Source organism: Salmo salar, chromosome ssa21 (assembly GCF_905237065.1).
Source record: "Salmo salar chromosome ssa21, Ssal_v3.1, whole genome shotgun sequence".
Classification (NCBI taxonomy): Eukaryota; Metazoa; Chordata; class Actinopteri; order Salmoniformes; family Salmonidae; genus Salmo; species Salmo salar.
Genome location: NC_059462.1, coordinates 16,649,011 through 16,770,906, shown reverse-complemented (window position 1 = coordinate 16,770,906; position 121,896 = coordinate 16,649,011). Strand labels below are relative to the sequence as shown.

At 43.4% G+C, this 121,896-nt stretch overlaps 2 protein-coding genes and 1 pseudogene across 8 annotated transcripts; 1 reads left to right on the top strand and 2 right to left on the bottom strand.

Moving 5' to 3' along the window:
• Nucleotides 1-360: 360 nt before the first annotated feature.
• LOC106581761 (neurabin-1) lies at nucleotides 361-34,497 on the top strand. 6 transcript variants are annotated; one of them, XM_014164043.2, is made up of 20 exons: nucleotides 361-575; nucleotides 1,142-3,127; nucleotides 22,290-22,422; nucleotides 22,586-22,706; nucleotides 23,145-23,249; nucleotides 23,749-23,881; nucleotides 24,589-24,747; nucleotides 24,859-24,912; nucleotides 25,096-25,325; nucleotides 26,766-26,862; nucleotides 27,804-27,948; nucleotides 28,672-28,817; nucleotides 29,012-29,342; nucleotides 29,520-29,571; nucleotides 29,655-29,726; nucleotides 29,979-30,078; nucleotides 31,064-31,108; nucleotides 31,612-31,728; nucleotides 32,433-32,621; nucleotides 33,057-34,497. In XM_014164043.2, exons 2-20 carry the CDS (start codon nucleotides 1,298-1,300, stop codon nucleotides 33,213-33,215), a joined length of 4,218 nt encoding a protein of 1,405 aa, XP_014019518.2. In that variant the 5' UTR covers nucleotides 361-575; nucleotides 1,142-1,297; the 3' UTR covers nucleotides 33,216-34,497. The 6 variants fall into 6 exon arrangements, with proteins under 6 accessions (XP_014019518.2, XP_014019516.2, XP_045560436.1 ...); XM_014164041.2 differs by having other exon boundaries at nucleotides 29,877-30,078; XM_045704480.1 differs by lacking the exon at nucleotides 31,064-31,108.
• A 76-nt stretch (nucleotides 34,498-34,573) lies between these two features.
• Nucleotides 34,574-46,231, bottom strand: LOC106581762 (pyruvate dehydrogenase (acetyl-transferring) kinase isozyme 1, mitochondrial-like; annotated as a pseudogene).
• Nucleotides 46,232-49,391: 3,160 nt separating this feature from the next.
• LOC106581763 (integrin alpha-6) lies at nucleotides 49,392-84,584 on the bottom strand. 2 transcript variants are annotated; one of them, XM_014164046.2, is made up of 26 exons: nucleotides 84,285-84,584; nucleotides 65,979-66,106; nucleotides 65,763-65,842; nucleotides 65,343-65,604; nucleotides 64,572-64,703; nucleotides 63,855-64,068; nucleotides 61,867-62,060; nucleotides 61,687-61,781; nucleotides 61,453-61,580; nucleotides 61,271-61,360; nucleotides 61,089-61,150; nucleotides 60,795-60,964; nucleotides 60,559-60,702; nucleotides 60,307-60,422; nucleotides 60,029-60,188; nucleotides 59,855-59,941; nucleotides 59,671-59,750; nucleotides 55,161-55,238; nucleotides 52,802-52,904; nucleotides 52,532-52,708; nucleotides 52,293-52,385; nucleotides 52,098-52,214; nucleotides 51,891-51,989; nucleotides 51,630-51,755; nucleotides 51,326-51,460; nucleotides 49,392-50,789 (listed from the first exon to the last, which is right to left on the bottom strand). In XM_014164046.2, the coding sequence occupies exons 1-25, from the start codon at nucleotides 84,464-84,466 to the stop codon at nucleotides 51,353-51,355; spliced, it is 3,225 nt and encodes a 1,074-aa protein (XP_014019521.2). In that variant the 5' UTR covers nucleotides 84,467-84,584; the 3' UTR covers nucleotides 49,392-50,789; nucleotides 51,326-51,352. The 2 variants fall into 2 exon arrangements, with proteins under 2 accessions (XP_014019521.2, XP_014019520.2); XM_014164045.2 differs by lacking the exon at nucleotides 51,326-51,460.
• Nucleotides 84,585-121,896: the final 37,312 nt, after the last annotated feature.

Genomic DNA, 121,896 nt, shown 5'->3' with positions numbered 1-121,896 from the left:
AGTGGGGTCACAATTGTCCAGCACCACTGGAGCAATTAGGGTTAAGTGTCTTGCTCAAGGACACAGCAACTGATTTTCCCCCCTTGTCAGCTTCAGGATTCGAACCAGCGACCTTTCTGTTACTGGCCCAATGCTCTAACCTTATATCAGTCCGTTGTTGGTTTGAGGATTTTTTTTTAATCGTTTTTCCAGACCCTAGTTCTTCTTTCATATGCACCAGTGCGGTAGGTGAGTTTCTCCATGAAATATACAGTAATTCTCTTTCCACGACATTCCCCAAATCTCTCATGTGTCTGCGCAACCTGCATGCACTCAAGAAGAGGGTGGGGGTTTCTAGTCCTGGAATGTGCCCGTGTGCGCGCCCCCGATCTTGTCTGATCGTGTGGCGCGCTCGAGGGCGAGGGTTTGCGCGGCAGCGCGACAGGTCTGTGTCTGGAGTACAAGGAGGGAGGGAAACTATGGAAAGGGGAACGATGGCGGTGAAGAAATGACAAGTTTGGGAGTATAAATTTCACAAGAATTGCCTACTGAGGAGTCTTCCGCGCATAGGACGATGAAACAAGTGACCATAGGAGGTATAATGTAAAGTTAGTTCATCTGTGTGCGGGAAAGCTCAAATGTTTTGCTCACGATTTACTTTGAATTGTTACAATGAAACTGATCACCACTAGAGATACTTTGTATCGAATGTGTTTCTCACAGGCGCAGTTGAAACTCCTTAAATGACTTTTTATTATACATTTGACCGGTTAAGAATTGGATACTTGAAAGCCCATTCAGTTTAAAGAATAAAATCGACTGTAGCCTGTTGTAATTTATAGCATATATTTACGCAGTAGCCTACAGTAAGCTAGTAAACTCATAATGTTGCAGCATGGTGTGTTTTAAATGGTGACTAGTGATAGATAAAAAGAAAAATGGTTTTAAATTCAGTTTGGCAAAATGTATTGATATCCTTTTGTTAAAGAAGTTGGTCAACAACGATGTACATACAGTACTAGTATCATAGTAACTTTACTATGAAGTTGCCCAAAGTATGCGAGGTCTACATGAAGTTAATATGACACTGGTCCTGGCTGGATAGGTTCGAATAATTCTAACAGCTTGGTTTTGAATGTGTATTTTGCTATTTTCTTTGTAGATGGCCACCACATTACGCATGATTTGAGGTAAGGGCGCCGGAGAATCTCAACGGGGCCCTTGGCACTGGTCGAGAGAGAACAACAATAGTGGAACAAGAAACAAGGAAATACTTAGTTATATCTCTTCTCAAGACACTCCCTGTAGGTCTTTCAAAATGATAAAAGCCGAGAGCAAAGGAGAAAGGACTCTGAGGAGTGCGTCGCCGCATAGAAATGCATACAAGTCGGACTTCCATGCTATCAAGTGCTCATTTGATGGGACGAAATCCGAAGGTGCTGCAAAGACATATGCAAATGGGTCCAGCGACACCCGGGAGGACACGAGGGGGAGGCCTTTTGGAAATCGGGTGAACAAGATAAAGAATATTTTCCTGCAAATGGATGGTCAGCAGCAAGAGAGTCAAGAGGTGAAATCTGACGTGTTGCTGGTCTCCCCACCAAAGGTACCATTTGCAGTCATCACACACAAAACAAGCTTGAGCAGTGCCACTAGCCCAGAATCTCAAAGTTTAGACAAAAACCCCAAGGGAGATGATGTCGAAATTGACAAAGCGGCTTTGGCAGAGAAGTTTTGCTCGACCAGAAAACTCTTTGAGAGGAGCATCAAAGAGCAACCCGCAGCGGAGAAGTCTACCAACAGAGTTGTAAGCCGGGTGTCCCTGGGCAGTGTGTCTGATGGGGGGAAAAGTACCAGGAGATTGTCGGGGTCCACTGAGACGAGCAACATCAAAACAGAGCCTGGTCCTACACCATTGGTGAAAAGCCGGCCGGATGAGAGGAGTGATACTGAGGAGACAAAACATGTGTCCAGGTTGTCACTGAATGCTGGACCCATGTCCAAGCGGCTAGACAACTTCATTGTGGACAGTGACGACGCGGCAAAAGCCACAGAGATGTCATCTAAAGTATGCGTTCCCACTGATCGCTCACTACCTAAGTCTCTGACAAGGGAAGGTTTGTATAAATCCACCACTCCAACTAGTGATGCCACTAACAAACCCACCTCCATCGTTACCGGTGTCATTCTCAAACCAACATCCCCAGTCACTAATGCCACCCAAAAACATATTTCCCCAACAGCCAATGCCACCCAAAAACCCATCTCCCCAGAGCCCGTATCCCCGGGCGGCCAAAGCTCTTACAAGCGCTCCCCCTCAACCAGTGACGGTTTCAGTAGACCATCTGTGAGTAGCGATGGAGTAAAACTCTCCAGCCCATCCGCCAGGGATCAAAAACAGACTACCACGATTGCCAGTAGCGTTTACAGTAGCAGCAGGACCAAAACATCAGACAGTGCCAAGAGTGATGGGCATGTGGCACAGAGTCCCACCATGGAAAACTCACCTGCCCAGGCCTCATCTCTGCCTGGTATGGTCCGGGCTGAGCTCGTAGTGTTACAGAATGAGTCATCCGAGAGCGAGGAGAATGAAGATGAGAATGTCGAAGACAATGTTTTTGAGGAGATGAACGTGCACCCCCCAAAAGAGCTCAAAGTGGAGCTAAAAGAATCACTACCAAAGGTGATCGGTCAGAATGATGACCCCCATCGGCGGATCTTAGAGAAAGATGAGGGCAAGGAGACTGCGATTACACTGGAGAAGGAAGGAGGAAGTCAAGTTGAGGAGTTGCAGCAGTATGAACTGAAAGAGGAGAGGAGGGAAGACACAAGTCCTGTAAATCAAACTGGGGGTTGCAATGAGGAAGAGGTGGATGAGGAGGTTGCTGAGGAGGAGAGTGAACAGGTGGAACAAAGAATCAGGGGCAAGGTTTCCCCAGTGGTGTACGGCATAGAGAACGCAGCATTTGTGGACGATAGGGATACTGACCAGATCCTCAAGGAGGAGGACGAGGAGGAGGAACAAGAGCAGGAGGAGCAGCCCTGTGAGGAGAGGTATGAAGAGGACTTTGAGGATGCCCCTGGACTCTCAGATGAGGAGGAACCAGAACCACGGAGGAAGATCAAGTTCTCAACATCACCAATACGGGTAAGAATGTATTTAATAAAAAAGTGAAATGTCACATTGTTAATCTAAACTGAAGTTCATGATAATTGCTTTGATTATTCAACTCTTCAAGAATGCAAACCTTTACAATAGGGTTTCATAGCTGGCTAATGTTTGTCTGACCTTTAAAGGTCTGAGAGAGGTCGGTTGTATATGTGGTAATATACTGGACAATGTCACCGCTGGTGCCCTTTTGGATCTAACTTATTAACCATTAACTTCGCTCAGTGTTGAAATATTTGCGGAGGGCATTCTTTGGTGCGTTGCCTGACCGATCATACCCCAAATGAGAATCTTTGTTCCACATGCTGATGTTATGGCTGCTGTAGTAGTATTGTGTCATCAGACGAAACGTGTAGTGGATGACAACCCAAACTATGGCGTGTTTAAGCTTCTGTAAACGCTGAGGCATTGCCTAAAGCTGATGTGTCTGAGAGTCACATATTTCTCCTATTAAAACTGCAGAGGATCTAGGCTAGTAGTAGCGGAGACATATATTTGCGGATGTTAGTCATGGACTGCTCCAAGGGGTATTTTTGGAAACGTTGTTGACGTTACATAAGGGCTATGAATGAGGACAGCAGGGAGGAAACTGGAGGGACGTGTTGTGGAACCTGACTTCTACTGTACAGTATAAACAACCTCATCCTGGCTCCTCCAGTGACTTGCAGGATGTTGGTTATAGGCCTAGTCCTTGAGAAGGATTCTTTCCATTCACTGTTAATCAGCCATGCATACTTGTGAACATGTAAGGACTTTATTTCTTTTTTTGCCAACGTGTAGATGTTCATTCACTCGTATGATCTGATTTACAGACCGGTGCCAAGTCATTTCATGACAGTGGTATGTATGGGGAATTATTGGTTTGACTATTTAATCTCTACCTTTTACGAGCAGAACATAAATCCCTTTTGGGAACAAACAACACATTCCAGAACTCCCACCCATCTATTGTGTTAATGATCCGCCAGGTCTATATGCTCAGTTGGCTGCCGGTGAGTGATTTAAAGATACTAAGCTAGAGGGTATTTTTATCTGGGCCTGTGCCTGGCATTACCAAACAAATTAATTATGTCATTTATTAGATTTTTTTTCCCCCCATTACCAGTGGCAATCATGTAAACAGCATTAACATGGAGTGGTCTGGGTTGGGTGATATCTCCTATCACCACATCTAATCAACGTTTTGGTAGAACAGGGGAAAAGAAATCACTTCAGGACGTTCCATAGTCTGATCTGGTCAATGTTTATCCAGAGCCTCAAATGTGTTATCTGTTATCTGGGAGGAGGTCCTGGAAAAGGGGGCCAGTAGCTGACCTGGAGGACGACACGAACAACAGTACGCCGCGTCTGTCCCAGGGATGACATAGCAGAGATTAGCCTAGCTTTACACTTTCCAACAATGTGTCGCATTGTCTTCCTCGTGCTCAGTAACAGTTCACATATTGACAGAGCTCAATAACCGGTCCCTCCAGGATTTTGCAATTCTGCGAGAGCTCGCAATTTTAACCAATCACTGCATAAAAATGGTTAAATCAAGCAAAACGTCGTCAAACTTTACCCCTCGTCAGCGCATTTTCATGATAAATTGCAACAATTTTTTTTTTTTTAACGGCACAAAATCCTGGAAGAACTGAGTTAAAGCTGATTTGTGCTTTATCTGGTATGCGATCAAGAGGCTCCGTACAGAGAGTGTGATCCGATTGTGAAGCCTCCGGAGGGGGGAAAAATATCGGTATAGTTATATATCACAGTATTATTTTGGATGATAGATACTTTGACTCCAAATATCAATTAGTAAAAAAATATATATACATACATACATACAGTACCAGTCAAAAGTTTGGACACACCTACTCATTCAAGGGTTTTTCTTTATTTTTACCTCTTCAAAGTAAGCCTGGAGGTGTTGGGTCATTGTCCTGTTGAAAAACAAATGATAGTCCCACTAAGTGCAAACCAGATGGGATGGTGTATTGATGCAGAATGCTGTGGTAGCCATGCTGGTTAAGTGTGCCTTGAATTCTAAATAAACAGACACGGTGGTTGAAACCAAAAATCTCAAATTTGGACTCATCAGACCAAAGGACAGATTTCCACCGGTCTAATGTCCATTGCTCGTGTTTCTTGGCCCAAGCAAGTCTCTTCTTATTATTGGTGTCCTTTAGTAGTGGTTTCTCTGCAGCAATTCAACCATAAAGGCCTGATTCATGCAGTCTCCTCTGAACAGTTGATGTTGAGATGTGTTTGATACTTGAACACTGAAAATTTTATTTGGGCTGCAATCTGAGGTGTAGTTAACTCAAATGAACTTATCCTCTACAGCAGAGGTAACTCTGGGTCTTCCTTTCCTGTGGCGGTCTTCATGAGAGCCAGTTTCATCATAGTGCTTGATGGTTTTTGCAACTGCACTTGAAGAAACTTTCAAAGTTCTTGAAATTCTCCGGATTGACTGACCTTTATGTCTTAAAGTAATGATGGACTGTTGTTTCTCTTTGCTTATTAGAGCTGTTCTTGCCATAATATGGACTTGGTCTTTTACCAAATAGGGCTATCTTCTGCATACCACCCCTACCTTGTCATAACACAACTGAATGGCTCAAACGCATTAAGAAGGAAATAAATTCCGCAAATGAACTTTTAACAAGGCACACCTGTTTAATTGAAGTGCATTCCAATTGACTTCCTCATGAAGCTGGTTGAGAGGATGCCAAGAGTCTGCAAGGCTCTCATCAAGGCAAAGGGTGGTTACTTTGAAGAATCTCAAATATAACATATATTTTGATTTGTTTGACACTTTTTTGAGGGTTACTACATGATTCCATATGTGTTATTTCATAGTTTTGATGTCTTCACTATTATTCTACAATGTAGAAAATAGTAAAAATAAATAAAAACCCTTGAATGAGTAGGTGTGTCCAAACTTTTGACTGGTGCTGTGTGTGTGTGTGTGTGTATGAATGTATGTATATATATATATATATATATATATATATATATATATATATAATGCCCCAAAGCTCCAGTATTTTTCATCCTAGAGCTTGTTCTCCATGTCCTTTTTAAATAGTGAGTCAACATGTTTTCAGCACTTTTATTTCCATGACTGATCAAAACAATTTTTCTCATGCTCTCTCTTGTCTCCCTGCAGCAGACAAACACTGAGTGTATAAAACAAAACATATTGAGTTGCACCTCCTTTTGCTCTCAGAACAGCCTCAATTCGTCAGGGCGTGGACTCTACAAGGAGTCAAAAGTGTTCCACAGGGATGCTGGCCCATGTTGACTCCAATGCTTCCCAAAGTTGTGTCAAGTTGGCTGGATGTCATTTAGATGGTGGACCATTCTTGATACACACAGGAAACTGTTGAGCGTGAAAACCCCAGCAGCGTTGCAGTTCTTGACACACTCAAACCCGTGCGCCTGGCACCTATTAGCATACACCATTCAAAGGCGCTTAAATCTTTTGTCTTGCCCATTTCTTATTTTTTTCTTTATCCTTTATTTAACTAGGCAAGTCATTAAGAACAAATTCTTATTTACAATGGCGGCCTAGGAACAGTGGGTTAACTGCCTTGTTCAGGGGCAGAACGACAGATCGGGGAGCCGATCTAGCAACCTTTCGGTTACTGGCCCAACGCTCTAACCACGAGGCTACCTGCCGCCCCATTCACCCTCTTAATGGCACACATACACAATCCATAGTTCAGTTGTCTCAAGGCTTAAAAATCCTTCTTTAACCATTCTCCTCCCATTCATCTCCACTGATTTTGAAGTGGATTTAACAATTGATATCAATAAGGGATCATAGCTTTCACCTGGATTCACCTGGTCAGTATGTCATGGAAAGAGCAGGTGTTCATAAGGTTTTGTACACTGTGTATAGTGAGCAATATGGTACCTGAAATTGCAATAAAATCACAGTATCGAATCGCAATACATATAGAACAGTGAGAATCGCAACCGTGCGCGTGAAGACAAATTCACAAACTTGTTCGGCAATTCAAACCATTGCAAACTCCACAATCAAACACAGTTTCAGTAAATAATGAACGAATGCATTTGTTAAACTCCTGTAATAAAGATAAATGTATGATCACCAGTGTTTTTGTCCCGATAACACTAAGATTAGAGGGCGTCTCCATGTTAGGACTAAGCCCTCCGTGTGATGAGGGAGTATCTCTTACCAACACAAGGATGAGATGTCTCCTATGTGTTGACTAAGAAAGGGAACACACTATATGGAAAAAAATCTTCAACGATTAAATTGCAAGCAGGAATGGTTTCTCTTACAATACTTATCCATTAGTTTTTTTGTTTCAATTTGTTTAAATTTGCCTTACAAGGTTAGAAAGTTAAGTTATGTGTGCTGTATTCGTTCCCTCTCAAATAGAGTACCACAGTATGAGTCATAATACCCATAAAACCTGGCGGTCAAACAAGGAAATGGTTCCAATCGTTTTTCCACCATTCATTTTTCCCATAGGGGATTTTAGAAACACTTTAAAATAAGGGCTGTGTTTCGTGTGAGCATACCCTGTCGTGATGTTTTGATAATAAATCTCTCTAGGACAAGGTGACACTAATAGGGATGGGCAACCCAATTGTAGGATTGCACATTCAGCAAATCACCAGAAGAGGGACTTCCCTTTGAATCCATTTACCATTCACTGTCTTGGTTGTGCTCATAAAATGAATCATAACTGCAGAATTAGCAGAGAGGCCATTCTGGAAATGTTATGTACTTGTAGAGTATATTGTTCCAAACAATCTGTCTTAAAATGAACAAAATCTAAAAGAATAGTTGAGATATGAATAATGTATAAAGTCAGTGAAAATGTGTCTTTCAGAATCTAAACATACTCCATATGTTTGAGCACTATGTGGAGTATAATGAAACCAAGATGGTGTCTGCATCATGTACGGTTAATTTTTTAAAATATATATTTTTTTATTTCACCTTTATTTAACCAGGTAGGCCAGTTGAGAACAAGTTCTCATTTACAACTGCGACCAGGCCAAGATAAAGCACAGCAGTGCGACACAAACAACACAGAGTTAAACATGGGATAAACAAACGTACAGTCAATAACACAATAGAAAAATGTATATACAGTGTGTGCAAATGTAGTAAGATTAGGGAGTTAAGGCAATAAAAGGGCCATAGTGGTGAAATAATTGCAATTTACTATTAACACTGGATGTGCAGAAGATGAATGTGCAAGTAGAGATACTGGGGTGCAAAGGAGCAACAAAAAAATAAAACAACAATATGGGGATGAGGTAGTTGGGTGAGCTATTTACAGATGGGCTGTGTACAGGTGCAATGATTGGTAAGCTGCTCTGACAGTTGATGCGTAAAGTTAGTGAGGGAGATATAAGACTCCAGCTTCAGTGATTTTATTTATTTTTTTTTTTTTTTTTGCAATTCGTTCCAGTCATTGGCAGCAGAGAACCGGAAGGAAAGGCGAACAAAGGTGGAGTTGGCTTTGGGGATGACCAGTGAAATATACCTGCTGGAGCGTAGGGTCTTACAGGAGGCATATATAGGAATAAAAAGGGCCTAAAATGGCCACTTTCATCATGATATGTAAAAAAAAACGATTGTTTGTGATACAGATGTAAAAGGCATGTTAAATATTTTACCTCCCAATTAAGTTCCTAAGTGAGAATTGCCTGAACAATCAGACTTGCCCATTTGACAGTTTGATCTTCATCTTTAGCCTAACTGAAGCATCTTTCCTTTGCACCTCCAGCACAAGTCTGTCCTCGCCTCTAGCGGCACATTACGAATGACGTCCTAGTTCTCTTTACTAGTAGTGCTTGACCGGGGGCTTCCATTGACAATGACTCTCTCCCCCACCAGTCGTGCCCATCCTTTTTCCTCCAACAGTGTGCAGGTCTGAGCTGGCCCTGTCATGGCGGGCCACTCTGGAGCCCTGGCCTGCTATCAGAGGAGAGATGAAGTGCTTTGTGCTCCAGCCTGCAGCAGGATTAGGTCTCTGTGTGTAACCTGAGCCTGTACAGAGAGGTTGTCATCTGAAGAAGAAAGATCATCTTTGTCAAGCTGCAGCTGCAGGAGACTTCCATTCTGAACATGTCCCCTAACCAAATTCAAAAGGCACTTTGCAGTCGCACATGTGGATAGACTGTTTGTTTCCCCCTGATTTTTAATAGATTGTTATTCATTCAGATGAGTTGTTTGAGAGATGCATGTATTCTCATCATATTCTGTTAACTCCATAGTTTATCTGTTCTGTTTGATACTGTCTTTTAAAGAAATAGAGGTTGTCTGGTGTTTTTACCTGGGGAATCCCAACTTTACGTGACACTCCTGACCTGTGCCCATCAGAAGCTGAGTATTCCAAGCAGAAGTGCCACATTGATTTAAAGGTTAGGCTTATTTATCTTACTAAGGAACTTTTTTTTGTTGCTGTACGACACACTGGCTTGTTGACACGTGCACACTCATTCATATTCCTACAGTATACGCCAGGAAACAGGGCGGACTGCTGCTCCTTGATTTACTGCCGTCTAAATCTCTGTGTTGCTGAAGGTTCCTCAGTCAGTCCGTGCGTTAATACTGTGGTGGGGAAATATCTCGGTAGTATTTGTCTAGCGGAGCACTTTAATGGGGCTGTTGAATAGGATATACTGCATTCCCATTGCAGCTGTGTCAGTGGTAATGTACTGCAGCAGCAGTCCCGTGACCGACAGTACAGGCCTCATGGTAAACATTCATAAAACACGGGGCGTATGCCTTAACGTTGTCTTTCCCACACATTTGCTTTCTTTCTGAGATGCCTCTTGCACAGTCTATCGTTTTATGTATACTGAACGAAAAATATAAACGCAACATGCAACAGTTTCAAAGATTTTACTGAGTTACAGTTCATATAAGGAAATCAGTCATTTGAAATAAATTCATTAGGTCCTAATCTATGGATTTCACATGACTGGGAATACAGATATGCCATCTGTTGGTCACAGATACTTAAAAAAAAAGAAATGTAGGGGCGCGGATCAGAAAAACAGTCAATAACTGGTGGGAACACCATTTGCCTCGTGCAGTACAACGTAACTCCTTCACATAGAGTTGATCAGGCTGTTGATTGTGGCCTGTGGAATGTTGTCCCACTCCTCTTCAATGGCTGTGTGAAGTTGCTGGATAATGGCGGGTACTGCAACACGTTGTCGTACACGTCGATCCAGAGCATCCCAAACATGCTGAATGGGTGACATGTCTGAGTATGCAGGCCTTGGAAGAACTGGGATATTTGTGTACAGATCCTTGCGACATGGGGCCGTGCATTATCATGCTGAAGCATGAGGTGATGGCGGTGGATGAATGGCATGACGATGGGCCTTAGGATCTCATCACGGTATCTCTTTGCATTAAATTTGCCATCAATTAAAATGCAATTGTGTTCGTTGTCCATAGCTTATGCCTGCCCACATCAGAACGTTGACATCAGCAAACCGCTCGCCCACACGACGCCATACACGTGATCTGCGGTTGCGAGGCTGGTTGGACTATTGTCAAATTCTCTAACATGACGTTGGAGGCGGCTTATGGTACATACATGAACATTAAATTCTCTGGCAACAGCTCGGGTGGACATTCCTGTCAGTAAGCCAATTGCACGCTCTCAACTTGAGACATCTGTGGCATTGTGTAGTGACAAAACTGCACATTTTACAGTGGCTGTTTATTGTCCCCAGCACAAGGTGCACCTGTGTAATGATCATGCTGTTTTAATCAGCTTCTTCATATGCCATATCTGACAGGTGGATGGATTATCTTGGCAAGGGGAAAATGCTCACTGACAGGGATGTAAACAAATTTGGGCACAAAATTTGAGAGAAATAAGCTTTTTGTGCTCATGGAAAATGTCTAGGATCTTTTATTTTAGCTATTTTTGCCCAGTGTAATATAGCTTTGCTTTTAGTGGCACTTCAACGAGCATTTGAAACATTTGGTTGCACCCGTCAGTAGAGGTAAGGAAAGGGTTAACCCCTCCGCACGTTCGGAATAGTTTTTCTAGGTGTGTCCTAATCTGAGGAAAATCATGGAGTGGTGTGACACAGAGCTATGTTCAAACTGAACCACAGGGCTGACACACAGCACACCCGGCCATCTGTGTCTGCTGGAATTCAGGTTCACCTTGACACCAATGCTATGACCACAGCTTGGAGAATTATAGTAGAGCGGTAACACTCCCAAGTGCCAGGCGTGTTATTATCCTGTTGTAGATACAGTGTAGTACAGAGGTATTATGTACACTGTAGTTAAGCACTTCATTCACTGTCCAAAGGAGCTGGGGTAACTGTTGTTCTGCACTGCACATCGTGGTTTCAGCCCGGGTGGAGTAGACGTTGGGCGATAAGTTAATCATCAGAGAAAAGTAAATGGCAGCAGGATCCAGGATGTGCACCTGCTGCTCTCACACTCTGCCCCACCCCCACCACGCTGTCACAGGAAGTACCATGCACTGACTCGGTCAAGTAAACACAGACATTGTCCCTTCCCTCACACACAGGGTGTGGTGGATAAGACTTTTGATAGGGCATTGTAAATAAGAATATGTTAGTCTTTGCTGGCTAACTTTTACGTGGACTGTGAACTGCACTCAACATTGATTGGTTGCAGAGCATTTTATGTCTGGAGTGCTTTTTCCTTACTGGCTTAACGATAGTCTCAGCTTTCTATACTGTTAGACACTGTTCTTTCAGGAGTGTACTGTTCGCTGTATGTATAGGGAAGGCATCAGCCATCTCTGTCATGCTGTAGCAGCGTCATTCGTGCTGACTGTGTAAGGGACAAACGTCTGCCGGTGGTGATGGTATGTTCCCCTCTGTCCCCCTGCTTCTCTCCGTTTGCTTCAACCCACAAGCCCTGAAAATGAATTCCTCGTACCAGAGGCTGTGTGATTACTCATGTATGTTGTAAAATCTGAAACGGATCCTTTGTTCACAGCAGTGGGCTGTGCCACTCCTCTCCTTCCCACTTTATTTCCTGTGTGTGAATCCTGGAAAGTGAGTGAGGGTAGATATAGTCCGGGCCCACCACTGTGGCCAGGGGAACGCTAAGAGGGGCTACTCCATACAGCATGATAGAGGCCTCTAGTGGGCAAAAGGGCATATTAGCATGGGCAGTGCCATTGAGGGTTTCCACAATTTTTATGGAGTCAACTGGGTGGGACTTCCAACTTCATTGCCTGATCCCTCCTGGTGACCCTGTTGGAGTCAAGTCCAACCAGGTCATCAGCAGGGATAAGCCGATCTTGAAGAGGAAAGCCTCAATGGCGCTGCCCATGCTGTCACAGATGCTATAATGGCACAGACACAAAGTTGAGTCCTCTTTCACGATGGGCTACTCCCTTCCGTCCCATCCAAAGTGTTATGCTTTCCATTTCCTATCTCTCTTTGGTGGCAACAGGAATGCGTCTGACACACTCCACCTCTCATCCAGCCAGCAGAGAAAGGGAAAGGGGGATACCCAGTCAGTTGTACAACTGAATGCATTCAACTGAAATTTGTCTTACGCATTTAAGCCAAACCAGCATAGCCTGAGAAGAGAGTGAGGCCCGGCCAGGATCTGGGCTCTCTCCAGCCACCTGGGCTAGCACTGGGCTGGAGACTGGAGGGATGGGCCTGAATACCAATACAGCTGCCTCAATGCTGCCTTTTAAGCTCTTTGGCACAGGGAGAGACTGGCTGGTCTGGGGCTGATTGTGATTGCCTCATACTGTGTTTCATTATGTGATTACAAATAAGTACATCAATAACTTGTGTTTTCAGCGCTACAGAAGATGAAGTGGTATCAGATACTTCTTAGCCGCACGGCAGGACACACGGGGTTAATCTGAATCTGCGGACCATGTGTAAACAAACCTGCTCAACTTGTCTCTACTCCAAGCTCCTTTGATTTTATGTGACCGACCGGCTCCATTCAGTCTTATGTTAATTTCTTCTTTTTTCTACATTGGATAAAAGTAGGTGATAACTGTACAGCAATAAGAAAAGAAAATGTAGATAAAGTGCACAAGTGCTCATTCATCAATTCACTCGATAGTGGGACAAACAAATACAATCATAAGAAAAACACTACAGTTGAGGAACAGTGGGAAAGTAATTCTGATTTGAAAATTGATGAATTTGTACCCTCACTTTTGAGAAAATTCCCTTTGAATGTTTTGGTACCTACTGGAGAGCTTTTCTTTCTCTTCAACCATTCAGCATCGTTTACACCATGTTAAGCTTTAGCCCCAACCATCTCTTTAAGGATTCACATGTGAGGCTACTGTAGGTACTAAACAACCAAAGATTTCAAGACTAAAGGCTGGTTTATACTACTGGTGTGTTCGTCAATTTAATCTAGATTGCCAGAGTGTGCTCTGGGCGTTCATAAACTTAGAGCGTTGTCAGATTTGCCGTTCGTAAATTCAGAGCGTTCAGCTCTCGGAGCGTTCAGAGTGCACACTGGACGCTCTGGCCGAGGAGTAGGGTTGATCTGAGCGTTCTGACCTCAGCAGTCAAGCACCCAAGCTAACTGGCTAACGTTGGCTAGCTTGCTAGCTACTTCCAGACACAAATGAGAGAACAGCTCTCTGACCATTTTACTGGCCCTAGCAGAGCTGGTTAGGCTGTTTTTAATGTTATCCAGAGCGTTGGTGACTGCAACTGTGCTGCTGGCAACAATTGAATGACGCTTTTTTTGCCAACATTTACTGACACCGGCCGTATTCAACGGCTGTTGAGTGTTCGTAAATTGGTCAGTTATTCTGCGCTCTGGTACATTCAGACGAAAGTGCTCTGAAATCAGAGTAGATAGACAGCGCTGGTAAATTTGCTCTGGCTATCAACAGTTGTCGCAGTGACATCATAAACATTCTGTTGAAATAGTTACTTGCATAATGTATTTTGTTTAGACATGTAGCTAGCTAGCTAAACAATGAACCATAATCCAAACTCATAATGTTACTACCCTGCATGAATCTGCAGGTAGCTAACCAACCAGGTTCAATATTAGTTAGCTAACGTTAGGCTATAACTAACAATACAAATGGCTCTGAGATAAGAATAATATTACTACACAGATCATTCATGTAACGTTAGCTAGCTAGCTAACAGTACACTAACTTTAAATGAAAACAACTTTCTGACAAAATTAGAAGCGTGAGATATCAGAAAATGTAGCTAGCTAGACTCTCTTACCCGTATATATGGATGGACACTTCTCCTTCTCCCTCATGGTTGCCCCTTAGCTTGAAGATGTAATCCATAGACAAGTGTGTGTTCTCTTTTCGACCCTGTCTGCATATTTGCAATCAATCTCCTTAGCTATCATACTCTAATTCAATCTCCTTAGCTATCATACTCTAATATCATACTCTAATTCAAAACCAGAATTTCAAAACTCGGTCCTCCCGAAAGTGGAGAACAGCACTTATGCAGTTCTACGACGTGATATATTTCAAAAAATCTGCGTTAAAAATGATTACCTACACATACTGACCAGCTCATGTTATAGACAGACCTGTGTCAGATGGTAGACCAATCCAAACTCTCAGCATTATCTCAGCCAATCATGGCTAGCGCGAAGGCTGCTGTCTTTTTAGCTAGTCATTTTAACCATTTTATTCTTATTTACAGATGGTGTACAAATTTGTTATTAAGGCACATGAAAGTTCACATGTTCCAGAAGGCATTTTGATTTTTAAAAGAAATGGTGCTCCTGTGAAGTAGTGATGTGCGACATACACCTAGTTTCCTGAAACAAGTCACATATCTGATTCCAAACTGGAATTACGCTGCATTCTATCTTTCTCGGACTCAGTATCTTTCTTTTCCAGAGTGATTCATTCATTGTTTATTTCTTCCAAGGTAGAGTTCTAAAGTAGGCCTACTTGACATAGTTTTTGTTATCCAACCAATGTATATGCTTATCTGGTCCTATGTTTTTGTAGAGCACGCTAGCAGGAAATATTGGACCTATTCTGTGCTGGGTTTATTCAGGACTGAATAACTTGGTGGCATGCTTTCTTTCCTAATTACTGTATGATCCGCACCAGACCCCTTTCCCGTTCCCACAGCATGTTTTCATTTGTAGAGCTGCTTACGTAATGTGCTCCTCCCGATCCAGTGCTCTGTGCTCGCTTTGGTGCCCTGGTGCGGTGCTGCATTCTCTGGTTAGTTTCCCTCTCAGCTGCTGACTCATTTCCCACAGTGGTATTTTTTTGGGGGGAAGGGATAACGGGAGAGGGGAAAGTTTTTTGTGTGTGTGTGTGTGTGTGTGTGTGTGTGTGTGTGTGTGTGTGTGTGTGTGTGTGTGTGTGTGTACAGCAGCCCTCTGTGGTGGTTGAAGGTGGATGATCAAGCCAGGCGTGCTGAGAGACGGGCTTTCACAAGACGCGGAGAAAGAGAAAATATGAAGCAGATGGCACTAGGGTTCACCAAGCCACTTCACAGCTTCTGCCACCCCATTAAAGATGTAGAGGCACAACAACAATAAAAACTAATGCTACATTAATTGCCAAGCTTTCAGCCAAGTAGTCAAAGGAAATGCAGTGTGCTTGACCAATGGATTTTGAATCTGCTAGTCCTGGTCGGTGTAGGCTAAGTGATGTTCCACTGAAAGTTGGGCTTCCAGAATTGGAACCAATGGTGACCCTTACCTGCCCAACCACCTGGCCTGCACACAGAGATAAAGGTAAATGGGGGTTTCACATGGTAACAGGAGATCGGTGATAACAACAGCAAGCTGTGTTTTTTTCGGGGCTAATAAAGAGATTTGATTTCTGAGTCTTTTTCTTGTGTCTACCACACAAGACAGTGCTTGAGTGATTAGGTTTCAGCCGCAGAGAAAGGAACGTTGTTCCGAATAGCTGGAAGTATTCCATGGCAACAGGAAAGTCGGACAGAAAAAGTGCAAGGGAAGAAGCCAAGCAAAACCACTGCAGTGCTGCAGAGTCCAACTGAAGCCTGGGATTCATCAGTGTGTTCCACAGTTACATTTTCTCCACCTAATTACTGTAAACCCCCAAAACCAAGCCTTATTCATCCTTAATGACATTTCTGTCTGCTTTCGTTTTATTGATTTGTTTGGATTTTAACTGTTAATTAAATCCAAAACTGATCTGCCTGGTTGTTCATGTAAATAATTACTTTTGTAGAGCACACTGTTCTCAACCTTTTTTAAAATGTGTGTGTGTGTGTGTGTGTGCGTGTCAGATAAACCAAGGACTGATGTGCTTTGACTGAACTGTTTTCCTTTGAAATACTAGAGAACATTTGTACGCCCTGTATTATTTGGCAAATCCACTCTAATCTGAATACTCCATGAGATGGCCTTGCCTTTGAGGAGGAGAGGATGCAGAGGATAGTGTTCAGCTAAAACTAAATTATACCCACAGACACGGTCAAAAGCGAGATCTACCTCTAATAAAATGACGAGGAGAATAGAGCTGGGCTTATAGGAGGGGGATGAGGCTTCATAAATAGCATTCTTCCCTTCACCACAAAATTGCAGTAGTGTGTACAAACCCTTTGGTTTCCAATCTGTTTACACTAGGAATGTTCATGTGAGAAACCCATAGTAGTCTACACAGAGACAGTGGGTGTAGGAGACGACCGACCGTCTGGCCTGCCTGGTTCCTCAAGTCCAGACACGCTCCTGGGATCCAGACCTCAGGCTGTGGAAATGCTTACTGGATTACATCGTGCAGCCTTCTCACTACGACTCCAGCCAAGCTTCCGAACGAACCCAGTTCTAATCCTATATAGCCTTGCTCAGTCCCACTCTGCCAGCCTCGGCAGACGGCAACCTCCTGTTTCTCTCTGAGGATGGCTTGCTTTAATCTCCTGGACCATACGTCCGCACCACTCACGACATCTGGGGGAGCACTCGGAGATCACAACGGCCATGAACCGCCATGGAGAGAGAGGATAAGTCTCTCCCAGTTAGACGTCTAACTTCCCAAACCATGGACTGTCAGTTGATGCCAGGCTTTACATCTATCCTCTGAGAATAACTAAGCCAGTTTTTGTTTGTCTCTGGTATTCTCTACTCGATTTAAAGTTCTCTGACTTGGACAGTGGGGCCCCTCTTTTCTGAGCCCTTCATTGAGTTGTAATAACATAGTGAGGGCATTGGGTAGGGTCCAGACACTGTGGATGCATGAGGTAACAACTACTCTGTCCATGTATGGAGAGCACTGTTTCAGTGAGGTCACACTTGAAGCTGACCCCATGCCTTAGAAATGAGGGAGAACAGAATCCACACTCGACTGAGTTCATTCCTTTGGCTTTGACAGTTGTAGACTCGTCAGCATTCCTTTTCTTTTAAACCCAAACAAATCTGCAGTTTCCCAGAGTTCTTGACACAGGATGTCCGAAAAAAAATCAAAGCTGAAGAGCGAAGACTGCTGTATGTGGGCTGATTTATTCTTGACTGTCCCTCCATCCCTGTGATCAGTAGAGCTTACTGTGTTACTGGTGATGTCCCAGAGCAGACCTGTGCTCATCTGTAAAAAGCAGCTTTGAATTCCCATCTGGCTGCACTGCTTGCTCTGGCTCTGTCTCTCTGGCTGGATATCACATTGTGACTGAGGAAGAGACAACATGCCATAAAGGCCTTGGAGCCCATAGCCCAGGCTGCTTTAGATAGGTCGGATACATACACTACATGACCAAAAGTATGTGGACACCTGCTCATCGAACATCTCATTACAAAATCATGGGCATTAATATGGAGGCTGCGATAACAGCCGCCATTCTTCTGGGAAGGCTTTTCACTAGATGTATTAGTGAGGTCATTAGTGAGGTCACGCACTGATTTTGTCCGATTAGGCCTGGCTCGCAGTCGGCATTCCAATTCATCCCAAAGGTGTTTGATGGGGTTGAGGTCAGGGCTCTGTGCAGGCCAGTCAAGTTCTTCCACACCGATCTCACAAACCATTTCTGTACGGACCTCGCTTTGTGCACGGGGGCATTGTCATGCTGAAACAGGAAAGGACCTTCCCCAAACTGTTGCCACAATGTTGGAAGTACAGAATCGTCTGAAAGATACCATTAAATATTCCTTCACTGGAACTAAGGGGCCTAGCCCGAACCATGAAAAGCAGCCCCAGATCCTCCTCCACCAAACCTTACAGTTGGCACTATGCATTCTGCCAGGTAGGGGTTTCCTGACATCCGCCAAACCCAGATTCCCAAAATACTTAAATTTTAATATACAATACTACAGTACATACTATATACTGTAATTCTGGAGTAAACTGTAGTATACTGTAGAATACTATACTACACACTCTAGTATCCATCGATCATGTGTAGTACTTACTATAGAATGTTGTAGTATACTGTAGAATACTATAGCATATACTACAGTACTATCCAACAAAAAAAACACTAGCAAATACTACAGGAAGGTCTGCAAAACATGACACTTTTTTAACTATAGTAAATACTAGAGTGTTTAATTTGCATATACCCTCCCCATATCCCTCCCCATATCCCATTTGTGCCATCCATAAGTAAGAAACCTACATGCCAAGTATAGACCATATTTTGTTCAGTACAGGTTATAGAGCAGAATCTCTGAACTATCTGTTCAGACCCCAGTCCTACCTACCTACCAACCAACCTACAGTTTATGGAAACTTTGCTATTTTAGTGTTTCTCCAGGAGGTTTCACTTCTATGTCAAAGATAATGCAACAAAAACACTATAGTAAATACTACAGAAATTTCTGCAGAAACACTGCAGTATACTACAATCTGCAAAAACACTACACTAATTACTATAGTGTGTATATATACTACATTTTTCTTTTACTACACTATTTATACTATAGTTAACTGTAAATAAAACAGTAAAGTCTGCAAAAACTCTACAGTAAATACTTTAGTATTTATACCATAGTATGCTATGTTTGATTTAATCATAGAAATGGCCAACCTGCAATGAAACCTGGCAGAGAGCAGAAGATTGGGGACTGAATACAGGCTTTCTGTCCGCTGTTCATGTTATCTCTTCATTTTAGCACTGAGGATTACCACCTGTTGCCACAGAGCATTGCTCTTTGCCACATCTATTCCTCTTTTCCTCCCAGCTGTGGCCTACTTTCTCGCGGGGCGTTCTTTGCCTGCCATACTGTGTGTGCAACTAGGGTCCTAACAACAAATCAGCCACATCGTCAGTGAACTGAGACTGAACCAGCCTGCTATGTTATGTCTGCTCAAATCATAGGTTCTTTAAACCTTCATGAAATCCCTGGAACAGTGCGTCTTTGTGCATACGGGCATTTGTATGCCTCAGCGCGTCTGTTTGCTGTAAACTGGTGAGACACTGAGCTACCTCACTGTCTGAAAAATAAGAGACAGAGGCTTCTTTCACTGGCAATACAAAGGGTGAACAACTGTTGATGGTACTGGGATCACTTTATTTTTATTGATAACTAATGAAGAAGGGTTAGTTTGAGACCTCAAGGCCTAGTCTGCTTCGTATTTATTGAAACTCATAACCACAGTAGAGACTGATAAATAGAATAGTTTTAAGCAGAACAGGCCTATTTTAGAGAATAACACTCGTTTTATGAGTACAGACAGACAGAAAATGTGTCTGGCCCTTATTACAGAGAATCTTTCATGAAGTAAATAAAAAATAATTGAAAACCAAATGTTTTTGGCTTAGTTATAATGAAACACCAATTCTGGTCTTCATTTTAAGTTTGTTCCAAAGTCATATATTTTGGTCTTTTAGTAGTAAATCTAGTCTATTTTGCCCCTAGAGGTTCAATTCTACCATTGAAATCGTGATGTAGAGGCACCTACATCATCTCAAGGGAGGGGTTCGATATGAAATACACTCTTCTGGATGTGCTGGGTGGTACCACCTCAAGGGAGGGGTTCGATATGAAATACACTCTCTTCTAGATGTGCTGGGTGGTACCACCTCAAGGCTTACTATAAAAGCTGGTGACAGCATGACTTATTTGGTAATGGTCTTGGTAAGTGAAGTGTGCCAATATATTTAGCATGACGCTTTCTTGACTAGACAACTGACGTTACACAAAATTCAAAAGGCAGTAAGGCACATTGCCGCGTATGACCAAATTTAAATGTATTTGCTTACCGTTTCTTACAGTGCATTTGAGAAAGTATTCAGACCTTTTCCCTTTTTCCACATTTTGTTACGTTACAGCCTTATTCTAAAATTAACTCAATTTAACTTAGCCCATAATGACAAAGCGAAAATGTATTAAAAATAAAATACAGAAAAAATAAAATACAGAAATACCTTATTTACGTAAATATTCAGACCCTTTGCTATGAGTATCGTCACTGAGCTCCGGTGCATCCTGTTTCCATTGATCATCCTTGATATGTTTTTATAACTTGGAGTCTACCTGTGGTAAATACAGTTGATTGGACATAATTTGGTAAGGCACACACCTTTCTATATAACGTCCCACAGTTGACAGTGCATGTCAGAGCAAAAACAAAACAATGAGGTTGAAGGAATTGGCCTCCATCATTCTTAAATGGAAGAAGTTTGGAACCACCAAGATTCTTCCTAGAGCTGGCCGCCGGGCCAAACTGAGCAATCTGGGGAGAAGGGCCTTGGTCAGGGAGGTGACCGAGAACCCGATGGTCACTCTGACAGAGCTCCAGAGTTCCTCTGTGGAGATGGGAGAACCTTCCAGAAGGACAACCATCTCTGCAGCACTCCACCAATCAGGACTTTATGGTAGAGTGGCCAGATGGAACCCACTCCTCAGTAAAATGACAGCCCGCTTGGAGTTTGCCAAAAGTCACCTAAAAACTTTCATACCACGAGAAACAATATTCTCTGGTCTGATGAAACCAAGATTGAACTCTTTGGCCTGAATGCCAAGTGTCACATCTGGATGAAACCTGGCTCCATCCCTACGGTGCATCATGGTGGTGGCAGCATCATGCTGTGGGAATGTTTTTCATCGGCAGGAACTGGGAGACTAGTCCGGATTGAGGCAAAGATGAACCGAGCAAAGTACAGAGATCCTTGATGAAAACCGTCTCCAGAGCGCTCAGGACCTCCGACTGGGGCGAAGGTTCACCTTCCAACAGGACAACGACCCTAAGCACACAGCCAAGACAACACAGGAGTGGGACAAGTCTCTGAATGTCCTTGAGTGGCCTAGCCAGAGCCCGGGCTTGAACCCGATCGAACATCTCTAGAGAGACCTGAAAATAGCTGTGCAGCGACGCTCCCCATCCAACCTGACAGAGCTTGAGAGAGCAGAGATGAATGGGAGAAACTCCCCAAATACAGGTGTGCCAAGCTTGTAGTGTCATACCCAAGAAGACTCAAGGCTGTAATCGCTGCCAAAGGTGCTTCAACAAAGTACTGAGTAAAGGGTCTGAATACTTATGTAAATGTAATATTTCAGTTCATATATATTTTTTTTTTGCAAAGTAGTTCAGTGGTTGTAAATTCTAATCCCACATGGGGCAGATGTTTTTTTAAATAATTGTTTTTATCCTTTATATACCATATTCATTCCGTGCCCACACACTTCTAATTCTGAAAGTTAAAGCATACCTGTGAGAGGGGTCACACCTGGTAGTAGTTGTAGGTTTTTATACAGTACCCAAGACCATTTTGTGTGTGTATTTGACCACTGGAAAAAGAGCTACTGGGTAAATACTGCAATGAGGGTTGGATCGAATTGAGCCACTAATCTTAATATTCAAAGTGATGATTGCACTTTTCTTCCCAACACAATACTGCAATAAATATGAGTCCATTGGAGGATTCAAACTTACACCGCAAGTGGCAATAGATGTCAGGAACTCGGCGCTTTACCACTGTGAGCTAACTAGCTGTCCAGAGCCGTATTTGTTCGTGATGCTCATAATTCTATTATCAGAGTGAGAAAGTGTTGGGATCAGGTACAACTATGTTTACCCACCGCCAAAATGAATATTTAAGAGCAATTCTCACCTGAATGCATTTCTTTTTTTTTTTTTTTAAGGGGTCGGGCAAAGGTTGAAATTGGGGTTGAGAGTTAACCTTTTAAGTCCATTGCTTGTTGTTGGAGTGTGGGGACGCTGTGGTGAGCCTTGTTGTAAGCCCTCTTGTGCTTGTTTCCACACTGCAGGTGTTCAGCACCTACTCTAACGAGGAATACGACCGGCGCAACGATGAGGTGGACCCCGTGGCCGCGTCGGCTGAGTACGAGCTGGAGAAGAGGGTGGAGAAGATGGACGTATTCCCCGTGGAAATTGAAAAGGGTCCGTGTTCTCGTCTGTATTTCATCTTTCCTTTATTAATCCAATTGTCTCTGAGTACCATCTGAGATTTTCTTTTTACAAGGCCGCCCTGGCAAAGAGCAGCATTATCATCACAAGGGTCCCATCCATCCATTCTAACTCCACATCCTTGTTTGTCCCACAGGAGATAACGGCCTGGGCATCAGTATCATAGGGATGGGAGTGGGAGCTGACCAGGGCCTGGAGAAACTGGGAATCTTTGTGAAGACCATAACAGAGCGGGGAGCGGCTGAACGGGATGGCAGGTGATGCCCCACCCCCTGGGGGAGCGCGTTGCGCTCTACAGTGCTTAACAGAAGCATTCCCATTTGAACCATGTTTTAACCTTGGCAGTTAAAATGTGTTGTACAGTAGACACCTGGAACTGTCTCTGGGTGCATTATAGAGCCATCACCATGATCCACAGCACTGTCGGGATGTGAAAGGGTACAAATGCTTCATTTCCCCATGGTCTTCAGACACCATTTCTAAGCAACTGGCTGTATTTATAACCCTGTAAGGCAGCGAAGGAAAATAGCTCCTTCCGCTTCCCAGGGAATCTGGCCTTGTGTTGCGATGCCAGCTGGAAGAATTTGTTCACCGAAAAAAAGGAAAAGAGTTACTACAACATGGTTACAGTGCATCCCTTGTCGATTACACGCCCCCTTTCCAACATACGATTACATGTTGTCCTTCCACACTAGGATCCAGGTGAATGACCAGATAGTGGAGGTGGATGGGATCAGTCTGGTGGGAGTGACTCAGCTGTTTGCTGCTACAGTCCTGAAGAACACGAAAGGAACGGTCAGGTGAGCTCAGTCCAGCTTCAGTAGTCCTTTTGGAATAAGTCGTTATGATCCTAGGTGTGACTAACCTCGGCCCCTGTGTTCTGAGATTATACTTGTGGCCGTCCGGTAGCCTACCAGTGAATGACCCCATAGCTATCGTTTTAAAGTTGTTCGGGTATGAATGGAGGAGAATAAATATCCTTGAGAAATGTTGAAAGAGTAAATGGGTTTGTTTTTATTATTTTATACTGAGTGTGCCTCAAGCCTACACAAAGAGAGCAGCCCACATAGGACGCAGGTAAATGATTGACCGTAGGCAAACGAAACGAAAAGTTCAATAAACAGGTTTAATCCGTTTTGCCTTACATTTACAATGACTCTTATCAGCATGAGTCAGCTATTATGATTGGAACTAAACTGGTATGCCAAGGCTTAGAGCAAAGGGAATGTCATCGACCAGCCAGGCGTCTGCTGGTTCTACCCCTCTTCACGCTGACCCACCACGCTCTCACACAAACAGCTTTCTGATTGGCCGGGAGAAGCCGGGGACACAGAGCGAGGTGGCGCGTCTGATCAGCGAGACTCTGGAGCAGGAGAAGAGCCAGCAGGAGCAGCAGCACCGGGACGACCCCTACGAACAGTCCACCGAGGAGGTGAGTCACCTGGGCGGCCTCACCCAACCCTGGCCCCTGGCCCTGTGGTTAGCCCAGTCCAGTCACACTCCAGCCGGGAAGGTAGCAGTGAATAAGCATGGTGTGTTGTCACCCTGGGGGGGGGGGGGATGGTCTGGCTGCTGGAGCCTGCTGGAATTGTGCAATGTTTGCTTTTCAAAAGCACAAGCAACCACAAGCCTTTATTTACAGAGGAACTGAGTACAGAAAGGTAGGGCTCCTGGAAAAGCAAGACAAAGCTTAAGCCTATTGGATCTCTTAAAAGGTCATATATATACATGTCCCGTTGTGGAACATACTTCATACGCATGCATCTACTTCAATACTGGGCTACTCGTGTACAAGGAGCTGTGCGGTTGGTGGTGGGTGACAAAATGGGAAGATATTTGATTATTTCTGTGTAGGAATGCAAGTCAATGAGTTGTGTGGGGATTTATGCAGTGTTTTTCCCTGTGTTGCCTCATGTCTGGGGTTGGTTGTGTGATGGAACATGTTGACGCAGAGATGAGTTTCCTTCTGACACGGGGCTCCCGCTCTGCTCTCTGCGGGCCGTCACGGTAACACCGCGATATGATGTAGTGATTACCCATACCTCCCCGCTGGGTGCCGAGCCGCAGGGCGCCACGTGGGCGTGGCTAGGTGACTGGCCGTGTGATGTCATCGTGTGGTTGTGGTTGGTTATGTTTCAGGAGGAGCACTACGAGGAGGAAGACGGAGAGGAGGAAGACATGCTAGGGTCTAGTTTCTCCGGCGGAAGGACGGCGGAGGTGTTTGACCTGCCGGAGACAGAGGCCATGTTCATGCCCTTCAACATGGACTCCACGCAGATGGGCTTAAAATTCCAGGAGGTAATTCACCTGATTTAGTATTATCACAGGTTTATATTATGGTGGATGTGTAATTGTTTGTGTGAAATGTGCTTGTTTCTGTTACTTAAATGGTTTCTTTCTTCACCCTAGCTCCAGCTGAAACACAGCTTAGGAACAGCGGCAATAAACCAACTGAAGGAAAAGGTATGTACATCTGAAGAGCAAGCTACTCTTTCATAAACATGAGTATCTGTCGCCCGGCCGCTGACCAACTTGTCGTCTGTCTGTCTCGTCTGACTGACCGTAATGATTTGAATATGTTGATTGTACTTGTTGATGCGAAGCCCTTAGATTTAGGTACTAAAAATACATACAATACCTCTACAGTTAAGGTCGTCCGAGGAGGACAAAGCATCCAGGGAGACGAGAGTGGCTGAGTTGGAGCAGAAGATTGAGAGCAGCAATGAGAAAATGTTGAATCTGGAAGGGTACTGGCTAGAGGCCCAGGCTCTGTGTAAAACTGTCAACGAGCACCTGTCTGAGACCCAGAGCCAGTACGAGGCCCTGGACAAGAAATACAACAAGGCCAAGAAACTTCTCAAAGATTACCAGCAGAAGTGAGTTGAGTTCACTTAGGGTGAAGTTATTTAGAAGTGCATTATTGCATTCGAAGTCTTGACTTGTGTTGACCTGTGCTTCCCTCACTCTGATCAAGCTGAAGGCATTCTTCCACTTCCTCTATGCTGAGTCATGTTGTATAGAAAGTACAGTCCAGTGCATTTGGAAAGTATTCAGATCCCTTGACTTTTTCCACATTTTATTACGTTACAGCCTTATTCTAAAATGGATTAAATCATTTTTCCCCCCTCATCAATCTACACACAATACCCCGTAATGACAAAGAAAAAACAGGTTTGTATACGTTTTTGCAAAAAAAATAAGATATCACATGTACAGAAGTATTCAGACCCTTTAATCAGTACTTTGTTGAAGCACCTTTGGCAGTGATTACAGCCTCGAGTCTTCTTGGGTATGACACTACAAGCTTGGCACACCTGTATTTGGGGAGTTTCTCCCATTCATCACTGCAAATCCTCTCAAGCTCTGTCAGGTTGGATGGGGAGCGTTGCTGCGCAGCTATTTTCAGGTCTCTCCAGAGATGTTCGATTGGGTTCAAATCCGGGCTCTGGCAGGGCCACTCAAGGACATTCAGAGACTTGTCCCCAAGCCACTCCTGCATTGTCTTGGCTGTGTGCTTATGGTTGTTGTCCTGTTGGAAGTTGAACCTTCACCCCAATCTGAGGTCCTGAGCGCTCAGGTTTGCATCAAGGGTCTCTCTGTTCTTTTCTCCGTTCATCTTTCCCTTGATTCTGACTTGTCTCTTAGTCCCTGCTGCCACCACCGTGCTTCACCGTAGGGTAGGTTTCACCCAGGTTTCCTCCAGACGTGACACTTTGCATTCAGGCCAAAGAGTTCAATCTTGGTTTCATCAGACCAGAGAATATTGTTTCTCAAGGTCTGAGAATCCTTTAGGTGCCTTTTGTAAACTCCAAGAGGGTTGTCCTTCTGGAAGGTTCTCCAATCTCCACAGAGGAATTCTGGAGCTCTGTCAGAGTGACCATCGGGTTCTTGGTCCCTGACCAAGGCCCTTCTCCCCCGATTGCTCAGTTTGGCTGGGCGGCCAGCTCTAGGAAGAGTCTTGGTGGTTCCAAACTTCTTCCATTTAAGAATGATGGAGGCCATTGTGTTCTTGGGGACCTTGACCTGAGCTCAATTTCAAGTCTCATAGCAAAGGGTCTGAATACTAATGTAAATAAGGTATTTGTTTTTATTTTTATTACATTTGCAAACATTTCTTAAAACCTGTTTTCACTTTGTCATTATGGGGTATTGTGTGTAGATTGATGAGGAAAACATTAATTTAATTAATTTTAGAACAAGGCTGTAAAGTAGCAAAATGTAGAAAAAGGGAAGGGGTCTGAATACTTGCCGAATGCACTGTATGTCCACACGTCAGTGGAATGATTTTGAAGTCTAATGGTCTGATTCCTTTCCAGGGAGATTGACTTTGTGAAGAAGGAGGAGGAGCTGAAGAAAGTTCTAGATGAGAAGGATCGATGGTACAAGGAGCAGCTTGAAAGCCTGCAGGACAGGGTGAGAGGAACATATTATTTCTTTTTAATTTCACCTTTATTTAACCAGGTAGGCCAGTTGAGAAAAAGTTCTCATTTACAAATTATGAGAAAGAGACTGGAATATTAGAACAGACCTAGTGGAGAAGGAGAGATGGTTTAGACCTAGTGGAGAAGGAGAGAGAGGGTTCAGACCTAGTGGAGAAGGAGAGAGAGGGTTCAGACCTAGTGGAGAAGGAGAGAGAGGGTTCAGACCTAGTGGAGAAGGAGAGAGGGTTCAGACCTAGTGGAGAAGGAGAGAGGGTTCAGACCTAGTGGAGAAGGAGAGAGGGTTCAGACCTAGTGGAGAAGGAGAGAGGGTTCAGACCTAGTGGAGAAGGAGAGAGGGTTCAGACCTAGTGGAGAAGGAGAGAGGGTTCAGACCTAGTGGAGAAGGAGAGAGGGTTCAGACCTAGTGGAGAAGGAGAGAGGGTTCAGACCTAGTGGAGAAGGAGAGAGAGAGAGAGGGTTCAGACCTAGTGGAGAAGGAGAGTAAGAGAGGGTTCAGACCTAGTGGAGAAGGAGAGAGGGTTCAGACCTAGTGGAGAAGGAGAGAGGGTTCAGACCTAGTGGAGAAGGAGAGAGGGTTCAGACCTAGTGGAGAAGGAGAGAGGGTTCAGACCTAGTGGAGAAGGAGAGAGAGGGTTCAGACCTAGTGGAGAAGGAGAGAGGGTTCAGACCTAGTGGAGAAGGAGAGAGAGAGGGTTCAGACCTAGTGGAGAAGGAGAGATGGTTCAGACCTAGTGGAGAAGGAGAGAGAGAGAGGGTTCAGACCTAGTGGAGAAGGAGAGAGAGAGAGGGTTCAGACCTAGTGGAGAAGGAGAGAGAGAGGGTTCAGACCTAGTGGAGAAGGAGAGAGAGAGGGTTCAGACCTAGTGGAGAAGGAGAGAGAGTTGACGGTCCGTTCTGTGGTTCTCTCCTCAGATAGCGGTGTTGGAGGGCAGCGGTCCGTCTGCTGACCGCGTGGAGACCCAGTCAGGTCAGGACTTTGCCGAGGAAAGGAGATGGAGCAGCCAGGGGAGTGAAGGCCCCGTCACCAACACACAGTCTGTGGACTCTCTACTGTTAGGTAAGTACGAGGCTAGGAGTCACCCTCCATTTACCACTAAAGGAGGGCGAGAGTGTGGATATGTCTCAAATGCCACCTTTTTTACTATACACTGAGTGCACAAAACATTAGGAACATGACAGGATGACCAGGTGAAATTCAGGTGAAAGCTGTGATCCCTTATTGATGTCACCAACTTGACACAACTATGAGAGGTATTGGAGTCATCATGAGCCGGCATCCCTGTGGAACGCCTTCAACACCTTCTCGAGTCCATGCACCAAAGAATTGAGGCAGTTCTGAGGGCAAAAGACTCAATATTAGAGTTGTTCCTAATGTTTTGTCCACTCAGTGAACCAGTGGGCCCTGACCAGAAGTAGCTCACTAAATAGGGAATAGGGTGCAATTTGTGAAGCAGCCACAGTCTCTGAAAATCAGTGTCTGGGAATAGTGTACCCCGTGTAGCAGTGATGGAGCAAAAAAGTGACAGTCACTTATCGCAGTATTATTTTAGGATAGTGAGCCAACATGTTTTCACCACTTTTATTTCCCAGACTGATCAAAACTCGTTTTCTCATACTGTCGTCTCTCTGCACCAGACTCATAGTCAGCAATATGGTTGGAACATCAAATCGCAGTATTGAATCGTATCTGCAGTAACGTGATATCGTATCATGAGGTCCCTGACAATTCCCAGGCCTGCCGTCTATTGTACCGAGCTGTGTTTTTGTCCGTCCTCCACAGATACAGACTGGAGCGAGCTGGTCCCTGAGACTGACCGCTTGGACACCAGTGCACACAAGGCCAAGGGCTTACTGGCCCCAAGGAGGAATCGTCCGTCTCGCAACAAACTGAAGGAGAACCTTGACGCGTCCCCTTGCCAGTCGCAGGTCAGCTCAGAATGTACTCTCATTCATTTTGGAGATAATATCAGGGTGAATAGTGCTAGGTAATTCATAGATACATCCTTCCTCATCTCCTTCTATTGACTGCATGTTCAATACCAATGTTCACGTGTCAGTCCCATCACTGGGACACGGTTTGTCTCTTTTGTCATCACTGCTGACTGTGTTTTTCCCTCCAGGAGTACAAGGAAGAGGGGGAGGATGCAGAGGAGGACTATGCCAGGAGGAGAAGGTCCATCCAGGAGAGCCTGTCCCTGCCAGTGCCCATCTGTTACCCTGGGAACGGCCAGAAGGACGAGATCACCGAGGCTGGGGAGAGATCCAGGAGCAAGCTGGAGCTCTCCAGCAGGTCCTCCCTGCCCCCGTCCCAGAGAAACAGCGCCGAGGGTGGGAGCAGTCCTTCTCTGACGCCGCCTAAAGATACCTCTTCGCTCTCGCCACACTCCCCTTCAGGGCTCCTGCGCAGTGTCAAGAAAAGGGAGTCCAAGGGGAAGGGCAAGGAGCTCAAAGGTACTGTCCCACATCCAGAGATCAGTCTGCTAACCACAGCGTTCTCCTCACACAGTACATTTACAAAACAAAATGTTGCTACTATCACCACGGTCACCATATTGATGTCACTTACTGGCTCTCTGCTTGCAGCAGTTGATATAATTATGTTCTTTTGAAAATGTGACTCTGTTACAGATGAGACAAATGAGAGTTCTTCAGCAGGAAAACCCAAAAAGACAATTTTTGGGTAAGTGCCTGAGAGAATGATTTTGTTTTCAATGTGACAGTCCTGTCAGTCCTGTGTTACCTAAAGCTTTTGAAAACCAACAGTGGCCTTCGGAAGTCTGGTGGCAAAGGGAAGAAAAATGACAAGGAGGCGATGCGAGCATCTCTGGACAGCAGGTATGTCATGTCACTATGCCTACTGTGTCACCACATCCTGGCTATGTCATCACCGTACACTCACAGCTCTGCTATCTGAGGACCTTAATGCTATTGAAGAGACAACATGTCATTTGGAGACATATTTTTCTTCATTTTCTTAATGCCCAGGGGTTCTGCCGAGCTCCTGGAGGAATCTGGAGGGAACCTGTCCCCCTCTGAGTCCATGACCTCTATACCCACCTGTATGCCCTTCTCCTGGTTCGGGGACAGAGACCGAGACAGGGACAAGGAGCCTTCGTCCTCCAGCAGCAGCCTACCATACGCAGCCACTGAGACCAGCAGCGAGCAGAGCCAGGACCGCAAAAACAAGGTAAGCACGCGCACACAGCTGACCCCATCAAAAGACGTAAAGAAAAAGCACTCATAATCTAGACACAGATGTTTAGTCATTTCAGAATCACCGGTAACAAACAGAAGCAGAAGATGTTTGCATTAAGGAGAGATTGTATTAAGCAATTTTAATTAGTATGCCGAATCCAGCCGGGACTCAAAATGACATTTCATTAGCTACTACTAAAGCCATGGATTTAAAGAGTTGGGCCAGTATGATGCATTTTACATGACACTACAACATTCTATGGCAGCCATGTTAGCTCCCCATTAACGTTACATGGGGGATGATTAAACAATGCTATGCAACTGAGTATTCAAAAAGTTGGCCTAACTCTCTAAATAAATGGCTCTGGCTGCTACAAAGTGAAATGAAATGCCTTCCCTGTGTCACTGAACTGACCCCTCTCCGTCATTTCTGGACCAATTCATGGTATGTTTGCCAGTAATAAGTCAGTGATTCATTGGTCAGTAGTCCACAGTTCAAGGTTTCTGCTCTGCATGGAAATGAATAGAGAATCCAGTCAAGAGATGAGCAGCAGCAGCCAGCCGGCCGGACGGCTGGTGTCGTGTTTCCCAGCGAGGGATGATGACATTGCAGTTCAAACGTAGCCTCGTTATTAATCAGAGAGAGAGGAGGAGGAGGATTCACTGGCATTTCAATGGCTTAGCAACCACAGAATTATCCCCATTTTTTAAAATGCATCTACTCAAACAGGCCTGACTAATTCACAACCAGGTTGCCTGGGGTGTAGATGGAGGCCAACAGCACCAGGGCTATGGGGAGATAGTGGACAGTGTGTGGGCAGTGTTGGCCACAAACAGGGTCTCCCCCTGGTTCTGCTGGCTGGGATTCTACTTTGTGTCCCATGGTCCTGTGCAAGCTAGAGCAGTGTGATCCACAGTGTAAAGTCGGGAGAACGACTTGACAAGCTCTCTCACTAACCGTCCTTCTTTCAAAACAGACAAATCTCTCCTGGTCCTCTTTATTCAGTCGCTCGTTAGATTTGGTACAGTATGATTTCCTTTTTATCCCCCCCCAAATCTTAGAGGAGCTGGTAGACTAGAACTAACCCTTCATCTAGTGTTGTGGTTGTTCATGTCGCATCTAGATCATACTAATTATACCCCCAGATTTGATTTGTGTCGTCGTAGTGGAATTGGGTTTGTGGTAGTGTGTCGGGCATTCTGAATCTAACACTTCACATTCATATCACCCATGATTTGATGATTAGTATTAAGTGTCGTAGTAGAAGTAGTTTGTTTGTTTGTTTCGTGACCTTCACGTTATCCTATCCTAGGAATCAATCGATCCTTCACAAGCTTGCAAGCACACCACTTTTTCTTCAGAGAAATGTACTTTTGTAGTTCTCAACCTTTAGTTCCATGTTTACGGTACTACTGTGGATCCCCTTCTTCCCTAGAGCTTTACTCCCCAGAGTAAAGAACTGTTGTTTACCCACCCATGTGTTTGTCTAGTTAATGCGTTCCTCCTTGTTTCCACTTGTTCCAGAGTTTGTCAGTCATAGATGATTCAAACCCTGGCAGCCCCAGTTCAGACATCGCAGGCTTAGTTGCAGAGCCCAATCTGCCTGGGCGCTCGCATACTTTAGTCTTCTCGTCCAGTGAGGTGAGTGCTCTCTCTCTCTCTCTTTGTTCCACGTCCACAAAAGCCCGTGCGGGATGGTGCTGCTCAGATGTCTCTGAGACGGGACAGTCTCAAAGCATGCTTTTTGCCCCCTTGTGGCTGCGATGATGAAATTGTGAATGGCCGCCGGAGAAGGAAGTTGCATGTGTGGTGTTAAAACACGTTTCTGTCTTCAGCTTTGCGTCCTTGATGTGCACTATCTGAACTAGCAGAAGAGGCTCCTTAGACCCTAGAACGACCTGTGCTGCTCCTGTGTCTGTTTAGCGGAAAGGAACATTCCTTTGTATATGGTGTTGGATTGTGTGTATGCTTGTGTTTTGTGGCTGTATGGCTTATCTTGTTGGTGTTTCAGTTGATAAGTGATTGTTTTATATACTCAGATAAACGTTAAGACCAAAGCCCTGCCTACCATACTCAAACAAGCCAGGTATGCCAGGTAGAACAAAACAAACACGCTCCCTCTGCATGTCGTGGCCTCTTCCACTTAACAGCGTTGTGACAAACTGAATTGACCAGTACACGTCTTTTTTTATGGGATTTCAGACACTTTGCACCGTGCCATGATATTTTGATATTGTGCTTACATATTGTCATGTAACTGACATTGATTCGCTATTTAATCCGTTGTTGTTACTGTTGTTTGGTTAGTTTTCTTGGGACGGCATGTGTTTCTTGGTGTTCCGTAGACCCTGGATGATGAGCCAGTGCCCACAGGGAAGGAGTACCAATGGCAGAACCGCCCTGTCTCAGAGTGGACCAATCAGCAAATCTGTCACTGGTTGATGGGCATGAACATGGACCAATACACGCCTGAGTTCACTGCCAAGGGTGTGGATGGCCATCAGCTCATGCACCTGGACAGTGACAAGTTGAAGGTGAGAGGGCATCGCAAGCAACAAGGCCAAAGAAAATGTAAATGTAGACTCAGCGATATGACATGGATGTAAAAAGCATAGTGGGTCAATTTCTGCAACAACTAAGAGCGTTGAAGCGCAAGGCTTCACTTCTCCAGTGTTTTGGCGCCCTGGCTACCACGCTGTGAACAGTGTGGGAAGGAACTCTTGCACACGCGCAGATACCGTGTGAGAGAGAAGTCTTGCATCTCGCTCATCTCAATATCAGTCAGGTTTCTAAGGCCTTGACTGCCTCCTAATGGCCAAACATACACTGGGTGAATTGCACAATAATTCACACTAACACGGTGCATAAGGAAAATTACACATAATAAACAAGAGGATAATTGTCAGATGTTTATATGCATTTCAGAAAGTAGTGTTCTAGAATGTGACCCGTGATGTTTGTCCCGTCAGGCCCTGGGTGTGTCCAGCCAGAGTGACCGGGCCACCATCAAGAAGAAGCTGAAGGACATGAGGAAGACCCAGGAGAAGCTGGAGAAACAGAGGGAGAAAAGGGAGAAGGAGGCACGACGCAGTGGGAGGCTGCCTCCCAACACTGACTCTGTCTGCTGAGCTGCCCTAGAGGTGACCCACTCTCTGTCGTAACATAACCCAATGTCCCTCGAGTGAGGCAGGACATTCAATGACCCCTGTATTTGTTCTGTTTCACCTATAGGCCTGCGTAAGTGCCATCCACTTCACAGTAGTTACTAAGAGGGCACAAGCACAGTCACACACAGTACTGAGACTATAATGGCCAGTAACGATAACGCTAGCATAACAGTGTTGATTTAATGTGCTAATTGGAAGAATCATCTGAAAATAGCCCTATTTGTCATTGGGTTATTCACAAGAACACACAAGCTGGCTCTGCTTTTTAATCAAATCAAACACACTGACAGTCCTGTTTCCAGCAGTATCTGTATCACGTCATCGTTGTGATAGGTTGGGGAAACGGGGATTTCTGAAAGTGATACTGTAATATTGACAAGTGTTGGTGGGGGGATGACCAAGAACAAAACCCAACATGTTTTTTTACCACTATAAAGCTATAGAAGTACTTTTATCCATTTTAAAAGTTTCCAGATATGTAGTTGCAGCATTTGTGCACATTTACCCATACAACAAGTGGAATGAATTCAGTACGGCTTTGTGTTTTTTTTATATTGTATTTTTGCTAGCATAACTTTCCTGTAACCATGTACAGATCTTTTCTTGCAGGAACTTTGTACAGTTATTGAGATAAAAGCACTATATTGTCTTTTAAGCTTCTAAGCGTGAGAAGGTGTGTATACATTGTTTGATTAACTGCATAACTTTTAAAAAATAATTAAGGTTCATCATTTTATATATACTTTTTCTACTAAGTAGAATAGCCACTAGGATGAGAGAATTTTTGCTAAGTGAAAGGAATCAAGTAATGACAACAAACAATGCTGCTGATCCCCTCCGCAACTGTGCCTGTTTCGAGAATGGAGGATGTACTACTCTGTGGTCCTATTGTGCCGAAGAGGTTTATGTGTTGCTGAGATGGTACCAAGACATGCAATATTATTGTACACTGCATGCACTGCTTGCTGACAGGGTGTGGGGGTCCATGGAAGTGTGTGCGCCTGTGACAATAAATCCATTGAATGGTTGGCTGTGTCTGTTGGGTGCATGTTGAGCTTGTCCATACCCAAGCATTTTTTTTCAATGTACATTTTAAATTCAAGAATGATTCGTTTATATTTTGGATGTAAAAACACTAGTTTAATTCCCTCCACTTGTTCTAATACAAAGAGATAGATCTTATTATTCTATTCTTGGTACATATTGTAAAAGCAGCATAAAATAAACAAATTCTCACACCAGATTCTGTTGTGGTTGTATTCTGTGCTTTACTGGGCGGTCTAATGGTTTATGCATTCAAGAGATGGCAGACTGCTAAGTTCAACAAATGGACACTTTAATAGTCAACACAATACATACAAAAGTATGTGGACACCCCTTCAAAAAATGTGTGAATTCAGCTATATCAGCCACACCCGTTGCTGACGTGTATAAAATCGAGCACACAGCCATGCAATCTCCATAGAAAAAAACATTGGCAGTAGAATGGCCTTACTGAAGAGCTCAGTCTCTTACAACGTGGCACCGTCATAGGATGCCACCTTTCCAACAACTCAAATTCCTGCCCTGGTCAACTGTAAGTGCTGTTATTGTGAAGTGGATACGTCTAGGAGCAACAACGGCTCAGCCGCGAAGTGGTAGATCATACAAGCTCACAGAACGGGAATGCCGATTGCTGAAGCACGTAGCCCGTAAAAATTGTCCATCCTCAGTCGAATCTTGGTTTGGCGGATGCCAGAACGCTTTGCCTGCCCCCAATGCAGTGCCAAGTGTAAAGTTTGGTGGAGGAATAATGGTCTGGAGCTGTTTTTCATAGTTTGGGCTAGGCCCCTTAGTTCCAGTGAAGGGAAATCTTAACTCTACAGCATACAATGACATTCTGTGCTTCCAACATTGTGGCAACAGTTTGGAGAAGGCCCTTTCCTGTTTCAGCATGACAATGCCCCCGTGCACAAAGCGAGGTCCATACAGAAATGGTTTGTCGATGTCGGTGTGGAAGAACTTGACTGGCCTGCACAGAGCACCGACCTCAACCCCATCGAACACCTTTGGGATGAATTGGAACGCCGACTGCGAGCCAGGCCAAATCCCCCAACATCACTAATGCTTTTGTGACAATTTAAGCAAGTGCCCGCAGCAATGTACCAACATCTAGTGGAAAGCCTTCCCAGAAGAGTGGAGGCTATTATAGCACCAAAGGGGAGACCCACTCCATATTAAATGCACATGATTTTGGAATGAGATGTTTGACATATACACTACGTCAATGAAACCACATTGTACTTCAAACGTATCTCAGTGTCTGGAACAAGTTCTATATCTGTATTTATTGCCTCTCCCGTCATGTATAGCTAATATATGCCAGGGATCATGAATTATTATTTTGTTTTTGAGAGAGAGGATGGTCAGGGGGCCAGAACATAATTTGTAGGCTGCAAGAAGCCCAAACAGATATGTTTGACTAAAACAGCACTGAAAAGTTACATCCTAAGTGATAAAGTAGATCATACACATTAATGAAATTTTTTCATATCATACGTCACCATTTTAACAAAGCAACACTTCCAGAAGGGGTTCATACAATAGTCATGAGAAACACTAACTCACTTCTTTGAAAAATTGCATATTTAGACTGTCAAGGAACTATTGATCAATTTTTTTTTTTTTACTTTGATCTTTAACTTAGTACATAATGTATGTATCTTGGCCTAGAAACTACGGAATGTTGTCATGTCTTTGGGCTCTTTGCTTGGAATACACCAGTCGTCTGCCTCATGCATGGTCTTGTAGTGCTTCCAGGCTGACTTGTTGTAGACAGGAAGCCTCTCGATGGACTCCGTGGACAATGCCTGCACAATTGTAGATTGAATGAGTCTTTTGAAAAATATGAATACTTTGTATACAATATGCTTAAAAAAGTCTCATTTGTTGACTTTTTTGTGACTTACCCGGATATATATCACAGCATCGGTGCCATAGCCCTCCAGGGAGTACAGCTTCAAATCACCTTGAAAGTACCTGGCATATAATCGGGAGATGGGAAGGCCGTACCCGTAGCCAGCCTACAACAGAACAGATAAGAGAAAGCTTATAGTAGTGAAATAAGTATCAATAGTATGTGCTGACTCCATGTTATAAAGTGAAAGGACTCACCAGAGGGCTGCGTTGGCCATCCATGCTGGGTGGGGGGGGCGGTGGAGTAGGTGTAGGTGAACAGCCTCTCGATCTTCCTCAGGGGAACCCCTCCTCCGCGATCGCTCACCTGGAAGAGTAAATGACACCGATCAGAAAGAGATGCACCGATCAGCCTCCTCTATGGTGTCTTTAGCCATATAAGAGTGGTTAAATGAGAAGCAGCACTGTAAAGTAGTTGTACCTTGACTGTCAGGTCTTCACTCCCCAGGGCAACCTGGACATGTACAGAAGGATAGTCCATGGAATCTTCATACAACTCCATGGTGGCTCTCATGGCATTCTGAAGAGATCAAATCCACATTTAAGGTTACATTTTTTTTCTCAGAACTTGAAAACTTAAGCTCATAAGTAATGAACTGTGAAGTGAAAAAAATAAAGGCATACCTTGAAAAGTTCAAATACCATGTGGTAAAGATGGGATGGCACATACCCAAGAGTTACAGGTTTTCCATCTTTTACTGTAGAGACAATTGGAAACTAAGAGATACAACAACTTCTGAAAATATAAGTTAAGGTAGTCTATAATATTATCATAAGTCGGCAATGAAATACAAACATTTACCATTGAATTCTTCCAGTACCAACTCTGGAGAGTTCATGTAATACCGATCACAAAGGTTTGCCTTAAACAAAAGGTATTTAAAGATCCCTGGCTGCACAAACTAGTCTCAGAGTATTGAATATTAATCTGTAATACTCCTCAGCACCCCTCACAGATGATCCCGCAGGTGAAGAAGCCAGATGTGGAGGTCCTGGGCTGGCGTGGTTACACGTGATCTGCTGTTGTGAGGCCGGTTGGACGTACTGCCAAATTCTCTAAAATGACGGAGGCGGCTTATGGCAGAGAAATTAACATTCAATTATCTGCCAACATCTCTGGTGGACATTCCTGCAGTCAACATGCCAATTGCACACTCCCTCAAAACGTGAGACATCTGTGGCATTGTGTTGTGTGATAAAACTGCACATTTTAGAGTGGCCTTTCATTGTCTCCAGCACAAGGTGCACCTGTGTAATGATCATGCTGTTTAATCAGCTTCTTAATATGCCACACCTATCAGGTGGATGGATTATCTTGGCAAAAGGAGAAATGCTCACTAACAGGTTATAGAACATTTCTATGATCTTTTATTTCAGCTCATGAAACATGGGACCAACACTTTACATGTTGAGTTTATAATTTTGTTCAGTATATAATATATTACACTTGATCTTTCTTGAATAAGTTCCTCCAGTTCTTTTTGTTTTCCCTCTAACTTATTCTGTGCCTCTATGGTACAGTTTTTATTGCCATCTATCTGTACTGTTAGTGCCTCTATTTCCTTTGTTTATTATGAAATCTTTTGACCTAAATTGCTTTTGTTTTAAAGACAAGTATTGAAATGCATGGCCTCTAAAGGCACATTTAAAAGCGTTGCATACAATAAGGGGACCTCCAACTATCTTTGTGGTACTATTTGAAATGTGAAATATATTTTTTCCCCCTTTTAGTACATTATCAGCCAAAACATGACACCCACCCTGTATTCAAGAGCATGTTGTCTCAACCGATGGCGGGCACAACACAAAAACCTCATAAAATAGGGTCTAAGTTACAACATACAGTGGCTTGCGAAAGTATTCACCCCCTTGGCATTTTTCCTATTTTGTTGCCTTACAACCTGGAATTAAAATAGATTTTGGGGGGGGGTTCTATCATTTGATTTACACAACATGCCTACCACTTTGAAGATGCAAAATATTTTCTCTTATGAAACAAACAAGAAATAAGACAAAAACTTGAGCGTGCATAACTCTTCACCCCCATAACTAGTCAATACTTTGTAGAGCCACCTTTTGCAGCAATTACAGCTGCAAGTCTCTTGGGGTATGTCTCTGTAAGCTTGGCACATCTAGCCACTGGGATTGTTGCCCATTCTTCAAGGCAAAACTGCTCCAGCTCCTTCAAGTTGGATGGGTTCCGCTGGTGTACAGCAATCTTTAAGTCATACCACAGATTCTCAATTGGATTGAGGTCTGGGATTTGACTAGGCCATTCCAAGACATTTAGATGTTTCCCCTTAAACCACTCAAGTATTGCTTTAGCAGTATGCTTAGGGTCATTGTCCTGCTGGAAGGTGAACCTCCGTCCCAGTCTCAAATCTCTTGAAGACTGAAACAGGTCTTCCCTCAAGAATTTCCCTATATTTAGCGCCATCCATCATTCCTTCAATTCTGATCAGCTTCCCAGTCCCTGCCGATGAAAAATATACCCACAGTATGCTGCCACCACCATGCTTTACTGTGGGGATGATGTTCTCGGGGTGATGAGCGGTGTTGGGTTTGCGCCAGACATGTTTTCCTTGATGGCTAAATAGCTCAATTTTAGTCTCATTTAACCAGAATACCTTCTTCCATATGTTTGGGGAGACTCCCACATGCCTTTTGGCGAACACCAAACGTGTTTGCTTATTTTTTTCTTTAAGCAATGGCTTTTTACTGGCCACTCTCCCGTAAAGCCCAGCTCTGTGGAGTGTACGGCTTAAAGTGGTCTTATGGACAGATACTCCAATCTCCGCTGTGGAGCTTTGCAGCTCCTTCAGGGTTATCTTTGGTCTCTTTGTTGCCTCTCTGATTAATGCCCTCCTTGCCTGGTCCGTGAGTTTTGGTGGGCGGCCCTCTCTTGGCAGGTTTGTTGTGGTGCCATATTCTTTCCATTTTTTAATAATGGATTTAATGGTGCTCCGTGGGATGTTCAAAGTTTCAAATATTTTTTTTATAACCCAACCCTGATCTGTACTTCTCCACAACTTTGTCCCTGACCTGTTTGGAGAGCTCCTTGGTCTTCATGGTGCCGCTTGCTTGATGGTGTCCCTTGCTTAGTGGTGTTGCAGACTCTGGGGCCTTTCAGAACAGGTGTATATATACACTGAGATCATGTGACACTTAAATAAAGTCCAACTGTGTGCAATCTAACTAATTATGTGACTTCTGAAGGTAATTGGTTGCACCAGATCTTATTTAAAGGCTTCATAGCAAAGGTGGTGAATACATACGCACGCACCCCTTTTCCATTGTTTATTTTTTTGATTTCACTTCAACAATTTGGACTATTTTGTGCATGTCCATTACATGAAATCCAAATAAAAATCAATTTAAATTACAGGTTGTAATGCAACAAAATAGGAAATATGCCAAGGGGGTGAATGCAAGGCACTGTATGCAAATATGAAAAAAATAAGAGTTAATGTGTCTTTAGCTAATTTATATAAGGTTAGAAAATGACATTCGATTTTTTTTAAATGTGTAAAAAAATATATATTAAATAGTTTGTAAGCTTTTAAATTATATCAAACACAACCTTTTATATTTTCCAGTGATGAAGACATGCATGTCTCATGTGATGGTGAGGCATGCAAAATGGGTCAAATTTTAACGACTTATCTCCTGAATGTTTTGTCATTCATGTCCAAAAAGTCCCCTATCTGACCACTTCTTCCATAGGCAAACATGTATGGAAAGTTTTGTTTAAATCAAAAGAAATACTGTCAAAAAAGTTATTGAATTCAAATGGATTTACTCTGCTATAACAAGTGACATACTCACTGTGCTGGTTAAGCAGCATCCTAATAGATATTCTGCTCATGTAGAAGCGATCCAGGAAATACTGAACGTTCTGGCTGACGATGGGGTCTGTGCCATAGGTCTCCTTGTACTCCACAACCCCCTGGGCCATAGTCGGGATGACGTCATTGTGACGGTTTCGGATCTTTATAACAGCATCAGTGAAACTGTGTGAAAACCGAGACCAAAGGAATTATGATCCACAGGAGGAATCGGCCTACAATTACAGTGATGTGTTCATCCACAGGAGGAATGGGCCTACAACATACCGCTTTACTTATTGCATATGTATATACTGTATTCTAGTCAATGCCACTTCGACATTGCTCGTCCTAATATTTACATATTTCTTAATCCCATTCTTTTACTTTTAGATTTGTGTGTATTGTTGTGAATTGTTAGATACTACTGCACTGTTGGAACTAGGAACACAAGCATTTCGCTACAGCCGCAATAACATCTGCAAAATATGTGTATGTGACCAATAACATTTGATTTGATTTTAATAACGAAACGCAATCATCATCTTACTCATGTGTGACTTTCTCATCATCAGCATCTTTCTCCTTGAACTCCATAATGTCTTGAAGACTTTGCATGTACCTAAAAAAAAAAGAAAATGATCTCATACATTGGTGATGTTATTTATAGGCCTGTTGGAACATGCATAACAGAAGATGGGGGTTTAGCTTGGTGGAATCAGCCTGAATGCTGCGTTCACCATTCTGTTTTACTGAAGTGAAATAGAACGGTAAACGCAGCGATCAGGCTGGTTCCCCCCGGCTAGATGGGAGTGAGCTAGGCCTAAAATAAAGTGTACTCACCAGCTCTGGACCAACCGGACTGATGGAGTCTTCAGCAGATGATCTGGTAACAACTTGATCTCCTTCATTATGTTTGCCAACCTCACAGGTAGCTCCTGTCTCAGGAATGTAAACGATGTTCTCTCACATGCATTTTCACCAGACCCTGAATGTGAAACAGAACAAACATGACTGATAGGTTAGTTAGATGAAATATATGAAACAGGTGAAGAAGCTATATAAAACAGTACCAGTCAAAAGTTTGGACATTCTTGGCATTCTCTACCAGCTTTTTTTATAATTTATTTTATTTAACCAGGCAAGTCGGTTAAGAACAAAATCTTATTTACAATGACAACTTACCCCGGCCAAACCCTAACCCGGATGACGCTGGGCCAATTGTGCACCGGCCTATGGGACTCCCAATCACGGCCGGTTGTGATACAGCCTGGAATCGAACCAGGGTCTGTAGTGATGCCTCTAGCATAGAGATGCAGTGCCTTAGACTGCTGCACCACTCGGGAGCTGGAATGTTTTTTCCAACAGTCTTGAAGGAGTCCCCACATATGCTGTGCATTTGTTGGCTGCTTTTCCTTCACATCTGATGCAGCACTCCATTACTCTCCTTCTTGGTCAAATGGCCCTTACACAGCATGGAGGTGTGTTGGCTCATTGTCCTGTTGAAAAACAAATGATAGTCCCACTAAGACAGGATGGCGTATCAATGCAGATCATCCGTTCACCTACTCTGCATCTCACAAAGACACGGCGGTTGGAACCAAAAATCTCAAATTTGGACTCATTAGACCAAAGGACAGATTTCCACAAGTCTAAAGTCCATTGCTTCGGTTTCTTGACACAAGCAAGCCTCTTCTTATTAGTAGTGGTTTCTTTAAAGCAATTCGACCATGAAGGCCTGATTCACACAGTCTCCTCTGAACAGTTGATGTTGAGATGTGTTTGTTACTTGAACTCTGTAGCATTTATTTGGGCTGCAATTTCTAGGGCTGGTAACTCTAAAGAACTTATCCTCTGCAGCAGAGGTAACTCTGGGTCTTCCTTTCCTGTGGCGGTCTTCATGAGACCCCTTTATGATTTTTGTGACTGCACTTGAAGAAACTTTCAAAGTTCTTGAAATGTTCCGCATTAACTGACCTTCATGTCTTAAGTAATGATGGATTGTTTTTTCTTTGCTTATTTGAGCTGTTCTTGCCATAATATGGACTTGGTCTTTTACCAAATAGGGCTATCTTCTATATACCATCCCTACCTTGTCATAACACAACTGATTGGCCCAAACGCATTAAAGGAAAGAAATTCCGCAAATGAACTTTTATCAAGGCACATCTGTTAATTGAAATGCATTCCAGGTGAATACCTCATGAAGCTGGTTGACAGAATTCCAAGAGTGTGCAAAGCTGTCATCAAGGTAAAGGGTGGCTTCTTTGAAGAATCTCAAATATAAAATATATATGTGGACACACCTTCAAATGAGTAGATTCTGCCATTTTGGCCACAACCGTTGCTGACAGGTGTATAAAATCTAGCACACAGCCATGCAATCTCCATAGTAAAACATTGGCAGTAAAATGGCCTTACTTAAGAGCTCAGTGACTTTCAACGTGGCACCGTGATAGGATGCCACCTTTCCAACAAGTCAGTTGGTCAAATCTTTACCCTGGAAGTGCTGTTATTGTGAAGTGGAAATGTCTAGGAGCAACAACGGCTCAGGCACAAATTGGTAGGCCACACAAGCTCACAGAAAGGGACCACCGCGTGCTGAAGCGCATAAAAATCGAGTGGTGTAAAGCTTGCCGCTATTGGACTCTGGAGTAGTGGAAATGTGTTCTTTGGAGTGATGAATCACGCGTCACCATCTGGCAGTCCAACAGACGATACCAGGAGTACGCTACTGGCCCGAATGCATAGTGCCAATTGTAAAGTTTGGTGGAGGAGGAATAATGGTCTGGGGCTGTTTTTCATGGTTCGGGCTAGGCCCCTTAGCTCCAGGGAAGGGAAATCTTAACGCAACAACATACAATGACATTCTAGACAATTCTGTGCTTCCAACATTGTGGCAACATTTTGGGGAAGGCCCTTTCCTGTTTCAGCATGACAATGCCCCTGTGCACAAAGCGAGGTCCATACAGAAATGGTTTGTTGAGATTGGTGTGGAAGAACTTGACTGGCCTGCACAAAGCCCTGACTTCAACCCCATCAAACACCTTTGGGATGAATTGGAGCGCCGACTGCGAGCCAGGCCTAATCGCCCAACATCACTAATGCTCTTGTGGCTGAATGGAAGCAAGTCCCAGCAGCAATGTTCCAACATCTAGGGGAAAGCCTTCCCAGAAAAGTGGAGGCTGTTATTGCAGCCAAGGGGGGACCTACTCCATATTAATGCCCAAGATTTTGGAATGAGATGTTCGACGTGCAGGTGTACATACTTTTGGTCATGTAATGTAATGTAATATATATATATATATATACACACATACATACACACACACACACATATATATATATATACAGTGCATTCGAAAAGTATTCAGACCCCTTTACTTTTTCCACATTTTGTTACATTACAGCCTTGTTCTAAAATTGATTAAATACATTTTTTTTTAAATCCTCATCAATCTACACACAATATCCCATGATGACAAAGCAAGAACCGGTTTTAAGAAATGTTTGTAAATGTATAAAAAATTTAAATAATACCTTATTTACATAAGTATCCAGACCCTTTGCTATGAAACTCGATATTGAGCTCAGGTGCATCCCGTATCCATTGATCATCTTTGAGATGTTTCCACAACTTGACTGCAGTCCACCTGTGGTAAATTCAATTAATTGGACATTATTTGGAAATACGGAGCAAAAACCAAACCATTAGGTTGAAAGAATTGTCCGTAGAGCTCCTAAACAGGATTGTGTCGAGGCACAGATCTGAGGAATGGTACCAAAACATTTCTGTAGCATTGAAGGTCCCCAAGAACACAGTGGCTTCTATCATTCTTAAATGGAAAAAGTTTGGAACCACCAAGATTCTTCCTAGAGCTGGCCGCCCAGCCAAACTGAGCAATCGGGGGAGAAGGGCCTTGGTCAGGGAGGTGACCAAGAACCCGATGGTCACTCTGACAGAGGTTCAGAGAACCTTCCAGAAGGACAACTATCTCTGCAGCAGTGCACCAATCAGGCCTTTATGGTAGAGCGGCCAGACGGAAGACACTCCTCAGCAAAAGGCACATGACAACCCTTTGAGTTTGCCAAAAGGCACCTAAAGACTCTCAGACAATGAGAAACAATATTTTCTGGTCTGATGAATACAAGATTGAACTCTTTGGCCTGAATGCCAAGCGTCACATCTGAAGGAAACCTGGCACCATCCCTATGGTGAAGCCTGGTCAGAGAGATCCTTGATGAAAATCTGCTTCAGAGCGCTCAGGACCTCAGACAGGGGTGAAGGTTTACCTTCCAACAGGACAACGACCCTAAGCACACAGCCAAGATAACACAGGAGTGGCTTCGGGAACAAGTCTTTGAATGTCCTTGAGTGGCCCAGCCAGAGCCGGACTTGAACCCGATCAAACATCTCTGGAGAGACCTGAAAATAGCTTTGCAGCAACGCTTCCCATCCAAACTGACAGAGCTTGAGATGATGTGCGACGGGATTGGGCCAGCCAGAGATGGCGCCCAGAGGTAACCACCTGCACCATGGCCCGTGGTGACGAGACACCTCCATCACTTCCCAGAGGAGCTCCTATGTGGCCTCGTGCAGCCAGGAAAACATGGTCTGCAGGTAGGCCTGCAGCAGCATGGCCGCGTTGGTAAGGCCAAGAGTGCAGAGGGACCCATATGTGGCGATCACCAGTTGATGTCCAGTGCAGTGGCTACCCAAGTGAGTAGGCTCCTCATAGCCTCTCGAGCTGCTGTGCCAAGCTTGTAGCGTCATACCCAAGAAAACTCGAGGCTCTAATCGCTGCCAAAGGTGCTTTTAAAGGGTCTGAATACTCATGTAAATGTCAGCAGTTTTTTATTGCATTATGGGGTATTATGTGTATTATGTGTAGATGTGTAGATTGTAAATCCATTTTAGAGTAAGGCTGTAATGTAACAAAATATGGAAAAGGCAAAGGGGTCTGAATACATTCTGAATGCACTGTGTGTGTGTGTGTGTGATATATATATATATATATTTATAGTGTACAAAACATTATAAACACCTGCTCTTTGCATGACAGACTATCCAGGTGAAAGCTATGATCCTTTTTAATGTCACCTGTTAAATCCACTTCAATCAATGTAAATGAAGGTGAGGAGTCTATTAATCCTTGTTATTAATCCTTGAGGCATGGACTGTGTGTGTGCTCATTCACCCTCTGAATGGCAAGACAAAAGATCTAAGTGCCTTTGAACGGGGTAGGTGCCAGGCGCACTGGTTTGTGTCAAGAACTGCAACGCTGCTGTGTTTTTCACGCTCAACAGTTTCCCATGTGTATCAAGAATGGTACACCACCCAAAGAGCCAACTAGACAACTGTGGGAAGCATCGGAGTCAACATGGGCCAGCATCCCTATGGAACGCTTTCAAGACCTTGTAGAGTCCACGCCCTGGCGAACTGAGGCTGTTGTGAGAGCATGAGGGGGTGCAACTCAATATCAGGAAGGTATGGCTAATGTTTTGTACACTGTGTATAGCCTGCCCTGCTACGTGCCACATGTCACAATGATGTTAGCAATCAGTTGACTAGAAGCATTGAGATTCAAGTCCGCTTACCGAAGTCCAAGAATTGTTTCATTGAGAGTGGTGAAGGGGAAAATCTGGAGTAGTAATCAATATGCTTTCTCATGGAGGAGGCGTTGCTCATCAAGGCCCTTACGATCCTCATTTTGACCGATTTAGCTCACATTCAGTTGATAAACAAAAGTGGATCGAAATTATTCAGTTCACGCCGTTCAACAGCTGCTTGCCCAATATTGTTGACAGTGCGGAATGTAGCTAGCCTTCATCACCTACTGTTAGCTAGTTTACCTAGCTTTCATGAATTTCGTTTCCAACCATAACGGTCCACAAAGTAAATTACGTTAGTTTACAATATATTTACACAAACTAGCCAGCTGATTTGGTTCAACTTGCAGGATTATTTATCTAGCGTGCTGGAGCACGTCTTCATTCAAGTCGACTGGAACTGGTTCGTAACAGTTCCTAGAAACAAAGTTACTTTGCTTCAAACATATTTGTACGTTTGACTTATCATACTGTCTAAGTGAAACCATATAGCTTTAAGAATCATAATTCGTTTTCTTGCGCTAACTTGCATGCTAGTAGTCAAAACAAACACGAGCTTTCTTATCGGTCCTTGACTTCACACGTACGTCACTTTAGTAGGCACGTAGAAGTGCCTGTTTTCAATGAGCCTGAGATATTTAGAGACATGCTATGCCCACGCTACTCACAAAGGGATGTGGAAACTGAGCTGCACTTACTAACCTCCTACCAAATGTAAAACCATATTAGAGACACATATTTCCCTCAGATTACACAGACCCAAAACAAATCCAATTTTGATAAACGCCCTTGTCTATTTGGTGAAATACCACAGTGTGCAATCATAGCAGCAGTATTTGTGACCTGTTGACACAATAAAATGGCAACCAGTGAAAGTGAAAGGGGGTTATGTTTCACTATATGGATCACTCCAATATATTGGTATCACTCCGTGGCGGAGAGATAAACCCGAGGTGAGGATTTACATATTTACTCCAGGTGTACACCTGTGTCACGGCTGGGGTCCGCCCCTATAAATAGACCCCATGGCCGCTACACACATTCTCTTTCACTTTCTCGGCGGACATCCGTATGGTTTGAGATACAAACTTTCTGAAGTTCGCTTAGTAAGTGTAATATCTTGGTGGAAGTATACTTACCGGACGTGCTATCTTGTCCCAGACCTGCTGTTTTCAACTCTCTAGAGACAGCAAGAGTGGTAGAGATACTCTGAAGGATCGGCTATGAAAAGCCAACTGACATTTACTCTTGAGGTGCTGACTTGTTGCACCCTCGACAACTACTGTGATTATTATTATTTGACCATGCTGGTCATTTATGAACATTTGAACACTTTGGTCATGTTCTGTTATAATCTCCACCCGGCACAGCCAGGGAAGAGGACTGGCCACCCCTCATAGCCTGGTTCCTCTCTAGGTTTCTTCCTAGGTTTCGGCCTTTCTAGGGAGTTTTTCCTAGTCACCGTGCTTCTACACCTGCATTGCTTGCTGTTTGGGGTTTTAGGCTGGGTTTCTGTACAGAACTTTGTGACATCAGCTGATATAAGAAGGGCTTTATAAATGAATTTGACTGGTTGATTGATTGGCTGTTTGCAGCCTGTTGCAGCTGGCCACATGGCCAGCCCTCTTGAGTGCTCCACTCGCTGCGTGCAGTTGATCTGTAATCTTCCGCCCGTGTTTCATTAGCATTACACTACGACTCCGTGTGCATTAATATATTGGTGGCTATTACTGCCACGAACTGTAATATACCTTGCACAACTTGCCGACTGGCTTGGTCTATGTGTGTTGTGAATTGGTTTAACATGCTTCTGCTCTCTGCTAATTATCCTGCAGGGTTTTTTCTTGTTCTTTCCCCTGCAGATTGTGAGTATCGTGGTGGGCTTTCCACTACGTTGAGACATTAACTTTGGAGTTCCTTAAAGGGCGTTACTCCATATGGTTCTGTTTTTACTGCTTGGATATTAAACCGGTAGGTAATATTGCAGGTGGCGTAAAACAAATAAATCAAAATCCATTACCTGGTTGCTGTTTTTTGTCTGCCTGTTTTTCCCACACGGGTCTTCCCCGGTTTTTGTCACCACCATAGGGACGTGCCTGGGAGACCCAGGTGCTTGGTTACATGGACCTGAGGGATGCATACATCCATGTGCCTGTTCACCCAGCTCATTGGCAGTACCTCCGATTCACTTTCAAAGGGACAACTTACAAATTCATGGTTTTTCCCTTCGGCCTCTCCTTGGCACCCCGCACTTTCACAAAGTGCATGGACGCTGTCCTGGCACCTCTCACGTCCTGAGGATTGTTGATCCTCAATTACCTGGACGATTGGCTGATTTGTGCCCCGACCAGGACCCAGGTTCTGTCAGACAGAGACGTGCTCCTGACCCACATCGACAGGCTGGGCATTACTGTAAACGACAAGAGTCATCTGACGCACACCCAGAGGGTGGCCTTCATTGGCATGGAACTGGACTCAGTCCTCATGAGAGCACGCCTGCCCACCAGAAGGGTTCAGGGTATCTTATCTTGCCTCGACCACTTTCGGCAGGGGTGGGTGGTATCCGCCCTGACCTGCCAACGCCTGTTGGGCTTACTGACGGCGGCCTCGTTGCTGAGTCCTCTAGGCCTGCTCCATCTCTGGCCTCTTCAATGGTGGTTCAACTCCCACCGGCTGCACCTGAAGCGCCACTGTCACCGCCAGCTGCGGGTGACCACACAGGGCCTCAGGGCATTGTTGAGGTGGCGCTGTCACTCCTTTCTCTCAGGTGGAGTAGAGATGCTGAGGATGTGCAGCCGGGAGCTGGTCAGCACAGACGCCTCCCATTGGCTGGGGGGGTGTGACCAAGGGCAGGTCGGCCAGCGGCTGTTGGCTACCCCCTTGGAGCGGCAGGCACATCAATTCACTACAGCTCTGAGCTGTACTGCTGGCCCTGCGGTCTTTCCATTCACATCTGAAAGGAAGACATGTCCTGGTGAGAACAGACAACACCACAGTGGTGGCTAACATCAACCATCAGGGTGGACTGAGGTCCCACTGCCTCAATCTTATAGCACGGGAGCTCCTTCTCTGGGCTCAGGGAAGTCTAGCGTCTCTACGCGCAGCACACGTGCCTGACATCCTGAGTGTGGCAGCGAATTTGCTCTTGAGGGAGGGCCCCGCCACCTTGGGACTGGAGCCTACATCCCCAGGTGGTGTAGCACCTGTGGGACAAGTTTGGTAGGGCGCAGGGGGACCTGTTGCCTCCCTGGACAATGGACAATGGACAATGCACACTGCCCCCTGTAAGGATCTCAATCCCATTGAGCACGTCTGGGACCTGTTGGATCGGAGGGTGAGGGCTAGGGCCATTCCCCCCCGGAAATGTCTGGGAACTTGCAGGTGCCTTGGTGGAAGAGTGGAGCAACATCTGATAGCAAGAACTGGCAAATATGGTGCAGTCCATGAAGAGATGCACTGCAGTACTTAATACAGCTGGTGGCCACACCAGATACTGACTGTTACTTTTGATTTTGAACCCACCGTTTGTTCAGGGACACATTATTCAATTTCTGTTAGTCACATGTCTGTGGATCTTGTTATGTTCATACAAATATTTACACATGTTAAGTTTGCCGAAAATAAACGCAGTTGACAGTGAGAGGTTTCTTTTTTTGCTGAGTTTATATCTGGCCTGATCTAATATATTTTGACCATAGACATGTAAAGCACAAGGAGGAAAAGGAGTGAAATACTGGTACAACTTCCATACATTTCTCTATTTATTGCAATTTGCACAGTATTCAAAACATCTGAATTGAGGAATGAATGAATAGCCAGTGATTTACACAATTTCCCCCCCACTTTTGTTTAGGTAGGTCTACTACATTTTTCTCATTGATCACCATTCCATAGCAATATCCCTTTGAATAGCTTCCATATAATGAAGTCTGATACAGAGGCAATCACATAAAACATACATTTAGATTTAAATGTTAATAATAGTTTAGTTGCACCTCTTGTCACAGTGAACCTATGTGAGAACAACCAATTTGGAGTGTCCAAACTCCATCACCTGGACCTGGCCATAACTACAAGTAAACAATGATGCAGGTTATTCATCCACAAGATCCAAATGTTTCTGAAATCTGCATTTTGGTGCATATGTTGTGTCATCTTCAAGACCCACACATCCTTCAAATACAATTAGCTAAACAATAAATCAGCATTTTATTGCTTGTTGGCTCCAGTTGTCCCAGCTGCATTGCTATTAACTGAAGCATATCCCAGTACAGGGGGATAAACAAAGGTATGGTTTGAATCATAGTTTTAACTCAAACTCTTGACATAACTGATTATATCTAATAGCGTGTATTGAAATGACTTTTTTATAATCAAAACAAGTGCAAAGAAATGAGTCCCAATGACAATATTATTTGCTTAATACCTGTAGCTACTTTTTAGTCTGTGTAGCACTAGAAAATCATCAGTAACATTTGCCCTTACCCAAAAGTAACCGTTAGATTTTTTTTAAAGTATTTGGCCAATGCATTTTTTTAAAGATAATGACTAAAATAAATATACAGTGTGCTAAAGTATTTAAATATATACAAACATACAAAATGTTCCAGTCTATACAGTACAATAGATTGGACAAAACTGACCGCAAAAAAAATATCTTCAGCTAAACATTGGATTGAAACTGTTTATGCTCAAACAAAATAAACAGTATCAAGTGGCAGATAATTTATTTAAAAAGTCCCAATTCAGAAAAAATGAATTGTAATTGGAAATGCTTCTCATTTCCTCAGGATAGGACACAGTTTTGATATGAGAATCCCTCGGGAGAATAGATAAACGTATATTTTGGAGTTTGCTTCACAAATGCAGTCAATGGAGTTTAGACTGTACAAAATAAATAAGTTCAACGGGTTCGTGACACTGGGATGTTCTGAAAAATGGGAGATTCTGGTCTCTGACAGCATCCCAACAGTCAAATGTCTTATGAGTAGTTCTCATGCTCATTCCAGCTTGTCATCCACTGCTTTTTCTCAAAGGAATCCAGCTTGGCTTTCCTGTCTTTGAACCGATGAGCCTCTTTCCTTATCCGTACAGCATGGTATCTTGGAACGCTGTCATCATGTTCGGAACGTTTGAAAAATCCACACTGGCAAGAGAAAAGCAAAGATAATTATTAATTCTGCATTTTATAGACTTGTATCAACCTGAACATGCAAATACAACACACATAATGCTCAAGCAAATCAGAGAGGCAATCCAAAGAGTCTTGTGTGAGAGCATGCTTCGCATGGTAAGAGTAGTATTCAAAATAGCATTTCCAAACAGCCAGGCTGACAAAGCAGAAACCTATAAAAATGAAGAAACGTCAAAGCACACAAGAAATAGTGGTTGATAGGTGTGAAATGTAGTAAAATGTAATAACTGCTCATTTGGGGGGGGACATTGAATGCTGACCTAATTCAAACACACATACATGAACAAATGTCTGAACACCCTATCAAAGCTTGTTGTACATACTCCAATTGGAACAATGATCAATTATAGTACAAACTACATTGGTCTATGTATGTGTCTCTGACTTTTTGCACTCGAGACGTGCGGAAGTAAGCATTTCCTTTAAAGCAAAAGTGAGTTAGTGTTTATTAAGCCCACACGCCATGCTGACTGCAATGCCCATTTTACCCCAGGTCTGAGCGCAGAGATCGGGCACTATGCCTCAGTAGTGAGTTTCTCTTTATCAGAGGCCTGAACATGGATCTGAGCCTTGTGATACGCTGCATCGTACTGGTCTTGTGGGGCTCTCTTGAAGAAGCCACACTAAAGGAGAGCGAGGGTGATGAATCATTGGGAACAATATGAGAACATAGATATACTATAATACTACCTGAATGAATAATGATTCAATGTTGCATGTGTCCACTAATAGCTCAGAGTACAATACAGTGAATATGTTGGTAAATGTGTTGCGGTTGTAGACCATGCCTACCTTCCAGAGTAGAAACACTAACAATGCCAACATCAGAATACCAGCCAGGACAGCCACAAGGATGATCCACCAGGGAACTCCACCATACTGGGTTACTGCCTTCTCTGGAAACACGGTGACTCTCACCTCCATGGGTACAAGAAGAAACGGTCAGTTTATTTCGATTTGTTACACATACATTCTTAAATTGTGTTGATCAGTGAAGGAGTCATTGTGTGAGTGGATGATAACAGATGTCAAGAGTTCTTCTTTGCCACACACCTGAGTCTCAGCATTCCTGAGAACCATATTCTTTGCAGGAGCATCAAGGCTGATGGAAGCTTTCACAATTATATCAAGATAGTTCAACGAGGCATAATTCTGTTTCAAAACAAAGGTTTTCAATGTTTAGAAAATGACTGAAATAATTGTGTCTGCTATTTAGGACTATTTTGAGAAGCAAATAGCAACAGGCATGTTGTTTCTCACCTCAAGGAAGGTCGCGTTCCACAGACGGCATCGCAGCGCAATCACTGCACTACTGTCCAAGCCCTGTAGAGGGCACTTGATCACCACACATCTAGCGTCATAGCCATTGCCACACATCTGAGAGGAACATAACCTTTTGTCAGACAGACATGTCATTATTGATCCATTTTTAAATGCAAGTGAAAATGTGTTTACCAAAATCTTGTGCTTTTTTTGGTCCAATAAAGTAATATTGCCTCCAGATTTTTTGCCTCCAACTTCACGCTTTTTCCTAGATGTGCTGGACTCCTAAAAAATACAAAAAAATAAACTCATCACAAGTTAGTGATTCAAACTTGACATTTTAAAATGTCTTAATAACGCTTAATCTCTGGACGATTTTGCTTTTCAACAAATGCATCAAGTACAGTGAAACTTCAGTAGGAAAGTATTACCTGAATGTGTTTGAGAGAGTTGATCTCAGTCTCTGGGGAGCAGGGGATCTCTTCCAGGCCAGTACTGCTGATCTTAACCAGATATAACAGCCATTTCCCATCCACATTCTCTTTGGGCCACTGGATGTTCAACGAGGCTGTGCCAAAGGACTTCAACGGCTTACCCAAATTGATTATCTGGAGGTATAATATTACAAAAATTGACATCACGGTCAAACTCAGACAAAGTGATATTAAGAAACTGTGAGATAAGCAGACAATGACAATTACCTTAAATTCATAATCAATCAAACTGCCGATCTCCTCTTCTGTCTTGATGGCACTCTCTCCTTTCACGTCACCCCCAAAATACACCTGGGATGGTCTCGCAACTCTGATTGATAAACAAACCACATATTAGTGGACTACATTTGTATTTATTATGGATCTCCATTAGCTGCCGCCTGGGGTCCGGCGGAATTAAGGCAGTTATACAATTTTAAAAACATTACAATACATTCATTACAGAATTCACAACACACCAAGTGTGTTCCCTCAGGCCCATACTCCACTACCACATATCTACAACACAAAATATATTTGTTTGTGTGTGTATAGTGCGCATGTTATTGTGTGTATGCATGTGTCTGTGTGTGTTACTTCACAGTCCCCGCTGTTCCATAAGGTGTATTTTTACCTGCTTTTTAAATCTGATTCTACTGCTTGCATCAGTTACCTGATGTGGAATAAAGTTCTATGTAGGCATGACTCTATGTACAGTCATGGCCAAAGGTTTTGAGAATGACACAAATATTAATTTCCACAAAGTTTGCTGCTTCAGTGTCTTTAGATATTTTTGTCAGATGTTACTATGGAATACTGAAGTATAATTACAAGCATTTCATAAGTGTCAAAGGCTTTTACTGACAATTACATGAAGTTGATGCAAAGAGTCAATATTTGCAGTGTTGACCCTTCTTTTTCAAGACCTCTGCAATCCGCCCTGGCATGCTGTCAATTAACTTCTGGGCCACATCCTGACTGATGGCAGCCCATTCTTGCATAATCAATGCTTGGAGTTTGTCAGAATTTGTGGGTTTTTGTTTGTCCACCCGCCTCTTTAGGATTGACGACAAGTTCTCAAAGGGATTAAGGTCTGGGGAGTTTCCTGGTCATGGACCCAAAATATTGATATTTTGTTGCCCGAGCCACTTAGTTTTCACTTTTAACTTATGGCAAGGTGCTCCATCATGCTGGAAAAGGCATTGTTCATCACCAAACTGTTCCTGGATGGTTGGGAGAAGTTGCTCTCGGAGGATGTGTTGGTACCATTCTTTATTCATGGCTGTGTTCTTAGGCCAAATTGTGAGTGAGCCCACTCCCTTGGCTGAGAAGCAACCCCACACATGAATGGTCTCAGGATGCTTTACTGTTGGCATGACACAGGACTGATGGTAGCGCTTACCTTGTCTTCTCCGGACAAGCTTTTTTCCGGATGCCCCAAACAATCGGAAAGGGGATTCAGAGAAAATGACTTTACCCCAGTCCTCAGCAGTCCAATCCCTGTACCTTTTGCAGAATATCAGTCTGTTCATGATGTTTTTCCTGGAGAGAAGTGGCTTCTTTGCTGCCCTTCTTGACACCAGGCCATCCTCCAAAAGTCTTCGCCTCACTGTGCGTGCAGATGCACTCACACCTGCCTGCTGCCATTCCTGAGCAAGCTCTGTACTGGTGGTGCCCCGATCCCGCAGCTGAATCAACTTTAGGAGACGGTCTTGGCGCTTGCTGGACTTTCTTGGGCGCCCTGAAGCCTTCTTCACAACAATTGAACCGCTCTCCTTGAAGTTCTTGATGATCCGATAAATGGTTGATTTAGGTGCAATCTTGCTGGCAGCAATATCCTTGCCTGTGAAGCCCTTTTTGTGCAAAGCAATGATGACGGCACGTGTTTCCTTGCAGGTAACCATGGTTGACTGAGGAAAAACAATGATTCCAAGCACCACCCTCCTTTTGAATCTTCCAGTCTGTTATTCGAGCTCAATCAGCATGACAGAGTGATCCCCAGCCTTGTCCTCATCAACACTCACACCTGTGTTAACGAGAGAATCACTGACATGATGTCAGCTGGTCCTTTTGTGGCAGGGCTGAAATGCAGTGGAAATGTTTTTTGGGGATTCAGTTAATTTGCATGGCAAAGAGGGACTTTGCAATTGATTGCAATTCATCTGATCACTCTTCATTACATTCTGGAGTATATGCAAATTGCCATCATACAAACTGAGGCAGCAGACTTTGTGAAAATTAATATTTGTGTCATTCTCAAAACTTTTGGCCACGACTCTAGTACCGTGCGCCTCCATAGTCTGTTCTGGACTGTAAAGAGACCTCTGGTGGCATGTCTTGTGGGGTATGCATGGGTGTCCGAGCTGTGTGCTAGTATTTTAAAACAGACAGCTCGGTACCTTCAGCTTCTCAACATGTCTTACGAAAGCAAGTAATGATGATGTCAATCTCTCTTCCACTTTGAGCCATGAGAGATTGACATGCATGTCATTGATGTTCGCTCTCCGTGTACTTTTAAATAAATCAGATCAAAAAGTATTTTAAATCTAGTTGATGCAGTAGTCAACATGTTAGAAACACTACTTACCCTGCAACAGAAAGTAACAGCTCAATCACAACTTTAGCCTTTGCTTTCACTCTTCCCATTTTGTCCTGTGTACTGGTCCTGAAAGTAGAGAAGTGACACATAAGTGTTTGTTATCCTCTTAAAATGTAATTGCAAAATATAGATTTCCGCCTGAAATAGACATACCCAAAAGTAACTGCTGTTCGTGTGTAATTACATGCTTCTGACATGCAGAAACTTTGTATATTTGGAAAGAAGACATCTGGGAGATGAGGAAATGATTAGAAGATAGATAGTTAACACAAGAACAAGCACACACGAAATAAGTTTTTATTGTTATTTTGATGGTCATCTTTCATTGACAAGCTATAAGTGAATTATTGATGGCTAGAGCTGGAAACACATCAGGTGGCTTCCACAACATGTGAACAATATCAGAAAAAAAATAGGCTTGATAGACCTAACAACTAGAAATGGGGAGATGTTGTAGTAAAGTGTTGTCATGTGTGGTCACGGGACGTTTCCAAGTGTCCCTAAACCTCTCCAAAGTGGCATATGTCTGTAAATTAGATAATTCCAGTGCTATTACATATTTGCAATCCCTAAATGCTGTTTGTTCACTATAAAAACAATTTCTACCATATCAACCTCACTTCAAACATTGTGGTGGTGTTATGGGGTATCCAGGGTACATTCCAGTGTCCTTTCAACCTCTCCAAAGTGTCTGAATGTGGTAAGTACACTGTTTTTGCTAAATGGATGTGCCTAAAAGTTATTGGTAACTATAAAAACAACATTTCTACAACACCAACCTCTCTCAAACATTGTGGTGGTGTCGGGGGACATACAAGTGTTTTTTTCAACCTCTCCAAAGTGCCTGAATGTTTAGCCTAGGCATATCCAATGTATTGGTCCCACATTCAAATGAACTGTTTACAAAAACCATATGAAAGCAACATGTATACATAAAAAAATAGATATAAAATGTATTCTGAAACACAAACTTGGTTACACGTGTCCTTCGCTAGAAAATGTGCAAAAATAGAAATAGGCTGAACTATTTATAAATTGCATTCATATTCGTTTTACATCCCAGATGATTCGATTTCACCATAGCTTGTGCATGTCGATAGTCTTTGAAGCGGTCCCTCTCTGCAAGGAAACAAAAAGCGATCTGGCATTTCACCCCCCCGTGTTTTGTGCAATGCTTGCAGTTCTTCCTTTTGTCTTTTGGCATGTGTGTTGGATAGTGGCGCTCACCTTGAGTGTGTGTGTGTGTGGGGGGGGGGGTGTGTCTTGTGATGGTAGTGAGGTTGCTTTGGGCCCCTAATTCAGCCATTTCCAACACCAGCTGCTCTCAGAAGGCCAACTGAGAGAGAGGGGTTTGACCTTTAGCTTTGGCCATCTGCTTGTGGAGAATGAAAGCATTTACTGTAGCAATGTCCACAAAGTGGTAAACAAAAGTCTTATACCACTTCCTGGTAGTAGCCTATCAGAGCATCAGCTAGGTCAACACCCCCCATGCTGTCATTGTAGTCCTTCACAGAAACGGGGATATTCTTCCTCATCCCTGCCCCATTGGCATTTTTCACCCTCCTTGAGACATTGTTGTTATTAAATGCCTTATGCTGTGTGGTGAGCATGGTTACTTCCATAGTGTCTATCCATTTCACAAAAAGCAGCGTATTAGTCCTGATCCAACGTATAGTACCCCTCTTCGCTGTCTTTGTTATGTCGTTTACCTTGGTCTTAGGAAACCCAATTCTGTTAGGATGAATAGTGCCACAAGCCCCCATTTTTTTCTTTTTCAAGAGGTCTATGAAAAGGTCTATGACTAGTACAGAAATTGTCCTCAAAGAGCTTGTACTCACTGCCAAGTAAGAGGAAGTCCATCAGCTGCATGACAGAGTCATAACTAAGGCCCTTCCCAGTGGGTGTGATCACCTTGCCTTCATAGATGAAAAAGTTCCACGTGTAGGCAGATTCTGAATTGGCTAGCACAAAGAGCTTGTAGCCCCATTTGGTCGGCTTATTTTTCATATATTGCTTCAAGCCAATTCGAGTCTTTGAGGCAACCATGCGCTCAACTATATATAGATTTTGAGCAGGCTGGTAATAAGTTTTGCATGCCTCCACCATGTCATGATAAAGGGGCTTGACTCTAGCAAGACAATCATACCCTGCAGCCCCTTTCTTCTGGTCATTCTCCTTTTGTGGGTCACTCATGTGAAGAGCACAGTTGATGGCCAAGAATCGGTTTTCACCTACGATGGAGGTGGGGAACTCGAACCGATAGAGTGGGGACTTGCTCCAGTTGTCAAATAGTCTTGATAACTGTACCAGTCCCATGTAAATCACCAAGGACATGTAGTTGAGCATGTCAGCCATTGTGACAGGTTTCCAAGACATCTTCCTTCCCCCCTGCTGCTTCTTGTCGGTATTACCAATTAGTGTTCCCAGTACAGAGGTGGTAAAGTAGAGCTGAAACAGCTGTAAGGGGGTGTATGTTTCATCACTAACCAACTGTGGGCCTTCAGGTCGTTTGGGTTTAAACCTAAATTGTTCTGGCTCCTCATCATCTTGAAGGACTGTATAGCACCTGTCCTCAGTTGTGCTGCTTCCACTGCCTCTCCCTCTTCTCTGAGGCCTAGATCTCCTCCCTGCCTCCGCACCTCCAGATGAACATGCAGACAGGGGAGTGGTGCCAAGGCCTGCAGTGGGGGTGGTTGAAGAGGAGTGGGGCCTTTGTCGAGTGGTGGATTTAGAACCATCAGACGGGGTAATTGACATAGCAGTGGGGGGTGAAGACCTTGACCGGCTGGGCGCTTGCTGGGAAGGGTGGCTCCCAAACATCATCATGCAAATCCTCTGCATCCTCCATACTGTGGTGACTAAAATAAAGGGATATTTTGTTGATATTTTGTTACCAAACAACATTACTGTAAAGTAAAAACACCAAGCCTAAATTTGATCTGGACAGTGACTCACATAGATGGTGTAAAGCACACACACAATGCAAACAGTAACACTTTGGAGACAAAGGTAGAGGTGAGAACCACAGAGAAAGGGAAAGGAAAAGGGGGATGTCTTCAGCATTAAACCCCTCTGAATAAATAACGGCCATAAGAGTTTTGTGGCCTCTCCAGATTTACAAGGATGAAACTTAGAACAGCAAACAGTTAACTAATATGAAACATAGACAATAACTACTTTGGAATTATATAACATTGAAATTACTTGTTACATAGGCCCATGTAAACTAAATCCAAAGCACAAAAAGCAGACAACTTATAAAAACCGAAATACATATAGTAAATTAGCTATGTAAAGCCATGGAAATCATTTACTTACAAATCTAAAAGTGGATCGAATCCTTCTAGAAAGCAATCTTCATCGGCCGAGTCGAAATCTTCGTTGTCCAAATCGCTCCCCTGATCCGAGTCTGACTCCAGAATTGTATCTAAAGCTTCTATGTCGATATACTTATTCATAGCGGCCTTCTTTTTAGGTTCCTGTTGGATATATTTATATGAGTTTACTTCACTTCGATATCCTTTTTATTTTCTTGAGAAGCCATATTTTGTGAAAATTCGATTAAATATGTTTACAATGTAATGTAGCGGTACGTCTCGTCCTCTGAGCCAGGTAGCAATTGTTCGCATCACGCATAAAAGGTTCGAGGCCTTGTCCAAGTCAACTCCATATCCCTTGAAAGCGTATCTCATTGGCTACAAGACTGTCACGTTGCCATTAGTAGCCAATCTCCAGTCTAATGGATGCCTACAGCGCGTAAGCAGGGAACATATTTTGATGCGCAAAGACAGTCACTCCGTAGACATTCGATGTTGCCATTAAGTCATACTTCATCAGATAACATTGGCTGGATTTGTTCCTTCCAACCTACAGATTAATTTGATATCCCCCCCTGTAGTTATAGCTCAAAGACAGACCAAATGTAAGATGCTTGGTGAAAACGTTGTGTAAAATACACATTTTTGACTCTCGGGGCTGGTGATCAATAACATTAGGTCACAGTCAGACAAATATGATATCCTAATGATCTGTGAAGCCCCGGATTCGGTGTGTATCAACGTCTTCCTTATTTATTTTGTTTATGCTACACAACGCTAACTATCAGGTAGCCTAGTGGTTTGAGCGTTGGACTTGTAACTGAAAGGTTGCAAGATCGAATCCCCGAGCTGACAAGGTAAACCACTAGGCCGTCATTAAAAATAAGAATTTGTTCTTAACTGACTTGACTAGTTAAATAAAGATAAATAAACGCTAACCACAATCTAGGTTGCAGTCATCGGCCCTTATAAATGTGTGTGCCCATATATGGTATTAAGTCACACCAAAGATTTGAAGGTACAAGATACTGGCCAAGATACTCAGCTTTCCACAGACACCATACTTCTGCAGATAGGGGCTACCGTTCTCATACCAGACTGAATTGAAGAAAGAATATTTATACAAGTCCACCAAGTCAATCATCAGTCACCTTCGTGAAAAAAATAATAGTGCTACTTACGTTTGAAGCTCAAGGTCAATATTAATTTCTGCAGTATTGAGAGAGATACCAGCAGTGCTCAAGATTATGTAGAAAGTAACCTGGAAACACATTGCATCCAAATATTTCATAACATTCACCACGAGTGAGCCACACAATGACAGAATTAAAAAAATTCTGTAATGAAAACAAGTGCATAGCCTACCTCTGAATCTGTTTTGAATGGATTCCCCAGTTCACACTCTGTTTGGGAGCCATTCTGATTGGCTAAACAGAGAACCGGTTTATCCCTCTGGAGAACAAAAACTCATTACAATGTTATTACTTGACGGATAGCAAAAATGTGCATGCTGAAATAAACCAGAGTCACTTCACTTACTGTCATTTTCTGAGAGCGGAAACCGGAGTATGAGAGAGCGTTGGGGAACCTCCCCACCAGCTTAGCCTCATGGGCATCATCCCCATTTCTGTTTTTCACTGTCACCTCCAGAGCTATGTCCTTCTGATCACTGAGGGATATCACTGGTAGCCCATTCTCCCTGGATAAAAACAAAACATTGCCTTATACCTCTTCCTCAGATTCATGGTTTTCTTTTCCAAATCTTATCACGAAAGTCCCAGAATGTATATGCACTAAGAATGTGTGTTCATACTCACATAGGTAATGGGGGAAATATATCTTGGTTGAGCTCTTTGGAGCAGAATCTGTACTCCAGTTGTAAGTTACTCTGGCAAATATGATCATTTCCGCATCCCTCCTTTAAGAAGTTCACCTGTAATGAAGTAAGATCAAGCTTATTTTCAATGCATCTGACAGTAAGTCCATTCTAAACTTTACTGAATTCCAATCACTCTGAGACATTCAATGACATCATGAAACATGTGTAACAGTTGGGAAATTATGGTTACCTCCGTGACGACCTTGCTTGGCTGGGAGTTGTCAAGAATAGGCACAAGCTGGGGGAGAGCGTTCTGCCTCTTCTGCCGCTTGGTACCCTGGATTCCCAATGACACCTCAATGGGAATACCACGCAGCTTGTCCCTAATGTTATCCTACAGACAGAGAAAACAATTATGTACACCAGCTCCCTTCTAGGTATCATTCTAGAATCCCAAGAGGGTTAGAAGAATACCAAAAACTATACCTGCAGTTTGATTTTTGTCTTGATGCAAGCTCTTTTGTTTTGTCCCCGGAGGTCCAGAGTTCCGGTCGATTGGAAGTCCTGGTCGGTGCGAGACTTATTGAGGAAGAGGATCCTGGAGGGAAGCCCTTGCTTCCTGCGATCTGCCTCACCCTCAAATGCGTAGCGGATAGCTGTAAGGAAGCATTCCAGAACAACAGTATGTATTATGTAAGGACAAAGGGATTCAGGACTTTCAGGACTATGACAAATTATGCCATTTGGCTTGAGGTGAAAGAAGAGAGAGGCTTGACTTACTTAGTTTTGGGCTGTAGGATACAGGGTTTGCTTTATAGGTGAAACATGCCTCCACGGTCAAGCTATAGACCACAAATGGATTATAATTCAGTTGTGTTAATAGGAAACAAATCTACAGAAGTGCAAAGATGTCAGACATATTTTCAAACATGAGTAGTCATCAAATCCCATCAACACCTTACCAGATGCTGTTGCCACAGGTTTTCTTTGTGAAGTCAATTTCCTTTGGAGTAATTTTGACATCCTTCTTAATGCTAATAATTGGCCTTGCCCTAAAAAAAGAGTTGTTACTGTATGTGTTATCGTGAAATGTATTTGTGAGGTCGTAACTGGATTGTTGTAGATAGCCTAACAAGATCATTACCTGTAAATGAGAACTGTATCTGAGAGAGACCCAATAGCTATATCAGGATAGGAATTCTTATCTAAATCCATATTCCCAGCCAGAGAATATCCAAATAATCTGATGTTGTTGGGCATTCCCTCAAGGATCTGAAATGACAAATAAATCAATAAGTGAAAATGGGATGCAGCAGTGATGTCATTCCATTACTTCAACAAGCATATCCTTTGACCAATAAAACACTGCATAACCAACCTGTGCTGGCTTGGTGTTGATTCCATTAGCAGAGCCATGGTAAATGTATACTTTTCCTGCCCCGGCATCAGCGTAGGGCGCTCCAACAGCAATGTCTGTAAAAGAGAAGCCATTTAGCTATGGAATGTTATGACACAAGCACAGAAAGGTCAGAAATAAGTACAGATGCCAGGTTTCCACCTTGATAGGAGTCCTGATTGATGTCACCGATGTTCTCCACTGCCAGCCCAAACATTGAGTCTTTGGTTCCATTGAGGCGGATTGGGGTGATCTTGTCCCACTTTCCTGCCTGGTTGATGTAGACATAAACAGCTCCTCCAAAGTCTCCCTCTTTCATGAAGAACTGAGGGGCTCCCACAACAATATCCTGCCACCTGGGAAGCAAAAAGTAAAGACCAAATTTGAAACATAAGTTACAATATCCATGTAGGTTTGATGACATAATACAGGGTTCCCCAATAGGCGGGTGATTTTATACTTAACAAAAATATAAACGCAACAAACAACAATTTCAAAGATTTTTCTGAGTTACAGTTCATATAAGGAAATCAGTCAAATATTGAATTCACATGACTGGGCAGGGGTACAGCCAGGCCCACCCACTGGGGAGCCAGGCCCAGCCAATCAGAATGAGTTTTCCCCACAAAAGGGCTTTATTACATACAGAAAAACTCCTCAGTTTCATCAGCTGTCCGGGTCGCTGGTCTCAGATGATCCCGCAGGTGAAGAAGCCGGATGTGGAAATCCTGGGCTGGCATGGTTACACGTGTGCTGCGGTAGTGAGGCTGATTGAACGTACTGCCAAATCCTCAAAAACAACGTTGGAGGCGGCTTATGGTAGAGAAATGAACATTAAATTCTCTGGCAACAGCTCTGGTGGAGAACCCTGCAGTTAGCCAACCAATTGCATGCTCCCTCAAAACTTGAGACATCTGTTGCATTGTGTTGTGTGACAAAACTGCACATTTTAGAGTGGCCTTTTATTGTCCCCAACACAGGGTGCAACTGAGCAATGATCATGCTGTTTTATCAGCTTCTTGATATGCCTCACCTGTCAGGTGGATGGATTATCTTGTCAAAGGAGAAATGCTCACTAACAGGGATGTACACAAATTTGTGCACAACATTTGAGAGAATTCTTTTGTTGTTGCGCATATCGGAACATTTCTGGGATCTTTTATTTCAGCTCATAAAACATGGCACCAACACTTTACATGTTGCGTTTACATTTTTGTTCAGTATATTTGGCCCCACAAGTTTTCTGAGTAAAAAATAAAACGTTTTTGGGGGGGATATAATTTTCCTAAAATCACCAGGAAATCATCTCAAAGTGATTTTAATTCAGGAAATCTGCTCCCAAGTATTCACACTGTGATCGTATCCCAATTAGAGCCCTGCACGGGCATGAATTTTAAACCCGAGCCCTACACATGCCCACAATGTTCATGCCCTACCCTACCCAGGCCGATTGTTTCTGCCAAATTTAAGGCCCGGCCCGGCCCTGCCCAAAACCAGAAATAACTTCCTCCATTAGTAAATCCATTAGCTGCTCCTCTCTGTGTGTCACTCACTCCCTGCACGCTGCTCACTCTGCATGCACTCTGCTCATGGCGGCTCTGGGTCTGTAAGTACCCATAGCAACGGCTCCGCTTGGGCTGCTCTGCTCAATGATGAGACATGAGAGCAGTTAGCTGTAAACTCCAACAAAACTCAAGGAACATTATAATTTTCGGTGAAATCTCCCATCTTATATTTGACGAGGTTGAAGGACTTCTACGACGCAGCAGGGCACGGGCAAATGGCTCAGCTTCAAAATGTTAGTGATCAATTTAGTGATGCCCTGCCCATATCCTAGTTATTTATGAAAAAAACAGGCCCTGCATGGCACTAACCCAATGTATAATGTCAGGGCGGTCAGACTCAGCTTGGATAGCAGAGCTCTAATCCCAATGTAATCAAGGTTTGAAATGATTCTGTTTATGCCAAATACTGTATCTGTTTGGGATTCTTGAAGTGAATTTGCAGTGTACAAATTATAACTAAGTTCCGGCCCCCCAACCTTCCGCTCAAGGAAAAATGGGCCCACGGCTGAATGTAATTGGGGGCCCCTGACATAATGTATGGATAAGCCAAAACTGAAAAAGCAGAAGTCAACTTGTGTCACATACCCATCTCCATTCAGGTCGACCACAGCTACATCATATCCAAAAGAAGATGCCAGTCCAGGCCCTTCTAGAATGTACTCTGGGGAGAGTCTTGCGGACGCTTCATTCTCTTTTCTCAACAGGACCACAGCCCCACAGTGATTGGCTCGCGGTGCCCCAGACACAATGGTCAGGCCACGCCCCTTGGTGATGCTATGCCCAGAATCAATGGAAAACCCTGCAACATGACATAAGAGGAATCTAGGTATATATCTTATATCTTATACTATGCATCATTCAGAGCGTTCATCTTTCATGAATAAATGAGTGAATTTGGGATGTAAAGAAAAACACGATGTGAAATATAGTCGTCATGTCATCTTGAAGCAACCAAGAAAACATATGTTGATATACATATAAGTATCCCAGTAAAAACAGCAGTACATTCAAGCATTACGTTGAAATAATTACATGGTAAAAATTCAGATTATAAACCATTCACAAGTTAGTGACCATGTAGATGGAATGGTTAAGAGAGTATGTTTTAGCCACCTCAGAAGTCACAAACCTAAGAAACTATTGGTCGTCACATCCAGACTTTTCTCAGGGCTGACCTGTAGAGAAGACGACTTATACAGAAACTGATCAGCGTTGGCAGCAGACAAACTGGTCATGAACAGGATGCCTAAGCACAGAAAACACATAGTTCCCGCAGTCAAAGTTCAGACCTACTGTACCCACCTAAGTAGCTGTTAGCAGGCACAGGCACCAGGTCAGGATCCAAGATGTTCTCATCTCCAACTTCATAAGGCCCATCATCATAAAATCCCCTTTCCAACAAAGTGTTGTTCTTTTGCTCTACACGTACTATGCCTAGAGTGGTTGAGAGTGAGGGGTGAAGATGTCAACGAAATGGTGCTGGATTAAATATGATCCTCAACAAAACAATATGAAAACTTCAACAATAATGACACAAGCAAAATGTAACTGGGTGAATTTCTTTTTTTACAGGTGAAAATAACATTGTATTGAAAGGCAATCCATGGTCGGACTTCTGAATTAATGAAATGTACCCATTCATTCTCGAAGAATGACTTAGAAATGACTCCTGAGCTTAGTTCAACTGGCGTACCACATCAGAACCCAAAATATAAGCTTGTTCAATGTTTGTAAACAAAGTAAATGTAAACACACACTGTATAGCCTAAAAACATGGTTCAAACTAGAATTGTGAAACCATAGACGGTCAGTCCTTGCATCCATAGCTCTGTCTTTGAATTTGAGGGTGGTTACATTTATCCAGCCCCGTCCCCCGCTTTTTACAGAAACAGTGGTCGGAAGAATGCTTGGTCATCGTTTCAACTGCTGATTGACACTTTAAAGCACAGTTAGGAAACGTCTGATGAAGTATGCTGCAAAGCCTTTCCTTACCTCTAGAGGACATGTGAAGCACAATATACTGCACAGCTCATTCTGCTGAGATTTAAATCTATATATTGTACATCCACCTACCTTTCCAGTTGTAGGCGCCAGGCGCGCCAAACACCACGTAGTGGTAGTCCTTGGTGAACGTGGCAGCCAGACCCTGCTGACAGGAGCCAAACCTCTCATGGCCTCTGGCTCTCCCCTCACAGAACCTCCAGTTCCCTCCATCTTCATCAGAGGATGCATCAATAGTGAGGTCCTGACTCAGGATGTAGCAGCGACCTGTGATGTCGCGGGACTCCTGAGCAGTGTCCACAAACAGACGTCTCTGATAGCGGTGAGCACAGGTCTGCAATGACGAGACAGCGGAATCAGCTTCGCAAGGCTAGGTCCTAAGCCGATGATGCTGTAGATCTGACGCAACGTTCTGCACGGCAGACATACAAAGCACTATGAACCTGGCTAGTAACACAGCAATGCACAGTATTCTCTGACACTGTGACTTACCACAATCTTCCCTCCGGGGCCCTGGCTGTTAACTGTCACCCCCATCCACTGGTTCTCCTTGTTCTCAACTCTCACATCCTCTGTGGGAATTTATGTTGATTCTCGCTTTAGAATGAATTTTACTTGGAGTATATTGTGGTTAATAAAGCAGAATGTTCAACCATATGTTGTGTAAGAAAGAGAAACAGAGAGAAACAGATTTCAGTAACACCTCACCTTCATTGTCAAAATCGATGCGGTCACAGTCATCGGATTCGGTGGTGATGTCACAACTGTACAGGCCACCGGTTATGTTGGCTCTCTGGTTAGCCAGTGCTTTGGCTCTTGGTGCTCCAATCAACAGTCTGCAAAAAAAAAAATAATAAAAAAAATAAAAAATCCAATTACTGTCTCTTTAAGATATTCAAGGTCTATAGATGAATATACTGTGACAATAGCAGATGTCAGAGATGTTTGGTAATCCTATACTGCAGCTGTCATATTCAATCATCCATATTGACCAAAGAGGTCAGTTTAGTAACCCAGAACTGGCCTGGATAACTGGCCTGGACACCATGTCAAACTGGCAAATATAGCACATGTCCACTACTTAATATTCAAACTGCCAGCAATCATAGTACTGTCTCATAGACTTCAAGAAATTGTGAACATGCCATTTGAGATGTACCACAATTAAAGATGGGTTTTTTTTGTATTTCATCTGGCTGTCAGTTAATGTCCTCAGAATAATTATTTTGGGGAACTTCTCATGATCTGTCTCTGTAGTACAGTAGTCTACTGTGCTGTACAATTAGCACAAGGCAGAGAAACAGTATGATCTAATTTGGAGCATATTCAATCATATGATTGTCCTGTACAACATTAGTTCACTGACCACAACATATCCAAATCACCCGGAGTGCCTAAGAGAATCTTAACAACCGCAAGTGACAATATCCTGCATGAATACGTTTTAGGGTTGAATAACTTGTAGAGACATTTTTTTATGCCCTATATTTATGCACAATACTGTGTAAGTGGTCCTGTGTGGCTCAGTTGGTAGAGCATGGTGTTTGCAACACCAGGGTTGTGGGTTCGATTCCCATGGGGGACCAGTACGGAGAATGTAGGAAATGTATGCGTTCACTACTTTAAGTCGCTCTGGATAAGAGCATCTGCTAAATGACTAAAATGTAAATATAAGAGATGTGACTGACTGATATTGCAATTAAATGTAATAGCTTAGGAGGGTTTTTAGGAATTGGCTGTACTTGGCACTTCACTAAATGAAAAAAAGCATCCCTGTTAGGCTAACACTATAAAAGAGGAACAAACAGAACAACCCTAGTGAGAGACAAACACTTCAGCAGGACCTCTCCGGGGCATATTTTCCAGCCTGAACAGTGAGTGAGAGCCACAGCCACATACTAAGGAACACTGAAAACATGATCGGATGAGTCAATGAGAATGGCTAACATTACCTCCCACCATTAGCTCTGACAAATTGAAAACCCTAGTCATTGGCGACACCCTTACCCGCAGTATTAGACTTCAAAATAATAAGTAACACTGTTTACCAGGAGGCAGGGCTACCGACGTTAAGGCTACGCTGAAGATGGTGCAGGCTAAGGCTAAAATTGGCGAGTGTAGAGAGTATAGGAATTTTGTTATCCACGTCGGCACCAACTATGTTCGGATGAAACAGTCAGAGGTCACCAAGCGCAACATAGCTTCAGCGTGTAAATCAGCTAGAAAGATGTGTCGGCATCGAGTAACTGTCTCTGGCCCCCTCCCAGTTAGGGGGAGTGATGAGCTCTACAGCAAAGTCTCACAACTCAATCGCTGGTTGAAAACAGTTTTCTGACCCTCCCAAAAGATATCATTTGTAGATAATTGGCCCTCTTTCTGGGATTCACCCACAAACAGGACCAAGCCTGGCCTGCTGAGGAGTGACGCACTCCATCCTAGCTGGAGGGGTGCTCTCATCTTATCTGTGAACATAGACAGGGCTCTAACTCCCCTAGCTCCACAATGAGATAGGGTGCAGGCCAGGCAGCAGGCTGTTAGCCAGCCTGTCAGCTTTGTGGAGTCTGCGACTAGCACAGTCAGTGTAGTCAGCTCAGCTATCCCCATTGAGACGGGAGCTGTGCCTCGATCTAGGTTGGGCAAAACTAAACATGGCGGTGTTCGCCATAGCAATCTCACTGGAATAAAGACCTCCTCCATTCCTGTCATTATTGAAAGAGATTTTGATATCTCACATCTCAAAATAGGGCTACTTAATGTTAGATCCGTCACTTCCAAGGCAGTAAACTAATCACTGATCATAATCTTGATGCGATTGGCCTGACTGAAACATGGCTTAAGCCTGATGAATTTACTGTGTTAAATGAGGCCTCTCCTCCTGGTTACACTAGTGACCATATCCCCCGCACATCCCGCAAAGGCGGGGGTGTTGCTAACATTTATGATACCAAATTTCAATTTACAAAAACAAAAATTACTGTGTTTTCGTATTTTAAGCTTCTAGTCATGAAATCTATGCAGCCTACTCAATCACTTTTTATAGCCACTGTTTACAGGCCTCCTGGGCCATATACAGCGTTCCTCACCGAGTTCCCTGAATTCCTATCGGACCTTGTAGTCATGGCAGATAATATTCTCATTTTTAAATTTAATATTCACATGGAGAAGTCCACAGACCCACTCCAAAAGGCTTTCGGATCCATCATCGACAGTGGGTTTTTTCCAACATGTCTCCGGACCTACTCACTGCCACTGTCACACTCTGGACCTAGTTCTGTCCCGCGGAATAAATATTGTGGATCTTAATGTTTTTCCTCATAATCCTGGACTATCGGACTACCATTTTATTACGTTTGCGATCGCAAAAAATAATCTGCTCAACCAAGGATCAAAAGCCATGCTATAAATTCTCCGACAACCCAAAGTTTCCTAGATGCCCTTCCAGACTCCCTCCACCTACCCAAAGCTGTCAGAGTACAAACAATCGGTTAACCACCTAACTGAGGAACTTAATTTAACAACATTTGTCATAAGAAACTAGCTCCCTGGTATACAGAAAATACCCAAGCCCTGAAGCAAGCTTCCAGAAAATTGGAACGGAAATGGTAGTACACCAACTGGAAGTCTTCTGACTAGCTTGGAAAGACAGTACCGTGGCAGTATCAAAGAGCCCTCACTGCTGCTCGATCATCCTATTTTTCCAACTTAATTGAGGAGACTAAGAACAATCCAAAATTTGTTTTTGATACTGTCGCAAAGCTAACCAAAAAGCAGCATTCCCCAAGAGAGGATTTCTTTCACTTCAGCAGTGAAAAATTAATGAACCTCTTTGACAAAAAGATCATGATCATTAGAAAGCAAATTACGGACTCCTCTTTAAATCTGCGTATTTCTCCAAAGCTCAGTTGTCCTGAGTCTGCACAACACTGCCAGGACCTAGGATCAAGGGAGACACTCAAGTTTTTTAATACTATATCTCTTGACACATTGATGAAAATAGTCATGGCCTCTAAACCTTCAAGCTGCATACTGGACCCTATTCCAACTAAACTACTCAAAGAGCTGCTTCCTGTGCTTGCCCTCATATGTTGAACATAATAAATGGCTCCCTATCCAACAGATGTGTACCAAACACACTAAAAGTGGCAGTAATAGTCTCTCTTGAAAAGCCAAACCATGACCCATAAAATATAAAAAACTATTGGCCTATATTACATCTTCCATTCCTCTCAAAACCTTTTGAAAAACTGTTGCGCAGCAACTCACTGCCTTTCAGAAGACAAACAATGTATACAAAATGCTTCAGTCTGGTTTTAGACCCCATCATAGCACTGAGACTGCACTCGTGAAGGTGGTAAATTACCTTTCAATGGCGTCAGACCAAGGCTCGGCATCTGTCCTCATGCTCCTAGACTTTAGTGTTGCTTTTGATACCATCGATCACCACATTCTTTTGGAGAGATTGGAAACCCAAATTGGTCTACACGGACAGGTTCTGAACTGGTTTCAGTCTTATCCGTCGGAAAGATATCAGTTTGTCTCTGTGGATGGTTTGTCCAGTGACAAATCAACTGTACATTTCGGTGTTCTTCAAGGTTCCGTTTTAGGACCACTATTGTTTTCACTATATATTTAATCTCTTGGTGATGTCATTTGGAAACATAATGTTAACTTTCACTGCTATGCGGACTATACACAGCTGTACATTTCGATGAAACATGGTGAAGCCCTAAAATTGCCTTTCCTGGAAGCCTGTGTTTCAGACATAAGGAAGTGGATGGCGGCAAATGTTTTACTTTTAAACTCGGACAAAACAGAGATGCTAGTTCTAGGTCCCAAGAAACAAAGAGCTCTTCTGTTGGATCTGACAATTAATCTTCGTCTCAAATAAAACTGAAGGACCTCAGCGTTACTCTGGACCCTGATCTCTCTTTTGATGAACATATCAAGACTGTTTCAAGGACAGCTCTATTCAATCTACGTACCATTGCAAAAATCTGAAACTTTCTGTCCAAAAATGATACAGAAAAATGTATCCATGCTTTTTTCACTTCTAGATTAGACTACTGAAATGCTCTACTATCCGGCTACCTGGATGAAGCACTAAATAAACTTCAAGGTTTTACTGCTAACCTACAAAGCATTGCCTGGGCTTGCTCCCACCTATCTGTCCGATTTGGTACTGCCGTACATACCTACATGTACGCTATGGTCACAAGACGCAAAACAGCTGGAGGCAGGGCTTTCTCCTATAGAGCTCAATTCTTATGGAATGGTCTGCCTAGCCATGTGAGAGAAGTCTTTATTGAAGACTTATCTCTTCAGTAGGTCCTATGATTGAGTGTAGTCTGGCCCAGGGATGTGAAGGTGAATGGAAAGGCACTGGAGCGACGAACCGCCCATGCTGTCTCTGCCTGGCCGGTTCCCCTCTCTCTCCACTGGGATTCTCTGCTTCTGACCCTATTACAGGGGCTGAGTTACTGGCTTACTGGTGCTAGGAGGGGTGCATCACTTGAGTGGGTTGAGTCACTGATGTCATCTTCCTGTCTTGGTTGGCACCTCCCTCGGGTTAGTGCCGTGGGGGAGATCTCGTGGGCTATACTCGGTGTTAGCTCAAATGGTTGAAGATATCCCTCTAGTGGTGTGGAGGCTGTGCTTTGGCAAAGTTGGTGGGGTTATATCCTGCCTGGTTGGCCCTGTCCGGAGGTATAGTCAGATGGGGCCATAGTGTCTCCCAACCCCTCCTGTCTCAGCCTCCAGCAATTATGCTGCAATAGTTTATGTGTCGGGGGGCTAGGGTCAGTCTGTTATATCTGGAGTATTTCTCCTGTCTTATCCGGTGTCCTGTGTGAATTTAAGTGTATGCTCTCTCTCAGTGTATGTTCTCTCTCAGAGGACCTGATCCCTAGGACCATGCCTCTAGACTACCTGGCCTGATGACTCCATGCTGTCCCCAATCCACCTGGTTGTGCTGCTGCTCCAGTTTCAAATGTTCTGCCTGTGGCTATGGAACCCTGACCTGTTCACCGGACGTGCTACCTTGTCCCGAACCTGCTGTTTTCGACTCTCTTGCTCTATCTTCCGTACCTGCTGTCTCTAACTCCGAATGATCAGCTATGAAAAGCTAACTGACATTTACTCCTTAGGTATTCACTTTTTGCACCCTCTACAACCACTGTGATTATTATTATTTGACCCTGCTGGTCATCTATGAACATTTGAACATCTTGGCCATGTACTGTTATAATCTCCACCTGGCACAGCCAGAAGAGGACTGGCCACCCCTCAGAGCCTGGTTCCTCTCTGAGGTTTCTTCCTAGGTTCCTGCCTCTCTAGGGAGTTTTTCCTAGCCACCATGCTTCTACATCTGCATTGCTTGCTGTTTGGGGTTTTAGGCTGGGTTTCTGTATAGAACTTTGTGACATCGGCTGATGTAAAAAGGGCTTTATAAATACATTTGATTCTATTGCATATCTGGGTAACAATATTGCATATTGTGCAGCATGTTTGTTGTGTTACATAGATTAAGTAGTATTGTAATGCTATTAGGGAACTATATTGGGGACATAATTGAGTGATCACTGTCCATACACTACAAGTGATATGTTAAATCGCTAAGGGAGTTACTGGAAAACAGATGCGTATATGGGTGATAGTGGGCCACAGTGCAAATCCATTGAATACGTTGTGGGAATTTCCACAAAGGGGGGCAGGGAATCCTCTCCACCTTCTTCCTCCACTCTGCATGATTCCACAAGCTATTCCGTGAACCACCTATTTCTTCTTTGGATAGGGTCATGGACCTTCATTTACCAAACAAGGCCTCCGAAGAGGAAGCTTGTTGGGAAAGGGGAAGATCGAAGCCCAAATTATGTCCCCTCCCCTCTATCAACAGCCAGTGAAATGCAAATAACAGCTCAGTCAAAACAAAGATGTTAACTACAGTTTCACAGAGCAACTGAGCTGTCAGTTCGAAGTGCAGTTCAAGATATTTGAGGGCTTTCAAAATCACTATTTATTCCAATGTTACTCTTGCACATCACACTCTCACTTAAAGCCTGGGAAAACCAACCCCATAGAGCTGCATTAGAGTGGGAAACAACACACAGGGATTTGTATCTGCATGTAAAGGTTCTCAGCAGTGCTCTCCATTGATACAGTTGAAGTCGGAAGTTTACATACACTTAGGTTGGAGTCATTAAAACTCGTTTTTCAGCCATTCCACAAATGTCTTGTTAACAAACTAGAGTTTTGGCAAGTCAGTTAGGACACCTACTTTATGCATGACACAAGTAATTTTACCAACAATTGTTTACAGATTATTTCACTTATAATTCACTGTATCACAATTCCAGTGGGTCAGATGTTTACATACAGTAAGTTGACTGTGCCTTTAAACAGCTTAGAAAATTCCAGAAAATGATGTCATGGCTTTAGAAGTTTCTGTTAGGCTAATTGAACTCATTTGAGTCAATTGGACGTGTATCCATGGATGTATTTCAAGGCCTACCTTCAAACTCAGTGCCTCTTTGCTTGACATCATGGGAAAATCAAAAGAAATCAACCATGACCTAAGATAAAAAAAATTGTAGACCTCCACAAGTCTGGTTCATCCTTGGAAGCAATTTCCGAATGCCTGAAGGTACCACGTTCATGTGTACAAAAATAGTACGCAAGTATAATCACCATGGGACCACGCAGGCGTCATACCACTCAGGAAGGAGACACGTTCTGTCTCCTAGAGATGAACGTACTTCTGTGCGAAAAGTACAAATCAATCCCAGAACAACAGCAAAGGACCTTGTGAAGATGCTGAAGGAAACAGGTACAAAAGTATCTATATCCACAGTAAAACGAGAACTATATCGACATAACCTGAAAGGCCGCTCAGCAAGGAAGAAGTCACTGCTCCAAAACCACTATAAAAAAGCCAGACTACAGTTTGCAACTGTACATGGGGACAAAGATTGTACTTTTTGGAGAAATGTCCTCTGGTCTGATGAAACAAAAATATAACTTTTGGTCATAATGACCATTGTTATGTTTGGAGGTAAAAGGGGGAGGCTTGCAAGCCGAAGAACACCGTCCCAACCGTGAAGCACGTGGTAGCAGCATCATGTTGTGGGGGTGCTTTGCTGAAGGAGGGACTGGTGCACTTCACAAAATAGATGGCATCATGAGGAAGGAAAATGATGTGGATATATTGAAGCAACATCTCAAGACTTCAGCAAGGAAGTTAAAGCTTGGTCAAAAATGGGTCTTCCAAATGGACAATGACTCCAAGCATACTTCCAAAGTTGTGGCAAAATGGCTTAAGGACAACAAAGTCAAGGTATTGGAGTGGCCATCACAAAGCCCTGACCTCAATTCTATAGAAAATGTGTGGGCAGAACTGAAAAAGCATGTGCGAGCAAGGAGGCCTACAAACCTGACTCAGTTACACCAGCTCTGTCAGGAGGAATGGGCCAAAATGCACCCAACTTATTGTGGGAAGCTTGTTGAAGGCTACCCGAAACGTTTGACCCAAGCTAAACAATTTAAAGGCAATGCTACCAAATACTAATTGAGTGTATGTAAACCTCTGACCTGCTGGGAATGTGATGAAAGAAATAAAAGCTGAAATAAATCACTCTCTCTGCTATAATTCTGACATTTCACATTCTTAAAATAAAGTGGTGATCCTAACTGACCTAAAACAGGGATGTTTTACTAGGATTAAATGTCAGGAATTGTGAAAAACTGAGTTTAAATGTATTTGGCTAAGGTGTATGTAAACTTCTGACTTCAGCTGTAGTTGTACAATTTGGCAAGGCACTGAAGGGTAACATCGGCATTCACACGCAGCACTCCAGCCTTTGCGTACAAAGTCTAGATGACACATGAAAACAAGCTGATCATTTCTGAAGGAGAAAATAAATATATTTTTAAAGTACTTATAGATAAGCACCTTATTCCCCTGTTATAATGATTACCCAACAGCTTCTGATCTAGATAAACTAATAGGGAACAATTAAGCAATTAGACACAAGCAAGGCTGGACTTTGTTAGCTTAGAGTCCACAAGACAAAAAGTCAAAAGTGCTACTGGTAGTTGAGAACTTTGACAGTCATGGAACTTGCCTGACGACTCATCCTGAATTTAATTTCGCTGCTGTATCGATCGCTCGATACATCAGTCTGAACCCGCTATCCTAGAAGTAGTACGTGCTGACGTAAAAATGACGTGAATCATGATTGGTGTAGGCCGGCTCTGGCCCAATGCGTTTCTTGAACCAAACAGAATGGTTTGAATGTGTTCACATTCTAGAAGTCCTCGGGGAGGAAGCAAATCCAGACTCGTCGTGGAGAAGGAACGTTAGTGCGTGTGGTGTTTGACCGGAGCGATGTGGATGGGTAGCCAGGCAAAAGACGGAACTGCCAACAAGTTACACTTAGGGGAAAGGAGACTCATTTTCCAAGTACAACAAGATTTGAAAAGGTTCAACGCATCGGAAATTAACTTTTTAGGACACATTATCAAAAATAACATTGCAAATCTACTGCCCTCTGTTCCTCTAAAACATAAACCCCCAGGTTATAGCATCAAGTTAGCTGAGCTACTAAGTACATGGAGAGCCATCATATTCCTATCCATGTCAAGAAGTTTAAGACAGTAGGATTGGTTACAGACTAGGGCTAGGAGGGGTGGCAATATTTGCGGTGTGTCCTTAAAAACAAGCAGAAAAGTGACAATTTCATGCAGCGCTAACGGGATGTTTTAAGACCCACAAAAATCAGTAACGTAGTTGTTAATGGCAGGGATTTTGAGAGCAGAAGTGCAGCCTATCCAGTCATGACACACAGTGCCCATGGAATGAGAGGTGTGCCTTTTGTGGATTTGAATCTCGTATTTAGAAATATTTAAAAAAACAATTGGTTTCCCCCCATTTCATTTCATTTGATTCAAAACCAACCATAGCCTACCCTCCCCTTAATCATGGCTGGTTTAGCAGCATAGCATATAGTGTGTCTTTTGATTTTGACCATTAGCCAAAAGAAGCCTCTGAATAAAGGGGTTTTAAAATGTTCTACTGAGAATGCTTTAAATATTTTGGAGGTTTTTGCCCGCATGCTTTTTTATTACTCATAATTCACATCCCTGCATTTGCTTGTTCACGTAGGCTATCCACCCCCCTTTTGGAAGAGCACTCCTCATCCGATACCAAAGACACACTCCTCAAATACTATTCAGTCCTCCTATAATTTTTGGGAGAATCTGCCACACACATAGGCAACGATAATTGACAGGAGCCTAGTATTAAGTACAGACATGCAAATGTTATGTGTAAAGACATGTAATGCAATGCTACTGGCGGCAGAGAAGTCATGCGCAGGAGAGCGGAAACTGATTTACAACGGTTGTGTTTAATAACCATAAACCACCGTCAACAGAATAATACAATAAATGGGTCAAACAAAACCCGTTAAATACACATGTAATTGATGGAATTGGTACCAGGTGTGATGGAAGACAAGACAAAACCAATGGAAAATAAAAGTGGATCGGCGATGGCTAGAAGGTCGGTGACGTCGACCGCCGAACGCCGCCCAAACAAGGAGAGGGACCAACTTCGGCGGAAGTCGTGACAAGACATTTAAGGCTGTGTGTGCACACAATGCCATGAAACGAGAGAAGTGATTTATGATTTCATGCTTCTGACTCGATCCTACTTAGAAATATTGTTGTTGGTTGTTTTTCGTATAATTTGATTAAAAACCAAACTTCCATGGCTTCGAATGCAATGCAATTTTGTCTGTTATTTCTGCAGAAGTGCAAATACAGTATGATCTGTAAGATGGTTCTATGATGTTTATAAAACATGATTTTAGAAACAAAGTTTGGATGTGCGTAAAACCATCCATAGTCTAAGTTGCCTCGTCTGGTTTATACGCCCACAGGGAGCAGTTATGGTGCCTGTAACTGTATCTAGACATCGCCTATTTAAAACAAGTTGCTAGGTCATTTTTTTTTTTTTTGTCTTTTTAGGCCTTATCAATAGCCTAGTGAATTTAATCTTGCTTATTGACTACGTTTGGCATGTCCATATTCAGACTGCAATTTACAGTAAGGTGTAACGGTTGTCGTACGTAGTGGACCAAGGCGCAGCGGGTCAAGTGCTCATAATGACTTTTATTGAACACAAACAAAACAAGAAAAACGATCGAACAGGATTGCAGGCTACATATACAGCTATGCAAACAACAACTTCCCACAAAGGGACAGGCAAAACAGGGCTACCTAAGTATGACTCTCAATCAGCAACAACGATGTACAGCTGTTCCTGATTGAGAGCCATACCAGGCCAACACAAAGAAATACACAACATAGAAAACCATAGAAATACAAAACAAGAACATTACCCAAAAACCCCGGAACACATAAATCAAACACCCCTCTTACATAAATACATATCCCATAAACCCCGAACCACATAAAACAAATACCCCCTGCCACGTCCTGACCAAACTACAATAACCAATAACCCCTTATACTGGTCAGGACGTGACATAAGGCTAGCCCCTATATCAGTGCGAATGCTATACTGTAGCCTATGTTTAACAATGTATTTCCATACTGAACCAATGCAATTAGAAGACTGTGGACTGCAAACATGTTCAACATATTTAGCAAATATGGGGCAGGCTATTTAACGAAGTAGGCTTATAAGGGACTAACTTTCAAATTGGAGTTGATGACAAAGCAATACATAAAATACCGTAAATACACAACATGAAGCAACCACATATTTAGCCATGGAGCACATTCTGATTGGCTAGTGAGGGGCCAAGCCTTCACACACACCCACAAGTTGTTTATTCTCCAAAACCCAGCCCTTTCACGGCATTGCCAGCTACTACGCCCATAATTCCGATTGTGAAAATAGTTCAAATATTTCTGACACACCCCTGAACCTATAACGCTACCACCAGCGCAACGATTTACAATTGCGTTAGGCCTGTTAAAATAGAGCCCAACGTGTAAATGAATAGTGGTGGCCAAACTGTGGTTGTATCCTGTGACCTTGCTGACCTTTTCCCCCAAATGGTGTGTGATGCTGACCCTACAGCTGTGCACTCAAAGTCCCCAGAACCACTGCAGCTGTTCTAACTGTGTCTGTTTACCTACACCAACACTTGGCACTGGCTTGTTACACCAGCCAGGCCATAACAACATTTGGCAAAAGTGTGTGGTTTTTCAAACCACCAGGGTCTGAGCTCCTCTATCACTGCTAATAAATCAGTGTCTCAGTCTTTACCCAGTAGATTATAACCTGCCTTTGAGCTTTACTGGGACACAGCCAACTGCCAGGCTCCTGAGAAATTCCAAGCTTCTGTTTTTCCATCAAAGATCATTAAATGTAAACCTCCTGTGCTAGTTCCAGGCCCTGGGTCTCCTGCCCTGCTAGGCCCCGAGTTGGCGGTCACCCTAGGTCTGCAGTCCCTGCTCCTAGCCAGTTCGCAGCCCCCAGCCTCAGCCGGTGCCCAGCCACCTGTCCTAGAGCTAAGCTCCCAGTTCCCTGCTCATCTAGGCTTGCAGTCCTCTGTCTTAGTAGTAGGCCCTGAGTTTCCTGCCCGGCTAGGCCCTCAGCCTCCTGACCTGGGGGAACCACTGTTCACTGACCCAGGGGCCTGCTGTCTCCAGTTCTGGGAGGCCGCCCCACCTCCTGCACTGGAAGACCCTTGGCCCTCACACCTGGGAAATCACCTGACCTCATCTCTGCGGCCCAGCCTGCCCCTGCCTTCGGATCTCTGATGAGCCTCGCCCAGAGGTCTCCACCTGCTCCACCATGGGAGCCATCATCTTCAGCAGTAGGGAGAAGTCTAACTCAGTGCCCAGGAATGAGCCCCAGCGACCTTCAACCAGCTGAGCTAGAGGATCTTCCACCACCCCCGTGGCATCCCATGGGATGGCCAGACACTGTTCCTGCGACATTGTGCAACCTCCTCGTGGGGTGGCCCCTACGCCCTTACGTGCCCCAAAGCCAGCACCCTCCTGGGCCCCATGGTCCTCTAAAGTGACACTTGCTATCAGCTGCCCCTCTAGTTTGGCCAGATGCACAGTAGGACTGGACCCCACTTTGTCTGGTCCCTTAGCTGCTCTGACCCTCTGCCCTGCCTGTCCTGCTGGATAGGACAAGGCACTTAAAGACTATGCCCCACATTGAGGCATTTCCGAAGTTGTTTGGATTTCCGTAAGAAATCCAGGGGCGGCTGTAAAAAAGGCCATTCCTTTCAGCCAATCAGCAGATTTGAATGGCCATTTGGACTCTGGCTCCGCCCACTGTAGCTCAGTGTTTTTTAGTCTTCGACAGAAGATGCAAGTCTGGCTGGCGACCAAGTTTTCAGTGTTTATTTTAGAAGTGGTGTGTGCATCCACAATGTAAGTTGGGGCTTTATATTGTTGGGGATTGTTTATGATGATTACTGCATGCTACTGAAACCTGAATAATGTTGGTTATCTTGTTACATCTATAACATAGTTGTTCTGTAGCCAGTTGGTATCATTGTTTACCTATTTAACTAATACATATCGTCAGTACAGAATTGCCATTTAATATGACTTTTGCATGGTTGTATTTACACTACATGACCAAAAGTATTTGGACACCTGCTCGTTGAACATCTCATTCCAAAATCATGGGCATTAATATGGAGTTGGTCCCCCTCTTGTTGCTATAATAGCCTCCATTCTTCTGGGAAGCCTTTCCACTAGATGTTGGAACATTGCTGCGGGGACTTGCTTCCATTCAACCACAAGAGCATTAGTGAGGTCACGCACTGATGTTGGGCGATTAGGCCTGGCTCGCAGTCAGGGTTCCAATTCATCCCAAAGGTGTTCGATGGGGTTGAGGTCAGGGCTCTGTGCAGATCAGTCAAGTTCTTCCACACCGATCTTGACAAACCATTTCTGTATGGACCTCACTTTGTGCACGGGGGCATTGTCATGCTGAAACAGGAAAGGGCCTTTCCCAAACTGTTGCCACAAAGTTGGAAGCACAGAATCGTCTCGAATGTCATTGCATGCTGTAGCATTAAGATTTCCCTTCACTGGAGCGAAGGGGCCTAGCCCGAACCATGAAAAACAGCCCCAGACATTATTCCTCCTCCACCAAACTTACACTATGCATTCGGGCAGGTAGCGTTCTCCTGGCATCCGCCAAACCCAGATTCATCAGCCGGACTACCAGATGGTGAAGCGTGATTTATCACTCCAGAGTGTGTTTCCACTGCTCCAGAGTCCAATGGCGGCGAGCTTTACACCACTCCAGCTGGCGCTTGGCATTGATGATCTTAGGCTTGTGTGTGGCTGCTCGGCCATGGAAATCCATTTCATTAAGCTCCTGATGAACAGTAGTTATTGTGCTGATGTTGCTTCCAGAGGCAGTTTGGAACTCGGTAGTGAGTGTTGCAGCCAGGACAGACAATTTTTACACGCTACGTGCTTCAGCACTCTGCAGTCCCATTCTGTGAGCTTATGTGGCCTACCACTTCACGGCTGAGCCGTTGTTGCTCCTAGACATTTCCACTTCACAATAACAGCACTTACAGTTGACCAGGGCAGCTCTAGCAGGGCAGAAATTGTACTTACTGACTTGTTGGAAAGGTGACATCATATGACGGTGCCACGTTGTAAGGCCATTCTACTGCCAATGTTTGTCTATGAAGATTGCATGGATGTGTGCTCGATTTTATTCAGCTGACAGCAATGAGTGTGGCTGAACTAGTCGAATGCACTAATTTGAATGGGTGTCCACATACTCATAATAATACACTATACATACAAAAGTATGTTGTGCATGTTACTATTACTGGAAGATAATGTGTTATATGCCAGATAAAGTTAGTAGAAGACTCTAAACGGCCTGGTGCACTCTGCATGCACACTTGATTTATGGCCTATCAGATAAGATCTCGAGCTGACTAGAGAGAGAGGGCCATCAATTCTGACTGGCAGCAGTAATTAGCCCTCTCTCTCTGCCAAGATGTTGACATCTCATCTTTAGTGGTGTGAATTGGTGTCTGCAATGATAATGATAGGCTATGTAGTCTACAGTCAGTAACGGTGTGTGGGTAAAATCACTTGGGAAGCCAAGCCCCCCAAAAAAGCAATTTTTCAACCTGTTGTGATAATTGCGTTGTTTGCTCTATAACCTGCTAGTTCATAAGCCTTGCGACCGTGATATACTGTATAGGTCTAAGGCAGAGACAATAAGAAGAATAAATTCAACCACATCTTTGTTTCATCACAAAACCAGAGAGCAACCTCTGTCCGGTGAAGTCTGTCCAGTGAAGTCAAAATAAAATAAAATTGTATTTGTCACATGCGGCAAATATGCAGTTTTAAGAAAATATGTACTAAATAAACTAAAGTTAAAAAAATAAGTACAAAAATAAGTAACAATAATGAGGCTATATACAGGGGGTACTGGTACCGAGTCAATGTGCGGGGGTACAGGTTAGTCGAGGTAATTTGAACATGTAGGTAGGGGTAAAGTGACTATGCATAGATAATAAACAGCGAGTAGCAGCAGTGTACAAAACAAAGGGAGGGTGTCAATGCAAAGTCTGGATGGTTATTTGATCAATTGTTCAGCAGTCTTACGGCTTGGGGGTAGAAGCTGTTAAGGAGCCTTTTGGACCTAGACTTGGCGCTCCGGTACTGTTTCCGTGCAGTAGCAGAGGGAACAGTCTATGCCTTAGGTGACTGGAGTCGGACATTTTTGGGGGACTTCCTCTGACACTGCCTAGTATATAGGTCCTGGATGGCAGGAAGCTTTGCCCTAGTGATGTACAGGGCTGTACGCACTACCCTCTGTAGCGAGTTACGTTTGGAATGCCGAGCAGTTTCAATACCAGGTGATGATGCAACCGGTCAGAATGCTCTCGATGGTGCAGCTGTATAATTTTTTGAGGATCTGGGGACCCATGCCAAATCTTTTCAGTCTCCTGAGGGGGGAAAGGCGTTGTCGTGGTCTCTTAATGATTTTCTTGGTGTGTTTGGACCATGATAGTTTGTTTGATGGTGAAAGCATATTGCATGTAACAAACATGACCTACAGCATGGTCAAGCAAGTTAATGTTTCCAACATTTTAGAACCACGGAGGGTTACCGGATGTCGCAAAGAAAACAGGAGCTGCCTACACTATTCCAGCACCATTTCAACATCATCAAATCACCTCTGCTTAGTCTAATACAGTGACAACTAAAAGATTCCAAAAACAATTTAGTCCAATCAACTTAAGCTAAATATGATGTGGCTGTCCATGGTTCTGATGTGTGTGTGTGTGTATTTGTGCAAGTAGAAAAAAACATGTTGACTCACTCTACTTGTGGAGAAAAGCCAACGCCATCCTCCTCTCTTTCATGTTGACGAAATGGTCTATGACTCTGTCATACAGTACACTCTTTTAGTTTTTGTTGTCCTAGGCTACCTGGCTAAAATGCTTGCTCGCTAGCCTAACTTCCTATCATGGGCAATGTTAGCTAGTTAACATTAGCCTTCTACATTAGCCTTCTACATCTAGCTACATATTGAACTTCCATCATCTCAGTCCAGGGGCACTATAAATGTATAAATGTATGGTTGGATCGCCGTTATAATCATTGGCCAGTAAGGAGAATTAAGTAAAAGCACAAGTCCAAATCCCTATCTCCATCCATAGCTAATTTAGGAACGGGCCAATCTTAGCAAGCTAGCTAGCCACCAGAGGACAACAACACAAGGGCCAGATGTATACAGAACGGTGCATTTATGATGTGTGTGTGCACACAACTCTGTGGTGGTGACCAAGAGCCAATAAAACTCTGAATATGGACACATCTGCCTGGTTTTTGCCGGACCGCCTGTAGTGGGCAGACCTAAGTCAATCAGCACATAGCGGGTAAGGGCTCAGAAGTCGACTGCTCAGATGTGCTCCAGCTAGCCATTTTTTTCAATAGTAAATACCTCTTACCTACAGGGTGCTGGATGAACTTAGACTTGATGGATTGTTAATTATCTAATATATGCAATGATTGGGCTGCCATGTTTTTAAAATGGTGCACAATGCACTGTACTTACACAGATGTTTGACAGTTAAAATCCCAGTGGGTTCTGTCTGGACCACTGCCCTTAGCACTCCTGTTCTAAACCAATAACTAACCTTGACTCATGTACCACGTAGCCACTCTCACAGTTAGGAAAACAAAAAGGTCACAGATCATTGCTCTTTTCACAGGAATAAATCTCAACTATCAAAGAACGGACCATAGCGTCATAGTGAAAACCATGGTCACACCACTGAAGATGTCAGAGTTGTTATTTAGTAGAATGACAACCGTTTGTTTTATAGACCAGGGTTTATAACCATGTTATGAACTCATTCAATAAGTGCACAAGGCTGGAGTCATTGGTGAAAGGAAATATTGACAGTAAGAACCCCATACAAAGTACACTGAACAAAAATATAAACGCAACATGTAAAGTGTTGGTCGCAGAAAGATCCCAGAAATGTTCCATGTGCACTAAAAGCTTATTTCTCTGAAATGTTGTGCACACATTTGTTTACATCCCTGTTAGTGAGTATTTCTCCTATTGCCAAGATAATCCATCCACCTGGCAGGTGTGGCATATCAAGAAGCTGATTAAACAGCATGATCATTACACAGGTGCACCTTGTGCTGGGGAAAGAAAAGGCCAAATGTACAGTTTTGTCACACAACACAATGCCACAGATGTCTCAAGTTTGAGGGAGTGTGCAATTGGCTGGCTAACTGCAGGAATGTCCACCAGAGCTATTGCAAGAGAATGTAATGTTAATTTATCTACCATAAGCCGCCTCCACCATTGTTTTAAAGAATTTGGCAGTACATCCAACCGGCCTCACAACCGCAGACCACGTGTATGGCGTTGTGTAGGTGAACGGTTTGCTGATGTCAACGTTGTGAACATAGTGCCCCATGGTGGCGGTGGGGTTATGATGTGGGCAGGCATAAACTACGGACAATGAACACAATTGCATTTTATCGATGGCAATTTGAATGCCCAAAAATACTGTGATGAGATATTGAGGCCCATTGCGAGGCCCACTTTTTTCAAGGTATCTGTGACAAACAGATGCATATCTGTGTTCCCAGTCATGTGAAATCCATAGATTAGGGCCTAATGAATTTATTTCAATTGACTGATTTCCTCACATGAACTGTAACTCAGAAAATCTTTTAAATTGTTGCATGTTGCGTTTATATTTTTGTTCAGTATAATACTGTTTGATCACTTGACACTGCCAAAAGGCTTCTGAAATGATAACAGTAATATTATACTTTTTAAATAACAGCTAGGCATGCATTACAGTGTCCAATACTGTGAAAATGGGTTTGATAGATATCATTTGAGTAGTCACTTGTTACTGGGGATTTAGAGTCACTTTCTTTTGAACAAATTCAATTAACATGCAAGATTTCTCGAGTGACAAAGCTTGTTACCTCTGGTTTGCCATTGTTAACTTGTAGCAAGGTCTCTGTCAAAGGGCATTCTTAATAAAACCACACGCTCTACTGAATATAAATCCTCACTGTGCTCTTACTACAGCGCATTCAACATGTAGGTCTACAAAACATTGGGAGTAAAAATCTTCTAAATTCCTTAACGTAATTTCTACAAGTATTTAAAATCCGACAACGAATCTGTCATTATTTCCATGTAGGAAAAGCAATGGGTAATTTATCTACATAATGAAACAATTGCGAAAAGTTGCTTTTAAATTAGGAAAAGTTTAACAAAACGTATTAGTTTAACATTTACATATTCACCTCCGTCGACAAGAAAACGGTCCCATAAGAATTTGGCCAATGAACCTGCTACGAGTGATGAATGGTCCAACTATGCGTAAAGTGGAGACGTAAAATAAGTAGCTAACCAACCCATAATAAGTGCAATAAATGCAACAGAACTCATACAGTAACAACAACACAAACAAACAAAACAACAAATCTTACATTGTCTTATCTGAAGGATTAAGTTGCCGGTGCATGGCTAGAGAGAATCCAAATAAACTGCCCGGTTCTCCGTCTTTCCTCAGGACATTCAATGTATCCAGGTTGAAGCCTAATATATGGGTCCATTCTAGCAAACAAATAAGTGCCACATGAATTGGAAAATATCTTCTCGGGAGCAGCATTGCGTTAGGACCTAAGGGTACCACTATAGTTCAATGCTGTGCTGGTTGTTCCACTACCCCTCGCTCAGGATTCGCTGCTGAATTCCATGACCTGCTGAATGCTTCTGTTGTTATCCCGGGTTTACGGATTAGTAATCGTGCACTACAGCGCTCCTCCTCTGCTCCCTCCACCCTTTACGTCACCGCACAAATCCCTAACAGTTTTCTAACTTTGGGGTTTGATTTTACCTCCAGTCCCTGCCCATTCAGTTGACCTCATTCATTCCAATTCACATTAGAGGTAACATTTTATAAAATATACATGGTGTCACATGGTGTCATCTAGCTAATAATGTACGAGTGGCCAGGGCTTTTAGTCTTTGCCGACAGTAAATGTAATGGTTGGACGGGATGGACAGTAGGTCAAATGTGAAGCTAATCAATTGGACAAATGAACCTCCCAAATCCAGGTGGACAAAGAGATAGGTAGGATTGGCACTGACTGGACACTCTGCCTTCAAGCCTTTTGAGTTCATTAAGCTGCAAGGAATGGAGCCTCTCAAATTCAAGCTCCGTAAGAAAACATGGAGAGTCAGGGAATGTCTTGTGTCACACTAGTTTGCCAAGTTAAAAAAAAAGCTTCTTAAAACAAGGACTATTTTTTGAAAGACAATGGTCAATTTGATAGGCTCCTTAATCATTCATCCAAAAAAAGAATGGCTTCTGAAATATGTATGACCATTCTGACTAATAACACTTGGTGGACACACTGTTCATGAATTAGCCATGATTCCTAAATGTGGTCTCTGCGTTTACGTCACAATTGTGGGAAGGTCTTCAAGAAATGGCATCCTCCTCTCCCAAGCTCCTTGGAACATCCCTTTACAGGAAGAACCCAGCCCATGTGCCAGTCATGCCCTGCTATCTTCTCAAGACATATTGGGAACGAAAAAAAAATGGATGAGCCACTCAGAGCCACTGTAAGACAGTGCTGAGAACACATTTAACTCTTAACTGTCTGTCAAGGCAGCCAAGTTTCATGTTTTGTGTGTCATGTCACATGCACAAGTATAGTGAAATGCATCTCTTGCAATCTCTAAACCCAACAATGCAATGATCAATATTAATGTAGTACTAAAAATAACATAAGTTAGAACAAAAACACATGAGAAATAAAGCTACACTGAACAAAAAATATAAACGCAAAATGTAAAGTGTTGGTCCCATGTTTCATGAGCTCAAATATAAGACTCCAGAAATGTTCCATACGCACAGCTTATTTCTCTCAAATCTTTTGCACAAATTTGTTTACATACCTGCTAGTGAGCATTTCTCCTTTGCCAACGTAACCCATCCACCTGACAAGTGTGGCATTGCACAGGTGCACCTTGTGCTGGAGACAATAAAAGGCCACTCTAAAATGTGCAGTTTTGTCACACAAGACAAAGCCATAGATGTCTCAAGTTTTGAGGGAGTGTGCAATTGGCATGCTGTCTGTTGGAATGTCCACCAGAGCTGTTGCCAAAGAATTGAATGTTCATCGCTTTACCACAAGCCACCTCCAACTTTGTTGCATATCTGTATTCCCAGTCATGTGAAATCTATAGATTAGAGCCTAATTTATTTATTTCAATTGACTGATTTCCTTATATTGTTGCATGTTGCAGTTATATTTTTGTTCAGTATATCTACAGGGTCAGTTCCAATACCATATTTATAATGTGCAGAATACTGGAGTGATAGAGGTAGATATGTATCGGGGTAAGGTGACTGGGCATCGGGATGTATGATAAACGGAGTAGCAGCAGCGTAAATTAAAATTGCATGTGAGTGTGTGTGTGTGTGTAGAGTCAGTATAAATGTGTGTGCATGTACTGTGTGTGTTGGAGTGTCAGTGTGCGTGTGTGTAGAGTCCTGTGAGTATGCATAAAGACAGCAAAAATAAAAATAAATACAAGGGTAAATTCAGATAGTCCGTGTAGCCATTTTGTTAGCTATTTAGCAGTTTTATGGTTTGGGGATAGAAACTGTTCAGGAGCCTGTTGGTGTCAGACTTGATGCACCGCTACCTCTTGCCGTGCGAAAGCAGAGAGAACAGTCAATGGCTTGGGTGGCTGGAGTCTTTAACGATTTTCCAGGCCTTCATTTCATATAGAGGTCCTGGGTGTAGTGCCATGCGATCGAGGGTGGTGCATACCAAGCAATGATGCAGCCAGTAAAGATCCTGTCAATGGTGCAGCTGTATAACTTTTTCAACCTCCTGAACGTCTGTGTGTGGACCATTTTAAGTCAGTGATCTGGACCCCGAGGAACTTGAAGCTCTCGACCCGCTCCACTGCAGCCCCGTTGATATGGATGGGGGCATGCTCGCCCCCCCATTTCCTGTAGTCCACGATCAGCTCCTTTGTCTTACTGAGGTTAAGGGAGAGGTTGTTGTCCCAGCACCACACTGCCAGGTCACTGGCCTCCTCCCTGCATGTTGTCTCATCGTTGCTAGTTATCAGGCCTACCATTGTTGTGTCGTCAGCAAACTTGATGATGGTGTTGGAGTTGTGCGGGGCCACGCGATCATGGGTGAACAGTCAGTACAGTAGGGGACTAAGCACACACCCCTGTGGAGCCCCCGTGTTGAGGGTCAAAGTGGGGTCGGCCCGTCAGGAAGTCCAGTATTGAGTTGCAGAGGGAGGTGTTCAGTCCCAATATCCAAAGCTTGGTGACGAGCTTGGAGGCAACAATGGTGTTGGGGCAGTATGCACATTGGAGTGGGTCTGGGATGTCTGGGATGATGGAGTTGATGCGTGCCATAACCAGCCTTTCAAAGCACTTCATGATTACAGATGTGAGCGCTATAGGGCAGTGTTCATTGTGGCATAAAGCCTTAAAGTTCTTGGGAACAGGAATGGTGGTAGTCATCTTAAAATGAGGGGATTTACAGACTGGGACAAGGAGAGGTTGAAAAATCGATGCGAATATGCCTGCCAGCTGCCCTATGCGCTGGGCATAGGAGTTTGTGTAATATGATTCCACCTTATTCCTATATTGGCCTTTTACTCGTTTAATGACTCTGCGGCGGTCGTACCGGGACTTCATGTACTTGTTCCTGTCCTCAGCTATAGCCTCAGAGTTGTCAGCGATAGCCCTGTGTGTGGTAGCCCTGTCCTTTAGTTTAGCACCAACCTCTGTGTTAATCCAGGGCTTTTGATTTGGAAAGCAGCAAACCTTCACTGTGGGTCGAACGTCGCTGATACATTTCCTTGTGATGCCGGTGATAGAGGTGATTAGCTCGTTGATGTTATGGGCGGAGTCTCGGAACATATTCCTATCAGCGCTAGCAAAGCAGTCCTGTAGCATAATCTCTGATACTGATGACCATTTCTCAATGGAGTGATTCACAGGTACTTCCTGTTTGAGCTTATTCTTGTGAACAGGAAGCAGGAGTACAGAGTCATGATCTGATTTGCCGAATAGGGGAGGGCCTTGTATCCTTGCTTCTGTGTAGAGTAACAGTGGTCTAGGATGCTATCGCCCCTAGCGGCGAAAGAGACGTGTTAATGGAAGTTGAACGTCACGTGTCTTAATGACGGAGAATTAAAATCACCACCAACGAGGAAGGCATCCTCTGGATGTCAGTTTCCCTGCTAGTTTATAGCCTTCATACAGTTTGTTAAGTGCCCGCTTGTTATAGTTATTGTCCTGAAGTGGAATGTATACAACAGTCCCGATAACAGCTGAAAATTCCTTTGGGAGGTAGAAGGGTCGGCATTTGACCGTCAGGTATTCCAATGGCTTGAGACTACCGCTGCACTCGAGTCAGAACACCATTTGTTGTTAATGAAGAGGCACACCCCTCCCCCTCTCGATTTCCCTGACTCTAATGTCCTGTCCGCTCTCTGAATGGAGAATCCAGCGAGTTGGAAAACCATGTTTCAGAAACGCAGAGAATATTGCAGTTACGGGAGTCCTGTTGGTAGCAAATCAGTGACTGGCCAATAGAATGGAGGAAAGAGGTGGCCGGTTTTCCCTTTGCTTTAATCTCGACAGAATTCCCCCTCTCTTGCCTCTGTAATGCCGCCATTTCCTCTTGGTTACCCTGAAATTACAGAAAGAGCCCAGGGCAGATGAGTCGAAGTCAAAGTTGAAGCCGGAATTGGGGTAAGTAACTGCAGATCTCATGTTCAAAAGTTATCATCGGTTATAAGAAACGGTAGTGGATACATTTTGTGAAAATGCCCCAAAAATCACAAGGGGTGGGAGTCATCCAGTACGGCGCCATCTTGTCTGATGAACTCGAGGGCAACACTGGGAATAACACTCTTATTAGGAGACTGTTGACTGGAAGAAGGGATGACAAAGGCATGAATACAGTGTTGACATGTCCTGAGACAAAATATTATTGATGAGTGTATTTTAGCCTTGAGGAACACATTTTAAAATGTTTTTCTTGATAACCCGAACCTGTGCACATAAGTCTACTGTATATTCACATACACTGAGTGTACAAAACATTAGGCATATTGAGTTACACCCTCTTTGGCCCTCAGAAGAGCCTCAATTCGCCGGGGCATGGACTCTACAAGGTGTCGAATGCGTTCCACAGGGATGCTGGCCCATGTTGACCCCAAATGCTTCCCCAGTTGTGTCAAGTTGGCTGGGATGTCCTTTGGGTGGTGGACCATTCTTGATACACACAGGAAACTGTTCGAGTGTGAAAAACCTCAGTTCTTGACACACTCAAACTGGTGCGCCTGGCACCTACTACCACTTAAATGTTTTGCCTTGCCCATTCACTATCTGAATGGCACACATACACAATCCATGTCTCAATTGTCTCCTCGCCTTCATCTACACTGATTGAAGTGGATTCATCTGGTCAGTCTATGTTATGGAAAGAGCAGGTGTTCCCAATGTTTTGTACTCTCAGTTTATATCACACACAATTGGTTTTAACATGTTTCAATGGAATGTATGCCGCCTATCATTCACAAAAGATGTTGTTTGATCATGCCTTTAAGATGGTTTACAGCTTGAACTGACCTGGGTCTTATTCTCACTGCAGATCATAAAACAATGTGGACATTGTAGAGACCTCAAAGCTAAGTCTGCCCCCATTTCAACTTTTCAAAGATTATAGAGAGAGAGAGAGAGAGAGAGAGAGAGAGAGAGAGAGAGAGAGAGAGAGAGAGAGAGAGAGAGAGAGAGAAGAAAAGAAAGAAAGAGAGAGAGAGGACTTTCTAAGTGCATTCCTAATTTCTACAAAGGATTGGAAAAGGGCCTATGCCAGGTCATCATAATGGCAGCATTACTGGTTACAGCAAAGATGTGTCAGAACACAAGGGTTACAATTATGGAGCTCACAAGACCAAAGCAAGGGACCATAGGGAAGTATATTTACTAACATAGTCCAGTTCTCATGAGGTAGAAATAATAGTACAGTTAATGTATGTTTGTATTGTTATGCTCAGCATTTACTCAATAAAAAGATTCAAATAGTCAATGTATGCTTTACAATTGCAACAAAGCAAGATATTGAGTTCTAATCCAAAGGAACTTTTGTATTTATCCTTTTAAACTACATCTTGTCAAACACAAAGCCAATTACTTGACCATTTTGAGTCAGGAACAAGAATTCCAGATTGCTTGTTGAATAGCTTCTGAGTGAATAAAGAACTTCTTGATTTAAGCTTAGTCACAGGAGTTCAGGTTCAGACCAAAGTCTATTGTAAGATGTACTTAGAAAGGATTTATCTTTATCAATGTTGGCAAATTACCAAATGAGGTGGCAAATTATTTAATGGCTTTGTGACATAAATCAAGGTGACTGACGGCGCTGTGTGCTATATATTATCATAATGAATTATACAGTCTGTTACTCTGTTTTACTGTCCAGCATTTTGATTTGTTAAATCAATGTGTAGAAAAGGGTCATGAAGTTACCAGGGCCTTTTACCTACAGTGCATTTGGAAAGTATTCAGAACCATTGACTTTTTCCACATTTTGTCATGCTACAGCCTTATTAAAAAAATCATTTAAAAAGAAATCCGCATCAATCTACACACAATACCCCATAATGACGAATCAAAAACACGTTTTTAGAAATCTTTGCAAATGTATTTGTAAAAATGCAAATAAAAAAGATCACATTTACATAAGTATTTAGACCTGTCACACCCTGATCTGTTTCACCTGTCCTCCCCCCTTGTCACGTCCTGACCAGTATAAGGGTTATTTGTTATTGTAGTTTGGTCAGGACGTGGCAGAGGGTATTTGGTTTATGTGGTTCGGGGTGTGTGTATTATGTAGAGGGTAGTTGATTTATGTATTCCGGTTTTTTTTGGTCACTGCTCTATGTTAGTCTATTTCTATGTTCTTTCTAGTTAGTCTGTGTCTATGTTTAGTTAATTGGGGTGTGGACTCTGAATTGAAGGCAGGTGTTGTCTAGTTGCCTTTGATTGAGAGTCCTATATATTAGGGTGTGTTTGTAATTTGTGGGAGGTTGTTTCTTGTTTAGCTGTCATTGCCTGACAAGACTGTCGTCGTTCATCATCATTGTTGTTATTTTTGTATACGTGTTTGTTTGGTTTTCCTTCTTTCACCTATTAAAAGAAGGTGAGTATACGACCCGCTGCGTTTTGGTCCTTCCCAGACGACAACCGTGACACCCCTCCAGGTCACGCCCATCTTCCCCATTATCCCCTGTGTATTTTTACCTGTGTTCTCTGTTTGTCTGTTGCCAGTTCGTCTTGTTTGTCAAGTCAACCACCATTTTTTGTATCAGCTCCTGCTTTTCCCCAGTCTCTCTCTTCTCGTCCTCCTGGTTTTGACCCTTGCCTGTCCTGACCCTGAGCCCGCCCGCCTGACCACTCTGCTTCCCCCTGAGCCTGCCTGCCGTCCTGTACCTTTGCCCCACCTCTGGATTACCGACCTCTGCCTAACCTGACCCTGAGCCTGCCTGCCTGCCGTCCTGTACCTTTGCCCCACCTCTGGATTACCGACCTCTGCCTAACCTGACCCTGAGCCTGCCTGCCGTCCTGTACCTTTGCCCCTGTTGCTGTAATAAACATTGCTACTTCGACACGGGCTGCATCTGGGTCTTACCTTTATCCTGATAAGACCCTTTAATAAGTACTTTGTTGAAGCACCTTTGGCAGCGATTACAGCCTCGAGTCTTATTGGGTATGACGCTACAAGCTTGGCACACCTGTATTTGGAGAGTTTCTCCCATTCTTCTCTGCAGACCCTCTCAATCTCTGTCAGGTAGGACGGGGAGCGTTGCTGTACAGCTTTTTTCAGGTCTCTCCAGAGATGTTCGATTGGGTTCAAGTCCAGGCTCTGACTGGGACACTCAAGGACATTCAAAGACTTGTCCTGAAGCCACTCCTGCGTTGTCTTGGCTGTGTGCTTAGGGTCTTTGTCCTGTTGGAAGGTGAACCTTCGCCCCAGTCTGAGGTCCTGAGCGCTCTGGAGCAGGTTTTCATCAAGGATCTCTCTGTACTTTACATCATTCATCTTTCACTCGATCCTGAATAGTCTCCCAGTCCCTGCCACTGAAAAACATCCCCACAGCATGATGATGCCACCACCATGCGTCACCGTAGGGATGGTATTGGCCAGGTGATGAGCGGTGCTTGGTTTCCTCCAGACGTGACGTTTGGCATTCAGGCAAAAGGGTTCCTTCTTGGTTCCATCAGATCAAAGAATCTTGTGTCTCATGGTCTGAAAGTCATTTAGGTGCCTTTCTGCAAATTCCAAGATGGCTGTCATGTGCCTTTTACTGAGGAGTGGCTTCCGTCTGGCCACTCTACCATAAAGGCCTGATTGGTGGACTACTGCAGAGATGGTTATCCTTCTGGAAGGTTCTCCCATCTCCACAAAGGAGCGCTGGAGCTCTGTCAGAGTGACCTGTCAACTGTGGGACCTTATATAGACAGGTGTGTGCCTTTCCAAATCATGTCCAATCAATTAAATGTAACACCGGTGGACTCCAATCAAGTTGTAGAAACATCTCAAGGATGATCAATGGGAACAGGACTCAACTGAGCTCAATTTCGAGTCTCATAGCAAAGGGTCTGAATACTTATGTAAATAAGGTATTTCTGTTTTTTATTTGTAATAAATTTGCTCACAATTTCTTAAAACCTGTTTTCGCTTTGTCATTATGGAGTATTGTGTGTAGATTGATGAGGAAAATTGTTTATTTAATCCATTTTAGAATGAAGCTGTAACGTAACAAAATGTGAAAAAAGGGATGGGGTCTGAATAATTTCCGAATGCACTGTATGAGGTGTAGCCTTTAATTACCAAACTAGTATAGAAATAAAAAAAGAAACCAGATAAACAGCAGGGCCAGCTAGGGCTTTCATGTCCACTATAGCCCTGGGTGGCTGTGTAACGTGAGCTGTCAGTCAGTCTGCTAGTCTGTCAATGGTAGGGGGTAACCTGAGAGACGGTGCATATTGAGGAGGGACACAGGTGGGTGTTCACAGATGAGAGATCCTTTCTTTACATATTTGCCTTTACATTTGAGTCATTTGTATACAGATGTAGGATCTTCATTTGAGCCGGTTTGCTACAGCAGGAAAATAAGTCCTGCAGCAACAGTTATTATGTGGATTACGATGAATGTAGGGGTTGATACATTTTTTGTTAGGGACATCACGTCTGAAATTTCCAAGTGGATATTTTCAAACATTAGAAGCCTTTTTAAAACTCAAATACGCTACAAGTTTGCATTTCCTGCTTTGCAAGAAAATTCTCAGCAACAAAAGAGTGATCAAACTAAGATCCTACATCTGTAGCAGGAGGGAGCTTTTACCTTTATATGTGGTTTGTCTTCTTAGAAAATTTGCAACTTTGTATGCTCAAAATACAATGATGAGTCCTGTACGCAAAGACTGACCCCAAGTAAACTGCTGTAACATTCTTTTCAAAATGTGTGGCACATCTCAGTGGCATATATTTTTTAAGCATGCATGTCATGCCCCAACTGTCGCTATCTTTCAGAAGCAATGTTTTTGTTTTTCTACCAGATGCATAGTCACACAATGATTACACCAGAGACTGTGCTCTGTGGCGTTTCATGGGGAATTTGTCTCAGATAACACTCTATCACCCCTGTTTCAGATGTCAGACTGAATTAAGATGAATATGCAAACATAAGCATGACAAATCCGTCCGAGTTATGTTTTGATAAGGCCAAAGAACCACCTGATATGCATGTAGCCAGGATATCTCCCCAAACACAGATGTTTGAAATCATCATGACGTGATCATGTAACCAGTGATCCCCTCCTCGCATAGTGAAGTATGGGAGTGTGATTTATTAGAGCGTCACCAAGGGGGATTACAAAGGCATCCAACTTAAAACGGATCTCATGAATGAGAATGCTTTGAAATCCCTTTGAACCAACTTCCTCGTGTGCAGACCTGAAGATACAGTATGATAATAGGCTAAGTATGTAATAACTGAGGTGGACAGATGGCATGATAATGACGGAGGAGTTCTGTACTCCTTAGTGGTCTAGTAGTGCATCTGTCATTGCATTGCATAGCAGTGACCAGTCCAGGATTGTTAGATGGGGTGTAACGGCAGTTGTCTAAATGCCTTTATGAGTGCCATGCCTGCTGTTCTCTTTGGGCTGTGTCCGATAACTTGTGGGTTTGATTTCTTTAGCCAGTCAGATCTGATTTCACCACAGTGTAACTTCAGAAGTTAGTCTTTCAATCTCAAAAGCAGCTTGGGTGACAGGTCTGCAAAATCCAAACGGCAGTGTTTACAAAGGTACCTGAACAACGCAATAAAGTCTGATCGCAAAAAGTACTAAAAGTTATCACTCTTTTTTCTATATAAATCACCAATCTTTAGAGGGATTATAGAATATATAAAATGTATATAATGGTTTGAACATTATGGAAAATAAATGTTAAATTAGGTGCACCTAAATAGCACACAGTCATTTTCAAATCATGTCTGACATTTTGCACCACAGCTTGACTACGCAGGGGCCCATATCAGCCTCAGACATCCTTCCCCTCTTTAAGCATCCACCACCCGCACAATCCTCTCTCTCGGCATCCCTTTTTTGTTTTTTTTATAATAAAAAAAATAGGTAAATACAAATATTCAACTTTATAGGAAACTGAACATCAACATTTTATCAAGGTTATACGTTTCGGGAAAGGCTGTTGGAAAAACAAACATTAGTCACAGCTATTAATATGGAGTACACAGACCTCTAACTGCTTTACAGTGAACGTGTGTGAACGCCTGGTGAGGGAGTGTGGCTGAAGCTGAAGGCCCCAATGAAAAGTCTGTAGCCAGATAGTTCTGTCTGCACCAGTGGCTGAGTGAAACGTGGCGTTAAATCCCACTGTGTGAAAGGGAGAGCTCCTCGTCTGCTCCTGTTGTGACAGTGACAAGGCCCTTTGTGGAGGAACCCCTGGCAGTAAATCTGCTCTGGTCCCCCTCACAAAGCACTGCCTCCATTTACGACTCCTCTGAGGGAGGTGTGCCTCTGAATAAACAATGAGGGGACTGGGACCTCACGGACCTCACTGCATTCTTTCTCAGGCAGGTCCAACAGATGAGGCAGGGAGTTCTGGGGGACTCCCCTTTGTTGACTCTCTGCAAAATGCAGGATTGTGTTCCTTTGATACAAAGCCATGCATCTCGCCATGTGCCTCACAGGTTGTTCTTACATAGCATCACAAGGCTCATCGGCAGGTAATTACTGAATAAGGTACATTTATAATATCATCAAAAATGGCTCATTCTGTATTATAGTACATATATAATAGATTAATAACACAATTATATTCTGTGCACACCAATGTTGTATTCAACATTTAAACGTACAAAATGAGTGCAATGTGTAAACGAAAAATACAATTTCAAAGTGTAAAAAAAACAGAAAAATCCCGTCAATACTTACATTATCAGCTGAATAATATGCACTCAAGCACATCAGATGTTAACCTAAATAGCAGTATTGTGTTCCAAAGTGAAGACTTCCTTCCAGTTGTAATTGTCTACTGCAGCTTGCCCATGGAGGCTATTGTTGTTCAAAAATACCCTCACATCTGACAAAAGCCAGCATGACTAATTCAAAGGAAACGTGCTCAATCATGAGGGCCCAGGGATGGATGGTCCCAACATAAACAGTCTCTTCCTGCACCCAGCAGAGGAACAGTCTCTGAGCTACTTTGGCCCCAGTCTGACAGGGAATGGTCACGCAAAGCTAAAAACCATTAAGGAAATCGTATCCGTGTTCACAGGATACACAATCATGTGTGATACGTTACGAAAAATGCCATACACTCATGGCATGCATGTATTTTTATTGACCAATGGTTATATGAATCATATGACATTTTCAAACAACAGTCGGTGCTTGACTAATCAGCAAATCAATATGCTATTTTTCAGTAAATTAGTTGTGTGCTAAGACAAAGGGGAAAATAAGCCACAAGTTGCTTTGGGGGTTGTGTATGGATACCCACTACACAAACAACCAGGTATAAACATTGGGTACACTGAACTAAGGGATTACCAAGGGTGAGTTGCCATAGTGATGAATGCTGCAACACTCTCAGCAGGACAGAGGTTCCGTGAATCACACCGCAGCAAAAGCAATTTTACTGAACTGGAAAGCCGCCTGCATTTCATTGAGTGTTCTCACTCATAGTTTACTCAAACTTAAATGTATGACATTGTCTTGTAGATTTGAACCTTGTTATTGTCTCATACAGTATGCGTAAGGCTATGGTAGATGTATCCACCCCAGTAGATTTACGGGGCTCCTCTGCACCACTGCTCCCTCAGCATTGTGAGAGAGTGGTCAGGGGGGTTGCCCATAGTTGATTAGCCTCACAATGTACCACAATGAAAATCATATCCTCTACTTTCTCCTGTTATCTTGCACTGAGGTGCAGGAGCAGTCCTTGGCAGCTGATGTGTTGCAAACTCAACCATGTGTAGTGTGTATGTTTTCCCATGTTGAAAGTTTAAACAGTAACAGAGTTCTCATTACTGAAATGGGCCTGACCACCAGGCACCATTTGCATCTCCCGCCTTTGTCTGTATAGTCCAATTTCAGAATCATTCAAGGGATAAATAAACAACATGAAAACATACTAATAAAAGTAACCTTACCCCTCCCCTCTCCCACTGCCAATCTATGCCTGATGAGAGGAACGGCTGCTTTTATAAAGGAAGTTGGAAGTGCAAACAGACAGTATTGGTCACCCTGGACACCTGGAATTCCAAACAGAGAACAGGGTGGAAGACCAAATTTGTATCAAGGGTCGAGTTTCCCAGGGCCTGAGTCACATGGGTCATTAACAACCCTTATGGAAAACCCACATGATTTCCCATGTGACATTTCCACACGTTTGGCACATGTGAAATCATGTACAACCATGTGTTTTTGGAACCCTTCACTTGACATTTCACATGTGTTTTTGGAACACTTCAGATTTTCATATGTGAACGAGTGTGTTTATACTTTAATTATTATTCATTATGTCCTTACCTGGGATTTGAACTCACAACCTCTTGGTTCACTGCATTTCAATCATCCTGCTATGATCTGTGTCAATGACTGATTTCACCTGTATTCCTACACTTTGGACTTCAAAGTAGATCTCAGCTTTGTTAAAAATACACTGAAGAAAAACTATTATATTTATCATAGTGATTCAGGAGTAACATTAAATCAGAATAATATGCCAAATCAACATTAGACAACTATACAAAAACCCCTCAAGTTGCTGAAATCAATGATGAGTGAATAGTCAGAATTGTAACGGTCGTCGTACGTAGTGGACCAAGGCGCAGCGGGTTGAGTGCTCATAGTGACTTTATTGAACACGTAACAAACAAAAACAAGAAAACGATCGAACGAACAGGATTGCAGGCTAAACACACAGCTATGCAACCACAACTTCCCACAAAGGGACAGGTGAAAACAGGCTACCTAAATATGACTCTCAATCAGCAACAACGATGTTGAGAGCCATACCAGGCCAACAAAGAAATACACAACATAGACAGAACATAGAAATACGAAATAAAGAACATAACCCAAAAACCCCAGAATACTCTAACCAAACACCCCTCTACATAAACACATATACTAACAAACCCCGAACCACATAAAACAAATACCCCCCTGCCACGTCCTGACCAAACCACAATAACAAATAACCCCTTTACTGGTCAGAACGTGACAAGAATAACTGATAACTAAAATAACAGTGCAGATGACACTATTTTGCTAAGTGCAGAGATGTATTATTAAGTATTGAATGTGTATGTGAATGCTGCAGAAAGGTCAGTGTACTTCAAGTCTAGGTTGTGAGTTCAAATCCCTGGTAGGGTTGTACTTTGGCGATAACACATGAAATTGCACTTGAATCGCATGTGAAATAAAAATAATAATCATGTGAAGTGCTCCAAAACACTTTTTCAAATGTGAAATGTTACATGTGAAGTGTTCCAAAAACACGTTTTCACATGTGAAATGTCACGTGAACTGTCACGTGAAGTTTTCCAAAAACACATTTTCCACGTGTGAAATCATGTGGCTCAACATGTGATAACATGAAACTTACATTGCTGTAAATTTAGTGGGAATTTTTTGTCATTTTACTGTACATTTCTACAGTAATAGGATACTGTATTAGTGTTCTACTATATATTTACTGTCATCACAATGCACTTGGGAAGGCTACTTTTTGGCCTGTTCTACAAATTAACTTGGCATGCCTCACTTGCAATTGCATTTAAACTTATAGGATACTTTAGATGCGCTTATTCTTTTATAGTAAGCTACCAGCTATTGAGTTGCGGTGAAAATAGTGGAAACAACTTTTAATGTATTTCTACAGCTGAACTGCATTTTGTCAGTAAATATACAACAACAAACTGTATTCAGGAAGTATACAGAAATTCCAATTACTTTCAATGCTAGAAAATTATGAAGTAGAATTTAGTTTAGTTTCTGAATTGACTGGAATTAACCTCAAAATTGGTAAGCACACTTCGGACACAACCACACCTGGGATTTAAACTCACAACCTCTTGGATGCCAGCAACATGAATTTCCTGCTTTGCCACCGAGTCTGTGGCCATGACAACGATCAACCACAGATTTACTGGCAAGAATACATTTCTGCACTTAGCTGAAAGTTGCCCAGAATCAAGTCAATAATTGTGCGATGACACCAACAAAAAAGTTCAGGGACACTTGACATTAAGGCCTATTTTCATTCAGATCAAGCGTAATCCTGTCTAACGCTGCATTTAAAAAATATATATTGCGTAGTAGAACTGCATAAGTGTTGCTCTTCGCTTTCTGGAGGACCGAGTTTTGAAATCAGTAGAAGATTACATCTTCAAACTAAGGGCAACCATGGCATCAGTGACAGAGAGGAAGAGGCGTCCATCCATGTATACGGGTAAGAGTCTACTGTAGCTAGCTACATTTTCAGATATTACACGTTTCTAATTTTGTCAGAAAGTCATTTTCATTTAAAGTTAAAGTGTACTGTTAGCTAGCTAGCTAACATTAGCTGGCTGGCTTGCTAGCTAGCATTACGTGTATGATCTGTGTAGTAATATTTATTCATATCTCAGAGCCATTTGCTTTGCTAGTTATAGCCTAAAGTTAGCTAGCTAACATTGAACCTGGTTGGTTGGCTACCTGCAGATTCATGCAGGGTAGTAACATCATACATTGGGATTATGGTTCATTGTTTAGCTAGTTAGCTACATGTCTTAACAAAAGACTCCACTATGCAAGTATCCATTTCAATAGAATGTTAATGATGTCACTGCGACAACTGTTGATAGATTTAGCTGGTCAATTTGCTCTGGCTATCTACTCTGATTTCAGAGCACTCTCGTCTGAGTGTGCCATAGCACAGAATAACTGAGGAATTTATGAACACCAACACCAGCTGAATATGGCCGGTGTCAGTAAACGTTGGCAAAAAAAGGGAAATTGTTGCCAGCAGTACAGTTGTAGTTACCATCACTCTGGATAACATAAAAACAGCCTAACCAGCTCTGAATGGGCAAGTAAAATGGTCAGAGTGAGCTATTCTGTCATTTGTGTCTGGAAGTAGCTAGCAAGTTAGCCAACGTTAGTCAGTTAACTTGGGTGTTGACTGCTGTTGTTAGGACAGAACACTCAGATCAACCCTTAAAGAGATGGGTGGGGCTAAAGCTTAAGAGCGAACGATGCTGAATGGGTGTAGACAAAGAAGAACTCTCCAGTAGGTACCAAAACTATCAAAGGCCATTTTCTCAAAAGTGAGGTTACAAGTTTATCAACTTTCAAAGCAGAATGACTTTCCCATTGTTCCTCAAATGTAGTGAATGATATTCAATTTTCTAGCTCTGAGTCTCTACTTTTATCCAATGTAAACAATTTCAAATTTTGCTATATAAGAGCAAATGGAGCCAGTCGGTCACATTTAACATAGCTGACCCATCACTCTCTCTGACCTGATAGTCTGGTAGGAAAGTGAGTATTACAACATGTCATCAGCTATAAATTAAATATTGCATACCCTTTCATAGTAGACACACTTACCTCAGCTTTAAATAAGGCAGAATACAAGATTAACTGGGATGACAATCCCTTTCATGGGAGACCTTAAAAAGTTAGCTGAAAGCCACGCCTCCAATAAGCTACACCTGCAATCTTCTGATAGGCTGCCGGTGCTACAGTACGCTGCCAATCAGCAAGTGATGCACATGTTGTCAATAGAAGAGTCAGTGAAGCCACAGTAGTTTACTGGCAAGGATTGCTAGTGGCAGAAAGTGTCCTGTAGGTTGCTGGCAACGTACTGTGAACTTTACACTAACTGGTAATTTCCAGGTAAGAAATGTCAAATACACAGCAACAATTTGCTTTTAACTTACTGAAAAAGAGCACAATAACCTCTCACAGGGCTGCTCATTACTGACATATTCTCTTACAATGTTTGCAGGACAGACAGTGTCAAAGGAGATGTTTAACTTGGATCGGCATAGCCACCAAACACTTAAACTGCTAAAACACTTTCACTGACGGTTGGCACAAATGCACATATATTTGACCATGCGGCCAAATATGCTAATGTCCCTCACCAGTACATTTCCCTACCCTACAGTACTAGTCAAAAGTTTAGACACACCTACTCATTGAAGGATTTTTCTTTAATTTTCTTTTTCATTCTTTTATTTTAAGACAATTAAAACTGTGAAATAACATAAGGAATCATGTAGTAAGCAAAAAAGCGTTTCAAGTTGTCATTTACAACTGTGACCTGGCCAAGATAAAGCAAAGCAGTGCGACAAAAAACAACAACACAGAGTGCGATTAAAGTTAAAAAAAATTAGTCCACTCTGTTCATAACAGATTCTAGTTTTGGGAACAGAAAACTTTCGATGAGAAAATGTGCAGAATGTCATTCAAAATCCATCTCCTCCCATCTTCTCCCACTGCCGGCCACTGGGCAGTGATTTTTAGTTTTTTCCACTGGCAGCCAAAGGTTTTGAGAAAGAAACCAGAGCGTCCTCTGCCAGGAATAGTTCATTAATGGCCATTCTGGTAGATGGAGCCTGAAGTCAATCTTTATTATTCCAGCATGGGCATTTGGCTTCGGGTCAAATAAAGCATTACAGTGAAGGCCCAAAGAAAGAGCACATCAATCTGAGAAACTGCCAGTAGCTATGACTCCAGTCAAGTACATACGCACACATCATATTCTCAGGCCTCACATTGGCACTACCATGATAGGGCGTGGTGGAAGACAGCTGAGAGAGATTTGTGGCTAAGTGTTAGCATGATTGACTGTGTTCCCCTGTAGCTCCATTAGCCACCAGGACGGCTAATACCCTACTGGTATCTGAGGTCTGATCACAACAACAACGCTCACAGCTTGGAGTGCTCAAATCAATCCAGGGCCAATTGGGATGCCATGGAATCATGCCAAGCCATTCATTTTCTCCAGAAACGAGGTGTCCTGCTAAAGTTTCTCCGGTGTGGCCTGCTTCAAACAGCTTTTACACCTCCAGCTGAGGCACAGTAACATGGACCTTGCTGGGATACATTGGACACTCAAGCAGAATGTATAGATCGACTTAATGGTCAGAATTGTTATCTGTCACATTGCACATTGACATCCTGCTGTCTGAACTTTGATTGCTCACAGCAAGTATTAATGCCAGTTGATGTTTAACCTTTACTGAAACCAGTTTGTAACCATTTTGCATCAGATAGAACTACAAATGGCAACTTGTGGTAGGCTCTTGTATGAGGCTCTAAAGTAGCAGAGAACGTGGGTGAAGAGAGGGCAGGAATGTGTTGTTGTGCCAGTGAGGGCAGTGACACGGAGTCAGAGGGAGGATGTGGGTGGGAATGCAGGGGGATGAGAGGAAGATTGTTCCAAACTTTTTTTGTTTAACATAGCCTCTAGTGGGAAAGCAGGTGTGAAACCTTTGTTTTGCCTTGTTTCTACAGATTGTGTGCTGTGTGTATTAGTAAAATGGACAGAGAGAGTGAGCGAGAGACAGACGCAACCACACACACACAGGAATATGAGCATGTTATCACCATAACCAAGATGATAAAGCACAGCAACCTTGTCTGGCCTTGTTGAAGTCAAAATAAAACAGCAAAGTTGAATGCTCCACACTTAACAAAAACAATCCTTTATAAATGTCCATTCATACCAAGCACATCAAGTCAATGTGGCAATAAAGTACAATACAATGTATTTAGAATATGTTCAGGCACCTTTTCTAACTCTCCCTGTTGACTGTACACAATCATACATGACATATGAGCATTTCAAGCATTCAATAATTGATAATGCAGCAAAAAAGAGAAGTGCCTCGACCAGACCTGCTTTCAGGCTTTTATCCTATAACAGATCTAACAGGACATCAACACAGTATGTCAACTGACCAAAGAAAATCCTTCCTCAGCCCTTAAAACAATAAATCACTGGACAAAGCCTGTTAATTGAAAGCTCCCTGCAGTTATCTGTTCTAGTTACCAGCAGCAGATTTTCACACGTTCCTCTCAACTGTTTCCTATTATGTTCAGTTTATTACGCAGTTTTGGGAGGAGAACTTTAAGCTTCAGATGACACATCTCATCCACAGCAGGAACTTCCATATGTCGCCATTCCGTATTGGAAGGCAGCCTTAGAGCAGGAACTCTATATGTGGACTGAGACTTTCATATTGGAATGTGGCCCTGAGCAGGAACTCTATACATGGTCACCGACATTTATATTGGAACATAGCCCAGGAGCAGGAAAGCCATATATGGGCCCAGACACCCATGTTGGAACGTGGCCTATTAGCAAGGTATTCCATATGGACATAGAGCCGTGACTATGCCAATATGCTCACCTGCATCCAATCTTCATTAGCTACCAGCCCGCCTCACTCACCTGAAATCCCCTTGCTTAATCAACCACCCTCATAGTATTTAAACGGCATCCATCGTCACTCTTTTGTACAGCTGCCTAGTGATCTCACTCATGGCTGTTGTTTGGCCTCCATGTGCAGCGGCTTAGGCCTTGCAGCGCCTAGCTTGTGTTGTCATGTGCCTTCAAGTTGTAAGAACTCATGTTTCTGTTCTGTCCCTCTCTACCTATAATGACCCCTGTGGAATATTGTCCGCCCTGCTGATGCCGTCGTTCTCGGTCTGATCTTTCTCCGTGGTCAATGGCTCCTGCTGTGACTGGCCTGGCATGCTGCCTCACTGCCAGGGTCCATTGCCGTGGTTCCGCCCTTGAGTTCCCCCGACTTGGAGGTCCTTCCTCTCTCCCTTTCCTCTAGGACAGGTATTCCCAAACTGGGGTACGCGTCGATTTTTTTACGGAACATTTTTAAACAGTCCATTTATATTTTCCAACGGGGCTATACGTTTGGGTAAGTTTTTTTCTCACCTGAGTAACCTTGTATCACTGCCAAAAATAAAATGAAACCATCTAGTGTTCAGCGAAATAACCACACAATGTCAAATACAGGTAGCCTAGTCAAGTAATAGTCAAGTAACATCCAATCACATTAACCGTTACTCTCTCGCGGGAATTCCACTAACAGTCCGTATGTAGCCAAACGTAGCTGCTGCTCATGTTGGTATTTGTATAGATGGTGCAAAAGCCATGACAGGGAGACATAGTGGAGTGGTAACGCGTGTGCCAGCTGTTGCTGCCGATGCCACTTGGGTACGCTGCAGCATCCACCAAGAGGCTCTCGCTGCCAAGGGAATGCCTGATAGCTTGAAAGACGTGTTGGACACTACAGTGAAAAATTGTTATCTTTGTTAAAAGCAAGGCCCCTGAACTCTCGTGTATTTTCTGCAATATGCAATGATTTAAAAAAAATATATAATTATTTCACTTTTCTTTAACCCAGGTAGGGCAGTTGAGAACAAGTTCTCATTTACAACTGCGACCTGGCCAAGATAAAGCAAAGCAATGCGACAAAAACAACAACACAGAGTTACACATGGGATAACCAAATGTACAGTCAATAACACAGTAGAAAAATCTGTATACAATGTGTGCAAATGAAGGAAGGAGGTAAGGCAATAAATAGGCCAATAGTGGCGAAGTAATTATAATTTAGCAATTTACACTGGAGTGATATATGTGCAGATGAGGATGTGTAAGTAGAAATACTGGTGTGCAAGAGCAGAAAAACAAAAACAAATATGGAGATGAGGTTGGTAGTTGGTTGGATGGGCTATATACAGCTGCAGCGATCGGTAAGCTGCTCTGACACCTGACGCTTAAAGGTAGTGAGGGAGATATAAGTCTCCAACTTCAGTGATTTTTGCAATTCGTTCCAGTCATAGGCAGCAGAGAACTGGAATGAAAGGCGGCCAAAGGAGGTGTTGGCTTTGGGGATGACCAGTGAAATATACCTGTTGGAGCGTGTGCTACGGGTGGGTGTTGCTATGGTGACCAGTGAGCTGAGATAAGGCGGGCTTTGCCTAGCAAAGGCAGATAGATGACCTAGAGCCAGTGGGTTTGGCAACGAATATGTAGCGAAGACCAGCCAACGAGAGCATACAGGTCACAGTGGTGGGTAGTATATAGGGCTTTGGTGACAAAACGGATGGCACTGTGACAGACTGCATCCAATTTGCTGAGTAGAGTATTGGAGGTTATTTTGTAAATGACATCGCCGAAGTCAAGGATTTGTAGGATAGTCAGTTTTACAAGGGTATGTTAGGCAGCATGAGTGAAGGAGGCTTTGTTGCAAAATAGGAAGCCTATTCTAGATTTAACTTTGGATTGGAGATGCTTAATGTGAGTCTGGAAGGAGAGTTTACAGTCTAGCCAGACACCTAGTTATTTATAGTTGTCCACATATTCTAAGTCAGAACCGTCCAGAGTAGTGATGCTAGTCGGGTGGGCAGGTGCGGGCAGCGATTGGTTGAAGAGCATGCATTTAGTTTTACTAGCATTTAAGAGCAGTTGGAGGCCACGGAAGGAGTGTTGTATGACGTTGAAGCTCGTTTGGAGGTTTGTTAACACAGTGTCCAAAGAAGGGCCAGATGTATACAGAATGGTGTTGTCTGCGTAGAGGTGGATCAAAGAATCACCCGCAGCAAGAGCGACATCATTGATATATACACAGAAAAGAGTCGGCCCGAGAACCCAGTGGCACCCCCATAGAGACTTGCCAGAGGTCCGGACAACAGGCCCTCCGATTTGACACACTGAACTCTATCTGAGAAGTAGTTAGTGAACCAGGTGAGGCAGTCATTAGAGAAACCAAGGCTGTTGAGTCTGCCGATAAGATTACGGTGACTGACAAGAGTCGAAAGCCTTGGCCAGGTCAATGAAGCGGTACTGTACAGTACTGTCTTTTATCGATGGCGGTTATGATATCGTTTAGGACCTTGAGCGTGGCTGAGGTGCACCCATGACCAGCTCAGAAACCATATTGCATAGCGGAAAAGGTACGGTGGGATTCAAAATGGTCGGTGATCTGTTTGTTCACTTGGCTTTCGAAGACTTTCGAAAGGCAGGGCAAGATGGATATAGGGCAGCGACTATGTAATGCTTTTACAACATACAGAACTGCGCTGGTTATCAAGGGGCAAAGTATTGACACTTTTTTGGGGGATTGAGAGACGAGCTTAAAGTTTTCTTTACTGACCATCATTTTCACTTGTCTGACCGCTTGCATGATGACGAGTTAATCACATGACTGGCCTATCTGGGTGATGTTTTTTCTCGCCTGAATGATCTGACTCGAGGATTACAGGGACTCTCCAACTATATTCAATGTGCGGGACAAAATTGAGGCTATGGTTAAGAAGTTGGAGCTATTCTGTCTGCATTAACAAGGACAACACACAGGTCTTCCATCATTGAATGATTTTTTTTATGTACAAATGAACTCAAGTTTACGGACAATGTGATATAGCGAAGCACCTAAGTTGAGTGCGCAATTCCGCAGGTGCTTTCCCAAAACGGATGACACAAACAACTGGATTCGTTATCCCTTACATGCCCTGCCTCCAGTCCACTTACCGATATCTGAACAAGGGAGCTTCATCGAAATTGCAACAAGTGGTTCTGTGAAAATTGAATTTAATCAGAAGCCACTGCCAGATTTCTGGATTGGGCTGCGCTCAGAGTTTCTTGCCTTGGCAAATCGTGCTGTTAAGACACTGATGCCCTTTGCAACCACGTACCTATGTGAGAGTGGATTCTCGGCCCTCACTAGCATGAAAACTAAATACAGGCACAGACTGTGTGTGTGGAAAAGGATTTAAGACTGAGACTCTCTCCAATACAACCCAACATTGCAGTTATGTGCATCCTTTCAAGCACACCCTTCTCATGAACCTGTGGTGAGTTATTCACAATTTTCGATGAAGAAATAATGTTTTATATGTAAGATGTTTAAATAAAGAGCAAAAGTATTATTATTATTTGTGCCCTGGTCCTATAAGAGCTCTTTGTCACTTCCCACGAGCTGGGTTGTGACAACAACTCACACTCATTCTTATGTTTAATAAATGTATTATCTAGTGAGTGTTTGTGAGTGGCAGGCTTACAATGATGGCAAACATTTGAGAGTGCGCTGACCCTGGTGCTAGAGGGAGTATGCAGCTGAAGGTTGAATGTTTGAAGGGGTATAGGATTATAAAAGTTTGGGAACCACTGCTCTAGGAGAAACGAAAGACAAAGCAAAACACTGCTACCTGCGGCTCCTCTGGCCTTCTCAGCCACTTTCTCCCGTTTCTCACTGCTCCTCTCGCCCACTCACCTGCCCCTCCTCCCTCCCTCCCTCCGCACCACTTTCCCTCTGTCTCCAAAGTGCTCCTCCCGCCTCCTTAGCACCCCTCCTGCCTTCTGGCAGTTCCCAGCTCCTCCAGATGAGCCATTCTGGCATCTGCCTGGACCATTTTGGGGGCAACCAATTCGTGCGAGTCTTAACACTCATACGACCAACATGGTAATCCATTGAAAGATGCACCAAACTGGGATGAACAGTTATAAAAGCAACCCCCAAGCAATATACTGTAACGCTAAAGATGGCGACTACAGAGCTACAGAGCTTTCTCCAGAGGATAACTTGGCTAAAGACTTCACCAAAGAGAATAACTAACATTTCTCTCTGTCCACTTCTACCTTTCCCTGTGCTGGGCAGCCCAGCACAACCCCAGTCAATAACTGGGGGTTGACCCTACCAGGAAGTGGGATTGAGCAAAACCTCGGTCTAGGACCGAACGGGGCCTTCCCTTACATTACCTTTCCATCCTCGTCTGCTCTTTTCGCGTCCTCCGTGCCAAATGCACCTGCCACTCGATATTCGCCACTCTAGTGAATGTCTACAAGCAAACACTTCAACTAGGTCGAGTGAATGACTCAGCTCATTCACCGAAGTGCAACGTGACCATTCCAACTTGGCGCTCTACTGGAGCTTTGGCATCTTGCCTGGACCAAACCCTTGACCTCTTGATCTTCCTACCTGCACTCCACAACTCCAGATTCCCTTTTCACAGCCTGCTACATAGGCCCAGATGGAACCAAGCTTCCTGCTTCCACCGTACGGCCAACACATGGCCAATCCCACATGGTTCTTTCCCACGCCGATTCGGAACAGATCCTCCCACTCCACCAGGCAGCCGTCACAAGAGCCTTCATCACACGTTTGCCCACCCTAGGACGGGGCTGAATCTCCTGCACGCGCCCATTTTCTCTCTAACAGTTGGAACTACGCTCCCACGCTGTTTCCTAGCTAGCCTTCATAATGTGTAACACCATTACCAATGTAGCTTTACATTTTTAGAGCACAGCTTTAGCACTCCCAAGGGTCTTGACTTGGACTAGACTCTAGCGAATACAGGACTCAGACTGGGACTCGAACACCAGGGACTCGACTCAGACTTGAGGTTTAGTGACTTGACAACATCACTGCTCCCACGTCATCCCCACAGCCATCGCATGGCTTCCTCCACGGCAGGATTGGACAGAGCCTCCCCCACGGCCTTCCGCAAATGGACCCCACCTTCGATGAGACAGGACTGAGGCTACTGCATGCACCTTCTCTCTAGCGGTCCGCCAGAGCTCCCGCTTCCACCTCACACCTACCTACCTCGCTGCGTCCATGCTGAGCCCAGATTGGGCATCCTGCCCTCACTCACCGTCTCTTCTGCAGCCGGGACTCAGCTCCCATCTCTACCCCACAGCCACGGCCCTCCCTACGCCGAGCCCTGACCCTTCACCCTCCTTTCCTGTTGACCAGGCCTTCTGAAGCATGTCCCTATGTGTGACTTTCCTATCATCACATCCTACATTACGAACGCCCACCAGCACCACTGCTACTACCACACCACCATCAGTAGTATATGGACACCCCTTCAAATGAGCCGAATCCACTATTTCAGCCACACCCATTGCATGGCTGTGTGCTCATTTTATACACCTGTCAGCAATCTCCACAGATAAATATTGGCAGTAAAATGGCCTTACTGAAGAGCTCAGTGACTTTCAACGTGGCACCGTCATAGGATGCCACCTTTCCAATAAGTCAGTTCGTCAAATTTTGTCAAAAAGTGTTGTTATTGTGAAGTGGAAACATCTAGGAGCAACAAGGGCTCAGCCGCGAAGTGGTAGGCCACACAAGCTCACAGAAAGTGACCACTGAGTGCTGAAGCACGTAGAAATTGTCTGTCCTCGGTTGCAACACTCACTACCGAGTTCCAAACTGCCTCTGGAAGCAAAGTAGGCATAATAACTGTTTGTGGGGAGCTTTATGAAATGTTTCCATGGCCGAGCAGCCGCACACAAGCCTAAGATCACCATGCGCAATGCCAAGCGTCGGCTGGTGTGTTGTAAAGCTCGCCGCCATTGGACTCTGAAGCAGTGGAAATGTGTTCTCTGGAGAGATTAATCACGCTTCATTATCTGGCATTCCGACTGACGAGTCTAGGTTTGCCAGGAGAACGCTTTACCTGCCCCAATGCATAGTGCCAACTGTAAAGTTTGGTGGAGGTTGAATGGTCTGGGGCTGCTTTTCCTGGTTCAAACTAGGCCCCTGAAACAGGCCCTTACCTGTTTCAGCATGACAATACCCCCATGCAGAAAACGAGGTCCATACAGAAATGGTTTGTTGAGATCGGTGTGGAAGAACTCGACTGGCCTGTACAAAGCCCTGACCTCAACCCCATCAAACACCTTTGGGATGAATTGGAACGCTGATTACGAGCCAGGCCTAATTGCCCAACATCAGTGCCCAACCTCACTATTGCTCTTATGGCTGAATGGAAGCAAGTCCCTACAGCAATATTCCAACATCTAGTGGAAAGCCTTCCCTGAAGAGTGGAGGCTGTTATATATGTTATAACTCCATATTAAAGCCCATGATTTTGGATTTTGGACGAGCAGGTGTCCACATACTTTTGACCTCCAATTCATAGATATTCCTTTTGGGGGTGCCAGCTCAACTGTGGGCCATGATCGGGGGCTATCCTGCTATAGCCAGCAGGAAGGCCAGCATAACCTCGGCATACGGCTGGAGGTTGGCTCTGCCAGCAGGTTCAGCACAACCACAGTTCATGACCGGGGGCTGACCCTGCCCGGGATGCCGATCCACGATCGGGGGCTGGCCTCCCCAACCTTCATCCATGGCAAAACCCTTATACCAAACTCTGAGCTACTACCTCTTCCGACATGTTCGTCAGATGGCAAGAAGCCGAACTTGTGAAGTCAACACTTTGTAACCCCATTCTCAAGGTCAGACTGAACCCAATGGGCACAGACTTCAATTCAGCGCATATTCCACATTGGTTCAACATCATTTCATTGAAATGAAGTGGAAACAACGTTACTTCAACCAGTGTGTGCCCAGTGGGAAGAGTATGAAGAAAAAAGGTTCCTGACAAGTGAGTCATTGTGACAAAGATTCTGAATCATCACAGAGGCTCAAAACAGACTGGTTACTGAGCTTCTACTTTGGTCAAGGAGGGTTACAAGCACAGGGGTGAGACACGGTTGCTCTAAAAGGCCCATGCACCTGCTTCTTGTCTTCTGTCATCATCCTCATTTCAGTGAACACTGAGCAGACAAACAGCACCATGCTTAAGCACAGCACTGAAGGGAAGAACTCAAACAGCAAAATCAATAAGTTCAATACAAACAGGACCTTACACTACAGAACTAGTGACGTGCAATAAACTCTGATTATGAGACTCAGGATGGTAAATGTTGAGTACTAAAGAATCTGTAGTGAGTTCCGCCCAAAACCTGTATACTATCCTTTATGGAGAATTGTAGTAGTGTTCCCGTGTGTTTGATGCCATTCCATATACTCCATTCCGGCCATTATTATGAGCCGTCCTCCCCTCAGTAACCTCCACTGCTACACACATGCACACACACTCACATACAATTGCTGTATATCGCTTCTCATGTTCTCCTTATTTCTATTTCTGGTGTGTTTTTGTTCGACTTTATTTTATAGTACTACTGATAATGATTACTGCGTTGTTGAGAAAGACCTTGCAAGATAGGCATTTCACTGTACTTCCGCACATGACAATCTAACTTTAATATTTAAACTAAATAATCCTCTTGAACGGTAAGACGACGCTGTGAAGTTCCACCATTCCACAATCTGAAAGTGATGAATCATGCATTCCCAGTGGGTATCTGTTGCCTTAAATTGCTTCTGACAGTACTTACGTTTTCCGTGCCAAGTATTTGCACCCTGTGCCTTGTTAGCTGGCCTCCCGAGGAAAAACAGATGTTGAGACAATGGACAAATCTATTCCAGGGGCACTCTCGTGGCACACAGCCAAGACTCACCTCTCACCTCTTCACACAGGGCCAAGCAGAGGAGAGCAGTAGTAGGGGTGATGACTGCTCATCTTTCACTTTCACTCCAGATTACTGTACGATGACTGTCCCGGCTGAAAACACCTTGTCTGTCTCTTGCCGTTTGTTGAGTCTCAAACCGTAACATATCAATAACCAAGTCACTTGGTATGAAACACATTTGAAACTAAAAAGCAACTTAAACGTAGGAAATGTAGTGAAACCACTGATTAACCATGTTTTATAGGTATACATTTTTTTTTTCGAGACGTATGCTCATTTCAAAGAATAAACTCAAACTTAGTATGTCCTTAGTAAAGCATGAAGTGGTAACGAGACAGATCAGCTTCAATGCTGCTACTTTAACTGCATGGGAGCAGCTCATTCTGGCCATGGACTATTAGCTTGTTGCTGGCTGAGTGCAATGAGACTGTGGAGATCCTTAATGGGCTGTGACAGGCAGACCCCATCGGTCCAGCCTGGGAATGGAGCGTTGTGTCCCTGGAAACAATGGGGAGATATATCCCCCTCATTATGTGAGGAGGAGAGATCCCAGCAGCCTGGCTCTGCCAGAATGACTAAGAAAACTCAAACGGACCATGTCCACCACAACAGATGGCCAGGTCAGAGGTAACCTGGAAACAGAGGGTCATGTCTCTGGTTTATTCAATCTCAGCAGCTATTTTACTGTTCGCTTATTTGTAGAAATGTTTACTTTTTATTTACGATGTCACCATATACCTTTTGACATTTTCAATGCAAAGTTCACTCTGGCCTGGACAAATTGGACATCTTCTGAGTAGGTGAATTTGAAGTGAAAGGGTAAAGTAGACAAATTGATTGATCGGGTCATTCGGTGGATGTGAGATTCCTCTTTTTATTTTGTAATTCAAAATGTCCTTACACACTGATGAAAGTTGTTGGAAAGAGAAAGTGAGACCTAAGTTAGAATAAATTCAGATTGTGTCCATTGGGGGCCTGTTGGTACTGGTGTAGTGACCTGTGTACTAACCCCTGTCCATCCCTGCACCCATCCTACCCCGAGTCCTGTGCAAGATCTGACAAAAAGCATGTGTACTGACGACTGGTCAGTGCTTAATTTGAGCCAGATCTGGCACCTCTTTCCAGGTTTGCCAGGTGTAATTTGTAGCCCAATGAACACTCAAAACGCACCCAATAGGCCTGAAAACTAGCCAATTATTTTTTTCCTACAGCAAGAGTAGTTGCCACATTTATACGAGCCATTTTTCCATAACGTTATCGAGCAAATTAAGGAATATCGGCATAACTTGTAACTACGTTAGAAACAAAATGCAGTTTTCATTAAAATAATAATTATTGCGAACTATGACATAATAAACTAACTTGAATATTTGTTTTATTTAACCTTTAACTAGGCAAGTCAGTTAAGAACGAATTCTTATTTACAGTGACGGCCTACCCCGGGCCAATTGTGCGCTGCCCTATGGGACTCCCAATCACAGCTGGATGTGAACCAAGGACTGTAGTGACACCGCTTGCACTGTGATGCAGTGCCTTAGACCGCTGCGCCACTCGGGAGCCCTATGGGACTCCCAATCCCGGCCGGTTGTGATACAGCCCAGGATCGAACCAGGGTCTGTAGTGACGTCTCTACCCCTGCACCACTCGGAAGCCACCAATATGTCACAAGAGAAAATATAATTTGCCATTATTAAACCCCGCCAGATCATTTTCCATCAATGGATGTCGATTTGACTCGTTTGACTACTATGATTAAGCAATAAGGCACGAGGAGGTTAAATAGCTAAACAGCTAAGTTAAATATACTACCTTCAACTGGTAAAAAGTTGTCAGGACGTGTGCGTGTGCTGTTTAGTCTCCTCTCACTCACCTGACTTAGCCAATAGGGGACAAAGCTGCATGCTGCAGTGCTCTCTCAGCACACACACCACTCACTCACTCAGAAACAGCCTGCCGCACTGCCTGATAGTCAGCAGCAGTAGGTCACAGTGAAATATATGTTCTATTTTTTTAAGAGAAGTAGCCCAAAAAAAATGCAACCTGTGAATAATACATTTTCACCCAGGACATCGTTTTCTAAGTACCCCAATTTTCAGAAAAACCGCGAACATGGCAACCTTGACTGTTTCCCCGGCACCTCTCCGTTTTGGACTGTTTCGTTCCGGAACCTATTTGGCCGCATCCAGTACGTCTCGTGGCATGAAAAATAATTGTCACTTTTTGCTATACAAAAATTATACTAAAAGCGATCAAAGTTCATTCGAGTTGAGAGAGGGAGATGTAAACTTGTGGTACGTTTGCGCATCATTGGGTGAGTCAGTGAAAATGGAAAGCATTTTTAGGACTACCTTCTTCTTTTTCGCATTCTTCTATAATATAATGGCGGTCTGCAAACAAACGTTAAAGGTGCATGCCGCCACCTACTGTGCTGGAGTGTGTGGTCAATCTCAGTTTACAAAATGTCTAAATCCTTCCTAACTCAGTACTTCTGAGAAAATAAAAAAGAGCCCTACTAACTTCTAATAGACCCTCCCCCATCCCCCAAATCCCTTCCAAACCCCCCAACCCCGTCCAACTTCAATGACCCTACACTTCAATCTTTCCCTCTCTTCAACATACTTACAATATAGAAACACAAGCTCCACCGTTTCATCGACCGTACACTCCAGACACAAACCATTCACATGCTTGCCAACCAGATTTAAGGACGAGTTCAATGTCCTAAGTCATTTCCTTCTCATATTGTAGCCTACAATATTTCTCCACATACCTAGGCCTAGGCCACGTGTCCAACTCATTCTGCAGAGGGCCGAGTGTCTGCTGGTTTTCACTCCTTCCTTGTACATGACTGACGATTTAAGGTTACTAATTAGTAAGGAACTCTCACCTTGTTGTCTAGGGCTTAATTGAAAGGAAAAACCAAAAGCCAGCAGACACTAGGCTCTCCATGGAATGAGTTTGACACCTCTGGCCTAGGCTATGGATTCAAGACAAGGTCATTTTTATTGATCTCAGATTATCTGTTTGACAGTGCCAAAGTAGTTTTGGTATTTCCCCTAGCACTACACAGCTGATTCAAATAATCAAAGCTTGATGATAAGTGCAAAAACCAAAACGCCCACCCCTTGGACCGAGTTCAGAAAACACTGCACTATGCAAATGTGCAGTCCTTAACCACTGAGACATGGATAAAGAAGAGTGTTTGGAATACTGATGTTAACCTTTCTGGTTATAACCTTTTTCGGCAAGACAGATGTTCCAAAGGTGGGGGAGTGACAATCTTTACCAAGGATCACCTTCAGTGCTTGTTTGTCTTCACCAAGTCTTCACCAAGTCTGTCCCCAAACAATTTCATTTGCTGGTTTTAAGTATTAAACTTTCAAATAGCTCTTTGTTGACTGTTGCTGGGTGCTATTGTCCTCTATCAGCACCGGCCTGTACCCTTCCTGCCCTAAGCTCTCTCCTGGCCCCTTACACCAAGTCTGAATTTGTCCTGATAGGTGACCTAAACTGGGACATGCTTAAACCACCTGACCAAGTGCTAAAGCAATGGGACTCCCTAAATCTTTCTCAGATTATTACCAATCCCACAAGGTATGACTCCACAAACACCGATAAAATGCTTCTCTTCTTGATGTTATCCTTACAAATAATCCTGATAGGTATCAGTCTGTTTTTTCTGTAATGATCTTAGTGATCACTGTTTTACAGCCTGTGTTCATAATGGCTGCTCAGTGAAACGACCTGTCCTGATTTGTCATAGACGTTGTTAAAACACTTGAATGAGCAAGCCTTCCTTCATGACCTGGCCTCTGTAAATTAGTATATAATCAGCTTGATCCCCTCTGTTGAAGACACTTGGACCTTCTTTTTGATATTTTCAGTGGTATTGTTAACAAACACGCCCCCATAATGAAAATGAGAATTAAAAAGAGGTTCAGCCCCTGCTTCGACCATGATCTTGCAGAGTTACTCCACCTCAAGAATTGCATTTGGCGAAAGGCTCGGCACACGCATACTCAGGATGACTGGCTCTCGTTCAGGCAAATGAGAAATAAGTGCACTCAGGGTATCCGGAAGGCCAAAGTTAGTTACTTTAAGGAGCAGTTCTCTCTCTGTGTGTCTAACACCAAGAAGTTCTAGAATTACGGTTAAAGACCTGGAGAATAAACCCTCCTCACAGCTGCCCATGTCCCTTAAAGTTGATGATGTGGTTGTTACTGACAATAACCACATGGCTGAGCTCTTTAATCACCACTTCATTAAGTCAGGATTCCTATTTGACTCAGCCATGCCTCCTTGCCCGTCCAACATTTCCTCATCTCCCACCCCTTTTAATGCTACTATCCCCGATGCTTTTTCCCCTGCCCGGCTACAAAGTTTCTCCCTGCAGGCAGTCACTGAGTCCGAGGTGCTAGAGGAGCTCCTGAAAATTGACCCCAAAAAACATCTGGGTTAGATAGACCCTTTCTTCTTTAAGTTTGCTGCCCCTATCATCGCCAAGCCTATCTCCGACCTTTTTAACCTGTCACTCCTTCCTGGGGAGGTTCCCATTGCTTGGAAGGCAGCCAGTATTTATCCTTTATTTAAAGGGGGGATCAAGCTGATCCTAACTGTTATAGGCCTATTTCTATTTTGCCCTGTTTATCAAAAGTGTTGGAAAAACTTGTCAATAATCAACTGACTGGCTTTCTTGATGTCTATAGTATTCTCTCTGTTATGTAATCTGGTTTCCGCTCAGGTTATGGATGTGTCACTGCAACCTTAAAGGTCCTCAATGATGTCACCATTGCCCTTGATTCTAAGCAATGTTGTGCTGCTATTTTTATTGACTTGGCCAAAGCTTTTGATACGGTAGATCATTGGATTCTTGTGGGCCGGCTAAGGAATATTGGTGTCTCTGAGGGGTCTTTGGCCTGGTTTACTAACTACCTCTCTCAAAGAGTGCCGTGTATAAAGTCAGAAAATCTGCTGTCTCAACCACTGCCTGTCACCAAGGGAGTACCCCAAGGCTTAATCCTAGGCTCTTCTCAATTTACGTCAACAACATAGCTCAGACAGTAGGAAGCTCTCTCATCCATTTATATGCAGATGATACAGTCTTATACTCAGCTGGCCCCTCCCTTGATTTTGTATTAAATGCTCTACAACAAAGCTTTCTCTACCCTTAACCTTGTTCTGAACACCTCCAAAACAAAGGTCATTTGGTTTGGTAAGAAGAATGCCCATCTCCCCACAGGTGTGATTACTACCTCTGAGGGTTAAGAGCTTGAGGTAGTCACCTCATACAAGTACCTGGGAGTATGCCTAGACAGTACACTGTCATTCTCTCAGCACATATCAAAGCTGCAGGCTAAAGTTAAATCTAGACTTGGTTTCCTCTATCGTAATCGCTCCTCTTTCACCCGAGCTGCCAAACTAACCCTGATTCAGATGACCATCCTACCCATATAGATTACGGAGACAAAATGTATAGATCAGCAGGTGAGGGTGCTCTCGAGCGGCAAGATGGTCTTTACCATTCGGCCATCAGATTTGCCACCAATGCTCCTTATAGGAGGCATCACTGCACTCTATACTCCTCTGTAAATTGGTAATCTCTGTATACCCGTCGCAAGACCCACTGGTTGATGCTTATTTATAAAACCCTCTTAGGCCTCACTCCCCCTATCTGAGATATCTACTGCAGCCCTCATCCTCCACATACAATACCCGTTCTGCCAGTCACATTCTGTTACAGTTCCCCAAAGCACACACATCCCTGGGTCGCTCGTCTTTTCAGTTTGCTGCAGCTACCGACTGGAATGAGCTGCAACAAACACTCAAACTGGACAGTTTTATCTCAATCCCTTTATTCAAAGACTCATTCATGGACGCTCTTACTGACAGTTGTGGTTGCTTTGCGTGATGTATTGTTGTCTCTACCTCCTTGCCCTTTGTGCTGTTGTGTGTGCCGAATAATGTTTGTACCATGTTTTGTGCTGCTACCATGTTGTGATGCTACCATGCTGTGTTGTCATGTGTTGCTGCCTTGCTATGTTGTTGTCTTAGGTCTCTCTTTATGTAGTGTTGTGTTGTCTCTCTTGTCGTGATGTGTGTTTTGGCCTATATTTATATGTTATTAATTTTATTTTGTTTTTAATCCCAGCCCCCGTCCCCGCAGGAGGTCTTTTTGCCTTTTGGTAGGCCATCATTGTAAATAAGAATTTGTTCTTAACTGACTTGCCTAGTTAAATAAAGGTTAAATAAAATAAATAAAAAATAAATAAAAATGTGACGATATTCAATCAAATCAAATCAAACTATATTTGTCACATGCGCCGAATACAACAAGTGTAGACCTTACCGTGAAAAGCTTACTTACAAGCCCTTAAAAAACAGTGCAGTTCAAGAAGGGTTAAGAAAAAATGTACCAAATAAACTCAAGTAAAAAATAATAAATTATAAAAAGTATCACAATACCGAGGCTATATACAGGTAAAGAGTCAATGTGCGGGGGTACAGGTTAGTCGAGGTAATTTGTACATGTAGGTAGGGGTGAAGTGACTATGCATAGATAATAAACAGCGAGTAGCAGCAGTATACAAAACGAATGGGCGGGGGGGGGTCAATGCAAATAGTCTGGTGGCCATTTGATCAATTGTTCAGCAGTCTTATGGCTTGGGGGTAGAAGCTGTTAAGGAGCCTTTTGGACCTAGACTTGGCGCTCTGGTACCGCTTGCCGTGCGGTAGCAGAGAAAACAGTCTATGACTTGGGTGACTGGAGTCTCTGATAATTTTATGGACTTTCCTCTGACACAGCCTATTATATAGGTCCTGGATTGCAGGAAGCTTGGCCCCAGTGATGTACTGGGCCGTACACACTACCCTCTGTAGCGCCTTACGGTCAGATGCCGAGCAGTTGCCATACCAGGCGGTGATGCAACCGGTCAGGACTATATCAATGGTGCAGCTGTTGAACTTTTTGAGGATCTGGGGACTCATGCTAAATCTTTTCAGTCTCCTGAGGGGGAAAAGGTTTTGTCGTGCCCTCTTCACGACTGTCTTGGTGTTTTTGGACCATGATAGTTCGTTGGAGATGTGGACTCCAAGGAACTTGAAACTCTCGACCTGCTCCACTACAGCCCCGTTGATGTTAATGGAGGCCTGTTCGGCCAGCCTTTTCCTGTAGTCCATGATCAGCTCATTTGTCTTGCTGACATTGAGGGAGTGGTTGTTGTCCTGGCACCAAACTGCCAGTTCTCTGACCTCCTAATAGGCTGTCTCATTGTTGTCGGTGATCAGGCCTACCACTGTTGTGTCGTCAGCAAACTTAATGATGGTGTTGGAGTCGTGTTTGGCCCCACAGTCATGGATGAACAGGGAGTACAGGAGGGAACTAAGTACACACCCCTGAGGGGCCCCAGTGTTGTGGATCAGCGTGGCAGACGTGTTGTTGCCTACCCTTACCCTTACCTGGGGGCGGCCCATCAGGAAGTCCAGGATCCAGTTGCAGGGGAGGTGTTTAGTCCCAGGGTCCTTAGCTTAGGGATGAGCTTCGTGGGCACTATGGTGTTGAACGCTGAGCTGTAGTCAATTAACAGTATTCTCACATAGGTGTTCCTTTTGTGCAGGTGGGAAAGGGCAGTGTGGAGTGAGATTGAGATTGCGTCATCTGTGGATCTGTTGGGGCGGTATGCAAATTGGAGTGGGTCTAGGGTATCCAGGAGGATGTTGATGTGAGCCATGACCAGCCTTTCAAAGCCCTTCATGGCTACCGATGTGAGTGCTACGGCGCGGTAATCATTTAGGTAGGTTACCTTCGCTTCCTTGGGCACAGGAATTATGGTGGTCTGCTTGAAACATGTAGGTATTACAGACTCAGGGAGAGGTTGAAAATGTCAGTGAAGACACTTGCCAGTTGATGCTTTGAGTACACGTCCTGGTAATCCATCTGGCCCTGCGGCTTTGTGAATGTTGACCTGTTTAAAGTTCTTGCTCACATTGGCTACCGAGAGCGTTATCACACAGTCATCCAGAACAGCTGGTGCTCTTGTGCATGCTTCAGTGTTGCTTGCCTCAAAGCGAGCATAAAAGGCATTTAGCTCGTCTGGTAGGCTTGCGTCACTGGGCAGCTGGCATCTGGATTTCCCGTTGTAGTCCGTAATAGTTTTCATGCAATGCTTTATTATAAAGTTTATTGTATTTTTTTTTTCTTACGCTTTCCAGTACTTCAGAGATCCCCAGGTCACCCCCTTCTCTTGCTCACTTTTTGTTCCGGCACCTCCCGATTTACAAATTAAGAACTGCAACTGTTGCTGTATGCTCCAGGGTTTCATTTCTTCACAACCATATCTCCATGTCACTGTGGTAAGGGCAGCAAGAGAAGGAGTCTCAATACAGTTTCTACCGAACCTCATATAATATACTGTACATAGCCATAACCTTACTTTTATGATCATATCCACATAGTCTCATATCAACTTGAAATGCTGTGATGCATGGGGTGTTCTTTATATCAAGGGCATTTGGAATGTGTAGGACTGCCTGTCTACAATAAAACAGAAGACATTATTTCAAGAATCTGTTGGCTAAATGAGATGATACTGACCCCTAGAGGGCATATTTGGGCCACTCTGAACAACCAAAATAATGCATAAAAAGTATTGACAATATTTCTTTGTCGTCTTATTGCTGTCTTAATGTCGTCATGCATCAGTTCTCAGATAGGAAGTAAATGGTATAGCAATATGAGTTGCTTGCCAGGTGTTGTTGTCTTTGAAAGGACATATAGGCCTATATGTAATCAACCAAGATGATTTCGTAATAGAGGTGTGGAGTGCCCTGTTCAAAAGAACAGAATGATTTGAAGAGTTTCATTCCAAAATGCTATATATACATTTTCAGAAATATTGGTCAATTAGCTTTTGTTGTTTAAATAAATTATGAAAGAGATTTGTGTGTTATCTCTCTATCTAATTATGGAATGGGGTTGTTCAATTGTTTAAAATCTATCACTTGATGGTTTCATTTCAGAGAGATAAATAATCATGTTTTTTTTCAAAATGCTATATATCCACCTCACTCTCAGAGAAATAAGTAGACCTGCTAGGTTTTACACAGTCAAATGCAACAAATAACAACTTTTTTATAAACAAATGATAGATATGTGATATCAATATTTTAAAAAATGTTTAAAATAATAATTAAATACAGTAATATGTATTTCCCCTAAGTGGGGAAAAGACGAGAAGTCTCTATCTGGTTACGTTTCCGAGATATTCACGGTTCGGTATAGAAGAACCGGTCGCCGGAGGGTTGTGGCGCAAACCGGAATGAGAAACCAGGAGTTTCCTACCACATCAACCCTAGGGTGGAACCAGATCATTGAGGTAAATGAGAATGTGTTCTCAATCAACTTACCTGGTAAAATAAGGTTTAAATAAAAATGTAAAAATCCAGCTAAACAATGGATATATAGCGTTTTGCAACAACAAAACAATTATTTCACACACATCTAAAATCTATGAATAAAACATTTGCAATATTTTACACACACATGAACGTACACATAAGAAATAAAAAATGTTTTATTGATATATAGCGTTTTGGAAATAAACTCTTAATTTGTACTGTACCACCCACCCACTATATTATTGTGGTATATTTCTTATACCACGATGAAGGTGACTGCAGTTGTAGCAACAGATCACAATGTTTATGATTGCCTCAATGTCACTCATGATCATGTCACGCTGCCTGGTGAGAAGTGTATAAATAGTCTAAATAGTCTTCTCACCGGGGTAGAAGATATGTTCATGTACATTTTAGAAAACAGAATAGGTATCACTTCAAATAGAGGAAAAGGCTGATACTTCAGTCATGTTCTCTGGGAAAACAAGACATGTTTATTTTTACATTGCTGAGATGTGTTTACAGAGCTAAAATACCTTATGCATTCAATAAAATTTGACTGAAGAATCCCCCCCCAAAAAAATGAAGTGCAGTAAAAAAAAAAAAATGTAAGTGCAGTAAATGTCTGTGGGCCATCAGGGTGAACATGCTGCCATCTTGTAGTAGAAAAGGGGCTGCAAGTGCCACAAGAAATGTTGACCGAGATGGGGATAGAAACTTGCTTGAGACAAACCAGCTGCTTCTGCGATGTGGTATCCCCCAACATCCTTGTCTCTTCTACCGTTCTTCTCCGTGTAGGTAACTCGCCTCCATGTTCTAGTAGGCCTATAGGGCTCGAAGTGGGTGCCGTTTTTGGAGGTCGCTAATCTGGTAGTTCAGTAGTTCTACACTAGCCCACTTAATCTATAAATGATCTCAGGCATCCCCGTTTCAACGAGAAAATCATCACAATCTATATTCTGCCACCACATGAGGACGCTAGCCTACCATGACCGTCTCCCAGAGGGCTGCAGGCAGTAGTAGTATATGTCAATCATAACCTCCACGCCCAAAACCAAAAGGTGAAGAGAAAATTCTCAGTATCTGACATCCTCTCATCCTCAAATTGTCATTGCAGTGACGTTTAGGCATACACCTCAATCTGGTGAGTAGTAGCCTAAAATGTTAAGAAGGTTGTGTGGGTGTGTGCGCGCGCGTGTGTGTTGGTCTTTTTTTTTTTTGCATGTTTCTTTTTGGGCGCAGACAGGTGGCGCACAGATGCCATGATGTCCTATACTTATCGTTGAAATGTGATCCTGTAAAATAAAACGTTTGTCTTTGAAATCTTTTAAAACAAATACAATCTTGAACCATATAAATAGAATTTGAACTCCCTTAGGGTCTAATGCGTAAAGTGTGCGGTCATATTAGTAGACGCAAAACGTACATTTACGCACGTATCTCATGTTCGGAATTAACAGAGGCTGTTTGGACTTCCAGAAGGTTTTTCAAAGAGTAGGTCTCTATAACAGATAAATAACTGCTAAATGTTATATTTTACAAACATTTGTCATCCTATTTTCTATACCCTACGCTTTAGAAGTTTAGTTTACGATATATTGTTCAATATTTTTTTACATTTGTCAATCGGTGCAAGGCAAACAAGCGGGATAAGTAAATGGTGGAGTCTGAAAATCTGTGGAGTTGTCAGACATGCACACAGTACTCA

What these genes read in the sequence shown, in the direction of transcription:
- LOC106581763 (XM_014164045.2), bottom strand. Translation starts at nt 84,466, where the DNA reads ATGCTGCTCCCGAGAAGATATTTTCCAATTCATGTGGCACTTATTTGT. An exon ending in AATCCTTCAGATAAGACAAT is followed by an intron (nt 66,107 to 84,284) that starts GTAAGATTTGTT and finishes TTTTTTTTGCAG; the next exon opens with ACTGTTGATTGGAGCACCAA. An exon ending in GTCGACCTGAATGGAGATGG is followed by an intron (nt 62,061 to 63,854) that starts GTATGTGACACA and finishes TTTGCTTCCCAG; the next exon opens with GTGGCAGGATATTGTTGTGG.
- LOC106581761 (XM_014164041.2), top strand. Translation starts at nt 1,298, where the DNA reads ATGATAAAAGCCGAGAGCAAAGGAGAAAGGACTCTGAGGAGTGCGTCG. An exon ending in CCCCGTGGAAATTGAAAAGG is followed by an intron (nt 22,423 to 22,585) that starts GTCCGTGTTCTC and finishes TTTGTCCCACAG; the next exon opens with GAGATAACGGCCTGGGCATC. An exon ending in TGTGGACTCTCTACTGTTAG is followed by an intron (nt 27,949 to 28,671) that starts GTAAGTACGAGG and finishes CGTCCTCCACAG; the next exon opens with ATACAGACTGGAGCGAGCTG.